The sequence below is a fragment of the Phalacrocorax carbo genome, chromosome 1, assembly GCF_963921805.1.
Source record: "Phalacrocorax carbo chromosome 1, bPhaCar2.1, whole genome shotgun sequence".
Classification (NCBI taxonomy): Eukaryota; Metazoa; Chordata; class Aves; order Suliformes; family Phalacrocoracidae; genus Phalacrocorax; species Phalacrocorax carbo.
The window spans coordinates 122,433,408-122,577,586 of record NC_087513.1 but is presented as its reverse complement, the minus strand read 5'-3'; the positions used below and the strand labels follow the sequence as shown (position 1 = coordinate 122,577,586).

Sequence of the window (144,179 nt, the reverse complement as noted above, 5' to 3'; positions counted from 1 at the left end):
GGCAAGTGGGGCAGTCGCAGGACATGACTGATTACTCACCAAGCTGGCAAGTTGCACAGTCCAGGCTGATCATAGAATCACAGAATTATAGATTGGGTTGGGTTGGAAGGACCTTTAAAGTTCACCTAGTCCAATCCCCTTGCAATGAGCAGGGACATCTTCAATTATGGGGCAGAGCCCCGTCCAACCTGACCTTGAATGTTTCCAGGGATGGGGGCATGTACTCTGGCAACTCTCTGGGCAACCTGTTCCAGTGTTTCATGACCCTCATCATAAAAATTTGTTCCTTATATCTAGTCTAAATCTACCCTCTTTTAGTTTAAAACCATTACCTCTTGCCCCATCACTACAGGCTCTTCTAAAAAGTCTGTCCCCAAATGTGGGGTCAGGTACCAGGAGCTGGAGAGAAAGAGGAAATGGAGTGACAGCCTATGACTGCATAAATTTTATTATCACTGTTTTAGCTTAGATATCTTCCTTACTGTTAATTAGTGGCTAGGGTTTACCACCAAGGTTTTTGTTCATGTTCTGGAAGCAGGAGAATGGATTGAAGCCAGCTGTGTTGGACCACAGGAATGTTATTTTACTTAGCCTGTGAGATATCTGTAATTCACTATTCAAGGTGTGTTACAAGGAGCACCCATAGGCCCTGATGTTAATTCTTTAGGTTAAGCTTAGCCAGCTTACGGTATTATCTCTGAATACCTACATATAAGCTACTGGTGTCTCAGTTGCAATGATGGCTGTCACAAAAACACATACCCTGTTGTTTTTCTCTCTCCAGATACAACTGAGATTGTAGACTCCCTTGGGAAATATCATGATGTAGGCTAAATCTTTGTAAAGACAACCCTTTCTGGTATGTTTAAGACTATGAAGTCTGTCATATTCCTGCTCATTGCCATGTTTTCAAAATGCCTCAGTTAAATGCCACTGAAGTGAAGGCGGTGAACATCATTATTTCAATTAACAAGTTATGTGAAAGACCAGAAATGTGCTCTGCCACTGGTGAGATCTGCAGCCTCAGAAACCTTGTTCCACTTCTGTGGCTTTTAGTGTTCAATGAATTTAAACAGAAACAGGTGTGAAACTCCACCTCCAGCTCACTCTCCCCAGCAGCACTTCTCCTATGCCTGGGCCACTGGCCTGTCCTGAATGCTGGAGCACCCTGAGGAAGGGACCCTGGCAGCTGTGGGACTTTCCTCCTTGGGCCTATAAAGAGCTCATGAGGCTTGGGAATGGGAATCCCGTGGCAGAGCAGGGTCCAACCTGTGGTGGCAGCACTTCAGGGAGTAATATCAGTGTAGGTGAGCATGTCCTCTCTCCTGGCCCCATGGCCTCTGAACAGGAATGCATCATGTCTTGGCCTCCATCACAGTGCCTTAGGAGAGGAGTGTGGAACCTGGCAGGGGTGGCATGAGCAGGCTCCCATCGACCAGCACTGTGCAAGGAGCAGATAAGGGACAAGGAGATAAGTAAACACAGCAATGTATTCAGTGTGCAGGCGTGCCTGGGAGCCTGCTCTTGCTGTGGTCCCTGGGAGATAGCCTGCCATTTGTTGTGCCTGTCCCTGCCTGGAAAGCAACACCTGTTTTATACTACCTGTCTTACAGTGTCAACTCTATGCATTAAGTGGATTTTGCATAACGTATTTGCAAATACTGTATGTATATTTCATATGTCGTCCAGCCTGTGTTTTTGTCTGGAAAGAAAGAAGGAAAGCATTTATTAGAGCTGAGTATTAGTACAGGCACTGTAGATAAGTGTGGAAGGAGATCCATATTTCTAATTGTCATAAAACGTCTTGTCTCCAGAAGCTTGCTCCTGAGGGTGCCGTATGTTTGTATATAAATCATTATGCTTGAAGAGAAATCATAATTGCACTACTGAAAGGCTGTATTTTTGTACCAGCTGCCTCGGGCCTGACTGCAGGGAAACAGGAATAGAGAAAACAACCCTTGAAAGCTCACGATTTCTCTTCTAAGAACCATGAAAAAAATTTGGGGTGTTCTCTCAAAGCTGCTACAGCTGTTGGATTCTCCATATAATTAAGATGCAAAGCAAGTACTGCCAATTCTCTTGACTCCACCAAGAATCTTGTGGTTATGAGACTTTGTCTTTAAAGCTTTGGATTCCAGGTTGTTATGATCATACGAAAATCTCGGACTGCGCTGTTTTTAAAGAAGCGAGCTTCTGCTGTCCATAGCTGCAGAGAAGAAGCTGCAGCTATAACTTTGGTATAAGCTAATAATGCAAAAGAAATAGTAGAAATACCTCTTTTCTTTCTGGATTTTTCCTTTTTCCTAGATCTCAGAAGTTTTAAGGCCTTTTATTTAGTAGGGCCTGTCTGCTAGTGCTTGGACATATGCCACCCACAATCCTGGAAACTTTGTGAGACTAAGACCGTGTGTACCCCATGATTTGGTGGAAACCATTGCTCATGTGGTTCCTCTTCTGTCATCCGCCTACATCTCTGGTCGTCAGGCTTTATACATCAACAGATGGCTTCAGCCTTGCCTTCATGGGTGCCTGGAGAGGGGTTGCTTAGCCATGGAGAGGTATTTTCTCACTGCTTAAAAATTGTTGGATGGGCTGAAGTAGTTGGGTAAAGAGAACACCACATCTGTGGGCTGTTGGGCTTCCCATATGCTCCCAACAAAACTTCCAGAGATGACAAGAAAGAAGTATAAGAGGATGTAGAGTCCCTGTGAGGCATGAAGTTTCTCTGACAGTCAGCCTGCTCTTCCTTCCTAGTCCACATTGGGACCAAACCCATTGCTTGGAGCTGCTAAGCCTCTGGAGGGAAAAGTGGATGCTGGCTCCTGTGAAAAGAGATCTCTCTGTAGTATCTCAGCTTTTATACCTGTCTTAATCAGATGGAGTGTGGCCAGAGATGCATGAAAATGCAAAATAATTGTAGAGATCTATGGCCTTTATCAGCCTCAAAGGTTGAAATTACCATAAAGTCTGGCTTTGTAGAAGTTTGAATGGATTAATCAGCAGTGTTTTACCCACACACATCAGAGCTGCACATGTGCTTCTGCAACAGGCGCTGCGAGCGTGGCAGCGTGCAGTCACAGCAGTGGCCACAGGCTGCCTCCGAGTCAGGTTTGTTTTTCTGACAGTAAATAAAAGCCTATGCCATGAACTGCGTATGCCAAATTGCACAAGAAAAAGTACTGCCTTATGGCACTGCATCACTTGAATTTCAGCGTTGCATCACCAATCTGATGGTGAGATTTTAGCCCTGCTTATGCACTCTCCAAGACTTTGTGCTTGCTTCAGAGATCGGGAAGTGTTAGGAAAAATACATTTTTTTCTTTTTGGCCTACTTTTACAGTATGCGTTGCAGGTACCTACCTGTTATTCATGGAAACGAGAGAAAAGTTTAGCTAACTACTACGTTACCTGTACTAAAAAAAAGTTCAGCAGCTGCTAACAAAAATTAAGAAATTAATTACTTTTAGGAAATTAAATTATCAGTTAATAAAGTGTTTGACAGGTATTCCAGGATTTTGATGCTTTCTACATTCATGCCACCACAGCTGCAATCCTAGACAAGAGAAAATCATCCTCACTCTCTTTTTTTTCTTTTCTTTTACGGGTGCTTAAAAATACCTGCTGCCTTCTGGAATGGATTTCTGCTACATAGCCAGAAAACACATTTGTTTACTACCTAAATATTCTGTTTGTTAATGCATTGGTTTATTTATAATAGGCTTTTCCTTTTCTGAATTAGCATTTTCATTTTTAAAGGCTTTGTCAGCTTCTGGTGTAATGATTGTGGAAGTAACATTAGCATGCGGACTTTGTTCATTCTAAATTCCTGCAGACTAGTGCCAAGCAGAGGTTAATGTGTGCTTGAACCTTAAGGATTTTGTGTGCTTATGTGTGCATACATGTATGTATGAATAAAAAATATTATACTCACACAGTTCCTCTGTTACAAGGCTCTGGGAGCAAGAATGAGATTTTGGCTACAGCCATCACTGCCAAGTGTTTGCTAGACATAATCCTGTCTGACAGATTTTGTGCTGTAGTATTAGCGGGTCGATCGGATGGCAACTATCAAAATGCAGGTAAAACTAGAAGCATGGATAGTTACCTGAGCTGCCCAAATATCTCAAACTGAAAACTAGCCTGCCTTTATTTATTTAGACAAACTTGGTGATAGGCTCAGTAAGAAATTTCCCGGAGGGAGCAGAAAAGTCAGCACATCTGCCCTGGGGGTGATAGAACAGGAAATTTTTCTTTTGGGATCTCAGCACTTTCCTTTCCAGTCTCAGCCATACCAAAGAAGCACTGAAGTGCACAAAAATATGTCGGAACCCTGATCCTGTCTCTCGAGCTCATGCATCCCCTCACTCTACATGCTCAAAGTGACAATGAAACTGAAGGCAGCATCCCTATGCGCTGTGCAGGGACTGGTCTGATCCGTATAATTTCCTTTCCCGTTCTAATTGATGGTGGAAGGAAACCTTGTTTTTCCTGAAGGATCTTAATTTTCTTTTCAAGAATGTATTTATATTAACTACCACTGTCACACATTTACCTGTAAATACAATTTAGGCAAGATAAACAGTGCCTGTGCAATACACCCCTCTATCTGTGAACTGTACAGATAACCTAGACGTCTTCTCATTAGATGAAATCAGGAGAGATGAATTGTATTCAGAGTCACTCTCTCCTTATTTGGCCTGACAATAGGGATGCTTTTGGTTATGGGTGTCCTGGAAATAAATTGGTAACATCTTTTCACATACAGGAGGCTTGAAACTGTTTAGTCCACCTGGGTGCTTAAGCAAAAGCCATGCAAGCAAGCGATCCAACTTCTCCAGGCTTGGGGAAGAGGAGCCCAGCATCCAGCATGCCTTGCAGGTCAGCAGCTGGTCTGTTGTTTGGCAACAGCTCCATTACACTTGCCTGCAACCTGTTTTGCTTGCCCTTGGCTACTAGACTGTGGCTTTTTTCCCAGTCAGAGGGAAAGCCCAATGCTAAGCATGGGCTGAAGACCTGGGACCTCCCTGTGGGGAGTTAATGTGGCACTGGCAGGGAACACATCTGCCGTGGGGTACTAGAAAAAATGGACAACCAAATTGTTACCCCCACGCCACAGCAGGTCCACAGGGTTTGTAACTGAATGGGTCCAAGCCTGCAGCAAGTTGACTAGGAGCAAGCAGCTCAGCTGCCCAGCTGTGCAGCCAGGAGGATCAGAAACACCATACCCTGCCCAGGGGCAAAGCGACAAGGATCAGTCCTTGCATGTGGAAGTTGCTCCTCTGTTCGAGTCTTCCAGTGCAGTCTGCTCCTGTGCAGCTGTTCTGGATGGCCTGAATGCCCCCTCCTGCTCCGTGGCCGTCGATGATCATCGCAACATGTTTCCCAAATCACCAGGTTGGGCTGCTCCCCTCAAATGGCCATTTGTTCTTGACAATATTAACCTGCCAGCTCCACATCTGCACTGACTTCTGACTGCAGCAGGCAGGATAATCAAAGGTTTTGTATCAAGAAGTATCTTCTACTTTTTACTTTATTGCATACCACTGAGCAATATATACAAAAATATACAAAATATATACGACATGCAGATAATCAGTATGTTTTACTCCGTAAGTATCTGAATTGCATGGCATAATACATGAACAGATATTTTTCTTCTGTGGAAAATAAGATAAAAAGATCTAGCATAGTCATGATAGAAGAATATTTAATAAATGGGATTATTTTCAATCAGATTAGTCACCAAGGGATCTGAATGTGATCAGCACATTTCTGGCAAACAAGGAGTCTGAGGAGATGGCAAGCATGAACTAGAAAAGACTAGCTATTGAAAAGAAAACAAGCATAGCTCTTTCACAAGGTTGTGGTTCAAAAACGCACAGAAAAACATTTAACAAAGTGTTCTGGGAGTGGCTCACGCTAATACCCATGTCGTAGCCCACATACACACAGGAAATGCAGACCTAACACTTTATTGTGTCTTTGTTTATTCTTTCTTTTCCCAGGAATCTTCTGTTGATAGGCATTCCCTTATCACATAAACGTTTTCTCCAGAAAAAAATTATAGCTGGGTATTATCTCTGTAGAAATATATTTGAAAACCATTCAAATTGCAGAGGAGGTAAAATTCTTCTTTCAAAAGACTCAGTGATTCACCATTGTGTAACCTTCAACACCTGCAAACACAAAACATCCTGCAGGTAAAAAGTTCAGGCAGCTACAAAGCCTCACATACAGGAGGTTCCCACAGTTCAGAAAGTGTACTTTCACACTAAAAAGCAAATGCATGGAATAGTTTATTGCCGTAGGCTTTTAATAGCTCTGTGACATTCAAGACAGTAAAACTAAAACTAGCCAGAAGTCAAAATCCAAAGAGCACCAAATAAGATATATGCTTATTTAAGCATTGTACAGTCGAAATACAGAAATAGCCTTTACTCTGAGGCATTGCATTAGGTAAGGCAAGTGGCTCCAGCGTGTGCACCCCAAATTACTGGCGAGGCTGCAGGAACTGGTCTCAGGTGGCTCTCTCATGTAGACAAGAAGTACTAGAAAAAGTTCAGAAAGTGCAATTAGGGTACAGAAGGATATGAATCAACGTCCACAGTCAGACTGCTTGCTAATGGTGCTTGCGTCTTCTGGCTTGGCAGGGCATTTCAGCCTGTGCTGCCACCCTCAGACAGACTCTGCAACCCATGGAGCAGTGGCAAGCTCTCTCCGAAGGGGCAGAAATCAGTCTTTGGAGGGACCATCTTTCTTCCAGTGCCTTTTTAATGTTTTGCAAATGCACAAGCAAAGGTTCTGTGAATCACTCCTCCCAGTCAGATGCCTTCACTTCCAAACCCTGGCGTAGGCATCATGTCACCCCAGACTGACGGTGCAGTCCCCTGTCCCTGCTGCCTCCCCTGGCACTGGCTACCCAGCCTGGCAGGCAGAGGGTTTCACCGTGAGAGGTAGTCCTGGTGGACACTGCTGATGGAGCCATGGCCATGCCTGTCCAGACTAGCATCGGGTGATTTTTTCTCTCCTGCTGTGACCAAAAAGTACACGTACACTCCCATGTGTAATTTTCCCTCAGTCTTCTTTTCACAGGTGTAAGATGAAGACTGAACTCATAATGACACCTGTACCTCATAACACTGCTCACAAGAATGATAACGACTTTTACAGTGCCTTAAGAAATACCCTAAAATATTTAGAAAATTGCACTGATTGCACTGTCTCTTAAGCAACTCATTACAAAGAGAAAACAGGTAATTGATTTTTTTAATGATTCAGGAGCACAAGGTACCTGCAAAGCTATGTGCTGCTGCACCCCTCATTTCCAACTCTAGGATGGATGCACAGCCTCATGGTCATACAGTGACAGCAAGGACTTTGCCACCCTGACCATAGAATCATAGAATCACTGAGGTTGGAAAAGACCTCTAGGATCATCAAGTCCAACCATCAACCCAACACTACCATGTCTCCTAAGCCAGGCCCTGAAGTGCTACAATTGCACACCTTTTAAATACCTCCAGAGATGGTGACTCCACCACCTCTCTGGGCAGCCTGTTCCAATGCCTGACCACTCTTTCAGTAAAGGAATTTTTCCTAATCTCCAATCTAAACCTCCCCTGATGCAGTTTGAAGCTGTTTCCTCTTGTTCTATCACTAGTGACCTGGGAGAAGAGACCAACATCTGCCACACTACAACCTCCTTTCAGGTAGCTGTAGAGAGCAATAAGGTCTCCCCTCAGCCTCCTCTTCTCCAGACTAAACAATCCCAGTTTCCTCAACCTCTCCTCATAAGACTTGCTCTTGAGACCCTTCACCAGCTTCATTGCCCTTCTTTGGACACGCTTCAGCACCTCCTTCTTGTCCTGAGGGGCCCAAAACTGAACACTATATTTGAGGTGCAGCCTCACCAGTGCCAAGTACAGGGACACGATCATTTCCATACTCCTGCTGGCCACACTATTCCTGATAAAAGCCAGGATGCTGTTGGCCTTCTTGGCCAGCTGGGCACACTGCTGGCTCATGTTCAGGTGGCTGGCAATCAACACCCCCAGGTCCTTCTCCACCAGGCACCTCTCCAGCCACTCCTCCCCAAGCCTGTAGTGTTGCATGGGGTCGTTGTGACCGAAGCACAGGACCCGGCACTTGGCCTAGTCAAACCTCACACAATTGGCCTCGGCCCATCGATCCAGCCTGTCCAGGTCCCTCTGCAGAGCCTTCCTATCCTCGAGCAGATCGACACTCCCGCCCAACCTGGTGTCATCTGCAAACTTCCCGAGGGTGCACTCGATCCCCTCATCCAGATCATTAAGGTACTAAACAAGACTGGCCCCAACACTGAGCCCTGGGGAACACCGCTTGTGACCAGCCACCAACTGGATTTAGCTCCATTCACCACCACTCTCTGGGCTTGGCCATCCAGCCAGTTTTTTTACCCAGTGAAGAGTATACCCGTCCAAGCCATGAGCCGCCAGCTTCTCTAGGAGGCTGCTCTGGGAGACAGTATCAAAGGCTTTGCTAAAGTCCAGGTAGACGAAGTCCACAGCCTTTCCCTCATCCACTAGGCGGGTCACCCTGTCATAGAAGGAGACCAGGTTGGTCAGGCAGGACCTGCCTTTCATGAAGCCATGCTGGCTGGGCCGTGATCCCCTGCCTGTCCCGTACATGCCTGGTGAGCTCACTCAAGATGAACCGCTCCATAACCTTCCCCAGTGCCGAGGTCAGGCTAACAGGCCTGTAGCTCCCCAGATCCTCCTTCCAGTCCTTCTTGTACATGGGCGTCACATCGGCAAGCCTCCAGTCATCTGGGATCTCCCCTGTTAACCAGGACTGCTGGTAAATGATGGAGAGTGTCTTGGCGAGCTCCTCTGCCAGCCCCTTCAGCGCTCTCAGGTGGATCCCATCTGGCCCCATAGACTTGTGAGTGTCCAGGTGGAGCAGCAGGTTGTAAACTGCTTCCTCCTGGATTATGGGGGGTTTATTCTGTGATCCATCCCTGCCTTCCAGCTCCAGGGGCTGAATACCCTGGGGATAACTGGTCTTACTGTTAAAGACTGAGGCAAAGGCGGCATTTAGTACCTCAGCCTCTTCCTCACCCTCAGTTGCAATGTTCCCCTCTGCATCCAATAGAGGATGGAGATTCTCTTTGATTCTCTTTTGTTGTTGATATATTTGTAAAAACATTTTTTGTTATCCCTTACAGCAGTGGCCAGGCACCTATGCTGGCACTAGAAGTACTGCACTGTACTTGTAGTGTGTGTCAAAGGCATAAGCAGAATACAAATACAGCTGCCTCCTGCTGCTTTAAATTATACTTCCATCTGTACTCGGCATTTTGGCTTTGGGTAAATCAGTGCCACTGAGGCAAGCAGCAAGCAGCTCACATTTAAGAACAGTTTTCCTGTCCTTTCTCTCTGTTGACCTGACACTACAAATTGAACTTTGATTGCTTTGCTCTGCCTGTATCATATATAACCCTGTGAGGGCCTGCAAATTCCCATTGCTTGCTGCGTACAGTTGAATGCAGCAGAGCTGCATACCTATCCGTTAATCAAGAAGGTATGTGTAGCCAGGCACTTCCATTTGCCTTCTGGGACTATCGTTTTGAAGCTGGCAGTGGTTAGTGCTAAACAGAGCTCTGAGAAACTATGCAAGGTGGTCTTGATGGATATCATCACAGGGTACAGTCAAGTTTTTCCCTTTTACTGGATGAACATTGCCAGACTTACCTTGATCAGAGATTGATTTCAGGGGTTTTTTTAAATCTAGAGCCAGATTAAGACATTTTTTCCCTGAAGCAGTCAAAAAGTTTAATATGTTATGAATTTGCATGAAGCAGAAGAAACTGATAGTATTCTAGAGCATGTTTTGATATCACCAGATAAGCAGTAGTGACTATCATAAATACTGCTGAGATCCTATAGTTACACCAGAGGGCAATAAAAATTACTAACAGTTCTCATGATTTTAACTTTAACCAGTTTATTCACAGTTCTTAACTAAAATATCTGCTAATTTGTTGCTTTGGCCAATTTCTAATAATTTATTACCTGAATTGGAGTAACTGCAAGGGAAAAGGATGCACTTCTCTCTAAGTCAGTCATAGGAACGAGCATGATGTTATTTCCAGGGTTTGTTTTAACACCAAAAATCATTGCTTAGAAGCTTAAAACTGTTTTAAGATGTGAGATTCTCTGTTTGGGTTTGCAGAAAAGGAAAACATGCAATTAACGTTATTTACATGATACAAAAATGTGACTCCTGAGGTCACACTAGAAAGCGTGCTGTATCTACAGTGTAACTTCCAGTCAAGGACTTTCAAGAAAAGAAGAAAGGGCATCTTTCTGTCTTTCTCAGTTAAGCTACCTGGCAGAAATGAGGAAATGTGTCTGTGTGACTGATTTTTGCTTGGTGGTACTTAGGGCTGGGTGCAATTGTAAAGTGCCTGGGGTCACTGCACAGGGAGAGGAGTGCTGGCAGAAAGAGTTGTTAAGCTCCCAAATCCCTGCAGTAAATTTGCTTCTCAGGAGGGGTGCTGAGGGATTTAGGTATTCAGTGAAGTAGTCATTAATCTAGAACAGAGATGAAGCTGTCCACATGGCTTCAGCTGATACATCCCATACAGGATTTGCAGAGGAGAAGGGCTTTTATTTCTTTTTGGATGCTTTCTGTAGGTTTCCAGTGCTGTTTTACCTGATAGACAGCAAGAGGACATAACAAATTTTTCTGACCTACTTTTAGCAAAGATTTCTGATGTTTTATGTTGTTGTATCAAAAGCTGGAGTTCAATGACTCTAACTGGATTCTTTATTCTGGCTGGTGTTTCCACCAGGATTTTTCATACTCTTACATCAAATGGCATTGTACTTATTTGGTATTTAACTGCCCCCACTAATGGTCTCCACTGATCTCCCCATATTCCTATAATGGCTGCTCTACTTCTAAAATCCTGTTCAAACTGCAGCCAGGGTTTGTGATCTGAAAGCTTGTTCTCCAAATGTACTATCATGTTCAGATTGTTGTTATCTCTTACACAAGATTTGATCTAATCTCAAATTATACCAGCAATCCATGAGCTATATACAAAGAACTTTTTTTGTGGAGCTGATAATTAAAGGAACATTTTGTTAACACCACTGAAAGTTCATTGTAAAACCTGATGCATAAAAATTATCTGATAGTGTGATGGTGGTGAAGGGCACATAAAAACTTGATAGCAGCAATGACACTGCATGGTATAAATCAGTTTCACGTGCTTTAAAGAACATAAGCAAAGTTCAGGTCTTCACATAAAGTCCTATCCACTAGCTGGAGCATACATTGTGCAATACCAACACTCTCCCCTCCAAAGGTCGGAAGGCAGTTACCCTCATATGGTATCTAAAGCCTGCAAAGCGAGTCTGGGCAAATTAGCAGGAGCAGCTAAACTAGGAGTGGAATTAAGTCAATTTAATACACCCTCAGAAATATAGCAGCGTAGGTCTGGTACACAGTGACAGAGTCAGAAACCTGAAATGTACAGGTTGAATGTTAAACCCATGCCTGCGGAGGAGCTGCGTCTGGGAGGGAAGATTCAGAAATTTCTCCCTGTTTCCAGAGGCAATGGCTGCTCTGCCACAGCCGCTCCTTGCCATCACCTACACGCCTGCTTGGGGTCTTTGCGTGCCTCTTGGCCAAAACTCTTGCAGACATCTCCTGCTGGCAGCTATTTGGGCAGTTCCTTTCGAACGTGATCCCACGCTCTGAACGGCTTGCATAGCCATTTTGTCTCCAGCTTGCTCCTTCTGTTGTTCAACAAAAGCACCACGTGCGCTGCCTAGCAAGGTATTCCCACATGAAGATAGGACAAAGGAGATCCAGAGGTTTGAGCAGTACCTGTAGCCCTTCTTGGTCTTCCTTTCAGTGTCTCCCACCTACTGACTTCATACCAGAGCTTATATTGAATCTGAAAGTGTTAGCAAAACTAAGCATCCATTTTTAAGCTTGCTGAAATTATTTCAGTGCTTCTTTTATTTGAAAGCAAACAAAGACATATACATATTTTTCAAATCCTTACAGTCAGTGAATATATTTTATCTCATAGTTACTAAAATAAAATATATTTTCCTATATTTGCCCAAATAAAACTTATTTGCCCTTAATAGGCAAATGAGCCATGAAGATTAATTAGAGAGAAAGGGAAAGACTTCAGGTCTGTCTTAACATTGGTGGTTGAACTAACGCACATAATTAAAGGCCAGTGAGCTACAGAGATTAAAAATGAGTTACCAGCATAATCTTTTTAGTCACTCATACTAACTTTAACTTGAATTGCCTCTATTTGTTTTGTTAGCATGAGTCATGTATCTGAAACTGTGTTGCTTTCACATCTTACATAAAAAAAAAGAACCAAAAAACCACACATGGGGACTGCAAGTTTTTAAGGGCAACAATAATATTTTGTGATATCCTAGTATAGCCCCCAGAAGATGTTTATCAAGAGGTTGTCTGGAACCTGCTGGTGCCACTGTAGTGGAACTTAACCAGTTATGGAATTATAAATATATCTAAGAGTCATTGCTTTATTTCAGAAAAAACTGTATAAGGAGGAAGGCTGAGTCCTGATTAAAAAAATGGGCTTATCACATATCACGTACTTCTTCCTGGAGCACCGTGTACATGTCTTTTAATACCAGGAAGCAAACTCCCCTCATTCTGCCTAAAGCCGTACTGAACAATGACTTCTTTGTGTGAGACCTGCCTGGGCATATCTGACGACTTCCGGTACATGGAGATTTGGGCTTTATTTCAGCCACTGATGAAGCCTGCCCAATGCTCGTTAATATGATGCTCAAATTTTATAGTTCTACTTCATATAAAAATATTTGCCAATTCTGAGACTTATACAAAGAGGAGAGTTCAATGTTCTTAAAAGATTAATAACATTTTTAGTCAGCCTGCACAATCATGCAGGGAAGTTATTTTAAAAATCTTTAACGAGGTAATTCAGTTACCTTCCCAAACCATCTTCTGAATTTCTGTACCCCACAAGCCTAGGTATGTTTTATTACAAAAAAATAAAATGAGTTAGAAATACTTTACAAAATGAAATTATTGATGGTATCCTAGCATAGAAAGAAAATATTTACCAAACTCATTGGTACCTAAAAATGCTTTAAATTTAATTCCACATTTATGTGAAGTCTTTTGGTGGCCTGAGGTAGTGATACTTTATCCAGTGAGTATGTAACAAGTTTCTCTGAGGGCACAGAAAACTTCATTTTGTGTATCTGAGGGCATTCCCCTTTATGGCATAATTCTCAGCTTGTATTTTGTTTTTCTGCTCCCAGATGTAGAGGAGCACTTTGAAATTTGGATGAATGTTTTAAATATATTCTAGTAGATTTACCTAGGGACATTAAAGTCATAGTAGTTGACCTTTTCCTCACAGCTTTAAGAAAATTCCTTACATGCAATTACCTATTTTCCTCATCCTCACTGAAAGTTTCCAGGCCCTCAAATGCAATGAAGTCACATGAATGATGCCTTCTGCATCTGGCACTGTGGAGGGGACCACGGTCTCTCGAGTGATGGAAAGCAACTAAGTAGGTCTAGTGCCAATCAGTCACCGAAGAGCAGAAACTCTGCCAGTGATGGGGGCTGGCTCGGAGCACCCAACTCTCTGTGTGTCCCTCCATGTCCCACTGCCACTGCCTTGCACTTAGGATGGACACTGCACCAGAAGGTCTGTTGGATGCTCTGTAATTGAGGGAGCAGGAACCATGGGTCAAGGAGAGGGTGAGCACTGAATTTTTATTGCCTGTGTTTATATTTCAGAAGATTCCTAGTTGTGATTATAAGATAAAATGAGCTAATCAAATGTTAATAGCCACAAGCAATGATATTTTGCTTCAAGGTGCTTATTCATTGATTAGACTTTAGTGTGGTGCCTGAAATAGAGCTAGCCAGGAAGCATAATGTCACTGTAGTTGAAAACATGCCCGTAAAACTGAACAGTGATGAATAAACGTGTCACAGCCATCTTTGTGTACAAAAGCATTTTTCCTACCAGTGAAGACAGTTTTACAATATCACGCTGGTGATTGTTTTCTGATCATTTGGAATACATACCCAAGTAAAAACTGGACTTCAAAAGCTAAGAATATACATCCTAGTCAATAAAAATGTCCATTAATACTCTACAATACCATTCACAGCTTACCAATTTGATTCTTACCAATTTTTACCAGCCTGTCTGTCCTGGTTTCAGCTGGGATAGAGTTAATTTTCTTCCTAGCAGCTGGTATAGTGCTGTGTTTTGGATTTAGTGAGAATGATGTTGATAACACGCTGATGGTTTAGTTGTTGCTAAGGTCTTTTTATACTAGTCAAGGGCTTTTCAGCTTCCCTTGCTCTGCCAGGTGCACAAGAAGCTGGGAGGGGGCACAGCCAGACAGCGGACCCCAACTGGCCAAAGGGATATCCCATACCATATAACATCATGCTCAGTATATAAACAGGGAGGAGTTGACCGGGGGCGCAGCAATTGCTGCTCGGGTACTGGCTGGGCATTGGTCAGCGGGTGGTGAGCAATTCCACTGTGCATCACTTGTTTGGTATATTCTTTTATCATTATTATTATTACTTCCCCTTCCTTTTCTGTCCTATTAAACTGCCTTTACCTCAACCCACGAGTTCTACGTTTTTTCCAATTCTCTCCCCCATCCCACTGTAGGGGGAGAGGGTGAGCGAGCAGCTGTGTGGTGCTTGGTTGCCAACTGGGGTTAAATCATGACAGTCCTTTTTGGTACTCAATGTGGGGCACAAAAAGTTGAGATAATGACAGATCTGACCAGAGCGTGTTAAAAAAAATTTGTTATATGCATTCATTACATTAGTTTAGTAGTCACTGGTCACAGAGTTGATTTACTTGGTCTCAGAGTGGTTGTATTTGTTCCCAGAGTTGCGATAATGTTACACCTTATTTACCATATATACTGTTTATCAGTATTTATGTGCTGTTTATCACCTCTGCGAGGTGGATTAAGGTTATCGCTTTGCTGTACTGTGTTACACTGGCTTATGGTATGATAAAATTATTGGTCGTGAGATTGATCTGGTAGTTGTATTCAGCATTGCCTTCACCTCTGTACTTCAGGAGCCATCTAACGGAAATTATTAATAATTATAGCTTTTACTTTTTGTCCTCAGAGAGCCAGCCTATGGGGGAGACACCTTCCTCCATCTTCCCCTTCTTCTCCAAGCTAATTACAATAGCTCTTGAGAATTTTTAATATCCTTGGGATGTTTAGACCAGTATGGTCCTATTGCCGTGTCTCCTGAATATGTATTAGGGTTAAACAACTATTTAAGGATACTGCAGCTACTCAGACCCCAGCATCAGGCAGTGTGGCTACTCAAACCCTGGTGACAGGCACTGCAGCTGAACCAGAGAATGAATCATACTGGTATCAGTCACTCCAATACACAAGAAATCTTGGAAGTGAAAGTCAGCTCGTTTAGTAAGGGATGAAGAAGCTTCTCCTAAGAAGGAGCAGGAGGAAGAAGCATACTGCCCCATCAGTGATGAGGCAGACTACTCTAAAGCAGGGCCATCACAAGAACAGGAGGAGGAATAATTCCATGCTTCCCCCTGAGGAAGAACTCGGCAGGAGGGTTCTTCGCCTTCCTCACAGGGACAGTTAGAACTCATAAATGAGATGGTAACCACCCAGTCTCTATCGCTGAGTGAGGTGTGAGATATGTGAAAGTATTTCAACCATCATCCAGGCAAGCACATTGTCACCTGGCCGCTCTGGTGCTGGGATAATGGGGCCAGTAGCCTGGAATTAGAGGGGTCCCTTTCTAGGGAAGGGAGCATTGACAAAGCAATTGGAAAAGGGGCACAGAGCCTTCAGCCTCCGGAGGTGACGCCTGTGTAGGCATGAAGGAAAGGTAACCCTTCAAGGAAGGTGTTATATGTCATCCAGGCAAGTGGACCCCCATGGAAAGAGGTGTCCAGTACCTGAGGGAATTAGCCATGCTGGAGGTGATTTATGATGACCTGGACAAAAAGCAGTTATCCAAAGATCCAGGTGAAGTCAAGTGCACACGACCCATGTGGTGGAAGTTTGTATAGAGCTCACCATCATCATATGCCAACTCATTGGCAGTAATGACCTGGAAAGACAGAGAGGAACAAACGATGGATAAATTGGCTGGTCAACTCCAGTAATACCAAGAAAGTCTCCCTTCCCCCCTAGAGGCCTGCATCTCAGCTGTGGAGAAACTGCCACATGTGCCAGCAGAGAAATTATCCCAGGAGTTCCAGCAATTCAAAGAGGATGTGTCCTGCTCCCCACCTGTATGGACCAGTATCTCAGCTATTAGGAATAAGTGTCTCTGCTCCAGAGAGACGGTATAGTGGACACACCCCACAAGCCACCCTGTGGTTTTACCTGTGTGACCATGGAGAGGACATGATGAAGCGGGATGGAAACTCTACCTTGACCCTAGAGGCATGAGTACACAAGTTGCAAGGAAAAACAATGACAAGAGGGGGTTCCTCCACAAAAATTGCTGCTCCAGTTTCCAGTGGGCAGTTTCCCAGATAGAGCAGATCTTACTTCTGATCTTAATGAAGGGACTCCTGACTCGTATCTACAAGAAATAAGTAATGGATACTATAACCAGGACTAGAGGGGCCCTGCCTCCAGCCAGGTGGAGGAAAGGGACAACCAGGTTTACTGGACTGTGTGGATCCGATGGCCTGGCACATCAGCCCCACAGGGTTATAAAGCTTTAGTGGACACTGACGCATGGTGCATCCTAATGCCATCTAGCTATGCAGGGGCAGAACCCATCTGTATTTCTGGAGTGACAGGGATCCCAAGAGCTAACTGTATTAGAGACTGAAGTGAGCCTAACCGGGAATGAGTGGCAAAAGCACACCACTAGCACTGGCCCAAGGTTCCGTGCATCCTTGGCATAGACTACCACAGGAGAGGGTATTTCAAGGACCCAAAAGGGTACCTGTGGGTTTTTGGTGTAGCTGCCTTGGCGATGGGGAAAATGAAACAGATGTCAACCTTGCCCCATCTCTCATAAGACCCTTCTGTTGTGGGGTTCCTGAGGGTCAAAGAAAAACAGGTGCCAATCACCACCACATCAGTACACAGGTGGCAATATCACACCAACCGAGACTCTCTGATCCCCATCCATAAGCTTTTCATTGACTAGAGAGCCAAAGATTGATGAGTAAGACGCACTCACCCTTCAACAGTCCCATATGACCAGTGGAGAAGTCTAACGGTGAGTGGAGGCTAACAGTAGACTATTGTGGCCTGAACAAAGTCACACCGCCACTGAGTGCTGCTGTGCCAGACATGCTAGAACTTCGATACGAACTGGAGTCAAAGGCGGCCAAGTGGTATGCCACAAATGATATCGCTAATGCATTCTTCTCTATCCCTCTGGCAGCAGAGTGCAGGCCACAGTTTGCTTTCACTTGGAGGGGTGTCCAGTACCCCTGGAATCGACTGCCCCAGGGGGGAAAACACAGCCCTACCATTTGTAATGGACTATCCATACTGCACTGGAACAGGGTGAGGCTCTGGAACACCTGCAGTGCATTAATGACATAATTGTGTGGGGCAACATAGCAGACGATTTTTTGAGAAAGGGAAAAAAATAGTCCAAATCCTTCTGAAAGCTGGTTTTGCCATAAAACAAAGTGAGGTGAAGGGAACTGCACAGGAGATACAGTTTTTAGGAATAAAATGGTAAGAAGAATGTTGTCAGATCCCAATGGATGTAATCAACAAAATAACAGCTATGTCCTCACCAACTTGCAAAAAGGCATTGTGGGTTCTTTGAGAATGCATATTCTAAAGACAGTCTGATTGGAAGCCCTCTTTATCAAGTGACACGGAAGAAGAACAATTTCAAATGGGACCCTGAACAATGACAAGCCTTTGAACAAATTAAAAGAGAGACAGTTTATGCAGTAGACCTTGGGCCAGTTCAGGCAGGAAAAGATGTAAAAATATGCTCTACACCACAGCTGGGGAGAATGGCCCTACGTAGAGCCTCTGGCAGAAAGCACCAGGGGAGACTTGAGGTCAGTCCTTAGTGTTTTGGAGTCAGGGATACAGAGGACCTGAGGCCTGCTCTACTCCAACTGAAATAAAAGGTTTTGGCAGCATGTGAAGGGGTTTGAGCGGCTTCAGAAGTGGTTGGTCCTGAAGCACAGCTCCTCCTGGCAACCCAACTACCAGTGCTGGGCTGGATATTCAAAGGGAGGGTCCCCTGTACATACCATGCAACTGATGCTAAGTGGAATAAGTGGATGGTACTGATCACCCAACAGGCTCGAATAGGAAACCCCAGTCACCCAGGAATATTGGAAGTGATCATTGACTGGCCAGAAGGCAGAGATTCAGAATATCACCAGAGGAGGAGGTGACACTTGCTGAGGAGGGCCCCACTGTATAATAAACTGCCAGAAAATGAAAAGCAATATGCCCTGTTTGCTCTTGATGGGTCCTGCTATCTTGTGGGAAAGCATTGGAGGTGGAAGGCTGCTGTATGGAGTCATATAGGAAAAGGCATAGAAAGTGCTGAAGGAGAAGGTGAATTGAGTCAATCTGCAGAGGTAAAAGCCATCCAACTGGCTTTAGATATTGCTGAACAAGAAAAGTGGCCAGTGCTCTATCTCTATACTGACTCACGGATGGTGGCAAATGCCCTATGGGGCTGGCTGCAGCAATGGAAGCAAAGCAACTGGCAGCGTAGAGGTAAACCCATCTGGACTGCTGCATTGTGGCAACATATTGCTGCCTGGGTAGAGAACCTGGTTGTGAAAGTACATCATGTGGATGCTCTCATACCCCAGACTCAGGCCACTGAAGAACATCGGAACAACCAGCAGGTGGATCAAGCTGCTAAGACTGAAGTGTCTCAGGTGGATCTGGACTTGGCAACATTATTTATTATTATGAGTTATTTATAGGTCAGTGGGCCCATGACACCTCAGCCATCAAGGAAGAGATGCAACATATAGATAGGTTCATGATCAAGGGGTGAACTTGGTCACAGACACAATTGCACACGTTACTCATGAATGTTAAACATGCCCTGCAATCAAGCAAGCCAAGCAGTTAAAGCCTCTTTGGTATGGAGGACAATGGCTGAAATATAAATATGGGGAGGCTTGGCAGATTGACAATATCACACTCCCACAAACCCAGCAAGGCAAGCACCATGTGCTTACCATAGAATCATAGAATCATAGAATGGGTTGGGTTGGAAGGGACCTTTAAAGGTCATCTGGTCCAACGCCCCCCTGCAATGAGCAGGGACATCTCCAACAGGATCAAGGTGCTCAGAGCCCCATCCAACCTGACCTTGAATGTTTCCAGGGATGGGGCATCTGCTACCTCTCTGGGAAACATATGCCAGTGCTTCACCACCCTCTTTGTAAAGTATCTTTTCCTTATATCCAGTCTAAATCTACCCTCCTTTAGTTTAAAACCATTACCCCTTGTCCTGTCACAATAGGCCTTGCTAAAGAGGTTGCCCCCATCTTTCCTACAGTCCCCCTTTAAGTACTGAAAGGCCGCAACAAGGTCTCCCTGCAGCCTTCTCTTCTCCAGGCTGAACAACCCCAACTCTCTCAGCCTTTCTTCACAGGAGAGGAGCTCCAGCCCTCAGATCATTTTTGTGGCCCTCCTCTGGACCCGCTCCAACAAGTCCATGTCATCTCTGTGTTGAGGACTCCAGAGCTGGACACAGCACTCCAGGTGGGGTCTCACCAGAGCTGAGTAAAGGGGCAGAATCACCTCCCTCGACCTGCTGGCCACACTTCTTTTGATGCAGCCCAGCATACGGCTGGCCTTCTGGGCTGCAAGTGCATATTATTGGCTCATGTCCAGCTTTTCATCCCCCAGTACCCCCAAATCCTTCTCTGCAGGACTGCTCTGAATCTCTTCATCCGCCAGCCTGTATTGATACCAGGGGTTGCCCCAACCCAGGTGCAGAACCTTGCACTTGGCCTTGTTGAACCTCATGCAGTTCTCACAGGCCCAACTCTCCAGCTTGTCTATGTCTCTTTGGATGACATCCCATCCTTCTGTTGTGTCAACTGCACCGTTCAGCTTGGTGTCATCTGCAAACTTGCTGAGGATGCACTCAATCCCACTATGTCAGTGATGAAAATATTAAATAGTAATATCTTGGTGGAAGCAATGGTGAAAGCATGGTGGAAGCAATCACCAGATGGCTGGAAACATATCCCATGCCCCATGCCACCACCCAGAACACTATCCTGGGCCTTGAGAAGCAAGTCTTATGGCAACACAGCACCCCAGAAAGAACTGAGTCAGTCAACAGACTCATTTCCAAAACAACTTCATAAATACCTGGGCCAAAGAGCATAGTATTGAGTTGGTGTATCACATCCCCTGTCATGCACCAACCTCCAGGAAAATCAAACAATACAATGGACTATTAAAGACTACACAGAGAGCATGGGTGCTGGGACATTCAAACATTGGGATACACATTTAGCAAAAGCCACCTTTTAGTCAACACTAGGGGATCTGCCAATTGAGCTGCCCAATCAAATCTGCCCTGCCCAATCAAAATTTCTACCTACTGTAGAAGGAGATAAAGCCCCTGTAGTGCACATAAAAATATGCCGGGGAAGATAACACACTGATGGTTTAGTTGTTGCTAAGGTCTTTTTATACTAGTCAAGGGCTTTTCAGCTTCCCTTGCTCTGCCAGGTGCACAAGAAGCTGGGAGGGGGCACAGCCAGACAGCGGACCCCAACTGGCCAAAGGGATATCCCATACCATATAACATCATGCTCAGTATATAAACAGGGAGGAGTTGACCGGGGGCGCAGCAATTGCTGCTCGGGTACTGGCTGGGCATTGGTCAGCGGGTGGTGAGCAATTCCACTGTGCATCACTTGTTTGGTATATTCTTTTATCATTATTATTATTACTTCCCCTTCCTTTTCTGTCCTATTAAACTGCCTTTACCTCAACCCACGAGTTCTACGTTTTTTCCAATTCTCTCCCCCATCCCACTGTAGGGGGAGAGGGTGAGCGAGCAGCTGTGTGGTGCTTGGTTGCCAACTGGGGTTAAATCATGACAATGTCACACAATCTCTTTACGAATCCTCTGCTGGGGCCATTCCAGTTGGTCTAAATAACTACCTATTCAGTGGACCAGAGAGAAGCAGAGGCTGTACGAACACCCCGTAGGATGAATCCACTGGATCTGCTTTGGGCAGGAGGCTGGATTGCCCCTTCCTTGCTATTTGGGAATATGTGTTTTCTCTCACTCCACTTTCATAAACCCCTTGGACAGACTTTGATCTGGGGTTCTTTGTTTGGTTTTGTTTGTTTCAGAGGAAAGAGCTCTAAAGCTTGAAACATTTTATAGAACAACATTTTCTTTTTTTTTTTCTGCTCATGGTGTACAACATTACATGTGCTACATTGCCTTTTATCATTTCCCTTACTGACAGAGTCCTTGGAAAAAAATCAAGAACTCTGTAAATATCATTACCACTGTAAATTAATCGAAGACCCCAAATTTAGCATAAGGTAGTCTAAGATGCTTTTCCAGAATAGAAAACTGTCCTTAGAAAATACTGTACCACCTACAGCTGAGGCTTGAAATTACTCCATACTGTGCACGCTGCTTCTCAGCAAATGGATTCCCAAGAGAACTACCGACGTTTGGAAGAGTTCAGCTTATTTTTCACAGTTTTTCATTTTTCAGCTTGATGTAACCCAGAGTACTAACCATATAATTACCAGAATTATAATGTTTGTGAATGTAAATCAAGCTTTGCAAAAGGCTCTGATACCCTCTGGAAAACTCCTCTTTGTGCCTGCAGAGTAGGGTGCTAATCAACACAGATGATGAGTTAATGGCAAAAATTTCAGCTGGCGGTAACACTTAAGATGGCATATTCTAGGATGTGTCAGATAAGCTCTGTTGCTATCATTAAGATACAAGAATTATGTGATTTTAGAGGTGGCTAAGTGGTGGTAATTATCATCTCAATAATGACAATCAGTCTTCTAGTGATAATGCATTCTTACAGCACTTAGGTTCTCTCTATTTACCTGTCAAAAGATATTCATAAAACAAATCAAGAACTTAAAAATTACATTGTGTACATGAATGTACAATAGATAATGTTTCTTATTTTGACAAAAACATTTTCTTCTAATGCCAGGGATTTTCCCTATGTTTGTGTTCCATTTTTCTGATGCATTGGCAAAATAAAGTAACAGTGAAATCAGGAAGGAATGCAAAATATCTGCGACTTCCACAACGGTTATGACTGATTTTACTCATCTTTTGGGGGTAGTGAGCAGGTGCAAAATAACATGTAACTGTGACATGACCTGAGAAGTCTGACTTCCTCACATCAGTAGCTGGTAAAAGTGAAAGCAAAACACCTGTAGTACAATAAAGAACTTGGTGATGGCACTCACCTTTGGATATTTTTCTTCAGGTTCTTTGATCAATAAATTTTTGCCCGTTCTTGGGGCTACATGACAATTTTTATTGTTCCTGACACAGCTATGATCTCAAGTGAGAGCCTTGCTGTGGATGCTCCACTGTATTTATCAGCAGCTTTCAGTGTTTTTTTCCTGGTAAATGCAAAAGTCTATGTCAGTCTTGTAACTTTCTATACTTTCACATTTAATGATCATGCACACTCTGCAAGCTCAGCAAATTATTACGACTCATTCACTGAAATAGACATAGATAGACCAGAGAGATTGCTAGGAAATGGTTTAAGCAACAGTAGCTTGCTATGTTCATCCTTCAGAGTTGTCCCGTTTTTTTACAGTGCATAAGAAATAGGGCCCATTGGCAGGCATTTCTTTATTATTCAACTCTCTGTTCTGAGCAACAATTAGCTTCTTTTGAAATAAAATTTTATCTTCTTGGAATAAAATTTCCTTTACTGTAAAGTGTGCCATTTCTTTATTTTCTGTTGATTTCTTAACACATTTCAAATTTATCTTTGAAAATGTGGTCATAGGAGGCTCACTCTCAGTGTGACACATCACCTACTTCCTTCCCTGATTCTTGCATTTTCAGCAAGTCCCCAGTTTGTCCCATTGTTCTCAAGCAAGACTTCTGTATCTGCTTGCTTTTTTCCCAAATCGTAGATGTCTGCAGACCTGTATGAGTCAAGCGAGAATTATTCCGAGGTCTCCTATTCGTATCATACAGGTGCTAAGGGCTTAGAAGTTATGGGGTTATGGCAGCCATTGCTACCCCTGGAGGCTGCCAATGCCAGAGGTAATCCTTGGTAGCCCTCTACTCCAAGGTTTGAGGCAACCACAATATGTACAACACGCACTTTGATGTCATCTCTCATTGTTAAAGCTGTTCTAGGTAAAACCACTTGAATCTCTATTGCTCTCTAACAAGACTGTTGCAGCTCCTTTTACCACTAGACAACTTTTGGCAAGTTTATCTATCAGCAAGTTATCTAGACACACACATGTTTCCTGTTCTTATCACAGAGGATGTTTGTGTTGTTTTCCTCCAAACTTGGCTTCTAGATTCTGAGGGAGGTGTGCTTGGTGAAGCTTTTTATTCATCAGATTCCCTGTGACCTGCTCAATGGAGTCAGCTGAGCTGTGAGAGCGGGTATCCTTATCACCCCCAAGAAGCAGAGACTTTCTTCCCCAATTAGTGCAGACAGCTGTTGGTACGTTACATTTTCTGTTCCAGAATACACTTCACTCTCACAGTCTTGGACCATCCCCTTTTTGCTCACTTTACTCTGGCATGCAAGCAGCAGCAATCTCAGCGATAATGAGTTTCTGCATCAGCAGACAATCTCTCAGAGCCATGGGGATCTTGTTGTTGTTCTTGTTTGCTATAGCACCTAGCACTTGTGTGTCTGCAGCTAGTGCAACACACTTAGTTAGCATTACACATCTTTACTTTTTAACGTACCTGGTGTTACTTTGGAAGAAGATCTGTTATTCTGTCTCTTCTATTGTTGATCCTCATGGAGCTTAATGATTTCATAGATGTTTCTGCCCTCAGTCACTGTTGTCATAGAATGGGTTGGGTTGGAAGGGACCTTTAAAGGTCATCTAGTCCAACCGCCCCTGCAATGACCAGGGACATCTTCAACTAGATCAGGTTGCTCAGAGCCCCGTCCAGGCTGACCTTGAATGTTTCCAGGGATGGGGCATCTACTACCTCACTGGGCAACCTGTGCCAGTGCCTCACCACCCTCACTGTAAAAAATTTCTTCCTTGTATCTAGTCTAAATCTACCCTCTTTTAGCTTAAAACCACTACCCCTTGTCCTGTCACAACAGGGGCTGCTAAGAAGTCTGAAACCATCTTTCTTGTAAGCCCCCTTTAAGTGCTGGAAGGCTGCAATACGGTCTCCCCAGAGCCTTGTCTTCTCCAGGCTGAACAATCCCAACTCTCTCAGCCTGTCCTCGTAGGAGATGTTCCATCCCTCTGACCAATTTTGTGACCCACCCCTGGATCTGCTCCACCAGGTGTTTGCCTTGCTCATTTGGCAGAACTAGCACAACCCAAAAGCCCTAATTTTTCCCACTGGAAGAGAGCCAAGGCATTTCTGAGGACACCGACTCTGTAGTGTTGCGCTCTCATTCAATTCTTTGGTCATAACCAAGTTGGAACATGATTGCAGAATTGGGCAACTCTCAGAACTTATATCAATATTTAACATAAAGTGGCATTAGGATTTTCTGTAATTATGCGAAAGGTAAAGGTCTCCTGTGCTTACTTGGAAGGGGATGGACAGGCTCTCTATTTTTTCTACTTAGCTTCACAGAGATGACATTTACACTTTGGCAATAAAAATTGTACAAGCTGTAGAATGCATGAAAAAGCACAACCATCATGTGTTTCAGAGCCGTAATAGTAGAAGTACAAACAAAATTGGTATTTTGGCAACCAGTTATTATTTCAGGCATTGTCTTTGGGAAACTACTGTTGTGCAAAGGTTAACCCTTCATTCCCTGGCTCATGGTCTGATTGCTATTTGATTCTAGTACCAGGTGAGGCTTGTATACAGCTGTAACCTGTGACGTTCTAGCTCCGCCGACCTCCTCCTCTCCCACACTCGCCGCTAGCATACCTTCTAAATTTTAGGAAATGAAAAGGGGTTAGTGAATGCAGGCTGCTAGAGCCGCTGCATCCTGCAACAGGCACACCTATCTGCCTCCAGCCCTTCTGGTGCACCCGGGGCGGGCTGGTGGGAAACAAAGACGGCAGCGAGCCGGGCCCAGGCAAAACGTTTACCCGGAGGCAGCCTGTGGCAGCAGCTTCGCCCCCCGCTCCGCCGGGCCCTCGCACCGCACCGCCCCGTCGGGCCGGGCTGGAGGGGCGAGCCGCGGGAGGGGGCGCGGCTACATAGACCCCGCCTCCGAGCGGCGCCCATTGGCGGCCGCGGCGCGGGGGCCGCCCAGGGGCGGGGCCAGGGCGGGCGGGACGGCGCGGCGCGGCGCTGTCCGCCCGCCAGAGCCGGGTCGGAGCCGCCGCCGCCGCTGCCGCCGCCGCCGCCGCCGGGGGAGGGCGGGTTGGCGACAGCGGCCGGGACGGTGGGCAGCGACATGGCTGAGAAATACGACGTGGTCGTGGTCGGGGGCGGCATCTCAGGTGGGTCCCGGGGCTGGCGTGGCCACCACGCGTCCGCCGGCCTCTCCCGGGTCATCACCCCGGGAGCGGTCCCGGAGCACCGGAGCTCGGGGCCGGGGTGCTCTTGGCTGGGCGGCGCGGGGCCTGGGAGCGGCGGGACCGGGGGAGGCTCGTCCCCACGGCTGGCCTGTGGGCGTGGGCGGTGGTGAACGGGAGTATCGTGTCTCCGGGGGCTTCAGATGCACGTGGGGAAAAAATGAGGAAAAATTATCCAGGTCGCTATTTTAGGATGTATTTACTTCTTCTTCCATCGGTTGGTACTTCGCGCTCATCAGAAGAGAGTCTGTAGGAAAACTGGCTTTATAATGTCCACAGGTGCAGGAGAAGGCAGGGATATAGGCTGGGACTTCTGCATCCCGTTAAGGATGGTATTTTGAAGTTGTGGGTTTTTTAGGTGCCTGTTGCAGTGCTGGCCATCATATCCTTTTGATAAACACTGCAAAAAGACATCTGGGAATATCTGTAAAAACAGGTGAGGTTTTGTTCCTGTGAGAAGAGCTGTACTACAGCCAGCCAGATTCCCCCAGTGCTATGGGCTCTTCACACCTTACTAGGAAATACTTCCCAAAATATTCTTCAGATCTACTTCAACACTAGCAAGTGCATCGTGGCCCCTGATCCTCATGCTTAAAAAAGAAAAAAGAAGTAATTATTGTTATGGTACCTGAGATGAGAATGTCGCTGTGTTAGAGAAAATCTGTATTTGGCTTGGCCATCAGATAAATACTGGGTTAGCAGCTTTGTCAAGGTTTTGATTTTCAGGGAGTCTTCACTAGTCACCTAGAAAAGGTGAGTTATGTGACTGAGTGACTTCAGTGAAACTACAACCATTATAGCTATAGGTAAAATTAGTTTTCATTAGAATTAAGGAGTCAGAGGCTTTCCTTTCTTCAATCTGCAGTGAATTAATGCGCAAAACAGCAAATTGTTTACCTAACTACATTATCTCATTTGCTAAAACAATAGTAATTGTTTAAATAATTATTTGTGACAATGTGATTATGTAAATAATCTGTAGTATCACCAAACAGAAGAGATTGGACCTAGTTTTGCTTGCTATCCATTTTCACCAGATGCTGGCTATTTTCCTGCTAGCACAGTGTCATTTGGTCTTCATCTTTAAGGCTCCTGTCAGGCACAGAGTGTCCTTAGGGAAGTACCACCCATGCTGTGTGCAGCTGATGGTGATGTGATCTTAATATGGTTTTTAGGGCTCTGAGAAGCTCTTCTTCCCTTGAGGGTATGTTGTTCCTCTAGCTTTCCAACCTGGAACAGTGTTTTGGAAAATGCTTCCAGCGTTTCTAAGTCGTATTTGCCTCACTAGTACAAGAATCAGTAAGTTACTTCAGAACACTTAAGCCTTGGACTAAAGCCTGGTGAGGAGTCTGAAATGGAGCCAAGCAGGAAATTTCAAAGCATTACAGTCCCTGAAAATTTGTCAGTGGCATTAGGAAGATGAATAAACATGTCATGACATACTTGGGGTACAGGAATATTTTTTTGCTAGTGGAAACCCTTATGCGGTGCCAGTGGCATAGAAATTGGCGTTTGCCTGTTATGAATTAGAACGGGCTTCATTTTAAGAACACGGCCTTAAAAAAAAAAAACAAAACCACAAACAACAAATGCTTTATTTCATGATTAATCCATCTTTGTAATTCCTATCAGCTCTTGGTTTGTTTTGCTTTTCACACAGCTTCTCTGTCACTGCCGTTCCTGTACCAAGACACCTACACCTCAGTTCTGCAAGAGGTTAGGCAGTGCTGCTTTCTGTCCTTAAAAAAGTAATCTCTATCTAGAATTTTGGTTCTGGTGAGGCAAATAGTAAAACATGCTCCAGTATGGACAAGGTTTTGCCCTCTATGTCTCTCTGACTCCAGTCTTGACTTGCTGCTGTTTATTTCTCTGAAGATATATTTGCAATTGCCTCTTCTGATAAGGTTACTGTCTCCTCTCCTTCTACTATATTTTAGATACTCATTAGCCAATGCTTGCAAGAAAGGATAGGAAACTTCGGGATAAACTAGTTCTTTACTAGAAATACATGAAATGTATATCAGGTATAAGCAAGCTGCTTGCTATATTAAGTGTGAGCTTCCCAGTGGTGAGATTATGGCTTTTTAAAATATTTGTACAATATTTGCAAAACAAAGCTCCCATCCTGACTGGCATTTCTGGAGGTATCTATTCATTCAAGTGAAGCATGGTGTTGAGAGCCAGTTTCTGTACAACCTAAGGCACACTTCTTGCCCAGGCACCTTGCCTCTGTATGCGCAGGGCTGTACGTGGTCATTCACAGGGACACAGAATCCGCTCTGCCTGTAGGAATCTGCAATCTAGGGATGGAGGGAGCTTCTGCAAAGGGTGCTTCACAGTGTGGAAGCTCTTGGAAGAGGAACTTGGCTCTCGTGGCCCCTACTGCTGAGATTTGTCTGCTGTACCCCGTGGAATCATGTTTGAATTGCCCAGACTGCATCAGCAAGTACGTTTGGACCCCACAGAGAGGGAGCTGCAGAGCTTGGGCTAGATTCCTGTCTTTACATGGGCATGCACGTTAGAAATGTTGATGTTGGCCAGGAAAGGCCCCAGGCACATGTTTGTATCATTCTTAATGGATAGTGTCCCCCATAATACAGTTAATATTAATTATAGCATTTTATACTCAAGCATATTAAATAAACTGATGTCTGAAGTTAAAGACTTTTCCCATACCCACAGTTACTTCTTATTTGTATGCCTTGAATATTGTTTCCATTATTTATAGGAGTTTTCTACTGGACTGAAGAGGGTGTTCTGGTTTGGATTGATTTTGACCTTTTTCTCGTGCATTTTGGTTTAGGCTATTTATTTCCCTTGTTTGTTAAACACAGCAGGCTGGCAGGCAACACATGATGTGCCATGGATGTGTGTCTGATTAATCAGCAGGATCATAACCCTGATGTCCCATCAGACGGTCTTCTGACAATTGGGTTAAGGGGCTACACTAGTTGAGGGCTGGGAGATTGTCATCTTCTGTGTGGACTGACTACTGTATTGATGACTCCCAGAAGTTGTCCCTTTTATGCAGCAAGTCACTGCCATACTTAACACACCAATTAGGATGCTAGCTCCATTACCTGCCCCCTATAGCTAAGGCCATAATTACAGGAAAAACCAGATTTTGGCTCCAATGCTCTAGGATGGACCATACCCACTTGTTCTGAGATATGAGATGGGTTGCAAGGAGGTCCGGGATGCTCAGTCACTCCTTGGGAACTGCTCATTAACAACTGGACAGCATTAAGTGCTTGGAGAGTTTTGACTGAAACCTGAGATATTTCAGCTTTTGAGATCTAGAAAATTGCTGCTGCCTATGTGATTCCTCAAAACTTTCTAACTGACTTATTGGGGCGTATTTTCACATAGATAATAAAATGCGCTATGTTGACTCAAAGGCTACCTCCTTGCCAAATTTCAAGTTGCTGCAAGAACTTGCAAAATAGGAGAAAAAAAAAAAAAAGCCATCAGTTTTCAAAACCAAAGATGAATGTTTGTTTCCTGGAGGTTTAGAAATAGCCAGCCAATTTTGACCAAGATTTTCCAGCAAAAAAGAATCAACCTGAAAAACACACCCTGAAAATTCAAGCTTAAACAGTTCAAAATTTGGCAAAAAAAGAATGTAAGCAAAACACCCCAACCTTTTCAGCGGCAAGCTTGGGGTACATTCATATGCTAGCCTCACCTTACATGTGAATTTTGGACATTGGAAGCCCAGTTTCTCAAGAGAAGGCATGGAGAATTTAGAATGGTTTTCTACATAATGCAAACTAGAGATGTGTCAGATACGAAGTATGTCCAGAAGCAGGCAAGTCCAAGAGAACTTGTATGCAAATATCTTTTGGAAGAAATTTCAGCACATTGTGTTACGAGCACAAAGCACAAGGGAAACACAGCTGTAATTGAAACTTGCACTGAAGATTATCATTATTTCACGTGGATACTTCTCATTTCCAAATAAAACCACATTTGTTCTTAGCTCAAAACAAGGGGATCTCAATGGCTCAACAAAACGGATGCTTATATTTGCCAGCCAAGTGCAGGAAACAGCACTGTTTTCTATTGAACTTACGGAGGGGCCCAAGGGCCATAAATTGTAGGAGAAGCTGGGTTGTAAAAATAGTAGTAATTAGTCTTTATATTGAAATAAAACATATGATATACTATTAAGGCTTTTTTTTCCCCACCCCTCTCCGTGGAAGAGTGCTATGTGTCGTCATCTCTTGCTCCATGGTGCATGATCGACAACCTTACCACTCAAGCCACCTACGCATTGGCTGTGGTCTCTGAGTGAAATACCGAATAATGAGGAGATGCAGATTTTCCTTGCTTGCTATAATGGCAGCACAACTTATGTTGTATACTGCTCGGTTTGTTTTGACAGCATGCCAAGCTGCTGGTGGGTGGTAGTGTCAGATAAACTGTCAAATACACAGTGACTGGTAGAAGATATAATCAGTCCCACCTGTGTAAATCTGGAGTATTTTTCAGTAGATGTTTTTCTACTGTTACTCCTAAATTTACCCAGAACTTGACTTGTAGGAATGCAATAGCTGGTTCCTAAAATGTATCCTGTGTTTATCACATCTGCCCTGTGCTAGGCTCCAGCTACCTGGTTCCTTCCGCTTTCTTTCCAGATCCAACAGGAAAGCTGATAATCAGTCATAATACTGGCACTTGGTACCAGAAATTGCGATAAACCATTTTTTTGGGATGCAGAAGTAAACAGCAATGTTTCACAGAGCTCTCAGTTCCCCATGCACTGCAGCAAGCTGACTGCCATTATGAGAATAATTTACAGCAGGAACAAAACAATCAGACCCCATATAAAGTGTAATGGACGTTATGTACAATACTCACAAATAAGCAGAAATACCAGTTTCCATTTGCCGCCTTCATCATAATGTGTTCTAATGGTTTGCTACCAAATACGCAAAACCTTATGATGTGGGGTTTTGGTTAAGATGCTCTTTTGTGCTATGCTCAGTGCTAGATGTTTAGTTTTGGCCAACATATAGTTGTGATGTGTTCACTGTATAACCAGATGTAGAAATATTATTATTTTCTTCATCTTTCATCATATTCTTTACATGGTTTTCTATGGTAATCACATCATTTATAAACATTGTCTAACCCAGGGAGCAGCCTGAACAGTCACAGCTGGTTCTGCTCCTGAATGAAGAATGTCTCAGGCTTGTTTCTGGCAAAACCAAAATGTACACCAGCATGATTCATAGGTTAGCAAATTCAGAGGTCCTAAAAAAGCGCTGTAAACGTATGGTTTGTCCTTGAGGAATAGATCTTGCACCATGCCTCAGGCTTAGGTGAAAGGTGTTGAAAGGTAGGAAAGAATATTCCTGTTAGCTAGGTAGGCTTGAAGTCTTAAGAGTGTTATTTACTCCAGCGAGCAAAAGAAATAGCCAAGTAGTTAGGACAGATCTCTAAATATCCTAGCAAAACAAAAATGAGCATAGGGTAGGCATTATGTCTTTCCCAGGAATACCAATGCTGATGTTCTTGGTATTCGTGATAATGATGTTGATCATAGTTTTGCAGCAACATTTTTTCACATAAGTATTCAGCCGAAGATCACCAATTAACTGACAGGAATTTATTCTGTGTATTAACCACAACAGTTATCAATAGTTAGAAGATGTGCGTAATTACTTTAGATGTTTCCATAAACTAGACAGAGTTAAGTCGTCATAATTTTAACCACTAATTTAAATATGTAAGCTACTAATTTAAATATGTAAGAGGAAGGAGGATGCTCCATTTGTAACCCCATGCTTATACTAGTTAACTTTTTTCTGCCTTTATTTTGGGGGGAGGAAGAGAGAGTAATTCTGGGGAAGAGTTGTTTACTGCAATGGGCTTTGGACTTGAAAATCACGGTGGGTATGTATGGAGGAGTGGATTCATCCTCGGGATACAATTCCCTCTTCCTGCCCACTGTGTTTCTGTTAACATTGTCTATGAGAAACTTGTCTTTGTACCCTTCAGAACAAGGCTTGTGTCTGTTGAAAGCATTTAGACAGAGGTGTTGTTGAAATCAGTTAGAGTGGCTTGGTCTCAGTTGGACAATGTACTCTGTAATAGAAAATATTTATTATCCTTTGGTTGAAATCTTTGCTGAATCAACTGGTTTATTTTTGCTAGGGGGGGAAAAATAATTGATGAGAGAACTGAAAAACATTTTGACATGACAGTCATCAAATTTAAACAATGAAGATTGACAAAATGACAAAATAAATAAATGCAACCTCATCCCCAGTATCAAGTACTCTACAGCAAGGATTGTGAATGAACATATGGAAAGATAAAATACAGTTTCTAACAAGCAGAAAGTTAGTGATGTTATGTTATTAGGCAACACTGATGAAAAAATGAATGTAGACTTGTGTGTTCTTGCTGTTTTGTGCAAATTTAAGGGGCTGTAATTAGGGTTTTTTTTTTCATTTTCAGTGGCAATTTTAAAACTTCAAATACTTAGTCTGTGAAGGAAAACAGTTCTTTCATTCTTGGCCTTCTCTATCTACAACTCTATATTTACAATTCTCCACAACTACCTGAAAAGAGTTTGTAGTGAGGTGGGTGTTGGGTCTCTTCTCCCAAGTAACAAGCAATAGGACAAGAGGAAATGGCCTCAAGTTGCATCAGGGAAGCTTTAGACTGGGTATTAGGAAAAATGTCTTTACTGAAAGAGCGGTCAGGCATTGGAACAGGCTGCCCAGGGAGGTGGTGGAGTCACCTTCTCTGGAGGTATTCAAAAAACGTGTATACGTGGCACTTAGGGACATGGTTTAGGAGGTGTGGTGTTGGGTTGATGATTGGACTTGATGATCTTAGAGGTCTTTTCCAACCTTAATGATTCTATGATATGTTGTTGCCCATTAGCGATTTCTCTGGTCATTCTGATGTAACTGAGTGCATTTTAGCTGTATTTTAACTATATTTTTAAACCATGGTGTGCACAAAAGTTCCAATTAAAAGAAAATCAGGGATGGGGGAGAAGGATAAGAAAGAGGTGAGGAAGGGAGATTTTACCCTGCGGTCATGACAGAAATGTTTTGCATCTGTTATTGACAGGTTCACGTTTACTTGGCAAAGAGACTTCTAGTTAAATAACAAGAGCTGATTCTAAGGTGACCATTGCCAGATTTAATTACTCAATTGCGTTTGGAAAAAGTTAGGTTTTCCATCAGGGAAACAGTAAAAATAAACCAATATTAACATGCTGTTACAGTGGAACTTTAATGAGGATATAGTGACAATTGTCTCACTTTACTTACATATTATGAGAAAAAAAGTTTAAAAATTATTCTCCTGCTAAGATCAGGAAAATGAAAAGATTTTCCAGAAAGACTTTTTTCCCCTTATTTTATTAATTTAAAGCCTGCTACAGCAGTGCAATAATGGGTTAGTAGTCTTTTACACAATGTATTTATCCCACTCTGTGTACAGTAGGGTGGATTAACGAGGATTTTACAAAGGGATGTTGTATTAGGTTGGTTTTGGTAAATTTTCAGTTTGATAGTGGATGTATAAAAGGCAAATGCACTTTGTCAAAGAAGCTAGCAAGTTAGCAAACAGTGCATCGAGAAAACCAGCAGATGGTTACCTTTTCAGCAGTAACAGGTAATTTTCTCTGCCTTTGTTTTGGTGTGCTAAATATAGCATATACATAGCAGGCTCAGTTTGAAAGTTTAAAAGGTTAATGGTATCACACTGTCATCCCTCCCCTTCACTGCCCTTTGTTATGCTGTATGGGCACTGCTCTTGCATGTTTTGGAGATGCTCAGCATACACCACGTAAGAAGTGCTGTCTCTGGGAAAGATGCTGGTGATTTTTGCTTCCAGTCACGGTGTATCAGTGAATCTGTTTGATGTACTGGATTTACAGAGCCTAGATTTTGCAAAGTAGAATCCTATACTGTTACTACAGAATTACTATCCCATTTCCAATCAAGTAACTTTTTAAAAACTTTTTTTGTGCTACAGAACTTGTATCTGCTCATACGCTGTGTATCAACTCCAGTATTGAGGCAACTTGGAATTACTCACATAAACACTAGTCTTATAAATGCTTCCCTACGAAACAGGGAAACATCTCCCACATTATGGGGCTTGGCTGGGAATCAAGCTCAGGTCTCTTAAGTCCCAGTCTTGTGTACCTCCTATAGAGATGAACTTTTCTCTCCTATGAGGTAGAGACGTGCTTTGTTGTCTTTTCCATCAGGCTACATACAAAATTCAGTATTGTTCAGCATCTCTACGTGTATGTCTGATAGTCTGCAGGTTGGCATAAATTCATCTTAGTGGCTTTTTTTTTTTTTAAACTATATCTCCAGTGTTTTGATGCACTTGAAACTACTTTGCTTGATAGGATTGCAACAGTTTTCTGAAATGAAAGCACTGGCAGTATGATCCGTAGCAGCAGCAGCAGCAATTCTGTGTCCTTAATAGCACTGCGGAATCAATAGGAATAGATCTTTCCTGCATGGCATCTTCAGGCAGCGGGAGCTTGGTGTGAGATTGCCATAGAAACCCGTGTGGAGGATGCATAAGTTGTCTTGCCTTACTTATTCTTATCTAATAAGAAGTTAATTTCTACAGCCAGATACTTCAAATAAGGCATGGTTTTGGGAGGCTCCTTTATCTTTCTGATGCAAGTAGTATACTTCTAATTCCTAGAATTAGAGTGATATCTGGAAGGAGCATGGCCAATGATTTGGGGTGGTTTGCAGCTTTATCTCTAGGCTATGCTTGGAGGAGGTAGAGGAGACAATGGGGCACAAGAGCGGCCTCGGCTGTGATGGGCATGTATGTGCCACAGTCATACAGGCATATGGAGGCATGTTTTAAAATATCTTGCGTGAGTCTTGGCTGCAGCCTGGGAGGTCACAGCCCAGTGCTTTTTTTGGCCTGGTATGGGGTGCTCACAGGACACTCTGGGTATCCACAAAATCACAGGACATTGTGGCTGGTGACGGAGGGCCATGGCTCTATAGCAGTGCTGGTGTTGTGGGAGGCCCTTGTGGTATGAAGGTCCTGCAGCTCCTGAAAGGTGCAGCATGTCCTCAGGGGAAGTAGCAGAGATGTTGGAGAGGAGGTGAGAGGTAGGCTCCGTGCAGCCTGATGGGCACTGAGCAGGCAGAGATGGGACAAGGAACTGGAAAGGAGAAAGTCTCATTCCTTCCCCTCTCTCATTCTCACCCTATCGATCGAACAGAAATAAATGGTCTCTCTCTGGTGTCCAGTCCTGTAGAGGGTACTGGAAAAGTCACAAGAATCTTGAAAATTAAAGTTTTGGAGAATATAAAGAGAAAATATGCAATCCATTTAGAGGTTAATTTTCTACCAAAAGCACATAGGCTTCATGACTTGTGAGATGATTGGGTTGGACTTGATGATCCTAGAGGTCTTTTCCAACCTTAACGATTCTATGATTACGATATACCTGTGGAAGCACCTGTGTCTGGTGCAATTTGGTCACACCAGAAAGGAGCTGAAGAGTTGGGTTCCATAAACAGCTACATAGAAATACCCTGTGTGTGGGTGCTGTTGCTAGTCCTCCATTTTAAAGGAAAATGGTTTCCGTGTTTTAAACAAATAAATGCTTAGCAACAATCTTTAATCAACATATTTTGCATTGTTTCTATTTCTGACTTGGGCCCTCTTCCAGTCACCAGTAAGCCATCGCTGTCCCAATGTACCTCTTGTCCTTTCACAGTCTGTGTGGCTCTGAAGCCTTTGCTTTTTTTGGAATCAGTGTCTACGGTGACACTTGGGTTAACAATAATGAAACTAAAAACCTGTACAGCTGGAGTGCAAGTAGTACAGTTTAACAAGCAAACAGTGACATTGCCACCTGTTCTTCATCCTTCAGCAGTCCTTCTTTATTTGGATATATCATACAATTAAGCTATAAACCAGTAGTAAGCTTAACTTCCAACCCAGTCTAGTGCAACCATTATTCTTTCTAAACAGCTGTGGCATGAATGTAGCTATCGTATACATCATGAAATGATGGTCTTAGGCACTAAGGACTTGCATAATTTTATTTTTCATACCTAGGCCAGATATTTTGCTGCTTCCTGTTCCATAGGATAGCACATGAATGCCCTGTGCATTTTTTCAAGACTTGTATATCTACAGTAAACTTTCTTACAAAAAAATTACCCACTCATGCCTGAGTGTCTAGTGGTATTTACTCAGAATAGAGAAATTCAACCTTTTATTTTACATATGTAGGAAATCCACCTTTTTTTTGTGGCTAAAACCACTGTATATTTTGAAAAATAATTTTTCCTTATATAAAGAATATAAATATCTGTAACAAGATACTGCAGTTTATGTTCCCAACATTATAGACTTCTCTTCTGTGTTTATATTGAGGAAGAAGAGAACACCATCATCAAAAGGATTAAAGAGTTAACTATAAAACCATTGTAAAATATTCTCTATAAACTTTCATGAGGAAAAAAAAATCAAAAACTACTGAAAGAAATTAGATCAATTTATAAGATGTTCGCTTCACTGACAAATGACTTGTATTTTTAAAAATTAGAATATTAAATAGATGGAAGAATTAAGTGTACTTCTGCTCCAGCAGCAATCTAAACAATATGATGCGAGGATGTAAAGTTATTTTTAGATGAGTATGGAAATCATATGTATAATTTTTGTCAATGTAAGACATTAAACTCCCTCAGTTCTGACTTCCAGTGAATGCTGTTCCACTTCCCAATTAAAAGATTATGTGTATAGAAGTTTATGGGCTATTCTGCACTGTCCTCAGACAAATGAGTACACTTAATGCTGCCCAGAATGATTCCTCTCCTCTGGTCTTTTCAGACATGTATTCTTTGTAGGCTCACAAACAGTTGCTTTTAATCACATTTCAAGGTAGTGTAATAAACATGAATATAATATTGTTATTCCTTACTGCAGGGTATCTTGGAAGTTCCGATCAATAAGGCTGGCTTTCGTATACTTAAGGAGGAAACAACTCCAAAGAAACAATGCTTCAGTGCCAAATTGGCCTGCAGGGCAATCGGATAATCTGATTTCACAAACTCATGATTGCTTTTTACAATTTCAGCTTGCATTTGTCAAAAGCAAAGAGGACTCCTGTCCTATTGAATTTTTAGTTGTCTCTAGTGCCTCCATCACAAAGTCCTATAATTAGATGATTTTTGCTGAGACCATAATTCCTTTTATAAAGTATCTACATACAGCCTGATTGCCATGGTCAAACTCCATTGCTTAAAATGAATCTTGACAGTGAAGCAGACTTTCCTTCTGCATGTGAATGAGGACAACAGATAGCAATAGAGTTCAGGGGTGATGAGTGAAGAAGTTGGAAACTTACCTTGCTGGAACATGTCTGTTTAGTATATTATTATTATTTCTATCACTTGAGCCCTGCAAGCTCCACAAGCCAGGTTCTGCCTTTCTATGCACTGCACAAATGAAGAGTAAGATGTGTGTCCTGTAATAACTGAGATTTTACTGTTTTTAAAATGCCAAAATGCTAACCTGAAGGAGGAAACTTCGGTCTGTGAATGCTACTTATGTAGATGGTTATGACGTGCAACTAAGCAGCAGCCACGTGATTTCTGTGGTAAGACATCAGGAAAAGTTTCTGACTTTTCATAGGAATGTTTGAAAACAGTATTGAAGTGTCTGACCCTGAAGCTTTCGTTCAGTTTTTGACCATTAACGTGGCTGATTGCTGCCACTTGTTTTAAAGTACTTTCTCTTTTTCTTGTAGGTTTGTCAGCTGCCAAATTGCTGTCTGAGGCTGGGGTCAGTGTGGTGGTTCTTGAGGCCAGGAACAGAGTTGGAGGAAGGACATTCACTATCAGGGTAAGTGCTTCATGCGATGCTGGCCTCTCACCTGTGCTCGTCTACAACTTGGCAAATGTCACTCCTATCTTCAAGAAGGACAAGAAGGAGGACCAAGGGAACTACAGGCCAGTCAGCCTCAACTCAGTGCCTGGAAGGTGGTAAAGCAACTAATCCTGGACACCATTTCCAGGGACATGAAGGACAGGAAAGTCATCCATCGGTCAGCATAAATTCCCCAAGAGGAAGTCATGCTTGACCAAATGGATAACCTTCTGTGATGAAACGACTGGCTTGGTAGATGAGGAAAGAACAGTGGATATTGTCTACCTAGACTTCAGTAATTCAACACTGTCTCCCATAAGATCCTCATAGGCAAGCTGGTGAAGTATGGACTGGTTGAGCAGACAGTGAGATGGACTTAAAACTGGCTGAACAGCCTGGTTCAGGGGATGGCGATCAGTGGTATGAAGTCTAGTTGGAGGCCAGTAACTTGTGGTGTACCCCAGGGGTCAATACTGGGTCTGATCCTGTTCAACATCTTTATTAATGATCTGGATGGTGAAGGGACTGGAGCATCTCTCCTATGAGGAAAGGCTGAGAGAGCTGGGACTGTTTAGCCTGGAGAAGAGAAGGCTGAGGGGAGATCTCATCGATGTATAGCAGGGAGGGAAGGAAGGATGCAAAGAGGATGAAGGCAGGCTCTTTCTAATGGTGCCCAGTGGCAGGACAAGAGACAATGGGCACAAACTGAAACGTGGGAGGTTCAAGCCATCTGAACAGTAGGAAACACTTTGTTACTGTGAGGGTGACCGAGCATTGGCACAGGTCGCCCAGGGAGGTTGTTGTGTCTCCCTCCTTGGAGGTATTCAAAAGCTGTCTGGACACAATCCTTGGCAACCTGCTCTAGGTGACCTTACTAGAGCAGGAGGAGTTGGACCAGACGACCTCCAAAGGTTCCTTCTGATCTCAACCATTCTGTGATTCTCTTGCATTTGACATCATTAGCCATGGGGAAGAGGGGAAGTAGAATTCCTGAAGAAGATAGGTGTCTCAAGTTGCCATCACTTTTGTCAAGTAATAGAGGTCTGTTTGGACAGGTTGCATTGTAATATATGTCAGTAGGCTTCTCTTGACAGAAGGTGCTTTAAAATTGGTCTGGAAGCAACTCTGAGAGCCATTGAATGGGATTTGGGTGCCTAACCAGAAGTGTGTAGTGCCATTTTAGCTGCCCTAGGGTACCTTGTCTGGGTCGTGAGTCAAATTTGCCAGCCTTGCACAGAAGCCTTGGATACCTTGGGCTGTCTAAAATGGCGTTAAATATCTGTGTTAAGGTAATTGAATTCCACATAGTCCATACCCTTTGTCCATGGTAGGATCTGCTCTGCCTTTAACATGACAGGGAAACTATCATCTGAGACCGTGAGAGTCAAAGCATTTCTCCTGTCATTCCCATCTCACTTTGCATACTGTAACAGGCATGATGACTAAGAGCCCTATAAGAAGCAGCCTGAGCTAGGGCCAGACATCATTACAGCTCAGACATACATTTTAACACAGCTTAAAATTATCTGAAATAACACTCCATTTTTAGAAAATGGACCACATCTTGAATGCCGTTAAAAAGAAAATGAAAGAAATGACAAGTCACCTGTGGTGCAGGGTAATGTAATACAGACGTTATCTCTGCTTCCCACCATGGAAGTAAGGGAGTAAGGAAATTCTGTCAGATGCCATTGCTGGGGAACCATAGATAAACAGTGGTGTTTCAGCAGAAATCATTGTATGTGAAACATGAAGCATAAACACCATCCTTCTGTGACACTGAGAATGCCTAGCTTAAAATGCTTACTATAAACAGTGTTAAAAAGAGTTACTACCTTGGGAAATCAGCCTCCTTGTAATAGTATGCGTCCCTGAAAAGTTTTGCTTTCTTCCTGCTTCCCAAGTAAGTGTGATGGTGGTCTGAGGGGTATGCAGAGCACCTTTGGTGGCAGGTGTGACTGGGAGCTGCTAGCCAGAGCACACTGGGCTAGAGCCAAGGTGTGCTGTGCTGAGAAGGAGATTATTCTCCTTGAATACTGCAGTGCAGTGCTCAGCATCTACAGCATTAAGTCTAAGCAGGTATCTACAGAGAGAAAACAAGCTTTGGTGCTGGAGGTGGCTTCAATTTGAAAAATGTTTTGCAATAACAAGAAAAGTAACATGAATTCTGAAAAATGGGGTTAGACTTAACCGAAGTATTGATTGGGTTGGATATTTCTTCATATTCTCATGTCTTCTGTGAGACTAAAAAGTCAGTACTGAAAACTATAGTGAAACTTAAACAGGAGTTAAACCTAATCACACCATATGCATGATGGAGTGAAGACCTTGTGATCGCTGTATGTCTGTCATTACAGAGCTCAACACTGCCTACATTTAGGTCAGTCAGTACACATTTTCTCCTGTGCATATAGTTGCAGTGCTAGCCAGTATGGAATAATTCTTTCAACTTCTAGGCGTTTGTATTGAGGAACTTCCTTCACAGATTGATTCCTGTATTCTCTCTTTTGACAGAACAATCAAGTTAATTATGTAGATGTTGGTGGATCATATGTGGGACCTACCCAAAACAGGATTCTCCGACTGGCAAAAGAGCTGGGTATTGAGACCTATAAAGTGAATGTGGAGGGCTATATGATCCATTATAAGGGGGTAAGTATTCTATCTTTCATGTTGAGATACCTAAAGGTATAACTGAGCTTTGGAAACTACTGACAGTCATTAAGGAGGTTTTGTTTAAAGCTCACTTTTAGTAATCCAGTAAGCACCTATTTGACATGTTGTTATTCTATTTTTACTTATTGGGTGTTTGATACTATTGAATGACAATACTAGACAACAGTATTATGGGACTGGACTGGGAGTAGCATAACCTATTTGCCCCACTTATGTAACTAGATTCACATGAGATCCCTCCCAGTCCCATGGCATGGGATTCATCTTACTTAAAAATGGTTGTCTGGAAGTTGGGCATCTAATTCAAGGCTCATTGAGATTCCCTCTCTAGCTAATGGTGAGAAACAGGTACCTTCCGAGGTTTGCCCTAAAACTCATGTCTGAGACGCGGGGCAGCAGGGGTTCAGACTGCTACTCTTGAGTAAGTACTGGTGTAGCTAAAGTGATCTGGAATGAAATCTGTTTTCAGAGGATCCCTTGTCTTAGTTCTTTAGCTCACCAAATTTTTGCTGAGGTCCTAGTCAGGACCTACTGTCCAAACCACTGCAGAGGCAGAGCCATAGGGAGAGGGACGAAGAGAGGCCTAAGATCCATAGGTATGAGGTACAAGAGCCTATCTTCGTAACTCACAAACTACGTTACTTTCCAAAGACCATAACTTTTTAATTTTTGTAATATCTTTTAGTTTTTTTGTAATATTTTTTAGTTTTGGTACTTCCCAGACTCTGGCAGAACAAGGCTTGAAGCCGGTGTGAATCAGAGCTGACATATTTGAGAGAGGCCACACTATATGATGGATCCTTAACTGGTTTCATTTTTATTATCTTCTCACTTTTTCTTCCTAGGTTTAGAGCAATGCATTCATACCGTAAAGTTTTATCATCTCGTTCTGTAACCTCTCCTTATTGGGCAGATTCATGCCATGGTGATAATATAGTCACATCTTAAATAATTGCATAATACTAAAAAAAATTATTTTACACCACCTGGTGTAAATCAGTGTTATTCTACATCAAGTGGGCTGAGCTGATTTGTACCAGCTGGATATTTGGCCCACTCTGTTTAAATTAAGCTTAGACATGGATCTCTCAGCATCCTAAAAGGCACTTACCTTCTCTATGTTAAGAGGCCCTAATAGGTTACATGAATATGAGCCCTTAATCCATTTTGACACTGAAGCTGCAGCTTTTTTTTTGTCCCACATTACATTATGCATGTCCTTGCTAATGACCATGTAATTTTGTAAGTTTTCTTTGAAGTGGAAGCATGTTTCTAAGCAAGAGGCAGCATTACGAGCTACTCAGCTGGATCACAGGCTGCCAACCAATTCTAGATTTGGATTGTGGTCCTGCCAAGCTAACCAGGGTCACCAAGGAGTTGTAGTTGTTGGAGCAGGGTTGACAGCAAAGGGGCTTTAAGGTCTCCCAGTGTGGCCAGACTTAGGCACTGAATAAATAATGATGCTTTTCCTTCAGTAGATCTCATTCTTCCCACATCCTATTCCCACAAATTGCAGGCCTTTTCTTCCCCCAGGGTTTTCCCACTGCTTTTTCTCCTTACTCTTTCCTTGAGACCTCACGTAGTCACCATGCCTTTTTTTTTAGGCATCTGTTGTTGAACCCTCTCTTACATCCCAATTCTACAAGAAGTCTATCAGAAAGAAACTGTGCAGTCCTGGCTATAGGCTGGGTTGGTGTGTGCTCAGACACCTTAGGGCTTGTATGTTTTACCTGCCTGCTACACACTGTTATCATGCTGTGATGGTGAGTTGGCCAGGTAGGGATTTTTGCTCTCCTGGCTATAGATGTGCCCCTCATATTCATTAAAGGTGCTCCAGGAACCTGAGCATCTGTGGAATTTCCTAGATGATAGAAAATGTGTTAGCAAAGAGATGATTTGATATTAAAGGATTGTTGCCCCAGAAATTAAATATTAATCTCAAAGATGGATGTGTTCAGCTTCTTGGGCTAATATGCTGTCAGCCATGAGCCAGCTGCTGCCTTTCAGGTTTGAAAAGTATGACTAAAACTTTTCTACTTGCATCTTATCTGCTATTTCTGTCAGCTGATGGCTGTTGGGGAACATGTAGCTGGGGCCAGACAGAAAGGTCTCTTCCCAAGTGCATTTCTCCAAAGTCTGCAATGCTGTGCAGTTTTTTCAGAGGCCAAAGGGGGAGAGTTTTGAGGAATGACTAAAGGTAGCTTTAGATTTTGTTATGACAGACATTCAAGTGTGTATAATCTCAGCATCTTCAGATTAAGAGACTTTTGGTCTTTTGTTTGCTGTACAAATCAGTTAAGTTTGGCTCTTTCTAAGGGTTTCCAGGATACTGCTTGGATTGAATTAGAAGAAAGTGGGGAAATCGTTTATCCTCGCAGCGGAAGCAGCCAAGGGAAAGTGGAAATCCCCAGAGGGATTTTATGAGCTGCTTTGCTCTGAAAGGAATTTTTCCCATATCTGTGTGGAAAAATTCCATGTACTGCAAGCTTTAAAAACCACATTGCTTCATGTGGGTAGGTTTTCTTTGTAGTTACAGTTTATTTAAAAAATCCAAATACATAACTATTGTTTATCTCTTTTTATTTGTTCATTCTTTTCCATCAGTTAGCATGGTAACGTGGACTGCTTAGATATCAGTCAGGAGTTTGTTTGTATCCTGTCATCATAAATCTGTAACTTCAAACTGTAGATTTTGTTACAAGCCCCAGACTGTCTTTCCAGCCAAATTGCTGTGTGGCTACTGTCCCGTAATTCATCAAGAATGTTTTAGGACTGAGAAAAGGCAGTTGTGCTGGGTTCTCCCTTCCCAGAAGGGGCAGATAGCTTTTTATTCTTACAGATGTCCTTGAAGGTCATGCTGTGCTCTGTTTTCACCTTCTCTTTAGTAGAAGACCCTAGAAAGTATAGGTGTGGTATTAACCTTCTCATATAACTGTAGTCCTCTAATATCCAGCTGCAGCACCCAGTTTTGGTACACCTAACATTAGTAAATAAGGACTGGTTTTCCTTATTTGTTTCCTTATGATTTTCAGAGCAAGGCAACACCTGACAAAAGATAAGCATTTGTATGCAATGCTTCCCATTGGCCATCTACTCTTTCCTTTCCTTCAACTAGCCTTTAGATTAAGAGATTTGGGTGCAGCAGGTAAGTCTGTGACTAAGTCTGTGCAGATTGCCCTAAGTCTGCAGTTCAGACACGGCAATCACAGATGCTCCAAGGCACTACAATGCTTGCAAGGCTAGACCCGCCGGAGCTATTGAGCAGGGAAAGATGACCACCTGAGGGCTTACACCATACAGAGCTGCTGCTCTAGCTGTGTGTGCTGTGCACGGCCCAAGGGCAGCAGCAGCCCCTGCTCTGGAGCACAAGGGATGCTCCTTCTGTGCTTTCTGACACCGTAGCTCATCCTCAGCACAGAGGGCAGGAGCCAGACTTGCCTTTCTCAAGACTGGCAAAATTGTCTGTTCCTTTTGCACAAATCAAAACTTGGAGTGGTGTCACAGCTGGGGCAGCTTGGGCTTAATTCCTGTAGTTTTGGCAACAAGCCACAGCATAGCCCTGGGCAGGGAGAAGACGGACCTTGAAGAGCGCATGTCTCTCTCTCTGATGCCTTCTTTCTAACCACTGAACTGTGGTGCTTGGGAATATTGTTTCCTTTGGATTGGTGTGCGGTAACTAATCCAGGCAGGCAGCAGGACCAAATCTGAGGTCTTCAGGAAAGCATTCAACACACCAGGAAATGAAAAAAAAGTTAGATAAACTCTGTGGGTCAGTCAAGCAGCCTTGTGTTAACATGGGAACAAAGCCAGTAGGTTATTTGCCTTTCAGTTAAGAAAACAGTAGTTCTCAAAATAATACACCCAGAACACTATACACGTGTTTAAAAGTGGAATATTGCAAGACCTTGCCTGCTTGCAGTGATCTCCTGTGCCTAGTAAGGAGACCATATTAAAAACAAATTAATAACTTACCAGCCCTGGGTCATTTGGGCTAGACTTACTCCCTGCTGTGGAGATACTTGTGCGAGAGAGAGAGTTGAAAAACTGATGTGACTAAGGTTGTTTGACTTGTGCTCTCTGATTGACAATGGGAATTTCTGTCCTGGAATTTGTTAGAATTGGGCTTTCTTCCAATCAGCTCCCACCTCTTATAGGTCCAGCCTTCCTGCAGGAGGAGTTAGTGTATCTGTGAACTATTTCAGGCTCTCTGAATTCAGTCCTAGCCTCTTCCAGTTCTGTTAGCACTGTTGTATTTTTCCGGCTTTTCCTGCCCTTGGTCTCCAGACCTACTGAAATTATGGTTTTTTCCATGCAGAAGAAAGCAACAAGTAATGTAACTTTAGACTGTTACTTATCAGTTGGCATTTCATAGTTCTCAGGGAATAAAATATATTTTCACATCGATCTTCCTGGCTACGCTATTGACCAAATGAAAGGATTGTTCTTTTTCCAAATAGCAGATAAATACTAATGTGAGATGTGTCATACCAGTGGCTGAAGTTGTAAGATTTCTTGATCAGTCCTCAGCAGTTTGTGGTTACGGTGGTCTAACACTAGTATAGAGGTGGAAAATTTGGAGGAAAATATTAGGTAGCCAGGCAGAGGGCAAGTTCTTACGCTAGTTACCCTGTCTGCAGCAAACAGGGTAGTTTGGGAGTTCCTGAACCTGTAGCTGTTGAACATGGTAGAGTTAGTACTGGGAGCTGGAAAAGCTGCTTTGGCACAAACCTCATCGAGTTACTGAGAGAGACTTTTCGTGCACTGTTATTTCCAGCAATATAAGGAATAGATTTGGCTGAAAACAAGAGGAGCCTTAGAAGTTACTTTTTTGACTTTCCTTTTAAATAAGGGCTGCTTATTTTGAGTTAAGTAAACTAAGGATAGATCTAAGTTATGGGACTCAGTACAAGCACAGTCACTTACCAAAAAGCTGTGTGAAAACATGTCTTACTGAACAGTGAAAATTTTTGAGAAGTTTTGCCTGCTACTCCTGAATGGTGGGCTTATCCCCTTTGTCCCCTTGCAACATTGACATGACAGAACTTCAGTAATAACTTATCTTCACCTGTTGTTGGGTGGCCTGACAGCATTGCATCTCATCTCTGCTTAAGGGCAGGATTACTGGTGTTAAAGCACATCAAGAAGACACATTGATGGCACCTGCATTCCTGACCAGAATAAAAAGTCTGGCAATAAATTAACATTGAAGGAGAAGTATCTGATGATCTTTTTGAAGAACAAAATGTTGCACAATAAGAAGAAAATTATTAGCAATTTATTACTGCTTTGTATTAGGATATCCTTGCATGTGTGTTTTGGTCCTCTTTTCTGTGGCTGAATACACAATGCTACAAAATGAGAAACTGTGTTCAAGGAAAAGGAAGAGGCAGTGTCATGCAGAGGATTCCATTCCTGGTAGTTCATGAGAGCATTTCTCTGTTCTTCCCACGGCAGAAGTGTGTTTTGCATACACATGTGTACCTGGAGAAGGCTGGAGCAGCATCCCCCACCCACCTTCCTGTAACGTAACTGTCTAAAACAGAAAGAAACAGGGATAAAAGAGAAGAAAAAAATACACAAGATTAAGATTACATGCCCAGAAATCCAGAAGTAGCCAGCCACCACTGGAGGCATCCTGGCAACTTGAAAAGAAAACTCAACATTTGTTGGAAATTGAAAAAAAAAAAACCCCAAAACACAAAAAACACCTTTAAGCACTAGGATCTCAAGCTGAACTAACTGCTGAGGTCATAACCTTGTGGTTTGCTTGGCCCAGAACAGAGATTACTCTGTTTAGACTAAACAGAAGAGCATTTTTGCTGCTGCCCTTACTGGCTATTGGGAGGAGGTACAGCACGGTGGGCTGTGGGCCTGGCCGGCCACCGGAGCTGGGGCACCACCGCAGCACTGCATCCTCTGGTGAGAGAGGGACCAAGCGGTATTTGCCATAGCAAGACTTCTGTCTCCTACCCATGTTCTCGTCTCTTCTCCATTGTACCTGCCATGGGGAAGACTAAAGTTGACCAAAATGTGGGAGTTTGTCTTTTTTACTGCTTTTGCCGAGTCTGAAAGCTCACTATGGTCTCTTGAGTTTCATCTGGCACCTTTTATCTTTTTTACAATCTTTGCAGAAAAATGTTGTGAAGCATATTAGAAATCCATATGCATTTACACACACATGCACAATTATCAGTGGGGAAGACTGATAAATTTTCTCGCTGCATGTGGGGAAGGGGCATTTGGCTCCTGCTTCATGTGCCCCTGTCCGTGGATCACTATCTTGTGCATTTGCAGCATTGCAGCCTCTTGCTTGGTCTGTGACCCCCGCCTGCCAGGTGTGATGGGCTGGCACGGTACACATTGCACTGAAAAGCACATTGCACGCAGCACCACAGCTCCTGCCTGTCATGGTTTGCTGCATCCTGCCACGTGACCTCCTGCAAACTTTTGACACACCTGCAAGAGCAAACATTAAAGAGGTGTGACGAGAGATTTGTCATTGACTCACATGGGGAAGCTTTAAAGCCATTTACTAAGAGAAAATGTTGCCTGCTCATCCAGTTCTCTTTCAGATTAAAGTTATCACAAAGAACCAGCTGCTGTTAGATTGTTTCACTTATTATATCACAGGATTATCTGAAACAGTCATATTCCTGTTGCAGTTATATGTCATACACATTGTAAGTACTGATACCATTCTTGCAAGTGTGCAAAATTCTTCTTTCTGCAACCAAAACTTTCTTTTAGGCAAATTTTTTTTTTTAGGCTAGGTTTCTCCCAAGGTACTTGGCATAATAAAGAGGTACGTTTGCTTTTTATAGGTGAGGTGTACCATAAAGGTGCTTAGGTAGTTCAAACGTTTAAAATGCATGCAATTTTAGACCCATGCAAATGTTAGGATGAACATTTCAGCAGGCAAGCAAACATTAGATTGATTCATATTACCTCCTTGGCTATTGCTTGAGTCTCCTTAGCCCAGAATTTGACAACCTGCTCAGAACAAATGTACCCTTCCTCATCGTGTCCGAATAAAAAACAAGTGTTACTGTCCTTGTTAATGTCAGCCCAACTGTTTTTTCCCTTTATACTTTGCGTCATGCATTCCATTGCCTACGTGCATATGCAGGGCGAAAAAAAAAAAAAACGTCCAAGGAAAAAGAAAAAAAATCTAGGTCTTTTGGGGCAACAGGTCAACCATGTGATGACTTTGAGATTTTTGTGTTCTTGAGTAATGAAGATATGCTCTGTTGTGTTTCAGCTGCTTATGTTCTTATGTGTATTTTAGGGAAAGTCACGCCATTTCATGGGTATTTCCCCTCCAACATGGAACCCCTTAGTTTACCTGGATTACAATAACTTCTGGAGGACCCTGGACAAGCTGGGAAAAGAGGTAGGCTGTGTAAACTGCATCTGTTTCCTACAATGCTCATGTCATCATGAGTAAATCTGGTTTTGTTTTGTTTCTGGAAGGCTTTTTTGATGCTTCATTAATATTTAAAAAAAAACAAACCACAAAACAAACCCCCCCAAAAAAACCCCAAGAAACATTCATCAGAAAGGTATCTATGTTGCCCAGGAACTATCAGGAATAACAGGCCTTCCTCACTGAGAGAATGAAGCTTGATGACCTTTAAAGGTCCCTTCCAATCCAAACTGTTCTATGATTCTGTGACAGGACACAAAAAGATCTGGAGGTGTCTAAGTTATCTGAAAAACATGAGGTTGAACCTCTGCATGTCAGGCAAAACCATTCCACAACCTGGGGGATGAGAAGGGTTTTCCCCTTCCCCAGTGACAGCCTGTTTGACTAAGGATGAATCTTTTTTCTAGTTGCCTAAGCTGGGTTCCAGTTTGACTTCATAGTAACTTTATTTCTGAAATTCTTAAACAGTAAATGCCTTCAAAATTCAAGCACTACAACTGCAGATCTTCCTGTGTGCAAAAAGTAGCCCCTGGAGCATCATGCTGTCTTTCAAATATTCATCAGTTGCCTTATAATCTGGCTACAAACCAGGGGCCTACCTTACAATAACGTTCAAGCATTCAAGCTGTATTCCTGCAAAGTTTGTCAGGTTTATGTGGTTTTGCAGAATCAAATTTATGCATGATACTACACCTTTTTTTGTCAAATAATATATATTTTTTCAAAGATTCAAATATACAATGGCGTCCTCACATGTCATGATACTTACTTGCAATGGATTATTATTAAGAATTTAACTGTCTAAAAATAATTTAATACTATCTAGACATTTTTTGTTCCCTCTGTAGTTACCAAAGAAACATAGGGGCCTTTGGATACCCATCTTGTAACTGTCTGAATCTGACTAGAGAAGGATTTTTTTCTCTCAGCTGTTAGAGGACACCAGGACAACTAAATTATAATAGACACCTCCTGGACAACTAAAGGCCAGATGAGTCCCAACTTATGGATATAGTTCATTGGTCAGACAAAGCCAGATTTGGTGGTCATGGTACAATTCATGCGCAAAGGTGTGAATGGAAACTGTTCCATTTAGCGAACTTATTCCAAATTTACAGCCATGTGCAGGGGACAAAAGAAACTCTTGGTCAACATATCAATCATCACTGTGCTACTAACTAGCTATGACCAGGCAATGATATAATACTAAATAATTTCTTGAATATTGTTCCTCTGTCTCCAGATTCCTCTTGAAGCACCATGGGACGCTCCACATGCTGAAGAATGGGACAAAATGACCATGAAAGAGCTGATAAATAAGATTTGCTGGACCAAGTACATAACTCTTTGTGCACTTTGAAATGCAGTGGCAGAATCATAGTGGCTCCCTGGCAAATTCTGGTGTTCAGCTGGGTTACAGGTGGTGAGAGAGCAGGAGGTGTTTGAGATGAGGCCGGTCTTTGTGATGGGCTGTTGTCAGGTGGTGAGTGAGGGCCTGTGGAGGATAAAGTGGTATGCGAGCTTGGGTTGGCTGGCAGAGGGGATTAAAGGTGCTGGGGAAACCTGGGGTTTGCCACAGCAGGCCCTTGTAGATGAGAGTGACAGTGTGGGCTCTTCTCACCATGCTTTCACTTCACTCAGTTGGAGAATGTGTGCCTTTGTCTTCAGCAAAAGCAACATGTAAATAAAACTCTGCTGTGTAGGTATGAATAAAGGTAATTTGCAGGCATAGAAATGGAGGCAGAAGGAAGTGAGGGGGCTTCCCTGGCCCCATGGTAGGCTAGGAGCTGAAGAGTGATATCCTCTGACTCAGCTATGTCCTCTCCTGCACAGTTATCATGTGTGTCTGCTTTTACTGCATGAGCTGCATCATGTGTACCACGGAGCAGACAGGTGCCGCTGGCACATCGGGGAGCAGCACGCCGTGCCGGAGGGCAGCTGCTTCCCGGGGGTAGCTCAGTGGATGTGGCAGCGTGAGACCCAAGGAGAGGGGAGTGAGCACCTGTTGGCTCTGGAAAGTCTAGAGAAGTTAAAATGCTGCTCCTTGTTTCAGCAATAGTACCCACTGGGTCTCCAAAACCCTTGGAGGGAAACAAGGCAGCCAAGGCAACCTTCCTTGTTGCCTTTCACCTGCCTGGCTGGTTTGTGCCAGAGCCCAGTCAGGAGCTCCACGTTCATCCCAGCAAGCCTGTTGCTGTGCATGCTCAGCTCTGCCCATGGCAGTGCACGCTCCCTCTGCTTCTGTGAAGCTGTCCTTGAATGCTAGCCAACTCTTCTGAGCCTCTTTGTCCTACAGGGTAGTTTCCTATTAGATGCTGCTAAGCAGGTCCTTGAGGAGGATAAAATCTGGTCTCCCAAAATCCAGGGTTGCAGTTCTACTGTTTATCTTACTCCTGTCAGGTTCTTAAACTCTACAGTCTCATGGCCACTGCAGCCAAGGCTGCCCTTCACTTTTGCATCATCCGACAGGTCTTCCTTGTCTGAGTAGCAGGTCCAACAGAGCATCGACCTTGGCTGGTAGGAAGAGGGCCCAAGGTGTTGTATCACCTAGAAAATGGCCCGTGTGTTTTATGTCTATGAGGGACAACACTGTACGAATAAAAAAAAAAGGAAGAATGTTCAATATGGGGTGACGACAACTGGAAATACTCTTTTCTTCCTTTCCTTTTTCAATTAATTATAAGGCAAAGAGAAGTGCGCTCACTGAGCTCTTGTGTTTCCCCTTGCTGTGCTGGCCCCTGTGCTATTCTGTAACGCCCTCCTCCTTTATATTCTTTTATTTGTGTGGCTGTGCTCTGCCCTTTTATTCTGACTGCCATTTAGCACTGTGCCTGCAGCTTCCTGATCAAAACGGTCCATTTGAAATTTATTTTGCTGGCTTAAATCTTGCTCTAGCTCTGTATGATGCAAGGTACAGCCATTTGGACTTTCTATTTCTCTCTGTGGCATTGTAGTTTTTCTTTACAATTAGTTTTATGCTTGAAAACTCTGTCACTTTGAACTACCCTTTCTGCTGCAAGTATACTGGCTCTTCCTCTTCTAGTTTTCACAGTTCCCCTTAGTCAGGGAGCCAGTGGAGTATAAGCAGAACTGGGTTGATAGTGACCGCTCCTGTAACACGCTTCTCTGCAAGACTGCTTCTACTGCCAATGGGTTTATGGCACTGCAGTTTTAATGGGTGTACTCAGCTGAAACACGTTCAAAAACTCAGTAAAAAGCCACTCCAGATCTTCGATCCAAGACAGATTTTTCTACGCATAGTTAAAAACCACAGTGCCCTAAGCAGGAAAGCTCTTCCGCAGCATTTCTATATTACTTGGGTCAAGATTACCAAAGATTTGTTTGTCATGTGTCACAGATCAGCATCTACTGATCCTGGAGAGACTTTTCACATTTCTCAGACTTGAACCTGCTACAACTGTTTAGTGTCTTGGTGCTTTCAGGATTGTTGCAGAGGGTTCTTGCATGCAGGATGTTTTCATATCCTGGCTAATGAAGTAGAGGTATCTGGACTTCATACCCAGGGAAATGAGGTTATAAAAATTTATAAGTTACATATTTTAGCCCAGATAACTTGCAAAGTTTCTTCCTTTAGCAGATGATTATAAATTCATGTTGTTTCATGAAACTTCATCCAAGTCAAAGACCTTTCAACTTCTTTGCAAAATTCTCATTTCTCTTAGGCATCTGTCGCCACAAATGAAAGAAATGTGAATAGCGAAGTCCTCATTTCCTGTTGCTGTAACTCTGTTTACATTCAGAAGACTTACTGTGGTAGACAGCTGACCCTCTCCTTATATTTATGGCAATGATTGCCAGTTTGGTTTCTCTGGGTTATTTACCGTGTCCGATTCTTGATTTCACAAACGGTCTGTGCAACAGTGTTACATGGTTGATGGGGAATGCCTTGGCCATGTGGCTAGTTGAGCCCCTCGGGACCCATCAGACCTTGGAAATGATGTCCCCAGTGAGCTCCCCATGAAGCAGAAATGTGGAAGAGTTTCACTGACTGATTACCAAATGCATTCACCTGTTGAGAAAAATATTTGTTCCGATGAAGGGAATAGCAGCAGGGAAACTATTTAAAGAAACAACTAAGGTGAAATCAGTGGGATTTCAAACTGAACGGGGAAATGCTTTAGGAGGGAGGGAGCACTGATATAAACCTATTGAAACAGTCTCATAACAGGCTAAAAAAAATGAGATGGATAGAAATCATCTTGGCTTTTCTGACTTTGGGGAAGCAGCCCGTACTGAGAATAAAAAAGAAGATTCTGCAAGTGGTCAGGAAGTCACATTTACTCGCTGCCTATGTCTGCTTTTGTGTCTCATGCAGAGCTGCTAAAGAATTTGCCACCTTCTTTGTTAATGTCAACGTCACATCTGAGCCTCATGAAGTCTCCGCTCTCTGGTTCCTGTGGTACGTGAGGCAGTGTGGGGGCACAGCCAGGATTTTCTCTATCACCAATGGGGGCCAGGTACAAAATGTCTTATATTCTTCCTCCTCTCTTGAATCCATAAAGAGCAACTGGAGTGTTGTATCCATCAAAGCCCTGCAATTAATGAAAAGAGGATGAAACACCAAGTTCATGTGGCATTCACTTCAGCACAGTCCTTTTGTTGCTGATTTGTTGCTTTTTTGCCAATTTGTTTTCTATGGGTTACGTAGTATATTTGAATGTTTTCAGGAGTTCAAAGCAAGTATACTTCAGAGTGAAAAATGGTTTTTTGGCATTCAAGTTTCTAATGATAAGAGCTGGAAGTATATAGCAAAAGGCCCTCCCTTCTTGGGACAGCTCACATGGCAGCATGTTTTATGAGCTACTTCAGGCTGTTTCCTCACCTTGGCCATGACAGGTGCCTGGTTGCCTGCAGAACATTGTGGTTTTCATGTGATTGTTCTGGATGAAGTTTCAGAAAAGGGGAGAGAGGGCTGTCAAATTAATTTGGATGTGGGCTGTCGGCACACTTTACTAGCCTCCTACTTCAGTTAACGCAGTCTCAGAAAGCACGCGCGGTTTTTCAGACTTAAGCTACCAACAGCAAAAGCAGAGATGGTACTGCACCCTTCCAAGTGTGCCCAGCTAGGGAGACGTTAAGAGAAGTTGCCCATAGAGGTGCGAAGTCCCCATCAACATCTGACCATTGGGGTAAGAATAGACAACCATATGTCGGGAAGGATGTAAGCAGAGCTAATGCTGCCACAGGGTAGGATCAAGACACAAGATCCTTCTTCCTCAGGAGTCCTCAGCCACATTTCAGCCATGTCAGCAACTACTAGAGGTTGCAGCAGGAATTAAAAATCAAATTAATCCCGGGATACTCATAGCTAAACAAGACATGTCGAGAGGGGAAGAGCACTTCCTTTTCTTTGTGCCTGGATGGGGCAAGCTGTCTTGGTTTCTACCATCCTTCCCTCTCTTCTCACCACAATGAAAATCAGTTGAGCAACAGCGCTAAGGGTTTCCAACTTAGCAGCCATGACGAGTCTTATAAAACTTCTTCAGGCAGCCATTTTAGTCTTTCAGCACAAGGCTTTGTGGGTTCTTTCCACCCTGCCAGTACCAGCATCTTATATGTAAAAGTGAGCTGCTTGATATAACGCTGGTGGCTGGTAGATAAAGAGGGTTAGTGCTTCCCCTGAGCCTCTGCACAGACATCACAAGCAAATATGTGTCACAGATTGTGCTTTTTTCCAGACAGCAATGTCTTTCTGTCTTCCCAGGGACAGATAAAGCTCATTGCCTGCTACACTCAAGGCCAGACCCAGTTAAAGCTCATTGCCTGCTACACTCAAGGCCAGACCCAGTTAAAGATCTGTCTTGCTTCTGGGCTGGTGCAGGCTTTCACTGTACAGATGCAAGTTTGTGCCTTTGTCACACATAAAGGTTTTGGTAGCACAGTGATGGGTAAAATACTCAAAATGTCTTTTTAATGAAGTGATATGTTTATACTAAGTATAAATACCTGCATTATATTTGTTTGTTTGCTAGGCTTCAAGAGTCCTTAAGCTAGCTAATTGAGAAAGCCACTGCAAAAGTGGTTTAGGCAGCAATTCCCACTGAGGCTCATATTTATGCCTTCGTTCTTCTGAAAGTCTGGGCCTCTTTATGCACTCTTAGGACTTGCAGATTTGGCCTGGAGTTTCTTGGTTAAGAGCAGAAGTCATATTCAATGTCATTGTGATTAATGCTGGTGATTTTTTGTTTGTGTTTCTTTTCTGTTTTTTTTAGGAGAGGAAGTTTAAAGGGGGTTCTGGTCAGATATCGGAGAAAATAATGGAACGCCTCAAAGGCAGAGTTAAACTGGAGAGTCCTGTGGTCCGTATTGATCAGACAGGTGATAATGTCACTGTGGAGACTTTAAACCATGAGATATATGAGGTAATTTGATCAGAATAGAAGTAGAGTATGCATTTAGTTGGGGAATACATCTGCTGTAGCTCATAGCCAGATGTAATCAGGAGGTAACCATTTGTGTGTGTCTATTTCTCAGACTATGCTGACACTCTGAAACCTGCTTTACAGCTTTATTTATGACTGGATCCTTCTTAGTGTTCTGCTGGTTAGTTTCTATGATTACTCTGCCTTTTGTGCCTTAACTTTTTCTGTTATTATATATTTTTATATTTTAGTTCTGCACTGAGACCATTTCAAAGAAAGGCAAAACGTTTCTGTTCATACCTAAGTTCGTGGCTTGCAGAACAACAAAAAAGACATTTCAAATACCTTTTGTCTCTGTGCAGTGGTGCTGTGAAATGCTCTGTCAGAACATGATTACCCACAGTGGAACCCATGGGGTGGCACCTCCCTTCTGCATACAGAGACCAGCCTGCCACAGGGGTTTGTGCAGGACCATCATGGTCTGCAAGACCCCCATCTCACCAGTGGCAGTGTTTGGAGGATATATAGAGAAAGCTAAAAGAAAGGGAAGGGGCTGTTTGGCAGAGAAGCCAGTCTAAGGATGTCCTGGAGGAGGGACTCTCTCCCTCTCCCAGGGATTTTTAACCCTGGATTTTTAACCCTGGAGCAGCATCTGTTGTGATATAATGTCACCCCAAGCACCAAAGCAGGACGTCCTTCATCGCTCCAGTCAGACACAAGACCTGCGAGAGGCATAGAGTGTGTTCAGGAAAGCTGAAATCACCATCAGTGTTGCTTGTCCTGAAGTAGATTCCTGTGAACATGCAGAAAAGTGATTATTCTTTTTTTTAACAGCTTATAATTTGGACAAATGTGGGTCACATTTTTTCTGGGGATGATAAAAGGCAATCTTACCTATGCCATAAGATCTGTCTTTTCCCATTTCCCCACCTGTCTCTGGCCAAGTTTCAACTCTGGTCCTGTAGTGTCCGCAAGCTGTCAAGAATCATCTAACCACAAAACAACATGCTTTTCCCAGCTCCTTTTTCTGAAATGGCAGAATTATTTTGGTTACCTGGATATATCTGTGTAGGGAGCCAAGTAGCAAAGTCAGGTATGGGAAAGCTGTTAACAACTAATAAGAGCATCTTTCAAATGTGTCCTGCGGGGTGACCTCAGTGAGAGGCAGCACCTTGTCTGTACTGACTGTGTTTTGTGTTTCAGGGGAAGTATGTGATCAGTGCTATCCCTCCAATCCTGACAACGAAGATTCATTACAAACCAGAACTGCCATCAAAGAGAAACCAGTTAATTCAACGCTTGCCTATGGGCTGTGTCATAAAATGCATGATGTACTACAGGGAACCCTTCTGGCAGAGGAAGGGTATGTGGGGAAAGTGAAGGACTTGGGAGCCCCATGCTACACAAATTTTGAAGCTCTGCTGTCTATCAGTGAATAAATCCAAGAGGGAGTTACACGTGCAAAACCCCCAAACCAAACACACAGATAAGTGAAAGGTAAAGCTCCTTAGAAAGGAGAGCTCTTCCCCCAAGCTTGAGTGCACACCTTGTCCCAAAGATGAGTCCAGACCCAAATAGGATCCCCAATCGCATTGTTGCTAGTTGAGGAGGGACCACTGAGAGAATAAGCAAGGTTTCCCTGGAAAGCATTACTGAAACCTGCAATGCACAGAAGCAGTGACCTTGCAGCAGCAGGTCCCTGCTTCTCCCTGCCAGGGACAGCATTAGGGCAGCCAAAGAGAATTTACAGCAGATGACAAGGAGAGCTTAAGGTGTAAGCAAGACCATTCCCTGTTTTTAATCCTCTGTTCTACAGACTTGATATCTCAGAAGACTGGAAAAAATAGGTTACCTTTTTGTTTAACTCAAGATATTTTTAACATGTGCTGCAACATCATGTGTTTCTCAGCTTTAGCTGATACCATTTCCAGAACTATTCGTATGAAAAGATTAGTTTCCACTTCCTGTGTAAAGATACTGAGAATTGCTCTGGGCGAGAATATTTCTTAATCAAAAGAATGTAATTTTGCATGTTGCAGGGCATAAACAGGCCATTGGGATTAGAAAGAAATGTAGGCAGGTTTATATATTGTTATTTATATAGGATTTTTGGGGTCTTCATCTGAAACGTACTGATGTGATACTAGATTAGACAGTCCATGTTTCTGCTGCATTACTCTAACATGACACCATTTCTGACAGCCCTATCAGCAAAATCAATACAGGGTGTAAATTTGAGCCCACAGTGAACAGATGTAATTACACTAGGTTTTGTTGCTGCTGCTGTTGTTTTGGCCAAAGTTACTCATGGAATGAACCTTTGTAGTGCTTGCTAGATCTGTTTATTTTTAATGTTTATTGCCCCCAATATAGAAAGCCAAAGGGACTTGTAACAATCCAAAGAAATTCCTTGCTAAGTAATAATGGAATTTAAATATGACTTTCATAAGTCTGTGTACAAAATTTCCAAGAGTCAGAGGGAAGAGAGGAGAGAGACTGCTACAAAAACACTTCAGGCATGTAGGTATTATTGGTGACGAAAGAATTACTGTACAATTCCTTTTACAGATAATTTTCCTTGCTCCTTACTAGCAGAAACAATGATCATGAACAAGTTTCTCTGACAATCATTTTGTTTTCTCCCCCCCGCCCCCCTTAGGTTATTGCGGTTGCTTCGTCATTGAGGATGAAGAGTCTCCAATTGGAATAACTATAGATGACACAAAACCTGATGGATCTTTCCCTGCCATTATGGGGTTAGGATCTTCTAGCCCATGCTTAGAGATGTGTATTTCTTTTTGTATGATGGAGTGGGAGGAGGAGGAAGAGGGGAAATGACCAGGTTACATCAGTGGTACCTGCTCCCACAGTCTGCCTAGGTGGAGGAGAGCACTTCTGACAAGTCTCTTTTGCATCTCTAGCCTGTATAAGCTTTTAGGTGAAGCTTCTGCTACAAATAGCCTAGTATAAAGGAGATGGTTGGGACGAAGTTGCTGAATTCACCTGTCGTTCATTTTAAGCATTTGGTTAATGTTTTGGGTTGGTTGGTTGTTTTTTTTTTTTTTTTTTTTTTCTGTGTAGTAGATTTAAAGATGAATGCCTTTCTTACCTAGCTTTGTGAGCATGTATTTGGCTTTATAAGGCCTGTATTAGGCCTTATATTTAGCACCTCGGCCAAAATAAAAATGCAATTGTCCAAGAAATCCTCATTTGCCTCCTCTCTCCATTGAGCTGAGGCAGGACAATGAACATCAGCTGGTGGTTGAGTGAGGCAGCAGTTGTGCAGTGAAGAAATCGGGATTCTGAAGAAACTGCCAAGTAAAAAAGTTGTAGTTTGGACAAACAGATGGGAAAATATGTAATAGCATTGACTGGCTTTTAAAGTAGGTTAAGCCAACGTGAACGAACAATCTTTACAAATGTTTCCACTGTAATCTGAGGTGAGACTGCCAAAAAAAGGCCAATATAAATGTCAGGCAACTACTCCTTAAGTATCTGGCAAGGAAAGCTTGCCACTTCTTTTGAACTGTACATGTTTATGGGCATGTTCAAGGCTTAAAAAATTCCATGACCTGAGAGCAATAAGCCTCCTCTGAACCCCATCTGGCAAACAGTTTCCTGCTTTCTCCTTGTGGATTTATGCAACTTCCTAAAAGAAAGCAGGAACATACTTCATCCCCTAGGTATCTCCACTAAGGTCAGATGTACTAATCACCAAATCTGTTTCCTTCAAGCTGAATAAATATTAATCCCAGGTCTTACAGAACTGGTCCATGATACTGTGCAGTGTTTGTTAGAGCAGCAAGCTCCCATCGCTTACTAATGCCAGATGACATGGGCAGTGGTATGGCCAGCTGTCTGTGAGACTTCAAAAGCTCAAGGAAACTCACGGTCTCATTCCTCTTGGATAAAGACCTAGGTATAAGAGGTTAGGCAGTGCAAGCTAGTTTGCTGGACAGTCATCTCTCTGCCCACTTTGGTTATTACTTTGCTCTCCTGAGTCAGTGGGGATGGGGAGTTCATGCTCATGGACCAAAATGAGGCCAGTGCCGGCAGCTTTGAAAACACACTTGCAATCAGCAACTTTCTCCTCTGGTAGCTGCCAGGCAGTCCTCTGTGCCTGCCCCCTGGGAACGTATGCTCTCCCTTACAATTAACTCCCCAGGGTACCCTGCACAGGCCTTTTCACCTGTGTGACCTGTAATTATTAAGTGATGAGGTATGGTGAAAAAATGTCAAGCCCATTATGTAGCGGTAAAGTGCTTGCCTGTCTCTTTTTTAGAGTAATTTCAAGCAAGAGCTTGTGAATCAGCTGGGGTGCTGACACTGTGTGATATTTATATGCCGTATTTTTCTTTTCAGTTTCATCCTTACCAGAAAGGCTGTTAAACTGGCCCATCTCAGTAAGGAAGAGAGGTAAGAGTTCAGAAAACATAAATATTTCAGAAATATGTCAGTTCTCTGGGATGCTTCCCCACAGGAATATGTCTGTGGATATGTGTGTGCATATGCACATATACACATGCTCAGTGCAACTACCAGTAATGGAAACTGGGACAAAAATTGAGCTTTTAGCATAAGCAGGTGGAGATACTGTCATGGTTTTAGCTGGGATAGAGTTAATTTTCTTCACTGTAGCTGGCATAGTGCTGTGCTTTGGACTTAGTATGAAAACAATGGTGATAACACACAGATGTTTTGGTTGTTGCTGGGCAGTGCTTGTACTAGTCAAGGACATTTCTAGCTTCCCAGGCTCTGCTGGGTGCACAAGCAGCCGGGAAGGGAGGGGGCACAGCTAAGAGAGCAGATTCAAACTGGCCAAAGGGATATTCCATATCGTGCAGCGTTATGCCCAGTGTGGTAACTGGGAGGAGCTGGCCGGGGGAGGCAGGCAGCAATCAAGGCCGGGGGACGGGCAGCGCCAGTCAGTGGGTGGTGAGTGGTGGTATCATTTGTGTTTCGGGTTTTTTTTTTCCCCCTTTTTCCCTTTTCCTTTTATTATATTATCATTATTGTTATTATTATCATAATCAATATTATTATCATTATTATTTTAATTATCAAACTGTTCTTATCTCAACCTACAAGTTTTTTTTTTCTTTTGTTTTTGCTCTTCCTATTCTCTCCCCCATCCCACAGGGGTGGGGGGAGTGGGCGAGCAGCTGTGTGGTGTTTAGTTGCCGACTGGGGCTGAAGCACGACAACACTAATGCTAATATCCGTCCAGTTAGGCATATTTCTGAGTTTCCAAGTCCTGCCCACTCTTCCATGTTCTGACTTACCAGCTCTGCATCAATATGTGAACTGAGAAGGTTTTACAAAGACATTCCCAGGCTGCATCCCCACTGAATTACGCTTCACCCCAGGGATATGGGGAGCACTGGCATGCATGGTTTTGGGTGTCCTTGACATTCAGACTGGGTGATAAAATTTTTAAACCTCCATGTTTACAACAGTTTGGTTTCTCCATTAGTCTGTGAAATGAACAAACAGTACTTCCTAAGGGTGATTTTTGGTACACATGCAAGTGACAGAGGAGTTCTGCTTAGGAGTATGAGTACTATTCTCCAGCTCATATTTGGTTCTCAGCTATAGTAAATCTGTAGGGATTTCATTGATTTATATTGCTTCTCTTCTGGTCTTACACCAGTGAACATGAGAATGAATCAGCTCTGCATCCTAAAATAACTGTACAAAGATTTATTTTTTCAGAGCTCATTGCCAAAATCAACCTTCATTTCCCATTCCCTGGGTCCATTTTGGATGTCACATTTAGTCATCAGCATTTGAAATATGTATGTTAAGATAAGAACTTGAAATCAGACTTAAAAACAAAGCCAAACCCAACTATTTCCAATGTATTGCAATAAATGTGATTTCTTTATAAGAGCAGCAATAGCTGAGAGGGTTTTTTCCACCTTTTTTTTTTTCTGGCTCTGATTTTATTTTTATATAGGAAGAAGAAGATCTGTGAGGCATATGCCAAAGCAATGGGGATGGAAGAGGCTTTGCATGTAAGAAATGAATGCATTTTCACTTCTGTTGTACAGTCATGCTACTCCTTTGTTCTGGAGGATGAAGCCAAAATTCCTGGTACTTAAAATGTGTACCTAAAATTGCATGTTGTGCCATACAATTGTACTCCCAAGGGGAGGGCAGCAGTATCTAGTACAGGAAGAAAAGAGCTGCCAGTCTCGCTCTTTACAAGAAAAGAGAAGGCAGTGCATGGTTTAATTTGTCCTGTCATTTCCTCGTGGGAGGCTAGTGCTTCTGTAAAAGTGCAAAGATTTGTTTTGTGCAGATGGATAGCATTAGCCAGATGACATGGCACTCCTTTGACAGGTATCTTTATCGTGTTTTTTTCCCTCTTCAAAGGAAATGTGTTTTTTATTTCCAATTTCTCTGCCACTGGTTCACTCTCTAATGTTTGCTAATACTTACAGCCTGTGCATTATGAAGAAAAGAACTGGAGCACGGAGCAATATTCAGGGGGTTGTTACACAGCCTACTTCCCACCAGGCATAATGTATTCTTATGGAAGGTAAACCAGAGAATGCTTTGCTTTCTTATTTACATTTCTTAGCTCGTGTACAATGATACGCCTTATGCAACAAACTTGTGGCATATGAGGCATATTAGGGAAACTCCAACCCGCTTCCCACTCCCCTCTCTGCTCCCCAGCTAACAAGGATCATGCTATTGACTTTAGCAAGAGCAGAGTTTCTCTTGTGACTTGCAAGGAAAGAAAGCATGGTCACAAAGGGACTAGGAAACCTTTACCTGCTACGTTACTCACAGTATTTGCTGCTACGCAGTATTTGCGATAGATCCCTTTAATGCTTTCTAAGACCTTGAGGGCTCACATCTTGGACGGATGAAGAGTTGCACTGACTGTGTAGGTGGGGCGTCAGGTTCTGGTGAAGCACATTGAGTCACATCATGAGGGGAAGACGCAAAACCCTTACATGAAAACTCATTCGCTCCTCCTCCCCTCCTGTGCCCTCCCCACACAGAACTGCTGTATTCCTAAAGGAGCATGTTAGATAATACCGATTAATACTAGGTAGATCACTGAAAAGTGCATGGAAGGCATGGTTCAGCATGTAATAGGAACAACCAGACAAATCTTGTATCCATAGCCAATGACCAGACAAACCATGTAGCGCATTGCAGCATGAGCTCCTTAGCATGTCCATCATGGAGTTACACCTTGCCTCTGTGCCAAGATATGTGTGGGAAGAAGTCATCCCATGCACTGAATCTTCTGCTGTAATTTATCTGAACACCTGGGTAGTAATGGGTGAGGCCGCTGACCCAAAGAAGCTGGTGTCAGACCGGGAAAACCTACCTGGGGATTAGATGGGAGCCCTTAGAGCAAGCACATCTCTCTGTGGGAAAGGGGGACCTCATTACCTGTGGCTGGGTTGACCAGGATGCTCATGCAGCTTTGCACGGCTGAGGGGCTGGCTTATATGACCCTGTGGGGTGAATGCAACTCCCTGAATGCAGAGGCCTTCAGCTGCCATCCCCTTTTGGCAGGACTTGGAGCCAGGCAAGTCCAACCTCCAGATGGGTATTACTGATCCATCACTGCAAAACCATCATTCACATCCCATTGTAATGGCAGGATAACAACAAAGCTGCCATCCATAAGACTTAAATCTATCAGTTGCACTGCATTTCTGGAGGCTGTTAGGATTAGCCCTTACCCCAGCACTAAAATAAGGCTCGTACTGTGTTGCACAGAAGCTGGACACGCTGGTATATGCCTTAGATTTTTTCTCTCTCAGATCTTGAGTTCTGTGTACAGAAGCAGGTATGTTGTCCTGTGGGGACAGGTTATTGCACCGTGCTCTCCAGTCCACGTCTGCAGGAATTCTGGAGAACTGAAGTTGAGCACTCCAAAGCCCATAAATTGCTTGTAGACGGATCATCGCCTTCCTGTTACTTGCCATCTGACACTCTCGATTTGTTTTGAAGGATCATTCGCCAGCCCATTGACAGAATCCACTTTGCTGGCACAGAGACAGCTACCCAATGGAGCGGATACATGGAGGGGGCTGTACAGGCAGGAGAGAGAGCAGCCAGAGAGGTACAGACCATTGGTTTGCTTTTAATGTCTCTATTAAAAGGTTAAAAAGGATTAAGTACAGCTTGGAGGGACTGATTTGGTGCATCACAACCTGTAATTGTGCAGAGGCTCCTGGAATTGATGAGGAAGAATCCCGCAAAAGGATGTGAACCAAAGCTTTTTTTCCAAACTTTACTTAGTTTGCTGTTGAATAAAGTGAAGCCAAGAATCTCACCCAAATTGGAACATTATGCAGTGTGTTGCTGCACTAGAGACTTAAAACAAAGCTCCTGCCATATACCTCGTGTTTAGCGGAAGAAACCCTCCAACCTGATGCTTGCTGCCCTTAGATATACTACCACAATTTCTAACAAATTAATCACTGCATGTTTTAAAAGTAATTAAAGTCATTACAAATGCTTGCAGCTATTTCCTATGCAGCAATCTGAGCATTGTTCTTATTTTTGATCTATCCCTTCTGCTTCTCCTTTTACAAGAGAGTACTGTTAGCTTGGCTTTATGAATCCATAATGTTCGGCTCTGATAATGTCTAAATCTCCTCAGAATGACACATGTTGGGCTTGGTTCCCAGTCACAGTGAAATCCCTTTACAACAGTCTGGAGGGGGGGGGGGGGGGGGGGAAAACATTAACGGGTGTACATTACAGTTACAACTGCGGTATGGCAGAGCCACAGAGCTGTTATTTAAGGGAAAATCAGCCCTTTGCTTCCAATTGACAGAATGTCATATTCACCTTATAATCCTCATTACTTGCTTTGTTTCAAGTCACCTAATTTCTCTTCTCTTTTCTGCGTGCCTGTGAGCAGTAGTTATAAAGATGGTTAGCTGTCTCTTCTGGAGACATTAATTTGCCCCCAAGAACCTCCATGATAGCTACAATCAGTTTATTCTCAAGAGAAATCCTTGATGAGCTTTGTACTGCCTGAATAGCCAAGAGAGGACTTTGTAATTTTATGCTTTAAAAGCCCCAGAGTTGTATCCCTCCTCTTTCTAGTTTGTGATCCAAGCAGCATCACTCCTAACAGGCTTTGCGTCCCAAGTGCGTGGCGGTAACGTCACCTTGCTACTTCTCACACTGTCACGTGAGAAAGCATTTTCACTTGAACTCAGAAAAAAAAATTAAACATCTGGAGAAGCTGTAGTTCATGTGTATTTCTGAGTGAAGTCCTACTTTTTACAAATGACCCTGAAACTGTCATTTTATCCTTAGAATGCTGGTTAGGCACACGACCATTTGATGGCCAGCTGTCATATATTTACACAAACTACCAAAACTGCCTCCTCCTTCTCTCTTTGCTGATATAAACAGAGGTTCAAGGTACTTTCAGCTATCACAGTTATGCCTTTTATCCATGTCACCTTGCTCTGACTTGCTCTGCTTTTCCAAAATTGAAAGTAGCACGGGTTTTAATTTTTTCTCACGTGGTACAAATAATTTTTTCTTCTAGATATTGCACAGAATGGGGAGGATCTCAGAGAATGAAATTTGGATGCCAGAGCTGGAGTCAAAGGTAAGCGGGACTTTCTCGTTGTCACCTGGTCAGGCACACACCCCTCCGTCAGGTGTGGTCCCTGTTTTGGCAATTCCTACGAGCCTGCCCCTGGGCAAGGTTTTGTTTAGCTCGCATGCTGATGTTAATTTTCTTTGACTCATCTGAGAAATATTGTTACCCCTGTCTGAGGGGTGGATGGCCAAGAGCCAGGGAAAAAGATCTCAGAGCCTGGGGGAATGCAAAATGCAGGAAATCAGCCTAGTTCTGCCCAGTCCCAGGCCATAGATTTAAGCCAAATATAACCTCCTTCCAGTCACAAGTAATTCCACCTTCACTGCTCTGTGGCTGTTCAGGATGACAGAAAATACTTGCTTCACAGCCCTGACCCTACCTCCCACCCCAGTCTGGTCCTCAGGAAAACCTGTGATGTCCCCAGCCTAGCGGGGACGTTTGTTGCCTCCCCACTCACATGGTGAGGGAGACCCTGTGGTGGTACCATCTCCTCTCTCCCCCAGGATGTCCCAGCCCTACCGTTCACCTCCAGCTTCTGGGAGAGGCACCTGCCATCCGTGCCAGGACTGCTGTGCCTGCTTAGCTCCACCATGTGTTTCACCTCTGTGGCTGCTGTGGGGCTGTTTGCCTATAAGAAGGGACTACTACTTCGATACTAGTGGGGACCACATGTCCAGTGGAAGCTGCATACTCCCTCTTCTTCCCTATTACCAGATGAGTGCTATTTTGGAGGGAAGTGGCACTGAGAGCTGGAAAGGGCAAAAGTTGTTCTCCTTGTGATTTTTCTTTTTATTAGCATAATTAATGCATCAAATCTACTGCAGTTGCTACCAGTGAAACAGAAATAAATCAACTGTGGGGGCATTTTTCATATTTGCCTTTTCCTTGTCCATTTGTTTTGATTGGGCATGATAATATCTATGGTATGTTCCTAACACAGGGAAGGCAAAATACAGACCACACCTTTCCCAAGAGGCAAAGCGGCCTTGGAGAATGCATTCACTTCCACTCACTGCTTTAGTTTTTACCACACGAGATAATAAATACCCTTATGTATTCACTTCAGTTAGTGGCTCAGAATATCCGAGGTTATTCCTATAACATCCCTGCTGCCCAGAAGAGATTAGCATGCCAATCAGACCTAGAATTGCCAAATTAATTTTCAAATGCATTTGATTAATTATTAATCATCACAACATGAAACTTAACCGCGAGCTGGTTGAAAAGAGGTAATTAGCACAAAGCGGCTCGCTAAACGGTGAGAGAGGAAGCGCAAGTGGACTTTATTCTGCCCACTCCTGAGCGAACATCCGTGCTTATCTGTACTGCGGGGTGCCTGTGTCGGTGCGGCTCGGCCACGGCACGGCTCTCGGTTGCTTCCTGGCCCAAAAGCATCTGATCCAACCCAGCTGTTCTCTGCTGAAGCAGAGTGAAACGAGGTAGCAAAGTTAAAGCCCCTCCAACTTGCAGCAGATGCTAGCTGTTATTTTCCAAATGGCAGCAGCTTCCTGGCTCCCTGTCAATTTGCTGCCCCTTGTTTTGCTCGTAATCTGTACCGCCTTCCTCAATAAGGAGAAATATATTTGGGGCTTGAATTACTGCCTTGTAAATTAGAGTAATTGGATGCATCTGCCTGTTCTGCTTTTATTATGTACATGACACACTTAAAATAATCACTTTAGTGTTTAACTGGAGTCTGGAATATATGTTTCACAACGTTACCATCATTATGCAGTCTTTTTGCCATAAAATGTGAGCATTGTTTGTGTCCATGAACTCAATTGTCATTCAACATGGGTGAAATGTGCCTTTCAATAGTCCTGAAACCTTGATAAGCGGAGCTCTTCTATAAACTTTTCTTCAGGTTCTTTCTCGTGTCGTTTTTTTGAGAGTTTGCGGAAGGTGGTGTTTCCCTGTGTCAAACCACTAGGCACATCACATACAACAGCCAGCCAACCCTTGCTGTGCTCAATATGATCCATATATATATGCCAATAGAAATACCTGCCTACCAAAGATGACTTCGTTTCTGGCCTCTGCTTCAACCACATTTGTATGTCCTCTCACTTTTTTTTACAAAAGCCTTGTAGACACCGTAAGTGCAGACCAATCTCAGCCTAGGTGCTGGTGGCCTCCAAAGCAGAAGCCCTTTCCAGAGGGAGGGGGTGCTTCAGGTGGCCCTATGTCACCAGAAGTGAGCAGGCGCTCACGGTGCCAGCGTTAGGCACCGCACAGAAAAGGTTGTACAGCCAGTACATGCCTCCTGAGCAACTATGTTCATTGTTCGCAGCCATTCTGTGGGCGGATCAGCCAGCCACTACCAATTCCTCTGGGGGGAAAAAGGCCTGAACAGATTATTTACAAGAAGATTATATCTACATATTCATCTTCAGCTTTCCCATCTACCTTGAACTCACACATGCACTTCAAATTATCCACACTGGAAAGGAGAGAATAGTCTCAGTAGGAAGCAGCAATGCTAGATTTTGAACACGCTAAGCTGTAGTATTAAATGTTTGTTTAAAGGATTTTTGACAGGTTGGTTGACAGGTCGGTTTATCATCCACCTTAGTAAGATTTTAATGGGGTGGGGGGGTGACTAACATGAATTGCTGTTTGGCTAGAGGGCTCCCTGCAGATTTTCTCCCCACCTCCAGCCATTACCAAGCAGGGATTCCTGTGTGCTAGGACTACCCTGTTAAAGCCTGGCACAGCACAGGCTCAGGGAGGGAGCACAGACTGTCTCCTGACAAGCCTTTTGTGGCGTGAAACAGTTCTGTGCCATTACACACTTCCCCCAGGGGGATATTTCCACTGCCTGAAAAACACTGACCGTGTCTGTTCAAAAATATTCATCCATACGTGGATTTGTGGCAGTTAGAGCCATTCATTTTTGTGCTGACTTTAAACTTGACACCTGAATTTCACAGTTTTTGTGTGCATGTGCAAAAGGGACCCCAAACCAGCTGGATTATGCCCATGGTCCGACACGGTCCAGCTTCACTTTTCACCTTATCTGTGCACCTTTCTATTGCAATTTGTTGGGGTTTTGACGTGCAAGTTCAATTCACCTGAACTAGTCTCAAACTGTTAAACAGGGCCAGGTACAATGTTTCCCACTTTGCAGGGAAGAAGCATGCCTCATTGCTGTTGGGAGTGGTAAGTGGCAAATGAAATCAAAGAGGGTGATTAAAATTGGCATTTCTGAAACTCCTGTGGCTCCCAGGCACCGTGCTGCTGCAGAGAAAGGGCAGCGTTTGTCAGAGATTATAGACCAGCTTCCATCATGCTTTAATGCCCTTTCTGACAATCAGAACAATCTTGCTGTTTAAACATTAAACATTTAGCTTAAATATTAAACAGCCAGGCATCTTTCTTAAACCAATTTTGAAACAGAATGGGGCTGAGTTTATCACTGCTGACAACTCTCCAAGCAAGCCACTGCCTTTATTAAAACCATGAGGCTGAAGCACTGTGGAGACAACCCTTCCTGCTGGGGACCGAGTCAAGTCCTCAGTCAGGCCATGGAGTGGGAAAACCTTTGGTGACCTCCCCTAACCAGGGGTATTCAGTGCCCTAGTTTTTGGAGGAAGAGCCCTGCACTCCCTTGGCAGAGGTGGGAGATGCTCTGTCCTCTCAAAGAAGGGGTGAGATGGGAGAGGCCAAGGTCCACACTGAGTCCATGAGCACCAGGTGGGAACCAAATTGCATTGACACACCTGGGAAATGGGAATGCCTCAGGAGAAAGGCTGTTTGATGCTTGGAAATAAAGCAAAGCCAGAGTAAGCACTGGCAGAAGGAGCAGTAGAGGGGAAAGAGAGGAAAAAAATAGATTAATCCTCCATACTAGCAGTGAAATAAGAAGCACCATGGAGCAGATAGATCAGGCAGTCTGAAATACGCAAGTGGAGATGATGCAGTGAGAGAACCTGCCTCTTTTTTAATTAAATTGCTGGTTTTGCTTACAGATACCACAGCATCTGTGCCCAAGCCCCTCACAGCATGGCATATAATTAGCCTTACAACACTTTTGAGAGCCACAGAAATCGGCACTGGCGATGGAAAAACCCTCCTGTGAGACTCATGCTTCCCGCTCCCCTCGGCTGCAGCTCCCACTTGTACAGTGCAGCACTGCTGCCCCCTCCCAGGGCTGCCATCAATGAGCCCCATGGGGACAGGGACCTCGAAACAGGATGGGCTGCTGGGATGGGCAGGAGGCATGGGAGGAGAGCTGCTGGATGGCTTTTTTGCACCACCAACCCAGCAAGGTTTTCCTTCCCTCATCACTTGCCCGTCACGCAACCTCCAAAATGCCCAGCACAGGAACTGACACCCCAAACCCCTCTGGTTGGAAACCCACCATGTGAGAAGTCTGGGAAGGGGCCACCATCATGAGAGTGAAGTGCCGGGCTGCAGGGGCTGAGTGCTTTGGCACAGTGGATGTGAACCTCCCCTGGGTCAGGCAGCATGCCTCCAGTCATGCTCCTCATGTGGAGCAAGGGGGAGGTCCGACCATGGTCACCTGGGCTGCTAAAGGTACATGCAGCCTCATCCAGCCTGGTCGCTTTGATAGTCGTTCACCAGCAACACTTTCCAGTCCAGGTTTCATCCAGCCTCTGTTTTCACATTGTTTGATCTCTTTTCCCAGGATGAAACATAGCCCCAGCCACAGGCACAAATAAGCATTATATATCAGACTAAAAATACCACCCAGGGGGATGTGCCAACATTGCACAGTCTGATGGGTCATAATGTGCAGGTGTCGCACCAGTTGGTTCCCTCATCCTACTGACCAGGTTCTGCTGCCTGACAGCAAGGGCTTTCCCTGGCCAGAAACCACTCTGGGAACAAGCTGCACGTTGATCTTATGTTCTCTGCATATTGCTCAGCTCCCAGTTCCTGACAGCAGCATCATGAAATAGAAAAATGGACAAATCCAGAGAGCCCTCCTCTGTGGAAACATGATTTTAGTAGTTTCTCTTCCTTTTGGGCTGATTCTTTTCCACAGAGCAGTTGGAAACAAACAATTTTGCTTTGTAAATGTTCCCTGCAACAGTTGCTTTCCACACAGACCTAGAGAAAGCAAATTTCATCTTGTTGAAAATCCGGGAGGGGAAATTAAACGTGCCCTTTGTTAGTGAACTGTAACTTTTCCCACTCAACTCCTGCACTTGGCAATCAATGCTTCGGGCTCCAGCTGCAATTCCTGTTCTGCTCTTTATTCGTAGCACTCGGCTTCCCAGTTTATGTTCTCTGTTTCTTACTCTCTTTGGGGTTTATTTTTGGACACATCTTATGTAACAGAGCCAAAATAACCCAGGAAGGAGAAGCAGGGAGAAAAAGTTTCCCAAGTGAGAGTGCATTACTTAGGAGAGGAAAGGGAAGCGTTAGCAGAGCAGCGCTGGCTGCTTGCTGGGTGCCAGAAGAGGTCAGCAGTGCCTGCAAGCTGCCTGTCTCCTCCTCCAGAGGTCCTAGGAAAGGTCATGTGCCTCGGCCTATAACCATGAATGGATCAGAGAGAGGTGTGAGTTTGCACTGCCTGTGACCTTATCAATCACGTGCAAGACAATATAAGACAGACGTCCTTTGCTGTCTCTATTTTCACGTTGTTATTCTTTATGAAATATAACTGTGAGCTCCACTGCAACTCACGGTGCAACAAGACAGCTGCCACTCAAGATGGGGTTGCAAATGAAGCAAAGGCCATAGGTACAGTTTGTGTTCGTGTTTGGACTTCCATGGCCACACCATTCACTTGAAAACTTCTTGGATTCTAGCCTGAGCACTGCCATTTTCATCAAAATGTTGGTTAAATCCAGTATGTCCGGCTGAAAAGGCAGAGCCTAGCATTTGGTGGGGATACTGTCAGCAGACACCAGCTGCGGACAGCTGTGCTGAAGCATGGCCAGCCACCCATCTGCTGCACAGCAGTACGGCGCGGCGGGGCTCAAGGCTGAAATAAAGGCTGCCATCTTCTGGCTATATAACAGCAGTATTTTATTACCTCACCAAAAAAAACATGGCAAAAGCTTAACACTTTGATTTGCAGAAAGGTCTCAGTGGGTATTTCTGCGCTGGTCCTGCTGGGTACCCAAAATATCAAACTCTGGAATGGAAGCACACAGAAGGAAAGGGATGCAAGTCCCCAGCTTCAAGCCCTAGTTCTCACCCGTCTCCAAGCTCTGATACGCCACATTGGAGGAGGCAGAGAAAGGCGGGCTTCATCCCTGCAACCTCTTCTTCCCAGCATTAGCCAGTCCCTAGCAGAAATCAGGGTGATGAAATGGCTGCCACACCACCCCTCTGTCAGCACTGCAAGACTTCCTCTGAAGTCTTAAGTCTTTTCTTAAGTCTTAAGCTTAAGTCTTTTCTGCTGCTTGGCAGCATGAAGGAGCTGGGAGAAAAGTGTAAGCACAGATCCTACACACACCTGAACACACCCCACCTCTGAGAAGGGGGTTTTTCTGGGGGCAGTTTGCTTTATGGCTATACAGAGAGGTGTTGGCTCAAATATGCAACATCTGAAAAGCACTCTGGCCAAACTCCAGCTCATGAAGAAATGATTGGGAAATAACATAGTTTCTAATTTAGTTTAATATTCTCGTTCCACTTTGGGCTGAATTGGCAAGCGGAGGCTGGAGTAACATCTCCCCTTGATTTTGATTAAGTGCAAGCATGCATTTCAATTGTTTAAGATAATGACTCCACAGCCCAATGGGACATCTCAGTGCCTCAGACCTGGCATAGAAGTTTCCACATCTGAAATTATAATGTAATTTCTGCTAAATACAACACTGCTGTGCAAAGTGTTTTCTTACAACTTGGAGCATATGCAAATTGGGAGTGAACAGCCTGAGAGATGACAAGGATGCCTCAGTGCATTATTAATACACTTCCTTTTTTTCCCCTCCTTCCCATCCAAGCATCAGAGCATATTCGAGTGTAGCATTGAATCCCATTAGATGGCGGTGCAGGAGCGAACCGAGCCATTTGACAAACCCAGTCAGCCAAAGGTTGGTGTTTCTGCTGGGTACCGCTTCCTTGAGCGCATCTTCAACAAGTCTCTGCTGCAGCAGGGAAATGACACACGTTGAGACACCCTCCCACCCACCACGCCCCACCCCTCCCAATGTTACTACTGGTGTTCAATTACTTTATGCCTTGGGTAGGTGAGGCTGGTCTGTGTTTGCTCAGACCCATGCTGCTGTAGGTCAGATGAACTGATGGCTTGGATTTGCTTCCCACACACACCCCCCTCAAAGCTGCAGGGAGAGGGAGTCTGCAGGACCTGTAGATGCCAGAGAAAACGGAGCTGGATGGATATTGATTATTTTGTTAGGGCTGTTTCACTAAGGAGTGATTGTAAAACTTGCTAACATAAAATTCCCTGTGCACATAGCAAAAAACAACCCTGGGTGAATGTTTCTAACCCTTTACTTCTAAATTAGAAAAGGTCTCTCTGACATTCTGTCAAAGCACAGAGTGAGACTGTCTTTGACCCACCGTGGACACAAAAACTCAAACCAACTTTGTTTGCCTTTTTCAGCAAGGCCCAGGAAGAATGGAAAACTGGGATGACCTAGCATGGCACTGGGTAAAGACCCAGTCGACATAACCGTTAATGTGCCTTTCACAGCTATTAAAATTAATTTTTGAGCTTTTTCTAGCCTAGCTTCAGAATAGCTTATTGCTACTGACTGTACAAATCACACAAACTAAAATAAATTTACAAGCCCTCTTACTCAGGTGTGTATTTTTTTTACAGCTTAACTTGGCACTCAGCTGCTAATTGAGAGCTTTTCTAACAAACACCACTAATATTCTAACTTCCTAGAATATCATGCCTTTGTTTTTCTTTCCGGTGACCAACAAAATTGTTGTACAGCCTGCCTGCGTAAAGGACAGCTATGTATTAACATACTCCATGTGCAGCTACCTATTAACATGCAATTTATCAGCTCGTGTCATGTTAGATTCACAGGGCCTACATTAACCCTGTTTGCATTTCTCCAAAGCTAAATATCCCAAGGAAGCGTTTAAGTACCTAATTGCCATCAGCAGTTGGTGGAAGGTAGAAGCTGGTTAGTTCAGTATCCAAAGCACGTCTGTGCCACCTGCGCAGGGCTGGTTTAGGACGCATGGCTTCTGCAAGAGCTGTCACCTTTTGGAGCAGCAGCTGGAGGCTGGTCAAGGTGCCCTCAGATTTCTGAAAGGCACAAGGCAACTGTGTTTCGCTCCTGAATTGCTCTCTAAGTGGATAAATATCACGCGCTCTTTGAAAACATCTAACCTTGTAATTGATGTCTTTGCCGAACAAGGGAACACACACATTAGATATAAACACTCTTCTCTGCACCCGAGTTCATCCCATGTATTTGAAGCATGTAACTGAGACACCAAAGTTAGAAACCCAATCAATGTAGGTACCCTCCTACACTGAGAGCGAGAGAGAAGGATGTATCCATAGGACTCCTCCAGTCCTGCATAGGCTGAACCACCAGGCGAGGAACCCCCCTCCCGCTCACCCCACAGAGGAGGACCAGCCAGACAAGAACTGTGTCTCAGCAGCCCCGTTGATGGAAGCACCTCAAATGAGGTGGCAAAAACCTGGGCCTTAATACACTAGACTAAATTAAACAGAGAGCCCCCCCTTGTTTCCAGTAGATACCAAACTGTATCTTGGTTCTGTCCAATATCAGGCCAGTTTTGCCTTTCATTCTTGGATGCTTTTTTTTTCTGAGGCAACTCTACAGGCACAAGCGGAATTTATCCTGCCCTGAGCCAGAAGGCAAAACTCCTCAGTCCCTCAAGCATTTTGGAATTTGCTTTAGATGAGTAGATTGGTATAATTATACAAGTTGAGAGGCAAAAATGATCCTCAGTTCTCATACTAGAAGTGAGTTTTGTATGATTTAGCCAAACAATTTGCAAACACATCCCATCTTCTCCTAAACAATGAGTGGGATTTCTAATTGGTTTCCCAGGAAATCATGTTAGTATCTTCTATAGATGTTATATAAAATGCATTTCTCCTGTATTAATCTGCCCAAATTGGGTTTCTGCACACTGCACTGCTGGAAGTAATGAAGTGGCCCCTGGCTGACATAGCCTCTTTGACATGCACACTGAAAGCTTTGTAAATAAAAAGCCAAAATAATTAATTAATACCATTTCAGCACCCCCTCTGGGATGCCACAGGACATGTCTGAACAAAGGGTTAAAGAGGTAGTTCAAATCTGACCCAAGGCAGCAATGATTAAGAGTCATAACCATTTGTGAGCTGCTTTGAGGGCCTGCGAAATGCATTGCTGGCTCTGATACGTTTCTTAGGGGACGGATGCTTTATAGAGCATGCAAAGGATTAGTCGAGGGTATTTGCTTTCATGGTATTTATGCTCCTTTATAATTTGTAAATAATACTAAAGTTAAGCCTATACTAAGAGCATTACTTACTTTTGACGCATTTTTCACATGGATGGTTACGCTTTTTCCAGTGTTCATAGACTACGTTTTTGTGAAACACAGGTCCCTTCCCAAGGCTGAATTTGCTTTTCAGTTACGTTATCTCTCTAACACTAACACTGAGCTGCCGGATGAAATTAAGCCAGTGATTTTTGTCTCTCTTCTTCCAGCTTTTTTATGTTTACACCACACAGTATTTGGTACAAGATCTGTTTCTTCCCATGTTCAATTACAGCCACATACCACCTGCCCTTGACTCTTATAAGCAGCTATAAAATGTGTCCCTGCCCATACGTATTCTGGTAAATGAGGTGCTGCGAGAGGTATGTTCGTGATGGGGACACTCCAAATCCACCTACAGCAATAAAAACTCATTCTTAAGTGTAAGAGAGCTGGTCACCTATATGTTAGGAACCATTATTGCGACATGTGGTTTGATTTTTCTTTTGTGTTTGGTTTTTTTTTGTGAGGGTTGGGGGTTTTGCGGGGCTTTTTTTTTTTCATCCTTCTCTCCTTCTTCTTTAGAGAGGTTTCTTTAATGAGACAAGCTGAAGATACCTCACTGGCTTCAGTATGAAATGCAAAATGTTGTGCTACTAAGTAATACCACCACAACCAAGTCAAAAGGGGCTTACACACACACACAAAAAAAAAAGCCTCAAACAGTAAATGTGACATGACAATATTTATTGATTCTAAATTAAGGTTAAAAAAAGTTCACAGCTGTCAGGTAAAAATATCTGCAGAGCCTACTGTAAAGGGAACTTAAGAAGGAAACCAAAGGAGACAGTCACCACAGAGGCACTTGAGAAAATGCTACAGTTATAAAAGGCACAAATTCATCACACACACAGCATATATATTCCTGCAAAGTGAAGTCACTCTTTTTTTCCAAAACACAGAGGCAGGCATCACTGAACACTGACCTGTACATGACTACAGGAGACACGCTATAAGCAGCAGCCTATGACAACACCTGAACGGTTTGACTGTAGATACTTTGAAAGCAAGACTGCTTTGGTCATCTCGTTTTTATCTCTATTGAAGAACAGATTGTAAGATCAAGGTGATTTTAAGGTGGTGGAGATGGGAGAGGGAATGTTAGGTCATTTAAACACAGGTCAGGTTTATTTGCAAGCATTTGTAATCTGTGATGTAAGTGGGTTTCCTTCTTGCCTGAGAGCAGTGGCAGATCTGTTGACATTTAATCCTGGCTCCCTGTTGCATCCAAGTGCTTTTGGAGGAAATACAATTGCTTCTTCCTCAAAAATATTTTTCTTTCATGTCTCAAAAAAAAAATCCTCCACCCTTAAAATTTCTGCACTTCTTTAAAGGCTACCTCAGTGAAACAACAGTCCCGCTGAGGGCACAGGAAGATTATTTTAATAGAAGTCCCTAGCTTCTCCTCCAGTGATGGACAATGCTCAGACACATACTGAACTGTGATTAATATCTTTGTTGTACTGACAGCAGATGTGCTATTTGGAATCAAGATCTGCACTGAGAAAAAAAAATGCACTAGTTACAGGAGAAACAAGGGGCTGCCTCAGATTGCTCACTTCCTTGTTATTGTCGAGTAGTTTATACAATTAGCTTTCAAGTACTTCGGCTAACACAGATTTTCATGCCATGACCTGACATCCTGGGCAGTATACAGTTGCCATCAAAACCTACAAGCAAGTAAACCTCTTTTTTTTTTTCTCCCTTCAAACTCTTAAGAGCCTTACAAAATATGCATGGTAACACAAACCAGTTCATAAGAGACAACTACAATTATTTCCATAGTTGTTCCTATAATATACTTTATGAAGCTGGTAAACTGCTGGAACTTTCATGACAGCAGATTTCTCATCAAATATGTTAATAAATTAGGAATATAGCACAAGTTACCTGCTAAACCAGACTCCATTCCTCTCCTTGAAGGGATGGCACAAAGGAATTTTAGAAATGGTCCTTCTACCCATGGGGAAGCAACTTGATTCTCTACCTACATTTGTCAATTTTCTCATCACACTGGCATCTGCATACACAAAGTGCCACATATTCCTTTTATGTGGAAGATGTCGACAAAACAGCAGCAAATCCTTCTTTTTAATCCCATAGTGGTGATAAACTCCACACCATAACCGTAGCAAGACACAGCTATAAGGACAAAGAGAGCATTCCTAGTGCTCTGGCAGTCTGGAAAGAAGAGGACAGAGACTTTCAAATGCTAACACAGATGTTGCAATTCAGACCTCCCAGCTCCATCAGATTTGGCTAGAAATCTCAGGGGATCCAAATTTGATTTGACATTTCAAGTTGCGCCTACTTTTAGTTGTGGCAGAATAACATGAGAAATGCTTTGTGGGGATTTTTTTTTTCATTTTTGTTTCACTTTGGATCTAAGAAGAAGAAAGGTTCATAACTATATACACTTTTTTTTTTTTTTAAATTGACCAGTCTCATGAAAAGCTTTGGTTATGATTGAGTTCAGTTCTAACTATACTTAACTTCTGTTTTTCCTTGGAATTTTTGCCCCTACAGCACACATTTTCTTGTTAGACTGGGAAAAGCCTCTGCCAGATTGAGAAGAAAAGAGATACATTTTGGACATGAATAAAACCAGTTTATCTTTGTTAGTCTCATGGATCTGCTCCCCTTCAGAGACCTGCAGCGTATTTCTAGGGCAGAAGCAAGACTTGAATTCCAAACAGTTTTGGCAGAGAAATCATCTGTAAATGCAGCAGTTCTTTATATGTTAAGTATGTATTCACCGTCTAGCACTTAAAAATATTGGGCAAAGACTTTAAAAATGTCTTCCCAAATTTAGGTTCCTATATTTATTTCCAGCCTGAGAATTGTCTGAGTTGCGAAAGCTCTGAACTTACACAGTTCCCATTCAGCTTTCGGTTCCTAAGTCATTTAGTAAATAAATCACACAGAGGGAAAGCCATGTAGAAGCACTTTGTGGCAGGCAAATGTCCCAGCCAATTAGTGCTCTATGTGATACAATGAGAAAGGCCATATGTGCTGCTGCACTGTTCTTCTGACTTAAAGATCTTTATGTCTGAAAAGCTCCCCTATGCATTTTAAAAGGCTGTTATGAGGATATTCTCTTGTGATAAAACCCAAGCTGCTGCTACGAGAAGATTTTTAACCGGCCCATGAAGTTAAAAAGAATGAAACCTAAGGGCCAGAAACTGATGCGCTGCTCACAAATATTACAGCTTTATAAGTAGTTCAGTGGATTTCCATGGGACTATTTGGAGAATGAAGAAGTACTCTACATAAGCAAGATCAGATGCTAGCCCAAAAAGTCTGGTGATAGTTCCTCTACCGTCCGCTCACACTAGTTGCTGAATATATTATTATACTTTCCTACATGGCTTTTTACTGCAATGCAATTTTTAGATATAAATCAGCACTTGTTGAAGGGAGATGTGCAGCAAATGGGCTCAGAAAAAATCCAGACATCTCAAACTTCATGTGCACCAAATCCTGTTCTCGGTTATACCTGTGTCTTCCTGTTCTGTGTTGTGCAGATGTAAAACAGTAGAAATACTTAAAACAAGGTACCGTCACGTTGACAGGTGGGCAGCTACGGTTGTGGTGGTTGGGGTTTTTTGGTTTCTTTGTTTTTCGTCTTTTTTTTTCTTTTTGTTTTTTACATCGTTTTAAAGGTACCAAGCCAAGGAAGGCAGAAGCACTTGCATGTGACTATCCTATTCATGGTTCTCTTTGATCTCTGTATCATTTCAATCCTCGATTAGCTACCAAAAATGCACAGTCAGTACAACACAGCACAGCAAGGAGAAGTGGAAGTGCAAATCCCATCAATACCGTTGGTAGGAGAGACACAAGCTCTGAATCAGCCAAGCTAAGTTCAGCACAAAGCAAGTGTTCGGGGGCACTTAAGTTGGTTTGTTGGTTTTTTTTAATGCTAACACTACATTTTCAAGCCCATTGTGCCCTATCAGTCAAGAGACAGCCTCAAGGTGTTCAAAGTATAAATTTAAGTAGATGAAAGGAAGGAAGGAGATAAGAAAAAATATGTAAGAGTTTTTATGGACAGCTTTACAACTTCCTGGGGTAGGCAGAGGTTAATTTGTTCTCTTGCTATCTTGCAGCAACTTAGGGAGCTAAAAGAGGACCTGGAGGCAGAGAGACATCAGACTGGGTGAAAGAGGTTCAAAAGGCTGTGTCTGTACATTAGCACAAGGTCCCCCATTCACACACAGGTCCAACAGCCTGATCTGCTATACTGCTGTACACATCACCTGTCATCTGGAGCCGGCCAGTTTTCCCGGCAGAGGAGATCTGATCCCGCACAGGGATGGACTCAACTGGGAGACACAGGCTTTGCCCTTCCAGGCAGTGTGAGCACAGCTGGGGAGCCTAAGATTCAACCACATTGCCAAAGGCAGTAAGAACACTGTCCTTTAACTCACTGTAGGACAAATATGCCACTGGAAATGCCAACAACCTATGGCCACACTTGCATAGTTCGGATGGATAAATTTAGCCTGACTTGTCCCTTAGGTGCTGCCTGGGCTCTGGACGTCTGGGTGAAAAATAAAAACACTAAAAAGATCCTTACCAGCGATTTGCATGAACTAGTTAATTATTCTTTATGCTATGGATTTCTTTTCTCAGTCTACCACACAGGAAGACAGAAATCCTTCGTTTATAACTAGAGGTGAAAGTGCCTGTGAAGACTTGGAGTTCAGGGTCTGGTTCAGATACAAGTGTAAAAACAACTGGAAATCTCATCAGAACAGGCTTTATAGAGGTATTTTGTCAATTCTATTCTGAGATCTGGATAAAAACCTCAATGTGATAACACTCGGCAGGGTCTCCTAGGAATTCAACAACCAAAAAGTTACTGCTAGAAGTAGGCCTGGATTCAAGGGGTTCTTTTTCAATATGGATGCCCTTCCTTCATCCTTCCCCCTCCAGCCTCTTCTTTCTACTGTTTTCTTCTCCTCCCCAGTCCTGACCTGATTTTGGAGACAGGGAAGTACATGCCAAAAAAACCTCTGAAAAAAAGAAAACAGCTCAAGTGTGAGGCTTTGCATTGGAACCTTCTTCAGTTTCGAACTAGAAGTCCCTTTTTGTAGGCAAATAACCCAGCCACAGCCACAGAAGTGAAGAAAGTGGAAAATCCAATCAGCTTTAGCAGTCCTGGCACAGACGGCAAGTTCCTCTCCCAGAAGGTTGTAGTGATGGGCAAAGCTGGGACATCCTGCAGAAAGAGCATCCATTATCAACATAACATCTCCACTGTGAGAGGCAGGATGTAAATCGAGAGATTCTTGCAGCAGAAACAGAACTGGTTTGAAGCAGTTCATGCTATCAAGAAGTACAGTGTATCAAAATTTTCTGTGCAGTTAAAGGGATGAAGAAGAGACACAGGGCAAGGATTCACAGCCTGGTTAAGAAGTGCAGTTCTTTCTCACTCTGCGTTACAGAGCTGTCAGATGGGTGCCCTCTCTGAGTTTCTATCATGTTCCTTTTTAGGGAGGGGCAGTTTTGGGGAGTAAGGGAAAGTTCATTGTGACTTTGATTTAGTGAACTTAAATAAAAACAGCCAACAAAGTTTCATCTCATCAGCAAAACCACAGAAAAAAAAATTAATCAATTTAATCTACAGAAAGACTTACAACTGATTCAGGTTCTGGCTTCCAAATTTCACTGTCTGGGATTTTCCTCATAGCAAACAGTATCTGAAAATAAATAAAAACATTCTCTAGTAAGTATCATTCATTCTTTGAAAGGGAAAGAGAGTAGCCTTCATTTTTTTTATTTAAAATAGCTCAATGAAGATAACAATTGAACACAGAAATTGCTGTGTATTAACATTTGAAAAGAAAACTCAACCTTTGTACGACTCATTTCTGGGGAGGCCTGATACTCCTCCTAGTGGAAAATAGAAACAGTAACAGGAAAGCCTCTCTGTGCTTAGTCCATGCAAGATATCGGGACTTGACTAGTCCCATGGGAACAGGGTAATACGAATATGACTGAGAGTTAAGTATACACTCATGGCAAAGTGAGGCATGCATAAACCAGCTACTGCATGGGCAAGCTATATAGCCAGGAGTAGCCTGTTTTGCAAATTTTACCATGATGAAGGAAGAGGAACAGAATCCTGTGAGTGATGACAGACCACCACTTTCAGCCAGAGAAAAGCAAGACTGAAAAGAAAACCTTCACATCGGAAAGGTAACCATTCGAAGTATCAAAGACACCAGAGATCAGTAGGATAGCAAAGATTATCTGAAATGATAGCCATGAAAGACAGCAAGATTAATGTCCTCTACAGTAAAATAAAATGGAGGTGGTCATATTAATGTTTTTCCTATTCCAGGCACTTGTAGACTTAATATTTGCAGTCTCTTACAATGGGCTTTTATTCTAGACGAGATTCATGAACCATGTCAACTTTTCAATACAGGAGAATGAGAAACACCCTTGCACTAGATTTTAAACATAAACATTTTCTTCTCACAAGTAAACAAGGAAAGGAAAACATCAAAATTTTTGCCAGTCAAGCTCACTTGCCAACTTCCCTGCTGAGGCCTATGGAGGTTCTGCTGTAATGTCCTTACGTTAGAGAGGTTATGAAGCACTACCTCTGGAGGTTTTCAGGAACAGGTTAGGTATAACCTTCACAAACGGGACAGTTTAGGGTCAGTTGATCCCTGTCTTCGGGGGCAGGAGTACGGGTTAGATGAACTCTTCAGGTTCCTTCCAGGCCAATTTCCCTTCCACAGCTGTAGTTTTTAGCCACAAGGTTCCCTTCACCTCATAAAACAAAGATGAAATTTCTTTTGCTGCTCCATAAACTATAATATTCCTGAAAATACTTGAGGAATTGGCATTTTCTCAGAAGCAAAATATTTAAGTCCTTGTTTAATGCCTATGTAAGGCTGTCTCAATGGTGTATCACTGTGTCAATGGCATTGCTGGAAACAGCTGAGGAAGGGACTGGCTTGCGTATAGAGCTGCAGAACTGAGCTGTTCCTAGTGAGACTAGTGGCCTTGATCTCTTGGTATGATGACTAACAAAGTGCCCATTTGGGGGAAAAAATGACGAGGGGACAATTTGGGATTTCTGTTAGAGAAGAAAGGATTTCATTCCTGGAAACAGAGAAGAGTTTGATGAAATAGCCAGCACCCTTCCTAAGCATTCCAAATCTCAGTGCAAAACCTTTATTCCTCTTGAACTCTATCCCCTTTGCAGGTATTTGCATCAAGATTTCAGAACACCTGAAGCTGTCAACACTCAGTTCCCATTTCACCTCCAACCAGAATATCTTTCATTTTTCTATAGGATATTTGACAGTGCCCCTTGTTTTGGGCTTAGCTCTATACCTCTCTGGCTGCTCTTTCTCCAGCCTGTACAGCCCCCTCCATGTATCCGCTCCACTCTGTGGCTGTCTCTGTGCCAGCAAAATAGATCCTGCCAACAGGCTGCCGAATAATCCTGGAAGGGGACAAGCAGTAAGTCGCATCAGCCATATGAGGAAAGATAATTGAAATCCTTGGGTTAATATTAGAATAACAGTGTTTTAAACAACAGTGAGCACTTAAAGACAGTAACTTTGTGTGAGTTGAGCTGGAGGGGGAATCTGCATTGCACTTCATTTCTTACAGTAAACACACCAGTGTTCATGTTTTCTAAAGATAGGTGTAAATGATAATTAGCTTGAGATGAGATTTGTTCTTTCTCACAATTTTAGCCAGTGTCATAAATACCAATGCTCGGCATCACTGGCACAGTGTAGCATTCTGAAGTACACCCCCATGATATCTAAAGTAAAAAGCAAATAAAAAAAAAGGGGGGGGATTTGCAATAATTACCATTAAAATTACTTTAAATACTAAGGCCTCCCTATGCTCTCCATTACAACTGCTTTATTGCTCTAAGTTCTTCTTAAATCGTTAAAACTTGTACTTCAAAAGTAGGGCTATGCCGCCACATTAAAAACTATGTATCTGAATCCAAACACTGGTCTGACCAGTAAGCCTTTTTCTTTTTAGTAAATCTTATTTTCATGCAGAAACATATGTTGGAGAGGACTGTATACAATGGCACACTGATTACTATATTAAGCCTTGACTGCTAAAAGGAAAGGCACAGTCCAGAGAAATCACTCATTACTGTCAATGCTGGCAAGAATTAACCGTCTGCCAGTATTTATAAAATACCAGCTTAAGATGTGCCAGAAACAGTAATACCGACCTCAAATACCCAAAGCCAGTTTTGTAAACAGATTGTGAAAGCTTCTCAACTCCCTTCCAAGAACCTACCCAGCTGAATAACAAGAGCGAATAAAACCCCCTAATGATACTGTACTCATCCATCATAAAGCCCAGCTGAGACAAGTAGAAGGTTATAGTATCTGTTTAAAATATTCCTCAGTGATCTTAAAAGTATAAAGAGAACAGTGACAGAGGATTTATGACCCATTCTGAGGATATTTATTAACTTGGTCTTATCTTACTACTCCAAACCCCACTATAAATAGGCACTGTACCTTCCATACTGAGTCATTATGCCTGGTGGGAAGTAGGCTGTGTAGCAGCCCCCAGAATACTGTTCTTCACACCAGTTCTTCTCTTCATAATGCACTGGCTGTAAAACAGAGATTAATTCACTCAAGGAAAGGACAAAGACTCGAGGAAGCTGATAAAAGAACTGAAGAGACCGCAGAGAAGAATAGCTTAGGATTTGTTGCATGTCAGTGTCTGACAAGACGAGCACATTTAACAAGTCTCTTAATGCAACATGGATCCAAGACAATAAACCTTAATTTTAGACATTGCTAGCTATTTTTTAAAAAAACTAGCTAATCTGGCCACTGTAGAACAGAATCCTCTTAATCTGTCAATGTAAATTTATGCTTTTATGCTTTGAGCCATGTAAAGCAAAATTAACCTCTGGTGTACACAGGTATAATTCTTGTAATATGTGCACTGGATGCAAACACATACTGTGAAAATGCATAGTATGGCACTTGCATGGTTCTCCATACAATATCATTGTGTTTAAAATGATATAATCTCGGGACTGGCGTCTACAACATTTAACTTGTGTAAAATTGCCCTTAGAGGATGAACGGTGTTGAACACATAAACTAAGTGTTAGATCACACAAATCCTATCAGTTATTTACCACTACAGGGAAGAGAAGGCAAGGGAAAGGCAAAAAAACCCAAACCCAACAAAAACAAAAAACCCCACATGCAGCAATGAACTAATAAGAGAGAAGAAACATGCTCCACGTAGACTGAGAGGGAAAGGCAAGCCTGTCGCATCTGAAAACAGCTGAGATGTATGGTGGTAAGCACTGTGATTGCCACCCATGAAGCTGGACAAGGACAGAGCTGCCTTTTAACTGTTTCATAAGCTCATTCTTATCCTCAGGGTCAAACACGACCCGAGACTTGCAATAACATTCTCTCCACTCCTCTACAGAGGGCAGCAAGTGCTCCCGTAGCAGGTACCTTTTCCAAAATGCTACGCAGTGTGTGCCAGAGCACTGCTGCATTCCGGTTTCATTCTGTCCCTCCCCAGCTCAAGTCTGACAAGAGACGCCATGGTTTAGATTTTGTGCTTACATGTAAAGCTTCCTCTGATCCCAGAACCTTTGCATAGAGCTCACACAGCCTTGTCTTCCTGCAAGAGAAAAGCAACAGAAGACTTCTGTGTGAGGAAAGAGAAACCAAACCAAACCATGTGTCCTAGTTTCAAGAGAACAAATATTAATATCTGCTTAAATTTGAGGTTCCAGCTTTCTGGGATCTGTCCTAATTGGGCAGCCTCTGGATCACCAGAAATAACTCAAACTCCTGTGCCGCGTAAGTGCCTTTTTTTTCCAGCAGTTACGTAAGTTGTTCCCTTAAGATACCTCTAGCAGCCCAAATCCATACATTATCCAAAGGTTCTCTAGGCTGTCAGGAAAAGAAAGTAGTAAGGCATTGCACTTTTTTGTCTTGGCACGTGGTCTAACTTATGGTTTGTTCCTACAAAGATGCAGGTATTGATAGCCTGAGGCTCTCAGGGAATCGGTACTTCATTTCTGTATCTATAAAATTTTCTCATGTTTTAGTTTATGAGTCTATAAATCCATGAATATATTTCATTCTCTAGCAAACCCCAAGAGCAATTGAGTTTGCTCCTACAAGCTTTTGGGTCTTACTATTTACTGTTAGCCACACTGCACCAATTCCCAAACACAAGATCAAGATGAAATAATAGTTAAATTATGAAAAATAAACACACAAACACATCACTGGAAAGACATTTACTTCTGGAAGAAAGTCCTGTGCTCCACAGAAAGCCATGCTGGGCACAGAAATACAGCAGTCCCAGCTCTGTAACTGTATGGGCTACGCTTGCAGCTATACAAGCGTATGAGGCAACTGTATCTACACTGCTGTATGAAGCAACCCAGCTATACAGGAGCCCAGCTATACCCATGAGCAGCTGAACTCGAAGAATGCTGTAGAAAGGGGATGAGAAGGCAAAAAGCCAGTAAGACCTGAAAGGCCTTGAAGAAGGTGTCCTCCTGTGCAGGCTGGGGCTTGAGCAGGAAAGTGAAGGCTGCTACAGTTCAGGACGAGCCATGGCCCTGGGGTGATTTTGCTGCTGGCAGGTGTCAAGCCCAGCAGCAGCAGAGGGAAAGGAAGCAGCCCCTTCCTTGTGCCCTGAGACGGCAGCCTGCTGCAGAAGCAGAAATGCACGGTGATATAGCAACTGGCCAGGAGGGCTCAGAGAGCTGCAGCATCTATATATGAACATCCCTCTGCAGCCAGGGGGTGACAGGAGTCCAGCAACAGCCATAATAAAAAGGGATCATCTCCTCCATCTCTCTCTCTCTGTCTCTCCCTACATGAGGTCATCACCATGCCCTGCAGACCACCAGCATTTATCCAGTGTCTGAAGAGAATTAAAGCCATCTTAACAGCATGATCCAGCAAAGCCTCTGCTGAGGTCTGACCACCACCTCTCACAAATGCCCACTGGCTCCTGCATTCGGGGTGTGTCAGTAAGACCATGGGGCTCCACAGAAAATGAGTTACCACCTTGGAACCCGTCTGCTTCTGCTCCTTCCACCACTACAACAGGGATGAGAAGGACCCCTCTAATTTGCCTGTGCCCTGCCCTTTTTCCACGTGTGATTTGCAGACCCTCCAGCGAGCCCGGAAATAGCATACCGGAGGCTGGTAGGGATTCTCATGTACAGCCAACTGCAGGGCTCCAAGAAGGTGCAAGTTCACTGCTGTTTGCTAACTACATTGCAAATACAGATAAAATTAGTTTAAGATAGCTGTGCAAAAGAAAGTATTAAGCTTCAGGTCAAGGGCATTTTCAGACTCTTAAGAAATTTCGACCTTGGAAGGAATTATTCATCATTAACATGGTACTATTTGACAGAAGAAACCTTATAGAAATTCAGTTTCTAAAGGATTCAATCATACCAACAGTAATATATCACCGAGGACATGCCCCCTAATAAAAGCAATCCTTGCAGATGTGCTGGTCTCTCTGCAACATCTGCATGTTTTGTCCCAGAACAGTTTAAATAAATACTTATTTATGGATTTATGGCTAATGCTAGCATGGAATATATGGAATATGCCAGTGAGTAAAATCCTTACTTCGTGGCTTTGGACTCAGCTGTGAAATTGCCACTAGTACTAAATAAGAGTAATGTTACGCCTGGAGGTACCTAGGTAGGGTCCTGTTGACGGTTACACTGCACATGCAGACACTCAGCTATTCTCTCTGGTCTCTTTTTCCGCAGCAGTGTGTGATGCCATCATCTTCGTTGCACAGCTGTGAAAGGTAGGGCACAACCTAACCACTGTAATTATTCCTTGGCACCCGGCCTGGGAAGACCAGCTGGCAGGCAGCAGTGAGTTTTACTTCCTTCCGTCTGGCTTAGGCTGTAAAACAGTTTCCATCCCTTCCCACAATTGCTGTTCCCAGCTATGATTTAGGATAGCTGCCACAGACTCCACATCCTGCTCTTCATACCCAAGGATTACTGAAAACCTTACCCTGTCATCAGCGTGATAAAGGGAGAGCCCAGCTTGTGTTGGTAAGTGAGCACAGCATCTCAGTGAGATGCATCCTCTGTAGGGTGCCACAAGAAGCCTTTCCTCAAAAGAGATCCCTCCCTGCAAACACCATAGCCCCCATCTAAACAATACGAACTGGTTGCACCCTGAGTATACACTGGCAGAAGGTCTGGGTTCACCCTCTGCCTTCTCCTGGACCCAGTTTCCACTGGAAGGAGACTTGTGCTCATGTGCAGGACAGGAGCTGCAATGCAGCCCAGTGGGGTCCTGCCATGGCTGACTGTGACCAGGACTTTAGGAGCCAGAGGCACCCCTGCCCCCTGCACCAGGGTACCTCTGTCAGGTACCAACCCAAGCATATTCCATAACCATTCTTTACCACAGCAAAGCCCTTCCTAGTCTACAAGAGGCAAGAGTTCAAAATCCTTTCGTTTAAAACTCGGCTGTAGGCAGCAGCAGAGTCAGATAATTGTGCTAATGCTTTTAACACCCAGGGGAAAGCAACTTTTTTTCTTCATGGTGCCTTGCAAACAGCGATGACAGCCCTCCATTTCACAGAAAGAGAAGCTGTTCTCAAATACTGCAAATGCTCAGTTGTATCTAGTGTATTGATACACAGCATAAGACACCATTTGGTGCTTATGATGGCTTAAAATGCTGGGCACACTGGATTTCAGAATACCTACACTACTTTTATCATCAGTCACCTGCTGGGGGACTATCTCAAAGCCTGAGTGCTGAGGAAAAGGCTGCCTTGCCCATTCCTGCCAAAACTGTAAGTGCTCTGTGGTACCTGGCTGTCATTTGAAAAGACTGGGATGTTAACAACCCCATTTAGACCCATTAGCCACAGACTGCTAGACTACCTGCAAAGCTAATCTGAGATGACTACATCTTCTCTAGTTAGACTACCTATTACTGTAAAAATGTTTACTTGGACACAGTATTCCTTGTGGCATGCTTTAAAAACAAATGTATTTTCTCCATGTTAAAATAAGGCTCTCATATCCACACTCTCCAATTGTAGCTTTAATTTGATCAAATACTGTGAATCAGTGTGATGGAAAAAACTCATTATTTTGTAAATTCTATTTTAGTAATAAACAAAAGAGCACTACTGTATGCAGAAATCTGTTTCAACAAGACAGCAAAAAAGACCTTCATCTGTGCCTGAAGGGCATTTTTTTCCCACAACTGAGGGTGGAGAACTACAGGCAGCTTTTTTGACCCCTTTGTGATCCAGATATCTCGTTCATGGCTGCTACAGCAGCCCCAAGTTTGCACTAAGTTACAGACAGTGAAAGGACCCTCCAGGGTGATTAGAAAAGAAATCAAGTACAGGGGCCAAACCCGTCCCTTCTGACAAGTTTTCAAAGAGCTCAGTGCACTTGCAAGAAGCCAGAGGGGTAGCAGTGGGGAGGGATGAGGCTGGCCCTGGACGCCAGAATATCCAGACTACTTTCATAGTCAACAGCTTAGAGCAGTTCTTTTGCCAAAGTCACGTAAGCAGAGCAGCCCTGCTGGAAAATGAGAACCAGGACGTGAGTGTCCAAAGGGCAGGGCCTAGCTACCACATCTGCTGCCTGTTTGTGGGAGTTCTGTGGGATCTTCATCCAGAAACAAATAAGGGACCTTCTTCCTTAAAGTGACATGTCCTCCTACTGTTGTAAAGTTACAGACAACTTCCTTCAAATAGGGGCATTTTTTTCCTGTTCTGGTCATTTATAAAAAAAATTTTACTCAGATCCCATGCATGTCTCCAGTGTTTATACTTACCTTTCTTCTTTTGTGAGACCTGTCAGTCTTCTACACTTCCGAGCAAGAATGAAGCTGTAAAAAAAGGAAGACCACAAACAATTTACTTTCATTACATTACTACTCTTCCTGCATTATTTAAAATGCCAATTCCTTACGACGAGATGCTTGTGATTCATAACATTAGCTTTTGGGTTCCTATCCAAAATATCCATTTCACCTCTCTGCACAACGTTATATGCCACACCTGCTGATTGCAGGAACCACTCTCGAAGGAACCACTCTGCAGTTCAGGTTAGAATACCTGTATGAGCTGTTTCCCAATGACCTTAATTTTACACAGCAGTGCATGCAGACATATAACAACAAGAGGTGAAGCCTGGGATTGAACTAGAAATTATTGTTAAATAAACTTTCTAAGACTGATCATACCCCCTGGTTGTTTAAAAAAATAAAAACAACAAACAGAAAAAACTAAAATATGTGCTACAAAACAAACTTTCATTTAAAGAACTGGAAGATTTGGGGAGGCAAAATATTTGGAGAAAACTTTACATTTCTGGAATTATTCCCTTTCTTCTCCTTCTTCTCCTCTTCTCCAATTTTGTATTTTGCCACACAAAATGCAAAATATGACAGTGAGAAAAGGAGAAGAAACACAGAATTTCATTTTTCTAAACTGGCAATTAAATTCACCACACACTCAGAAACTCAACCCTTTGCCTATTTTGAAGTATTTCCCTTCAAAAGTAGTGGGTTTTCTGTTTCAGTTGTTGCCTCTAAGGCAAAATAAAAGGGCATTAACTAGACACCTTCTTTGATCTTACCCTATTATGGCAGGAAAGCTGCCATCAGGCTTAGTATCGTCAAGTGTTAAACCAATTGCAGCATCCTCATCTTCAATGATCATGGTACCACAATACCCTGGTAAAAACAAAGTAGAAAAGAAGTTAGGATCCATGTGTCCAAACATAGGAATGAGCTTCCAAGAAGTTGTGAAATACTCAGAACTTGACTGGACAAAGCCCTGAACAACCTGATTTAAATTTAAACCCTGCTTTGGGCAAGGCATTGCACTAGATGACATCCAGACATCCCTCCCAGTTTCTATCATTCTCTGATTCTATGATTCTAATGTAGGGAGATAGGAAAACAAAGGAAAGGAACAAAAAACCACAAAACCAACAAGTAAAGCGATGCCCATCAACTGACAAAGATGAGCGCATAGCTCCCTTGCACTGTAGTGTTCTTTTGGCTTAGAGAAGTGCTAGATCATCTCTAGCAGAGAAAATTCAGGTCTGAGTGTGCTGACAATTAACAATCCTTTTCAAGCATATTCAAAACAGAAAGTCAATAAAGGAATCTCCTATTGTTGAATTCATGACAGAAAAATAAATTATTCTGCAACCTGGCTAGCAAGGTAATTATTAATTGCCCAGAACAGATTGCTCTCAGATACTGAATATGTTCAAGTGCCTCCAGCACAATTGTTTCCGAGTATGGCATTTATGTCAGACATAGAAAGAGATATTTGTACATTGTTTTTCAAACACAGTTGTACTTAAGAGTTTGAATAACAACAATGTTAGCAAAGCACAGTATGCACCCTATGAGTTCTACCAGGGAATGGGAGTCAGCTCTTGCCAATCCATCCCAAACCTAATAGCCAGAACATGCCAGGATCCAGAACTCTTAAAACCATTCAGAGGTGACGGATGGATGACATTTGTAGACACATGCAGATGAGGACTCTTTATAACCAGTGGAGAGAAATGAGTGCTGTTACTGAATCAAAGACAATCTGCAATGTTAAGTTCTAAAAGAAATCTGAGGAATCATGATAGTATTCAGCATGTAAAGGGAGTGCAGGATGGCTAGGCCAACTGGGGATATCTATGCGGAGACACCTTAAATTAATCATGGCCAGTGCATCCAGATGGCAGATTTTTCACAGGCTGATAACTGATGGGATAAAAACCTTTCTCCATCACATATCACTTGTACCTTAAGATTACTGTACAAGTGGGAGAGACTCATCTCATACCCAGGTGCCACTGAAGGAAAAAGAAGACAACAAAGACCAACCAAGGCAATAAGAAACAGACATGAGTTCTCCCTTCATGCTTACCTCCTTTTTATTCTCGCATCCACCCTCTCCTCCCAACCGATCTCTCAAGTTTCTCAAACAGGTAAAGGCAAAAATGGCAGGGAAGCGTACAAGGTCCCCTTCTAAGGTCCAGCATCCTCTAAACATTAAGTCTACCCAATTACCATGTACACTTTTCCCTCTTTCTCTCAATACTATTCCCTTCAATTAAAACATAATACCCTTCTTTCTCCAGAAAGTTTCCTTATAGTACACAATGCACTTGATGACTGAGCCCATGGGGATTCGGTTGATGAGCTGGTTTCTCATTGGTGGCAAAGGCGGGCTGAAATGAATCTTCAAACCAAGAGCTGGGGGAATGGCACTGATGACATATTTGCCCTGGAAAAGAAATTATACATAACCCAAATACATTCTCTACTACTTCATCCTAAGTATATTGCTCTAATCATCTTGGCAGACATCTGGGGAGGTTGCAGTGTATATCTTCTGAAGCAATTTTGGCATTTAACGTAAGAATTGCAAAACTGAAACCTCCCAAAACCCTGGTTGTTAAACAACAAACACGCGCTATATAAACAGCCATCTGTTCCAATGATGGGCAGCTGCTCTTTCCCCAGCACTTGAAAAAAAGCCAGTGGAAAGATTTTCTGTGTTACAAGAGTCCATTGGTTTCCCTTCCCTCCAGACTCCTCTGTTACAACTTGGAAGCAAAGCCTGACATTTTTTTCACAGAAAGTTTATTATTAATTATTATTATTTTGTGTTCACCTTACAACTAGCCTTTCATTCATAAGGTAACTGAATACTAAGAAGAGATGCTAGTGAAGGAAGAGTCTGAATATATGCTTTGCATTTCAGGCATCATTTTAAAGCTCTATCATTGCTATTACTGAGGGACAACGAGAAAGCGTGACTTTCTGTCATAGTCACTTTAACCTCTGCTACTTTTTTGTACAGGGTTTTGAAACAGTCAAAAAGGAAAAGCTAAAGGTTTTCTAGCCATCCCAGCACAAACAGTTGCTTATATGTTAGAGGTTTCATTACCTCATATAATTCATGATCTAAGGTTTCTACTACAACACTTTCACCCGACTGGTCGATGCGGACGACTGGCTTCCTCAGCTTCACCCGGCCTCCCAGGCGCTCCATTATTTTCTCACTGATCTGGCCAGAGCCCCCAACAAACTTCCTCTCCTGAAACACAGAAAACAACAACTCAGCAAAGCAGAATTAGCAGAGCGAGGCACATGAAGCATGTATCGCGACAAACGATTTGCTTGGCATTCAAAACAAATCCCATTCTTCTGTTGTTATCAAACTGTTTTAGGAAAGTTCAGCAGTCTCACTTCACACTCCTTTCTCTTTCAGTGAGCTCTTCAAACATTTCCATTTGACCACCAGCCAACACTAGAAGTATCAACAACCTCATGAGAAAACCCCTTCTCACGTGGTCTCCAAATGGATTCCACAGACCTGTGTGAATCAGCAAGACTTCTGAAAACAGCTTACACTTTTAAACCTTTCTCTGAGTTCACTCTTATCCCTGCAGAGGTCTGTGTGTCAGAAGCAGGAACCTTCATCCTCATAATAAATAACAAGCTATAAAGAAGGGACGTAGCTCACACCAAAAATGTATCCTGCAGTATGTAATCTAACCTAACCAAAACTCAAATCACCTCTACCATAACACAGAATTCAAAGAATCTTTCGTGCAATGCATTTACAGCTTTTATCTATAATTATCCATATCCATTATCTGTATCTAATTATCTATGATTTTCGCTTATCTATGCATATTTATGCATTGTAACATCTTTTAATGTAGTCTTTGTATTTTATTTATTTATGATTAAATAATATGCATTTTAAAAAATACAATTATTTCTAGCACAATTAGTAAAATTTGCGTTTCTCAAGTAGAAGCCCATTAACAGAGACTTTGCTTTCTCGAAATACAGAAGCAGCACTAACGTACCAGATTTCAAACATTTCAGAGCAATATCATATTTAAGCAGGACTGTTCATTTTCTTTAGACTGATTTTAAAGTCTCAACAGTTTTAACCCATGGAAGCTTGCTTCTTTAGGAATTCAGCTCTGGGCTACATTTTCAGTATTAACTTGGAGCACTCCACACACTTGTGCACCTAGCACTGCCATCTCCATTGAGTACTCCTGAAGAGGTAAAGCTTCCTTCAGCCTCATGACAGAAATAAGCGTAAGTAAAACTTCCTTTTTTTTCTACGTGGATAAGCAAAGTACATGTTCTAACCAGAGCCCAAAAGGAAGCCAGAGCCAGGAACTGATATACCTTCAGCACAGAAACAGCCTTCAACACTAGTTTTGCAAGATCTAGATTAACGTGCCAACAAACCAAATTAGCTATCCATGTGCTGCTGGCTCAAAATCATGATTTCTCAGTTGGACCTCTGAACTAAAATAAACAAGCAAAAGAATGAAGTTAAAACAGAGCCTGTCAGAAGCTGCAGAAGGCGATGGCTGACAGTACCTGCCCTCCATTGGTCGTTGAGAATATCCTTGTTGTCCCCCCACATTGTTTCACATACCACAAAAACCAAAGGGCAGAGACCTCGTGGGGTTCAGAAGTGACATCCACATTCACAAACAGAGTTGCAAAACTCTTGGCGGCACTGGAACAAACACAAGAAAGTGAGTTAATTTAAAAACTGAAGAAGGGGGTGACAATCTTGTTCTTAGAGACTATCTTTGGCAACCTCTTCTTTCACTGAGAGCAAAGGATTCCTTAATTTCAGTTGAAGTAGGAAACAATATCAATTCCTTTTATGCAACATTTTTCAAACAAGCTTAATCAAGTACTGCTGTATTCCAGCAAAATTAGGGCTCCAAGAGACATGAGAACCAATGAAAGTGTATGTCACTTTATGCTAATAGAAAATTAGCTTGTCACTGGAGACTCAGGATCAAGGGAAGCAAGCCCTCCTGCTTCCACTGGACTCCAGAACCACTATGTCCTCCCATGGTTCCTCCCTTGGGTTACACCCAAGATCTGCAGCTGTTTGCACCTGCTGAATGCCTGTCCCTCAAGCACACAGCACAGGGATTATTCAACATTTGTCATAACAAAAGTGAGGGATCTTGTCTAAACTGATTATCTAAACTCTCTGGATTAGTCAGCATACCCTCACCGCCCGCTCCTCTGCTGCGCTCAGGGAGGGTGTTGCAGCTGGAACACAGTAAGGAAAGAAAGGGAAGTAGGAAACCATAAATGAAGAGACAGCATACACACATGCATGCAGAAGTCTGGTAAGAAAAGGGAAAAGGTACTTTTGGCTGCTCAACTCAGTATTTTAAACAGTGGTCTGGTAGCCAGTGGTGATGTACACAGAAGTGGAAAAGTGGCCTGTGTCTGAAAAAGGATTACTGCTTTTATGTCCTCCAGCTGATGCTTTTGTAACAGCTCTACTGAAAATTACTGTATAAACCTGTACAAGATTTTGGGGGGCACTAAGACAGAGTTAATTAAGACTCAGGGAAACATTCCTCCTTTTAGAAGCAAACACTTCCTCTGCCCTCACTCTGAGGAGGAGTTTAAAGGGACATGGGCAGGACCAGGAGGTGCTTAGCTTAACTGCATTGTGACTGACAGGGCCTGAGATTCTATAGGTATTTCATACACCAGGCAATCATTAACTTCCAAAACCAGTACAGAACCCACTTTTAGTTGCTTCTTTCTTTTTTTTCAGTCTTCAAACAAAAAGAAAACAAAAAACACCAAAAACCCCAAAAAGCATACTCGTAACTCCAACATACAATTTCAAACAGCTGTAGATCTACACAGAAAAAAGGCAGCTTCTGTCCTTTCTAAAAATGCAAAGTCTCACTGAAGTAAAAAGCTGATCCATTTTCTGAAATGCCGGTACGTTCTGGCTTCATTCTTGAGAGCCAAAAATAGCACAGAAAATATTTATCAATTTTTGTTTGTATAAACACATATTGTAAAATATAATAAACTCAAAGATATTTTGTCTAATGGGAGAATTAGTATATTTATTTATTAATATTACATAAGCAGAAGGTATTAGATGGAGGTTAAATTCTCCTAGTTTCTGCCACCTTCTCCCATTGCTTTTCAGTATTTCAGTTCCCCAGTTTCTCCTGGTATTTTACCCAGAAATGGCAGTATGATTTCAACCAAGAGCACTCAGGGTATTTCCAGCATGCAATTCTAGCCAAAAGCAAATCTGTACAATCTGTTAGATGAGAGGAAAGAGTGGAAGATAACCCTTATGGATCATTACCTTCCAGGTTGGGGAGTTTCTACAGCATGTTACCTAAATCTTGAACAAACTGGGCAAATCAAGCAGAGATGCACATATGCAATCTGAAAAGCATCTTGGAATTAAGGGAGCCTGACACTTATGCTAATATTCAGCTAAAATGTCAAGTCTTATTCCATCAGAGTTTGAAAAAAATATGACTGTAGTCACATGAGCTATTGGATATTGAATGACTACCTGTGCATGGTATTTTGCTGACTTGTACAGTTCCTTACCAAATCAGAGGTTTAGATGGCCAGCAGAACCACCAGCATACTCTTCTACTTGGTTTTACTGAATATGGACCGTGACACAAACAAGAAAGGCTTTCTATGTCTTTGTACAATTATAACTCTTGTTAAAGCAAAATAACCAGAAGATCAAAAGTTTCTGGACAAGAGCCTACTGTCCATTAACAATGATCATATTGCTCTCTAGAGTCTGGCTGAAGCTGTAAAAACGCCCCTGTCGACGACAGGGTCAGCTTCAGTGAGTGATAGCAGGTTTCTACACCGAGCTCGTGCAGGCTCGCTGCAGCCGCATGTCAGGTGCTTAGCAATTCTGAAGAGGCTGCTGCAGAAATCAATCTGCCTGACAGTGAGGCAGAATTAATGGGGTTTTTTTTTTTGCTTCAGTGCGAAGAAAACCAATCAAACTGTTGTTGAATGGCAAGTAAAGAAAAATTGCTTTGAGGTATACATAAAAACAGGGAGCATTTTCAGTTTCCCTGAATGGTATACAGTGCAGCCGTTAAACAATAGGATGATGGGTGTTAAAGTGATTTAGTGCTATTTCAAGACAAATGTTATTTTTATAGCACTTTGGTAAAATCAGCTGGTCCTGCACAGGATAAATGTGTGTTGTTCCACAAAAGTCTGATTCAAAAACCTGCTGTAGCCAGAGCATTTTTCTCATAAAAGTTAAGCACACAGTAAGTAGAGGGAAAGTGCATATAACAGATGAAGGTACTACCTATGTCTTCAGAAGTAACCCTCCCCCAATACATTTTCCTTTTATCTTTATTTTAGTCTAAAAAGTTAGGGAAATATAACAGAATCTACTGTGTGTGCTGACAGGTGCTGTGGTCCATTATTACAAGATTTTCTCACCCCATTTATTCAAAAAGGCTGTATTCTAGTGGTAGTTATATCTGCTTGCAAAGCGGTAATGCCTATTTGGAGTTCTAAGGTATATAAATATAAGCTATCACATTTCGTATTAAAGAGCTTCTTACTTAGTCCAGCAAATTTTATCTATGAAATCTTGCATAGTCATTTTGTCCCATTCTTCCGCATGTGGAGCCTTCCATGGGGCTTCACTAGGAATCTAAGGAGACATAAAAGAGCATTCATCAGGAAACAAATGAGTGGCATAAGAAAGAGACAAGAAACACAAACAATCACAAACAATCTTATTTTTATATGGTAATTCAGCCTGCAAATTCCTGGCAGGTAATACAGTGAATTTAACAGAGGATGCTTTTAGGTTTTTGTTGTTTGTTTCAAGATTTATTTTGTTTTAGATTTAGGAATAGACAATAATTTTAGAGTTAAGAACTTTGCCTAGAAAGGCAAAGTACAGTGCTGGGTGATGCCTCAGACTTATTCCATACCCCTCCCATTCATCTATGCAAGTAACAGCAACCTCTTCTCAAAGTCTTGTAGCTCAGTCAATAGAAAACATACACTACTGGTAACAAACTAAAATGGCTGAGCTGAACCTGAGGGTGGAGAAGGGCATATATTTGCAGTCTACAAGCCTCAAAAATATTACTTACCCATCGTCAGGCAAAGTGCTAAAAATCACATGCATAAACCCTAATGTTCATATATACAGAAAAATTAGGGTATGGCTGCAAACAGCCTCAGCAGCATGGCCTTCAGAAAAGCTTGCCAGGACGCCACTTATAACATGTGCTCCGACCATCAGTTTGTACCAAAATGCATGGCACGATGGTGCTCTTGCCAGCACCAGGTTTGTTCAAGCTAGAGCAGCTTTGCCTGTCTGCATTGTAGTCCCGTCTTCACTCTGCCCCTCACTGAGACAAAGCTGAGCTGAGACAGCCAGCTGCAATTCCTCATGCCGTACCTCTTTTCCCATTTCATCCATGGTCCTCCACAGGTTGTTGTAGTCCAGGTAGGCCAATGGATTCCACATAGGAGGGAATGGACCTTTAAAGGGGTAAGACTTACCCTACAAGATTAAAAACAAACAAAGCCATCACAAAAAAACTAAATACAACCATTATCATGGCTTCTGAGCGCCAAATGGTTAAGTGGTCACTGGAAGAAAGCACAAACTTAATTAATACATGTAACAGGATCCGACAGATCATGTGTGCATGTGCACGTAGAACAAGAGGCAATGGGCACAAAATCAAACATGAGAGCTTCTGCCTGAATGTAAGCAAACACTTTTTCACTGCAAGGGTTACCAAGCACTGGCCAGGTTGCCCAGAGAGATTGTGGAGTCTCCATCCTCGGATGTCCAAAAGTCACCTGGACACGGTCCTGGGCAACTGGCTCTAGGCAACCCTGCTTGAGCAGGAGGGTTGAACAAGATGACCCGTAGAGGTCCCGTCCAGCCTCAACCATTCTGTGATCCCGTTATTCTACATGTGCAACTTAAGTGTGATACACAGTTGAATTAAGTCAGTTGAGTGCAGAACTGATACTGCCTCCTATCTTCTATGCTTTATATCGGGTACTTCTGAGCAACAGAACTAATACTCTGCAGTAGAGTCCCTAAGATCAGACAAAAAAAAAAAAAAAAAGAGATGGAGCAGCATTGCTCAGCTATGACGAAAAATTGTCTATTTGTTACTGAAAAAGAGAAATATATCTTACATTTTTTTCTCCTAAATGTTCATTAAAAGACTGAACTGTTAATTGTATTTAGTGGGGTCTCCTTTCTCCCAGAATCAAACAAAAGCAGCTGCGATGAGCTTTATTACACTCTAAAATCATAGCCCAGAGACCTTCCTGGAAAAGACTGGTTTCAGCTAACCTAAAAATGCCCAGCCCTACAGAAAATGTAGCATTTACTAATAATATCTTCCAAATCAACATATCTGGCCATAAATTCCAGAGAGTGATAGTGTGGCCAGTATGAATGTCCTAATTACATCATTATATATTTAATAGTTAGATTTTATATATCTGTATCTCCACTATTAGATATTCAGAAAGTCTAGCTGAATCAAGAGTGGAAGAAGACAGGTAATTTGTAGAGCTATTTTATTTACATGGGATTTCCCTGCCTGACTATATGGATGGCAGTATAACAGCTTTAAAAATTCACAAACAAATGCTTATTAGCGTTATGTGGTTACTCATTTTTTCACAATGCATTCTGGACTCCATAAAATAGATAACCAATAAAGGCCATATTGTGTGCCACAGCTGATTTTTCAAAGCTTATATCAAATTATGTATTTAAGCGGGCACAGCATCAACATGAATGTCAATTGGTAGAAGTACTAACTTTTAATAGATATTTGATGCAGTGCCACACTAACGTGTCACTAAAAAAAATTTTACATTGGTTTCAAAAGAAATACTGGATCAAGATTTAATATTTAGAACAAGGAAGCAACAACAACACTGTGTCTTGTTGATGAGAAGTATCGGAAGACCACTTACTCCAAGAACTGTCAGGCTTGATTTGATTTAGCCTCTTCATTAGTAATGTGAAAGGGACAGAGAGCACATCACTCAAATCTGCAGGTGTTTGCAAGCACCAGAAGAGACAGCAAAAAGGCACAAATGGATCCTGAAAGACTCAAAACTTGGTCCAGAAATAAAATGAGATAAAACCTTAAAAAATGCTGTCTAATAATTCTGAGGACTTCCAATTCAAAACGAGAGATATTTAGAAAGCAGTAAGGATATGGATAACCTAAGGATAAGAATAAGGGAAAACTAGTTTACAAAAAAACCCTAACAGGTTAAAGAAAGCAAAGATAACCCTTTTTTTTCACCTAGTCTTTGTATGGATGCAGGACTCTAACAGAATCCTTGTCAGAAAGACCAAGGTAACGAAAGTTAGGAAGAAAGCAAAGTGTGGGAGGAAAGGAATTAATTCTTTGGTACATGGACATATAAATAAGTAGCTGCAAAACAATTTCATTTGCAGTGCTTTTGAGAAGAGATTATGATTTGTAAAATGCCAAAATAACAAATTTTGAAGTTTTCAGTCAGAAGTTTTGTCATAGCCAGAGCAGATCTCCAGACACTTAAGGAGCCAGAGGTACCAAGGTTGAAAATTTAGCATTTCCAAGTTAAGAATGGACATTACAGCACATGTTCACAAATACTCCAGAAAATGGAGGGTCTGGGTTTGGGGTTTGGTTTTTTTTCGGGTGTGTGGGTATGTGTGGGAGTGTGTGTGGTTTTTGGTCTTTTTGGTTTTTTTCATTCAGCATGGAACAAAAGTGCATTTCTACAGCTCTTGTGCTCAACCATATAAAAATACATTAAATTGAAATCAGAAAAACATATCCCTGTAGATGAACTCAGTGAGTTTGTTTGATCAGATGCATTTGGTCCCAGCAGGGACATTTGGGTACTATTATGGAATCTCTTAACATGAAATTTATTTGAACCGGGACACACCTTCATACTCTGCTGCCAGCGGGCTATTAAGAGCAGCAAAAGCTCTCAGACTGAGCACCTTCCTGTCCCAGTTAGTAACATCCGAACCCTGTCAGTAATTACCTTTTAGCCTTCTGGGGCACATTAAAATTCCATAACTAACTCCTATGGCAGCAAGAAGTCAGTCTCACCATGCCTTCTTCTGCACACTATAACCACCCTCCACTAGTGTAAACACTGTGTAGATACTCCAAAGACAGAGCACATCAGTTTGAAGTACCTAGCATTTCCCACATTTAGATTTATGGAACGCGTATACTGCTGTGCTCAAGAAAACCAAGACAGCATCAGAATGGGTTATTCCAATTACTGATTTTGTTCTGAGCTTCCTGCTCTGCCAGAGGCAATCCTAACTGAGTTATCCCCTCTGAGTTAAGTCTTATGACTTCCCTGTCGTGCTTCCTCATGAGTGCTTGGCTTAGAGACACACAAAACAGATCTTTGTTTTAGTATTCTTCTATTTCACTGCATTTGAACTGCTGAAAGGGAAACCTTGCTTATGTCTCCTGTGCAGAAGTCTGGGGTGACAAGTCTCATAAACCACAAGAACAAACTTCAACCTGGGAAAATAAAAACACTCATAGAAGTGAGGGAGTGTCCTGTGGAAGTTAATTTCAAGAGCTCCTAAGACATTACCTAAGATCTGATCCTTATTTCCTACACAGACAGAACTCCAGGAGCTGTCAATCAGAATTCTGTTTGAGAAGAAACTGCAGGACTAGGCTCTACACAGAAACAAAAATGGCAGCACCAAAGAAAGACTACACATAGCTCTGAGTAGTTACCAACAAACTGAAACATTTCAGCTCTGCTTCTGATTAATTTGCACTTTAGCAAAAAGAATCACCTTATTGGTATTTAGGCAAAATTTGCTTATTTCTATCAGCAAGTTTGCTGATGATACAAAACTGGGAGGAGTGGCTGATACACCAGAAGGCTGTGCTGCCATTCGGCGAGACCTAAATGGGCTGGAGAGCTGGGCCCAGGGGAACCTCATGAAATTCAACAAAAGCAAGTGCAAGGTCCTGTACCTGGGGTTGTACTGGTGCACAACCCCGCGCACCAGTAGATGTTGGGGACTGACCTGCTGGAAAGCAGCTCTGTTGGGAAGGGCCTGGGAGTGCTGGTGGACAGCAAGTTGACCCTAAGCCAGCACTGTGCCCTTGTGGCCAAGGCAGCCAGCAATATTCTGGGATGCACTCAAAGGATTATGGCCAGCAGGTTATAGGAGTTTATCCATCCCCTCTACTCCACCCTAGTGACGCCACATCTGGAGTGCTGCATCCAGTTCTGGGCTCCCCAGTTCATGAAAGAGGGAACTACTGGAGGTACCACAGTGGAGAGCTATGAAGATGATCAGGGGACTGGAGCATCTCCCTTTTGAGGAAAGGCTGAGAGACCTGGGTTTGTTCAGCCTGGAGAGGAGAAGGCTGAGGGGGGATTTCATCAATGCTTATAACTAGCTAAAGGGTGGGTGTCAAGAGGATGGGGACAGACTCTTTTCAGTAGTGCCCAACGACAGGACAAGGGGCAATGGGCACAAGTTGGAACACAGGAAGTTCCACCTGAATATGAGGAAAAACTTCTGTCCTGTGAGGGTGCCAGAGCAGCGGCACAGGCTGCCCAGGGAGGGTGTGGAGTCTCCTTCCCTGGAGACATTCAAAACCTGCCTGGACGTGTTCCTGTGCCCCCTGCTCTAGGTGTGCCTGCTGAAGCAGGGGGGTTGGACGAGATGCTCTCCAGAGGTCCCTTCCAACCCCTACCATTCTGTGATTCTGTGATATTGCTGAGAATAGCATTCTCCATACCTCCTGGTGCTGTATAATCTCTAAAGAAAAACACAGCACAAATGTAAAATATGCCCCAAGATGCACAAAACATTTCCTTTCAAATATTTTTATACCTAAATCAGAGCAGTATAAAACCAGCAATAATAACCACCCCTTCTGATCATTTGACATATTTTAATACCAGTACTATAATGCTCTGAAGTATTTCTTATTTAATACAGGCACATATATATATATATTTTTTTTTATAAACCGTTTCATGATACCACTTGCAATGCTTCCAAAAGCAGAACACCAGCATCAGCATTTGGAGGACTACCTGCTATTGTATGGGTCGCTTGCTGCTTACAAAGGCTGTTCCTGCAGTATGGGCTAAAGCATTCTGAAGAAGCTGAAACTATGGGGAGGAAATTCATGCAACCCAGCTGTCTCAGGAATAAACAAACAGGGAAATAAGAAAACCAGTGTTTGTCACAAATATCACAATTCCCAAAAGATTTTCTCATCCACCTGTTTCGCATCAACAAATTTTTGGCTTAGTACACTGGACCCATGTAATATAAATAGCATAGAAATAAACTTTCTGCATGCATCAGCTCTGTTTCAGGTCAAATAGCTGACATAAGAAGTGGGTTATTACAGGTGGGAAAAAAACCAATATAATGGCAACTGAATATCAGCAGCCCCTTGAACACCAGCCCCAGCAGCTGGGATGGCATAAGGACCAGATCCCACACACTTTCTCCTGGGAAGGTGACAGTGACGGAATGGTTTGCTAAGAAAGGACATGCTCTGCCAGGAAATATCATCAGTATCTCAATGCAGAGTAGGATCTCAGAGGAAAGTCTGCTTTTGCAGGCACAAGACAACTTCATGCTCCCCTAAACATTATGTACCCAGGTAGCGCCCAAGTGGGATGGAGCATTGTGAATTGAAGGCCCTGGTGCCAACGATCCATGCATTTTTTTACAGCACAGTATAAACATCTTATAAACATTGTCAGCTTTTGTTAGAAGAAACGAGATGGTGTGGTGCATTCTCTGCATCACTGAATGAGCACAGATATTCCCTCAGCTACATCTTCTAAACCTTGGAGTAACTGATGCTAACTTCACCAAGATGTCGCTCTGCATGTTAATTCACAGTTACATAGGCTTATAGGCACATAGTGCCCTCTGCTGATTCGCAGCACTGGTACATCACACATACCTTGTTCTCTCAACTTAAAACCCTAGTAATGCCATGCACAGCAGCACAGAAACAGTAAGATGCAAAGCTGTGAGAAGGAAAACAAGAAAGAGCAAAGCATCACCTCAGGCTGTAAAAAGCCCCACTTCAGCCTGTAATTCTGTACCTGTCTCAGATACTCAGTTTCTCATCTGATGACCTGTGGAAAACTATCCGTTTGGTTTGGTTTGTGGGGGGTGTTCTTTGGGGTTCTTTGTTTTGGTTTGATTTTAATCCATAGCATCTAACAATATGTGTCTTTGGGACCAAGTCTCTTGTGTAATCATAATTCTCAATAAAATATTGCAGCTAGCTGGACCAAGCTGAGAGAAGTATACAGGCCTACTTAGAAAGCTGTAACAGTGTTGAGCATCACTGAAGTTCCCTTCTCTGAGAAACTGTTCAGGAGCTCATATGCCTAGCTTGTTACTATACTGACAGATACCCTAAAGGTAAAAAGATATATAGGTTAGAAAATGTAAATGCAGCATAAAAAAATCTGGATAATATTGTAGCTCTGCACCATCAGTTAAGACACACCAAAACATCCTCCAAATATCTTTCAATATCTAACTTGAGATCATCAGCTGTGGATGCCAGATTGTTTTGGGAAATTTGTTCAGCAAAAGTAATCCCATTTTAAGCGTAGCACAGCCAGTCCCATTGGCTTGAAACATGCATCCTGAAAAGGAAAGGGGCTAATTGGGAACAATTTGTTTCTGCCATAATATAAAAATAAAGTCCATCTTTACTCTGCCACAACATCAGTCATACAATTGCTGGAATACTTATCTGCAGAAAGGCAGGATGAGAAAAACAACCGCGCTGAAGTGATTTACAAATGGAAATCAAAGTTGTGCTCTGAATTTAAAAGCAAATATCACTATTTGTTCCAATCAACTGAGAAAAGGGTTAACTAAGTCTCCTCCCTAGTAGAATGGGGTTTTTTGTTTTCAGAGACTAAAAAACACCTTTACAAAAAATATTCAGGTGTTTTATGAAACACAGATTTATAGGGACTGTGGATCTAAATACTCTTTGAAACCAGGTCTGCATGTGAGTTTCAACACCTGAATTAAACCTGCCAACAAAGTGGTTAAAATCAGTAGAAAACTTTCCAGTATTTCTAGAATTAGTCTTTAAAAAAAAATGCAAAACCTTCTTCCCTTCCCCAAAGTGGATAAATGGGCAAAAATAAATGAAAACAGGATAAAAGAGAAGTTTTGTCTGAGAGAAAGCCATCAAATGAGGTCTGCCCACAGATAACATAACCAAGCACACAGGGCACACATGCTCTCTCACAACTAAAACACTGTCTTTAAAGTAGAAGAGAACATTGGGCTCACTAGTTTTGATTCTGAGATACTCCAGGCTATTAACTTCCTTACCTAAAAAAGCTAAATGAAATCTTACATAAAACTTTACAGATGTGTGAAACCCAGTACGCTTAGGCAGCTGGTCCTGTATGAAATACACATTTTTCTAATTCTGTTTTTCTGTAGACCTCAATCAGCTTCTCAAGGGAAACAAAAATCAGTTCTTACAATCAGATGCAATTGAAGTTTTTCTCCCAGCAGCATGAATTAAATAAGCTAGGTGGGAGCACAGCTCCTTTTCCTTATCTCCTAGGGAACAGACCCTTGGGTCTGGGAGGGCTAAGGCTGAGGAATTTTCTTTCCATTTGGATTTAATTAAGAAATGCATACTTTATTTTCAGTTCATTTTTCTTACTACTTTCATCCTTATGCTACCATTAGGTCACAGCTGCCAGTCTTCCAGCCAACCTTCTTTATCAACAAACATCCCTTACGAGACTCTGCTTTACAGTCCCCTTTGACAGAGATCGCTTGCAGATTTGCTGTACATAATCTGGCTTCTTTTATGCTGCTGCAATACAAATATTATCCATCTTTTCATTAAAAAGGCCTAATTACAAACTTCCTTCTGGCAACTACTGCCAGATGGCTGGCACAAAAGAGGGAAGATGCCCCTTGATTTACAGGGCAGGTCCAATGAGACTGAAACAAGACCATCCTTTCCTACACTCCTTCCAATGTCTGTTCTTCATTTACAGCATGGAGGATATCCCTTATGGGAGTCTGGAAGACGCTTTCACCAGCTTCAGCCTATTCAACCCTCAGACTCACTTTTGAGGCTACCGGTGAGTGCAATTAATGAGACAGTGTCTTGTGACAGGAACCCCTGCATCCTCGTATCTAGTAAAGAGTTAAAATAACATAGATCTGCATTCCAGTAATGACACGTGAAACTACCAAGGCCCCGTAGTAATTTAAGCATCTTTGAATTTACTTGGTTTCCTTTTCAAGACCAGCTTCTTAGAGATTCAGATGTATTCTTCTCGGTTCCTCAAGTTCTTGCTTACAAACTGTCAGCAAAAAGGGGAGAAACCAAAAGACGTGATGCCATTTCACCTCGCTTAAACTGATGGCAACTGAGTCTCACAGACTTTTCATTTTCTGACTGCACTCCAAGATATACAATGAAAAATTAAAGCGTTTTATCTAGTCATTCAAAAATCCATTTAAGCTGTTACACTATATACTACAGACTATGCCAGGAGATATTGCTCTTAGATTTGCAGAGAAGCAGGTCAAAAGCTTAAATAAATCCTCTTGCTTAGCTTCAGTGCATATATCACTGATATGACAGAAGAAACACCAATAAATTCTGTAACTTTAGATGCAGCAGTCACTTATCCAGCTGCTAATTAAATCCCAATACAACAGGACCATCACATTTTTTTATTCATGAACAAGACCAGAGCAAACTGCATTTTAATAAGCACAATAGCGCTGAAAATGAATGACACCCAAGAGGGCTGTAAAATTTTTTTCTGCAGATCTACTGTAGATCAGTATGTAACCCGCTAACGTTAGCGCAGATTTGTGGTCCTACTTAAAAGTTTTGCACGTATAAGACTAAATATTCACCTTCAGTGATGTGCTGCAGACTGGGTTCACATTAGCATTGACCCCAGAGATGCTGATTGTATATGAAAGTTGTGCTAAACTTGAAGAGGGCATGACGTGCATTTGAACACCTCTAACCAGTCCTGCTGGCAGATGAACGGGTATGAGAAAACTCCATTCTTTTACAGGGAACTTAACTGAGGTAATGAAATAATCAGCAACTCACTGTCAAGAGCCTGTCTAGTGAGCAGGAAGGAGATGCTGCTTCATGTTTCACCCAGCATTTTAACCTGAAAGAGCTCCCTGGACGTGTGCAATACCAAGCCTGCCTTTTGGAACGAAGAAAACAACTAGCAGGACCTAGCTCAATTACCACCACACGAGGACTGTTTCAGGTGTAATACACTGTCAAAATAGCCAACTACCTAAGCCAACCGTTAGCACTATCTGCAGTCTGCACTGAGACACCACAGAGATTAAAAGGAATAAATGTTACTACCACTTTCTAGCAACGATGCTATAATCTGGGGAAATTTCTGGAAGCATCAGGGCATTATCCCATAGAAAGTTCTAGTGGAAAAAACATCTGGAAAAAAATTATAATGAACACCAATGGCAGTGGGAAGACCTACCACAGACTAATAACTAGACTTTGAGAAACAAGCTTTGTTGGTCTAATGTAGCCAGCGAGGAGTCCTGTTGCCATGTTGCCAGGTTTTAATGCAAGCTCTCCATCAGCGAAAACGGAATCAGAGAGCGTTCAGCTGGCACCACAGCAGGACAAAGGGTAGATCTTCCTGACTGTATATGAAGGAATCAAGTTCTAAAAAGATTAATTTGGCAAACGAGTCATACGAAGAAATGTTTCTTTCCACAGATCTAGGGTACCAGAGTAAACCAGTTCTACAGTTATCTTACTTAGGAAAGGAACCTGGGTTACATTTGATAACATTTGATACATTTGTGGTTTAAAATGCAATAAATTGCCATGGCTGTTGGGACTGCACAAAAGTGAAGTGCAATTTGAAATCAACAAAGCAAATATATTGATAATTAAAGCCTCACAATAACTGACATGTTTTCATATTTCAAACCTCCTTTCCAGGGACTGTTACATGGCAGTGGTAAAAATCACCTGGACTATAAGTACTTTGGTTTGTTTTTCTAAGACAAAAGTTGTCATTTTGGTGAGGAAAATAAACACCACCAAAAGTTACAAATCTGCCTATCTAAGGTAGGGCCCTGAATCTTCTCTGGGGCAGCTAAGGAAAAGTTATCTTATTTTAAGAAGTGTTTTACATCTGCTTACCAGCCCAATGGGAGCACTTGCTAGGAGATGATAACTTCCCTGATAGTTCTGCTTTTGCTTCTTAAATCTGGATTTATGAACTTAAATGGAGTTACGCTGCTGAAAAGCAGTGGTGTTCAGGCAGCAATTTGCCTACCAAATACTACTTGCAGAGCTATACTAATTTTCTCACTAAGGCTGATGAAGCAGTATTTACACCAATGAAAAGAACATACTAATCTCCTTTCAAAGACCGTGAAAAAGGCTGCTTAACAAGTGGAGGAAAAGGAAGAAAATGTAGGGCAAGAAATATAATTTTGAGTTTCTGTGAAGATATCGCCCACAATATAAGCACGACCAAAAATAATTTCACAGCTGAACCTCACATTAAAAAAAGATTAAAGGGGAAAAAACCACACAACCTAATCAAGTTGGTAAAGCCTAATTAGCAAAGATCCACCCAGAGATCAACAAAATATGTTCTTTTCATTTTGTAGTACAAAGAAGCTGCATATATTACTTGTATTAAAAAGCCTCTAAAATGCGTTTAATTAACTACGAAAGGCTGGATTTTGCCTTTGGGTATATGTAAAAACAGCAGCTGATTTTACAAGATGCACTGTGATGCCTGATTGTGTAGTGAGAGAAGAACTAAAACCTTTAGGTTTCATTGCCTCTCTGGGTTCAGAGAGAATTTTGTGGTCTAGAATTTAATTAGATTTGGCCACAGTCACAAAGCTTGTGACTTTAAATTCACACAGGGGCAACAGAACTTTGTATTTTTTTGGAATCCGATTTGCAAGCTATGACTTGAGAGTACTAGTTAAGTTTCAGGGAGCGCACAAGAACACTGTCCATTTTCAGGGAATGCATGGGTAAGCCACATAGCTGAAAGTAAAAGATCTGTAAGGAATGTATTACAGTTACATGAAATGCAGAAGTCTGAAGATCATTACACTGATTTGGCTACAAAACAATGTATATGTTTACTATATACCAGTCATCTTCCAATTCTTTAACTGCGAGTAATTCTTCCGCTGTGACAATACTTTTCCACAGTTGTATAAACACAGAAACAAAAAGGAAATGAAAGATTTAAAATGAGTGAAATTAGGTGATTCAAAAGAGGAGCTGTGGAATATCTCCTCTCTCTACCTCCTGCTTGGCTACCAGGAAGTCCTGGCACACACTTCTCTCCCTCCTCTCTTCAGGAGCTCTCCTACAGGCAGCCACAATGGGAGCCTGAGTCTACAAACTCTGTCTGAATCCAACCTGCAGGCTCTTCGCATGCCCTGGGAGCACCCCAGCTAGCAGATGGGATCTCTCTCCTTGGAGACTTTCAACATTTGACTGGGGATGGTCCCAAGCAACCTGACTAACTATAAGGTAGACACTGCTCCAAGCCCAGGGCGGAGTACAAACCTCAAGGGTCCCTTGCAGGGCAGCTTTTTCCACGGCTCTGCGTAAGGTATAGTGCCAATCTCACACGTGCCTGCCAGCACACAGACCAACTCACTTGCCTGCATCAAATTGCCATGGATGCTCCATCCCCCTGGCATATGTAAGAGCATAACCTGTCATCTATGAGCATCCCCCAGTAGGTCTCAGCATAGGCATGAGTGCTGGAGCAAGCCCAGGCCCTCAGCCTTCCTCACAGCTCCCCCAGGATCTGTTTGCACAGATGCCGGCATTAACCAAAGTAGCAAGTACCCCATATCTCCAGGCTTGGATGTACCGAATGCCTCCAGTAGCACAGTGGCTTCCCGCACCTCTGGATTTCTGGATAAAAGTCATACTACTGTATGGACTTGTGTCCCAATTCAAGGCCCTTTCCATGCCCAGCATACAGACAAAGCCAAGGCATGCCCCTCTCTGCCAGCGTGGGATACGTTCCTGAATGCCAGCAAGTCCTGTCACTGTTGGGTAGGGAGGAAAGCTGAGCGCCTTGACTCACACCAGCACTCACCACTCTGGGCTAAAAGACAGACATAGATGATGGTAAAAGGCTATGTGCAACCTCTGGCCACTCATGCAATAGGACACTTGTGGTCAAGGGAGACAGATTGTCCTTGGCAAGAGCCCAAACCTCCTTGGCAAGAGCCCAAACTTCTACTTTTGTGTGTGTTCTCTCACTTGAAAAGCCTGTTGGAAAACAAAAGATTATTTTAACCAGCATAGTAATACTTATTCCTCCACAAGCTCATTCCTAGAGATCCTAAAAGAAAATGGGGTCTGGCTTACTTACCAACCAGCCATGCTTGTCTGGCCGCTGACAATAGATCAGCTTCAGCAACTTCTGGCAGCATTTTTGAATGCCCCCATGCTAGGGTAACAAGGTTGTCCTGAGAGCTGGTCATCCTGACTGGCCATATCAATTTTACTCCACCATTAAGGTTTCCGCTCAAGGCATGACCTCCTATTGCTGTTGAGAAAACTCTGAAGGCTAAATAGTGTGAACAAGCAGAAAATTTGGCTTTGAGGATGATGCCAGAGGCACACGAAACAGAAGAGGGTGGATGTACCCATCAGTTCTACCACAACAGAATCGTGGACAGTTACCATAGCAAATCACTTTGAGAACACACTATTTTTTATAACAATTGAGTGGGAAAAAATACTGGAAAATGTATGGCAGAACACCTTTTCTCTATTGCTGTTTTTAAATCTGTCAATGTTTCCTTTAACCTTTGATCAAACACCAACTACTATCTGACAAATATTTTGCCAATCATTGCACAATGGCTTTTCATTAACATTGAATTTTATTACATGCTTATTTCCTCAGGACTAACATAGAAAGTTTCCCTTCTGTGGGAGTGCAGCACCGCTCTATATCAGGAAAGGAGGAAGGATGCTCTTTTGGAGAAAGCGTAGTACGAATACTGAAAATATGTGGTCTTTCCAACAGTTTTGCCATAGCTGTCCTGTTTCAGATTGTGAACAGATCGTTTAGATCTGCCTCCACAAGAATGTTTGACTCCCAGAGCCTTTTGCAATTCTTATTACAATGCCTTTTGCTACTCTGCATGTTAGTTTTCCCATCAGCAAAACCAGACTTGACCTCTCCCATTTCTGTCAGTGAGGATAAAAATTGTCACTGGTTTAGGAAGCCTGCCCTGAGAAACTTTCAGCCTGATTAGAGATACTTTTAGGACTTCTGAAAGGGACTTTCAGACACCTTGGGCAGTGTATATGAGAGCTGGCCTGTACAAAACAGTCACAGTTGTACCGTTCATAAACAATGAAGGTTTCTGAGAGCTTTTAACTAAGAGCTCAGACCTGAACCAAGGCATCAGCTAACAGGATGCGTCTACAGGGTACACAGGTAGATGTCCATACATATAGTGATTTGTATGAGTTCTTCATTACCAACACACTTATTTTTCTCCAAGAAACTCAGATGATGCGTACTTAAACACGTACACTCCACTGTAGCATGGGTGGAAAACAATGAGAAAGGAGATCACTACAACTTGCCTGTCTAGAGCAGCATGCTTGAGAGCATCTTACCTTGACATGGTGTATCAGGTGCTCAACTTCATTCACTTTGTAAGTCTCTATACCTAACTCTTTAGATAACCGCAGGAGACGATTTTGTGTTGGCCCCACATAAGCTCCTCCAAGGTCCACATATTTAACTTGCTTATTCTACACAAGACACAAAAAAGAAAAAAAACTATTAAAAAAAGATAAGCCCTTTGTAAATAGGACACAAGTTAAAAGAGCAGTCCAGAGGAACTCTTTATTGAAACAGTCCCAGAGCATTTTGGGTGAGATTCCTTCCTCTCCCCATGGAAAACTTCAGTTCTTTGGCAGAGTTCTGGCGTGGCGATTACCAAGAATCTCAGATAAGGAGTTCATAGACCGCTTAGCTGGCCTGTTGTTACATTACAGCCTTAACAAACATGAGAGGAGAGAGCCTGACAGACAGAGAGAGAAGGACAGAGTCAGAGACATCTGTGCGGTTCTTGCTCCTTCAGGCACCTCGCCAACAACTAGTTCAAAGCAGAGGTAAGATTTTCAAATGAGCAGAGTGGGAGGGGGTCTCCCAGGTCACGGTAGGGCAAAAAGTAAAGGAGTGAAGGGACACATGCTGGTTCTAGTTCCCAGCCACTCCTGCCATTCCTCTAGGCTCAGCTCAAGGCTCTTCATGGCATGGTTGGCCTTATGGGCATTTTTTCATAGAGGTTTCTCCAGTGTCTCTCCCCGGGGAATTATTTTGAAACTTAGCCAATCAGTTCTCCTTCCCAGAGGAAAGGACTGATTAATCCAGAGCCTGCATATCACACAGAAATGTTCTGTCCTGACCATCATGCCAGTCTTTTCCTACTCCTGCTGGTACAATATCAGGACATTTCCCACCTGCTAGTGCTCTAGAAATTTTCCCTCAAGTAGGTCCTCTAGCAGGAAAGAAAAAGAAATACATTTATGTACACTATTCATATAGCATATTATACATATATATACACTTACACCATACATGTGTATAATTAATACATATGTGTAGTATATACTGTATGTATGTATATGTAGTACAAACGGGTTTGGAGATAATTACCCTTACAGTGAAAGTTCTTCCACCAACCCTGTCATTGGCTTCCAGCACCACCACGTTCAAGCCTGACTCAGTCAGCAATTTGGCTGCTGAGAGACCTAAAAGATAAAAAGAAGCACAATTAAAGAATACTTCTGTAAATGGACCCCATGGCTTTTGTGACTTGACATGTAAACACTCACATAGCTATCCATCCAAATCTGGAATTTTTCACTCAAATGCTTTGCCAGAGAGGTAAGTTGGAATTAAAAAAAATTTAAAAATCATGAAATGGAACTGAAGCCATATATGAAAACAGTTTGTGGTCAAATTTTACATGTGCTGAGCACCCTTTGCACCACATGCTCAGCTCTTCTGATGCATAAGATAGCACTTGTTATGACAGTCATCCAGCCAGGCAGAGAATTTGGGAGGACAGCTTTCTGTTTTCTAACATCAGCCCATCATCTTTTATAACCTCAAAAAAAAAAAAAGGAAGAAGTGAAGTTCTATTAGGACTGTTCTAAATCTGAAAAGCCTTTGTGAAGCTTGTAAGCATCTGCTTTCCAGCTCCAAATATTTTAAAGTACATTAGCAAAGTTCCCACACAGTCAGGTCACAGGTTTCTTCTGAAGAACATGTGGTCTGACTCAGAAGAGACAGAATGTGCACTTGTGTGTGGCAGTAACAAGAAAAAATACGTGTAAGCGTACCCCAAAAAGATTGTTTCATTCCTCATCTATTTTCTTCACACACTTTTATTTCCATCTTGCAATTCTTAAAGCTGAGGCAAGAAAAGGAACAATGGGAATACAGGAAAGAACATCTCATTTCAGTTCTGATGCCATAAATCCTCATAACTGCAGAGGAAAACATTAGCGTCAGGCCCTGCAGCAAGCGTGTCAAGCCACTATGGGAATAAAGGGAACTGGGAAGGGTGCGCAACATGGAGAGAATACAGCCTGCAACCTCTCAGCTTCTTAAGATCATCTCTGCCTTTTTCTTCACCACACAAACCTAGATTTGTACAAGCTGAGGTTCTTACTTTGGCCACATGCGAGTGAATTTCTAGTGGCATGACACAAATTACGTTCTAGAGGGTTGCGTCATCCTCTTGAACAGATAGGATGTGTTGAATAAAGTTCAGCACAGACCAGACTAGAAACCACACCAATACATCATAATTCAGCTATACTTTCTGGCTCTACCATCAGAAGGCAATCAGTTTCCTCTCTGTGTCCTAGTACATGTAGTTTCTGAGGAGTCATCCAAGCAGATTGTTCCAAGCATAAGGCAGCCATGGAAGAAATGGCAAAAGCCCTGGCAGGAAAAACGGATGGCAAGCTAGCACGGCAGGACTGAATGAAACGGTATTGAGAAAAATATAGCAGCCCGGCATAGAGAGAGAATATTAATGAGAGCTACTAAAGGCACTACAGAACATCCTGGTCATCAGCTAGTGGCTTGGGAGTAGGAGAACCAGGTCCTGTTCCCAGCAGTGCAATGAACCTGCTGCACTGTGCTGGTTAAATCACTTAAGTTTTCTTTGTTTCCCCATCTGTAACAAGAGAAAATGGTGTTAGACCTATCTATCTAGAGGATTTTACATTTTCTGGAGAAAAGCAGCAGATATTTCCATTAAAAGACCATACTATCCTGCTTTTATTTCTAGCTTCATGGGCTTATTTATCGTGGGTTTTCACATAAGTGTTAGTGAGAAAACTAGTAATGACACTGATAAAGGCTCCTTATTGAGGAAATTCTATTGCAAAAACATCTGGCTGGATCAGTGGCCTTGACTATGCTCACAAATATTTGAGGATACCAAGGAAGAACAAAATACAGAAAACAGTCATGGTATGCAAAGACAGACCACCCCTTGAAACAACTTGCAAAAAGAGATTGGTTCCTGAAGGAAAAACAGGCAACAAAACACTGAAATAAATATAGTTTACCAGTTAAAGAAAAAAAAGGTTTCCCTTAAAAGACAAATATTTCATCAACTGGGAGAGGATCAATAGTAGTTATTAATAATTTACAGAATGAATACATAATCTGAAGGCTGTTGTCACTGCACATTTCTGTTGGCTTATCACGCTAACAGATTTTGACTAATCAATTAATAATATTCAGTTACCAACACTGATTAAGGAATATGAGATTTGACTTTCTCTATTAAAACCTAATGAATAAACATTTCAGTACAGCTGGGAACAAAGGCAGTTTATTCCCAAGAGCTGAACAGACAGAGAAGCTTGTGACAGGATAGTTCTCTAGACTCAACTGAAACACAGCCGATTCGCAGCAGTCAGCCCAGGTACCACCTCCTTGTTTCCTTATGCACCTTTCATCCTATTGTGCCCACCTACTATTTACTCCCTATTTATTCTGAGGCAGGTGCCATTTGTTTTTTTTAATCCATACATTCATAGATGTACCTGTTGGAGATGGATAACACTTTATTCTTTCCTGATGCAAGTACAAAAAAAACCAAACCAGTGTTGAGGGGAAGATTGGGCTCATTAATACCTCGCTGCCCCATGCCCATCCTCCAGCAGATCAGATCTCTGTAGGGGCAGGGATGTGTCCTTGGGGCTTTACAGTGAAAGTTGTAGCCTACAGGGTTCCCAAACTAAGCACCACCTGACCAACTACTCCTTTTCGAGGGCTGGTGGTCCATCCCCTCCTCTCACCTACATGGCAGCTCTCTTCTGGTCCAAAGTTTTGCTGCAGAAATTTTGCAGATAACTGCTGACAGAGGCAGGGAACACAGCCTGCCTTTAGCTCCTCTCCCTCGTCCCTAATGGAGACGCCAAACATGTAACTGGGGGAAAAAGGTGGAAGAAGTGAAGGCAGAGGCTCAGGAGGGTCAGACAGCACAGTGAAGGACCAGATTAGGCCTTATGGCATGCACAGTACAGGGTAAGGCAAGACCACTGTCACAGATACCACATTAGAGTGCAATACTGGCAGGAATTTTTCTGGGTTTGGTATCTCACACATTTGAAATCACAGTACTGCCACATCACCCTGTACCTGTTCCCTGGAGCTGGACCCAAAATCCCAAATGGGTTCTTGGACTGTATAACAGCAAGAGGACTGGATGCTGCAGAGGGAGCGCTCTGAGCCTAAGTGATACAAGGACAGATAAGGTGCCAGGAGCAGCAATAAAAACATATTAAAATGGAAATGAATACTAGCACATGAACACTGGGGCATGAGAGTGAGGTTTGTTTTTCAGAAACTAAGAATTGCTGCAGGAAACTCCTACAAACCACAACCTCTTTTCTGGGCAAGAGTCAGAGTGGCCTCTCTGTGCTTAATACACCAATTGCACAAACAGCATGCATGAAGTCTGTGAAGCAAAGCCTGGAAAAATCTGTCATACACGACATAAGATCTCCTCTTGAGAAGTTTAACCCTTCACAGGCTTCACACATTTCAGCACTGCCTCTCACTTAACTCTCACTCCCTCACACATCACTAACAAAAGGCAGATCTTTAATACTGCCCCTGTTGCTCACAAGTGAGGCAACCAACCACATTCAGATGTAAAGTTTGTCCAAAAATGTGACTGATGCTGTTGCTACTTCCATTTTGTGCACAATGCTTTGTCACCCAGTGGCATCTTCTCTTCCTCCCCAGGGGCATTTCAACAGACTCAGATCTGAATTGCAATATAAGGGCTCAACTGCTTTTGCCACTGCTTCACAGAGGACAGTAATTGGGTCCAGTTTCCACTGCAGGTCAGCTTTCTTCAAGGGGCAACAAACAGCCATATATATAGTGGAAAACATACAGTTATGCAGCCTCACCTGCAGTTCTGCTCAGAGAATCAATAGGCAGATAATTAATGCAGACAACAAAGAAGCCAAGTTGATAGGTCTTATTTGAAGCCCCAGATTGAAAATACCATTGTGCTTAGATGATGTTTAACCAGGCAAGCCTTCATCTGTTACCATAGCAACCCGGTACCCAACTACAGCCACTTGGAGATACTGGCGAGAGATTTCCTCCCCCAGAATTTTTCAATGCATGTGTAAGCCATGAAAATTATTTCTCCATCATCCAGCACTCTGCAGTCACAAGGATCTTACTCAAACGTAATAATCACAATAATTATTTCATCTTCAGTTCCAACTTATTTCTTCCCTGTTTGAGATCTCTGTACCTGCTAAACATCTTAAATTGCACCATTTCATTAAACAGCTTCATTATAACCGTACTTCCTACCATTAACAGCTTTCTTACATTAAGAGAACAACTAATTTGCATTTTTCTTTTTTTAAAGAGAAAATCTTAAATTTCTGTGCTAGGGCAGAATCCAAACTTGCATTTGGATTGACAAATGTGACAAGAGTCAAATTTTTCATCTGACCCCCATGTATTATGGGATACAATGAAGCCCTAGAGTCCAACACATCTGACTATTTAAAACACATTTTAAAGTAAATTTTTTAAAAACTGATTAAAATTTTGTAACACCAGGATGCTACTGCCTGGAATCAGCAAATTTACCGAAATACCCTTTTACCTTATCATTTCCACAGAAATCTCACTAGAAAGGACACAACTGGAAGTTGCACCTCTGATACTTCTCTATATGATATTTGTGCCTTCTTTCATTAGGCATCTGTTTTGGTTTTTTTTTCCCATAGGATACCTCTGCCATATACTGGATGGCTAGACAACCAATACATAACAGCAAACCCATCAGCAAGATTTTATTCCTCCCTTGGGCTACACCCAATTCCCTCGCAGTGTACAAGGGACAAGGCAGGTAACTTGGAGGTGGATAGATTAAAAAGCTGTAAATAAAGCTTATTTCAGAAGGCATTCCCACAGTTCCTGATGTAGCTCCTCTGTATTATTCACTACTTTATCACGTTCCCCCATGTTTATTATCCCCCTTCTAAGAACGAAAAAAATCTCTCTTCTCTCACATATCCAATTATAAAAATCACCTACAAATTCTAAATTAAAATTTGTGGAGGGGGCAAAGAAAGAGCCTCTAAGCCTCTGGCACTAATTTAATAGCTTCTAAGAGGGCTGCCAAAAATCCTTTTACTTTATAACCTTAAAAATTTCTCTCTCCAACTAAAACTGTAAGCTGAGCAGAAAGACAGGCTGCCATCATACTTGTACTGTACTTACTTGAAGGTTTTACTGCAGAACTTACATGCCTCACACCTGGATTTCCTCAGATTCATGAAGTTTACAGATATTTCTCTCCTCCTCTTTCTTTCTTTATCTTAACACCAAAGATCTGTTTACAAAGTACTGCCCAGGGGAGTTTCAACATTTGTAACAGATGCCACCTTGTTGCATACAAACCTTGGCTGGAGGTTAGAAACATCCAACATTTTTTAAAGAGGCAAGGAGCTGATTTTTACCTTTGTTGTGCCTCCACAACGTGAATATACATGTGTGAACAAGCTCTACGCTGGCTTGGTTAATTGCTGACAGCGCAGCGTCCCCCCTGATAACATGTGTTTGAGCAGGGACTAACACCTGGTTTTCCCAGCGCATTTGCAGGTGCAGCAGCCGCACGCCAAGCCGTCCTCTGGGCAACCACCTGAGAGCTCGCGCGTGTCTGCGTGAGCGGTGACTGCTGCGATGTACCTTGTAAATAATGCCAAAACTGATGAGATTCTTGCAGACTTTTTCCTTGCTCTCAACCTGTTTGGCCACATCTAAATCACTGTCTGCAGAGACATCAGGTAACAGATGCTCCTTTACCCAGAGCCAGAGGGCAGAGCAGCCTGCAGCACCAGAGCTTCAGCACTCTTGATGAGGTCCAGGACAGTAAGCAAATGAGACTCAACATGAGGACCTGTCACAAAATGCACCTTGGAAATGGCACTAACAACCACAATCCGGTGCCCTAGGGTGAATGGAGAAATGGTGGGATGTAAAAATATTTCAGAAGACTGATAGAGAGAAAAGTAAACATACCAAAATTTATTATATGTAAACAAATAAGAGTTGAGTTCAGGGTCACTAAGATAAACGAACTCAAGTACTTCTTAACATAAGTATTCAAAAATATTAGTCAGACCACCTTTGCCCATGGACATTTAATGTCTTGAACCTGTTATTTTAGAAGTCTCTAGATTTGTCTTCTTGATTTTGAGTCTAAGTCTCATTTTGACCAGAGGGGCCAGGAATTTCATTTCTTTTTTTAATGAAGTGATGAGTCTCACAAAAATCGTGAAACCTGAAGTAGCTGAAATGTTAACAAAACCCAGCAAATCTGTCAAAACCTACACAAAGTTACAGAAGCCGGCATTGCTGTGGGATCACATCGTAAACACAACTCCCCTCGCTATTGGTTGTCTGCATACAGTAACCCTTACCTACCACGTTACGACTCTCCATTTCTCAGAAATACATACAAAATGCACACAGTAAATAAATGAGTTTCACCAAAACTGCTGCACCGTACCCAGCGAAACAAAATCCACCTGTCTTAACACTGCAGAACTCTTGAGGAGAATGCCTTTGTTATCAGCCAACACAAATATAGCACTTGACCTAGGATAATAGGAAGAAATAAAGAACATGTCCCAGGCAGCTGAGGTAAATTTGGGGGGGGCATGGAAAAACACTCCTTTGACCCGTAATAGCCTCAGGGTAAGTTCCTAGCACCTAAAAATTAGATCAGTTAATGGAAGAATCCTGTTTGCTGTTGCTTAGACCTCATTACTCTAAAGTTCAAATAAAAAGCCTTCTTGTTTATACTCGGAGTTCTCTGACCTCCTTTTAGGGGATGTCCCCAAACACCCTGTAAGTTCAGTGCCATTAACGCGATACAGTTTTGCATACTGCTGCAATAGTGAAGGGACAGAGAGCAGAACCAGTGGCAAGGCACGCAGTTATCTGCAGCTAAGCAGCCATTTTGCACCAGTGGGTTTTCTCCTTTGAGTCTTCCACAGTTTCTCTATTACATTACTGTGCTAGAAACTGCAATTTAATAGCATTGTTTTCATTTGTGTTGACTGCTCTAATGAACACAATCCGATTACTGCTCTGCCACTGAGGCATTGAACCTGGCACTGGTCACCTTTACCTCTGTCACTCATCATTAGCCAGCTAAAATGTTTTAATTGAAATAATGGCTTGAGACAATAATGCCTGTAAGGCATTATAGGAAAGGACTGTAAGCAGAATAAAAACCAAAACAAAAAAGCAAACCCAACATTGCCCCAGGGTCTGGGTGAATTAAGGTGATACAGACTTTTTTTTTTGTAACTTTCCTCACATTATGGAAAGGTCAAGGGATTTTGCTCTTGTGAAGAATACTATCCCTTTATAAATTCAAGGGACATGCTGAGAATTGTAATGGCAGCACTACAACAGAGCTACAAGCACAATGCCTGAAACTCAGTTTACATTAGGTTGGCACAGTGCTGCTATCAAAAATGGTGAGCATGAACAATATCACTTTTCCTGATTCATTGCTTGCTTAGCCCTCTGCAAGACAAGGTACACAACATCCAGATTGCTCCGAGAGTTGTCTTGGTGACAATACTGCTGAAAAGCAAAGGGCTACAAGGACAACGAGATACTACAACCCGACAATAACTTTAATTAACTTGGCCCCTCACCGGCATCCATAAGCTTTCAGGGTGAAGGTAACTTTTTAACTTCTCTAATTTGGGGCACATTTACAAAGGTACTGTAGATGTCTGACCCAATCTCATGGCAGAAAGATACAAAAATTGTAGTCCAGAACCTAAAAACACAGTGGAGCTGGGTCTCAGTAAATTGCTGCTCTTGGTTATTTTCAATGCCTTAACCCCACGTGCTTAACAGTACAGTGAAAGGTATCAAAGCAACAGGTTTTTGATGCAAGTATTTTGACCATGGTGGGAGATACTCTCTTTTCCTAAGCTGTATCACTGAGCGGCAATGAATGCCAATAAAATGAATATCACTCACTCACCTACAACATCAGAAAACTTAAAAAATAAAATAAAATTACAGTTTCAGAAACTCCAAGGAGCAAAAAAATACATTATCAATCTGCCTGTCTGCTTAAAATGTACATTTACTTAAAATATTTGTACAAAGGACATAACATTTCAGCCTAGGATACAGCACTCTGTGACCAAATATAATTTACTTCTATTTGCATTTCATTGTCTAGCCAAGGCAATGAGTTTTTCTGTCTGAGCACTAGTTCCGTAACCTTGTCACTGAGGTCAGTATGAGCGTCGCCATTAGTTAATGCGACTTTATGTGAGCATAAACTCTAGTCCCAACTTTCTGTGATCTCTTCTCCCTGAATCATCTCCTAGATGATTCATCCACAGTATTTATTAAGCAGAGTTCTGAAAACCGACATTAAAAACATTCAGCCTACATTTGTCCCAGGCTTTGGATGTGATTAAGTGATATAGAGCCTGGCCAATTATGAGTGAGACGAGCAAAGTGGTGGTGCCTTATGTTCAAGCCCTGCCAAGCAAGGCCTGAAGACAGCTTGTTGGCTTTGGGTTGAAACCCAGCGTCTTCAATGCTGTGGTGTCCAGGCTCAAGTGCTCAAGCCACAGCTGTTCCATCCTTGCACAGGGCTTCCCTTTAGTGTCCACTGTACTGAAGCTTCCAAACTTTAGATTGACAAAACTGGGCACTCCAGCATTTCGAAGGACAAGTATTTCTAGTAACAATCATTTATTCAGTATTCTGTTCATTTTATGGACTTCTGATGTCTTACACACAGAGCTGTACACCCATTCAACGCCAACCTCACACTTCAAAAGGAAGAGTCAGAAGTCTGCTTCTGGGCTTCAGTCAGGTAAAAACACCCAAACACATTCTGCATGCCTTTTGGTACAGCCCCAGGATGTACTGATGAGTTAAAGTTAATTGCAGCATTATTATTATTATTATTATTATTATTATTATTATTATTATTATTATCATAATTATCTGTACTGCTGTATTATCTCACTTTCAATCCCAGGGCCTCCTTTGGCTTAGGTCATCCCTTTCTGCTAGTTTACCAACCCAGGCTGCCTCAAAACCCAACAGACAGAGGGCAGAAACAAAGGAGATAAAGAAAACGGAAAGACAAGGTAGCACTACAACAAACATACCATAGCATTGGAAGAAACAAAGCTTAGCAGAATGAAATGGCTGAGGCACTATACAGGTAGTTTACTAAAAGCATCCTTTTAGGCATTACATGTTACAAAGAGATATACAAGCAAATACAATGCCAGCCAGATTTACCCTGAAGAAGAATTTTGTCTTCCATACACAGCAGTGTCGGGGGAAAAAAAAGACTAAGATACGTCTGGAAAATTTTGCAAAATTATGCAGCAGTTGCCTCAGAAGATAAATGCTTGTCTGTTTTGGAAAGTCTTGCACGTTCTCAAGCAAATAATTTTTTTTTAATCCCCTGAGAAAAGTAAATACTCTAAATACATGATCAAATAGAAGACATGAACTTAAAAAAAATAAACAGACTATCATTCTCGTACCTTGATTTTAAAAAGTAACGTGTAATTACCCAGATTTCTCAGTATCTGGTGACTTCACAGGCATCAATCAGAATATAGAGGTAATCCAGAGAAGCCTAAAAGGGAACAACTGAATAAGAACATTTTCAAGTGTCTGTCTTCCCTCCATTTCTAAGTGCAGGCAGGAGAAAGTTTATGACCCAAACAGCTCATAAAAACAACTGTGTTATGAAAGAAAAAATGCTACGATTAGATTCGTACCATTCTGATACAATGTGTGAGGAAAAAAGGTGAAGGAAGCATAGAGGAAAAGAGAAGTATCCAAGGCGTAAAATAAAAGAATTTACACTCTTTCTTTTCCTCATTTGTGCTCACTATTCAGCATAACTCACTGATTCAGCCTCTGGCCAAAAGAGCCTCATAAAAAAATTAACTCATATTGGAACAGAAGTGGTGTCTTGCTCCAATATTTAATGTATTCAAACATGGAGCTACCACTCAAGCAAACAGGATGCAAGTTTATATGCAAGCTATCCAGGTAGTCATGATGCATAGTATGAACTGGCTGTTTGATCAGCTGTTGCCGTGTGCAGTCAATCAAAAAGATTGCATTCATTGTTTTATATATGAATTATACCATCAAGATAAAGACCAGCTGGCTGGGAGCAAGGAGGCTACAAAGGCATCTTTCCTCCCTAACGTGCTCACTCCCAGCTGTGTAATACGGTGGAAACCAAAAAACGTGAAGAAGTTTAATAGTACAAAGTAGTATTTGTTATATTAACAGGTTTCAAATTAAGTAAAACTTCATGGAACTCTCTAACCACCTGAAACATGATGTGCCCAACAGTGGTCATCACCATGTAACCTTGTAACTGGAAGATGACAGAGGCTCTAATGAACCACAGCCAGAATCTTCAGTGTTAAGCCAGTGTTAAAAGTTAGCACATCTATGATGTATTTTGCCATACACACCAGTTACCAGAAGTAGCTCATGAGGTCTCTAACTTTCTCGACTGGACTACCCTTTCCTCCGTGGATGGTCTGCACTTTGTGTTTACCCCATCCTGTCCCCTGCCCCAGCTTCTTACACACACACACAGACCCCCTACAAAAATTCCCATGCCCATCATTTCCGTAAGCAGTTCCCTGCTCTCCAACCACAACTGCTAATGCTCCTCATGCCACCAATAGCCCTTCCCTCCTAACACTAAGTCCATGCAGCTGAGTCCTGTGGGGCTGTGGGTGGGGTGGGGACAGCAGCCCCACATATTTGCTAGGTAGGTGGGAACATCTTTCTGGCGGTGGCAGCAGCACGAAGAAGGACAGGGGAGAGAAGAAGGGATGGGAGAGAAGAAAAAGATGGGTTGAATTCCCATGGGCAGCTTTGTCCTTGAAAATATTTCACTCTTTCTGCTTGGAAGCTTGCTCTTCCCGTAAGTTTCTCAACTAAGTAAATGCAACAACTCGTGCCTTGACAGGCACTTTCCAGCACCTCCTTTTTTGCCAACTTATCCAGAACTCAGGATCTCCACGACTGAGATATTGATGCTCATTCCTCTTTTCTGTTCCCTTACAGCACTCCATCCCCAAATACTGGTCATAATAATGGCTTATGGAGCAAATACAGTTTTTAAGAGACTTCACACTGACATTACTTTTAAGTGAGCTCTTTGAACAGAAAAGTGACAGGACAGCGAAGGTTGCACAAAATACAAATGCATGGATGGGTTATTTAAAAGTATACTAGACACTCATGGTTTAAATACTAATGTACTGCAGGGCACTCTCATTGACGACTGAAACCAGCAAAAAAAAAAAAAAATTACAAAGTTATAAACATTAGACACAAATCAGTCTGTAAGGAAATAAAGGTAGTCAGATGAACGATCACATTTTGACAAACCATCTCACAAGGCAGCAAAAACCTTAATATCTGACATAAGTTTACAAGGATGAAACGGGTTACCAGCCCAGAAGGAAAAACATGTTCAAAAATGGCTTTAAAAAATTAAACAACCAAAACTGTAAAGAGATTAACTCAATTTCCTCAAGAAATTCAAGCCCAGCTGAATGATGACTGATTTCAGAAAACATAATGGAGAGCTTCGTAAGTGAATCAAAACACATTCTCTGTAAAAGAAAACCAAAGGAAGGTCTTCAATCCAGCATGGCATTGCTCAGCAAACTTTTATAACCGTGGTAAACTACCATTGTATCAGTGCACCCCGTGAAGCAGCTGCTACAGAACTGAGACAAAACACAAAGGCAAGCTACTCACATTCTGGGGAAGTGACACCACAAGACTTTTTATCTTTAAGTAACAGATGTGCTTAACTACAGCTGTCAGTTGTGCTATAGAGAAGGACACTGTGCCAGTATTAAGTGCGCCAAAATCGCCCAGATTCTTTATGTACTGAATAGCAACTTCTGAAGAAGAAAAGCCTTCTCAATTGACTAAATTATGCATAAGACCTAATTCATTGTCATTAGCTGCTGTGTCAGATATGTAAATATGGAGCAAATTCTCTGCTCGTTTTTGATACTACAAGCAGCGCTGGAAGCTTACCCCTGGGACTATGAGGGCTGTGTAGCCTGCACTGCTCAGGCTGCCTACTTAAGCAGTACAAACATGCCTACTTAGCTTTTGCCACAGTTCTCCACCTTTTGGTAAGGCCACCCGCACTCACTCGCTAGCTAGCTGTCCTTCAGTCCTTGCACACTCCTGAGATCATGTTAGACAGCCTGAACACACCCAGGAGCCGGCCAGAGCAGCAGGCTGCTCCTCACAGCCCCTCGGATCGTAAGCAACAGCGTTTGACCTGGACTCATATCACTGTGGCGATAAACATCTTGCTATTTGCTGGAGACTGACACTACAGTGACTCGCTACAGGGGGGAAAGCATGCTGCATCGTGCTTCTTCAAAATTACTCCTGTCCTTGATGATGGTGCCGTGGAGTAAAATGAGCAAATGAAAATTCATAGGCACATAGAATGTGACCTTTTGGCAATCTCTTGATGCTACAAGAAAATTAAAGAAAGAAAAATAATAGGCAAGAAGAAGACATAGAGGATGGAGACAGAGGATGCAGGTCTACACCTGTGGTCAAGATGACCAAGTAAATTATTTTAAATTGTATCTTCACAGATGAAGAGCACAAAATCGAAATGCTTACTCTTTCCATGTTACCACCTTTGAGCTGCAAAACTTAAAGTATCCCAAGACAGCAAGCTTGCAATGTCTAGGTTGGCAAATAGTGCCGGATGGAAGATCTGCAGAGTAAAACAGCTGTATCCCGAATACCCAGTATCCATGCTATATGCATGAAAGGGGTTTATTTCAGACTAGCTCTTGTATGGTCTTACAGGCTGACCATCCCATTAGAGGTTGGAGCTCATCTTCTGGGCTCCTAGAGCATGTCTTCCCATTTGGTCTCGTGCAAAAAGGAATCCAATGCATATGCTCTGAGCCTGATCTGTGGTGCACGCTGTAGAGCAATAAGTAGGGTCAATCAGGAGATTCGCTCAAGGTACACGCTTGATCCAAACCAATACGCTAATGCCGATGAATACCCACCACCACGTGTAGTGTGATTAGGTTCTAGTCGAGTGCTAGACTGGACTGACAAATTCAGTGAACTAAAACCACCGTTGCAGGTGGTTGCCCAAGCAAACAATGGACTGAACTTTCTTACAAAGAACTTTAAGCTTCTCCTGTGTCTAATCTTGTTTGTCAAAAAATATGCAATTCAGCAGTACAGATAAGAAAATCCTGTGGACTTTGCAGTTCGTAACTCGTAACACCAACTGCTACATAATCTTAGGTTCTCCACCAGTTATCTCCGTAACAGCTACCCAGGAATCCCTTGCACAAAGTTTTGCCATCCTAACTTACTTCTTTTGCCCCTTCCAGGGTGGTTATCACATTTTGCTGAATAGACAGACTGAACTTTCCCTAATACCAGATTTCATAATGGTTAAATGAGCTAATGAAAAAGCTTTCCTTAATGATGCACCGCTCTGAGCCTCGGGAGATGAGATGGCTCCTGCAGGCAGAATGGAAAGCTTCTTATCAAATCAACTTTCAGACCAATTAGGATGTATCAATCAGTAGCTTGCAATACTGTCCCTGCTGCCTAGGCTACCAAACTCTCTTACAACATAAAGCAGCTGCTTTCTGTCCTGTTTACTGTGTATTGCCAAGGTTTTTGTGAAAAAAATCTAGAAGTAGAATGGCAGGCTCCACTTAACTGCCTTATATTCCTTTGCAGTAGCTATGAGAGTAGTTGAATACAAAAGGAAGAACCCCCTGATGGCAGACACAGAGATGGACAATTGAAAATGTGAACGAAGAGCTTCATCATGTCAAATGACAGGGAAATGTTCTGGATTCCCTTTGCCTGAGCACATCCCACAGAGGGTAGTATCCCTCAGAGAGGGTCACAGTCCTCCCACAGATGGGTCCAATCCATTTCATCCTGCACAGCTATTTCATCCATGCCCACGTTTTGGTTTGGGTTTTTTTCCTCTCCAAACGGGCATCTAGTATAAAACTCCTAGATCGGTAACATTCTCCAAAAAATAGCGTCTCATTTGGCAAACTATCTTTTCAAAGGAGAATTATTACAACACTGTAAATTATTACCAGGGAGCAGAAAGAAAATATTAACTAGTGGAGGCTACGCATCTCGGATACTGTTCTTACAACATGTCTGAGATTTGCTTTGAAAAACAATTTTGCCCTCTGCTTCACAGTTCCATCACCTGGCTGCAAGGCCAAGGATTTGCAGAGAAGTGTGTGGCAGAACATAGAGGTGAATCACAAGTGGCACATAGTAGGTAAAGGAAAGTGACCAAAGAGAGGTGCTTAGTCATTAGTAATTTTTGTACATGTGTATTTTTCCAGCCTCTGTGTGAGGACAGGAGAAAAGTGCTGCAGCATGAAACCAGGGTGCGTTGGTGAAGATTTGGTGTAAAAGGAAGTAAATAGAAAACTGGTTCCTTACACCCCACATCCCCCCCACCCCGCCACTTGCTGCTGCCCGCAGGTAGCAAAGCGCGAAGCACGCAATATAATATGGCATAGCACTGCTTTTCTTTTGCGAGTGCTCTTTCAGAAAAACATATGTGGGCTGTGCAGGCCGGCCATGAAAATATTTCCATGGCAACCCTGAGAAACAAGGGTATATTAACAGCTGTTACGCTAACTCTTTCACTCCAACTCATTGAACAGAGGGAACCTGTAGTACTACTCCTGTACAAAAGCACGCCACTGGAAATATTTTCATTTAGAAGGCACGAATAGATAGTTACCATTGGTTAATTTTCTGCCATCAACTTTCACTGTGAAACACTGTGTAAGCTAAAAATTAGCCATAACACTGTGTTCAGAATCAACTGTGCTTTACAGAAAAGCGATGGTTAATTTTTGTTAATGACATAACCATACTCAAAACATTCAGTAACTATTCAGCAATTTGTTATGAGAGGATCATCCTCAGGAAATATGGCCAACGATTTCATCCACTGCATTTTTGGTATCATTCAAATTGCACGCTGCACACCTTAATGTAATGGTTAAATAGACGTCTAGAATTATATATAAATCGACAGTGGAAATTAACAGCCACTTTAAAAAAAAGATTAATAAAATCATGTTTTGTAACACATCTCGAGTAATTTGCAGTCTGACAAGAGATACTACTTGGATCTGTGGACGTATGCATACCCACTACGAACGGAGGAAGATGAGCATACAGCACAGGAGCTACCACACGGCATACCTCCCAGTGCTAACAGGCCAAAAAGCAACTGTTTGATATGTCAAAAAATCTATTTGTAAAAGAAAAATAAAAATTCAACCGCACATACACAATTTGTTTGGGCACGTGCATCTCAGAACAAAATGCACCAAAGAGAATGACTCTAGGCAGGCACAGTGCTCGTCTAGCCAGGATTAGGTTAAAAACAGCAGACTGCTACCCAGTGCAGCAGGGCTTCCAGGCCCTCAAATCCGTACCTGTGCTGACTGACGAACTAGAAACTTACTAAACGATCCAGCTGATTTCCAGCATTTTTCCTTTATGCTTCTACCTGCCCTAAACAGAAGGAACCCCAAGATTTAAATTAGACAGGTGTGACCGAGGGCCCCTGCATAGAACACCTAGACTCAGTGCAGAGGATGCAGAGCGCGTATAGCCTCGCATGCCCAAAACTTCCAGGGGCTCCGCTAAGAATTACACAGGTTCAGGGGATACCGGGGCTGGGCAGTGCAAGAACCAGAAAAGTAAAATTAAAAATAATAATATTTATTAATACAATAAAATAAAATAAAGATAATATAATAAAATAAAATAAAGATAAAAGAATAAAATAAAGATCAAATAATAAATAAAATAATAAAATAAAATAAGATCAAATAATAAAATAAAGATAAAATAATTAAAATAAAGATAAAATAATAAAATAAAATAAAGATAAAATAGTAAGATAAAATAACATAACAAATAATTAAAATATTCAAAAATAATAACATGTGAAATAATTAAAAAATCAAATAAAACCAATAAAAGTAAAACAATAAAAGTAAACAATAAAAACAATTAAAATAAAATAAGACAATACACGCTAATAAAAATATTTTTAAAATAAATAATAAATAATAAGAAAAACTAATAAAAATAAGAATAATTAAAATTAAGTAAGAAAACCGAAATCATAAAAAATGAAATAATGAATCAATTAGAAAATAAAATAAAAACCAATCAAATACTGCCCGCACCATGTGGCATTCAGCCCTAAATTCGGGGACGGCACTCGGCCGGCTTTACCGAGCTGGTCGGGATGCGCTGGCACCTCGGGCTTCCCGGGGGGCCCTCTGAGGCCGCGGCGGAGGCCAGCACCAGCCCGGCTTCCCCCGCCGCCGCCGCCGCGATGCCCCGCCAGGCCGGTACCGCCCCCCCCCCCCGGCCGGCTGCTGTGCGGGGCGCTGGGCGACGGCGCCCAAGCCGCGCCCCGGCTCCTGCTCCGGCTCCTGCCGCCCCGCCCGGCCGCTGGTCGCCGAGGCTCGACGCCCCCAGCGCCGGCAGCACCCCCCGCCCCGGGCCGGGCCACCCGACCCACCTGAGATGCCGCCCCCGACCACGACCACGTCGTATTTCTCGGCCATGTCGCTGTCCCCGCACCGGCCGGTCGCCCGCTCGCTCCCTCCCGCGGCGCCTCCGGCGCGGCTCTGGCGTCCCCCGGGCGGGCCCGGCCTCACCCCGCCCCGGCCCGGCCCGCCCCGCCTCGCCGATGGGCGCCGCCTCCCGCCGCCCCGGCCGAGGCCGGGGGCTGGCGGCATCGCCGCCCGCTGCGCCCACGGGGCTGTGAGGGGCCGCCCGGGGAGGGGTTTCGCCCGGGGACGGGGGCGAGCAGGGCTTCTGCTGACCCTCCAGATGATGGCCGACCCCTCGCATGGCTCCACTCACCCACAGCGAGAGCCGCGCCGTTAAGAAAAAATAACCTTTTCCTCTCCTACCTCTCGCAGGACTGGGGAGAGAGTGTGGCCCCGGTTGAGGAGCGCAGTCCCCGAGGCGTGGCAGCCACGGGCTCGCTGCCCTCTGCTCTCTGAAGGCCACTGAAGTGTTGGAGTCAGTGGCTGGCCCCAGGCTGCCAGAGGGGACCCGTGGCTACCAAGGCTGGACGTACGGACTCTGGAAGACCAGTTAGGGCTTTCCTTGAGGCGGCCACCTTGAGCAACACCTTGTGCCTACCACCGTTTGTGCTGTGCAGTGGAGAGCCATGTGCATCGCTGCTTCTCCAGACCGGCCTCCACAGTGAGAGCGGTCTGCTGAGATCACCAGGAGACTCACCCACAGAGAAAAGGACTGGCTCATTCAGAAACAAGTGTCATCAAATTCACTTGGAGCTTTAGGCTGGTCCCCTACAGACCCAACAGAGTTTTCCGTCACTCAGGTTTCTACTTTACCATGAATGAGGCTCCAGGAGGACTGGATTTGGAAATGGTCCAAGTGTGCAAAGGTGTTTCATTAGGCATATCCATACAGATGACCTCCAGCAGTCGTGTCAGCCATACCTGGCCTTCACGCCTAGCAGGCTCATGGCAGAAGGTACCCAGCTCCAAGACTCCTCTGAGCCAAAGACACTTGTTCAGTCTGTGCTATTCTCCATTTAATTGAGCCATACATCGGAAAAAACAGGCCATGACAGTCTGGACAGGATTCCCTCTCCTTCTTCCATAATACCTCAAGTGATAGTTTGTGGTGTAGAGGGACAGGGGCACCTGTGATGGGAATCACAGGTACTGACTACAGCAGGTGCAGCCCTGCCTTTTGGGGGCGAACGTGAGGGAAGAAAATACAGGGGTTAGGGAGCAGAATAAAGATAGATCTATATCACCTGTCTGCAAAGCTAATAATTATTCACGGACTCATCTTCTCTTTCCCTGCTGGGAACAGTTCCTCCTCCATGCCATTCCCTGTGTCCTGCCAGGGCACTGTGTGGCACCGTGCCAGCTGGCATGGGCCAAACAGTGCCAGGAGGTGTGCTAACATTTAGGAAGTATGATTATCACGGGGCGCTGTCTGAGCACGTGTCCTGGACACACTTAGTTTGAACTAAGGATGAACTCCCCTTCATCTTGCAAGTATGCTATCTAACAAGCATTCTCTGTTCCCTTATATTTTTCATAGAATCACAGAATAGTTTGGGTTGGAAGTGACCTTTGAAGATCATCTAGTCCAGCTTCCCCTGCCATGGGCCAGGACACCTTTCACTAGATCAGGTTGCTCAAAGCTCCATCCAACCTGACCTTGAACACTTCCAGGGATGGGGCATGCACAACTTCTCTAGGCAGCCTGTTCCAGTGCGTCACCACCCTCATGGTAAAAAATATCCTCCATAAAAATTTTTTCCATATGCTTCTACCTCACTTGGGTCCCCATCTCTTCATCTCTCATTCCCTAAAGATGTGCTCTCCATTCTTCTCCTGCCCTTTTTAAAAACCCTTTTCCACCCTTCTTCACCTGGATACCTCCTCTCCTTGTATCTTACCCACTGGTTCTCCAAGCTGTGTGCCAACTGACAGATACCTACATGTAAAAGCCTAACTTTTAGGATGAAAGCCCCCCAAAACCTGAAGAACTAGTGAACTAAACCCCCTGATTTCAGCATAAGGGGAAGTTTGGGTTAAAGATCAAATCTTACAAACCCCCAAAACCTAGAGAAAGAGCAATATCTAGCTGAAAGTAGTTTACCACCATCCTCAATATCTGAAGTATGAAATTTTTGTTTGATTTACCCAATATCTTTATTACTTTGTGACTATTAGATTAATAATTGCAGCAGCGATACCCAGAAAACATGTGCAGCACTGACCTTTCACAGGAATGCGATTCCTCCGTGATTGTGAGGTTTTTCTGTTTGGCTGGGAGAAGGCATGCCAAAGGTTTTGCTCTAGTGAAGTCTGCTTTGGTCAAACAAATCTTTTGCTTTAAAAAAATAGGAAAATTTGTGAAGAAAATTTACAGCTCCTTACTCCATTATTTCTGTACTCCATGTCTCCCATTCCATATCCTAGGTCTGTTCTCTAGGTCTTTGCCTAGCTGCTTGATTAGCCTTTCTGGGTACTTTTAGATGTGATCTCTTTCTTATTAAGGCCATATATGAATCAACTTCTTACAAAAGAAAGCAGTCGAATGAGACCATCTACCTTTTCACTCTTATTACTGCATTTCTACCTAGAAGATATGTGAAGACAAGAACCTTTTCCTCGTTAAAAGTATCATAAATATCTCGCTCTGAAAACGTTTTTTTTGAGTGATACTTGCCCTGCCTGCAGCAGTGCTGCATGATTAATCATTTACAGGGAGAAATGCCTTATTTTTGAGAGAAGTGGTTAATGGAGAAGAGAGAAAGAGGTCTCTCCAAACAACCTGAATAAAAAGTTACTGGGAGACCGATGAGGCTGAATTAACAGAAGATGAATTTATAGAAGATTTTTAGTTTCTGCTCAGAAATATATATTCTTACCCTGGTTAAAAGAATCTGTCTGATTCGAGGATGGTTAAATCAAACTCCAAGACCTTTTCATACTAAGACACACACAATTATCAAATGGTGGTCAGAAATAATAGTTGTAGGGATTATTTTAAACCCCATATGAAACATTAAAATGTAGGGAAGGCTATTCCAAAAGCAGAAGTGGGTTATTTTATTTGGGTTATTGGGGAGCACAGCTATAGTTACATCCATGCACTTAATGTGAAGAGCCACATATTCAAAGCAACTGAGAGCCTCCACATTTTTTTCAGCTGGGAAGAAAACTCATCTGAGACAAAATATATTGTTTTCATAAATTTTGTTAGGAACTTATACACTGTGGCAATGAGATGGCATAAATAGCTATACTGTCTGGCAGAAAATATAATGACAGCCCTGGACTAAATTTTGAGAAATGAGTGGAAAGCTGATGGAGTAAGGGTCAAAGCCAAAGACCTCCAAATTCATTAAGCGTAAGAGGTAGAATTTAGGCACATGTTTCATGACTATCTGGTCAGTGGCTGGTAAAAACACACTGCAGCATTTTAAATTACACATCCTCTCAGCTTCTGCTCCTTAAATAGCAGTGCATTTAATAAGCCAGTTTTTTGTTGTTTTGTGTTACAGTCTCTCTTCTTCATATTTAGTGAGAAAGTCTTTGTTTCAGGACAATCCAGTTTTCACTGCTGAAATTTCCCACTGTCAAGTAATAGATGCTGATGTTGCCTTTAATCAAGGTGGCAGAATGGATTCCTCCATTTCCTGCAAGCTGTATTAGCACCTGCATTGCTAGGGTAATTCAGCGACAGCATTACGATCAGAGCCAGGATTTCTTCTAAATTCTTGGGTCTGGATGAAATCTCCCACTGTGCTCGGTCCGTGTCAGTGAGCCCTGGGTGTTCATCCTGCCTCCCACCCTTCCCCACCACTGCCACCGTCCCCTACTGCACAGGGAGGACACCCATGCCCATAGGCTAGATGGACACTATGGCACACCACAGTGGGTCCTCAGACCTTCATATCTGGGGTCAGGGCACAAGGACCCAACAGGTTTTAGGCTGTTTGATGGTCAGAGGTTCAGGTTCAAGACCACAGGTAAGTCTAGATGTAGCCTTAGGTCATTACACTCACATGCAGAGAAACTGTAAAGAGAAAGATAACATAGAACTTGGTTGTGAAGAGTGAGATTGCATCTTCCATCAGTCACGAGCATACATTGAGACTTGGTGCTTTCAGGCACCTAGTGAATTTGGTGCTTTTACTTCATTACTGGTTTGTGGTGGAGAATCCCTTGAAGGTAGGGTGAACATAGCTTGCTACTTCTCTAGTCTGCAACCAGGTCATGCCATTCTTCTGGTTAGCACCTTTGTGTCTGCTGAATACTGATGGTACGGAAGACAGACATGTTTTAAACTAATTTTTAAACATATATTTTACATAATTTCAAATTTCCCTAAAGAAATCAGTGCAGAAATTCTGAAAGCACACACCAGTGCTTTTGAAATGCCATACAATTAAATGAGTGTAAGCTCCATGCCAGGCTTTCCAATAAAGGAAAACTGCTGCAAGGAGTCTCAGGAGATTGTCTAGTCTGTCCCTTTGCCCTACGGCAGCATCAGTCATGACCAAAATGTATCTTGATTCGCAGTGAATGTTAACTGGAGAGGCTAAATGTTAATAGTCAAGATTTTTATCCAATGTACAACAGTCTGACATTAATCTAGAGGTAATAAGCAAAAATTGGATATTTTATCAGTCAGATTCCATTCAAGGTAAGACTGATCATTAAATATAAAGCCTACAAGATTAAGCCCATTAGTAAAAGCAATGAGTGAATGTAAACACGTTACTCGTGAGCACACAGAGCCATAGCGCAAGAACAGACAAGGGTCTGAGTGCCATGGCGCAGCCAGGCTGGCAACACCCTGAGGCCGGGGGCTGGGACCATGGGGACTTCCCATGGGAGGATGCCAGGGCAGGCCCTGGCAGCCTGGGCCCGTCCCACCGCCCCAGCCCAGGGCACTGGGGCAGCCCCAGCCCCAGCATTGGGCACATCCTTGGGTCGGGGACAGGCTGAGATGAGCCAGGCTGTGGGCCCATGAATGGGCCTGGCTCAGTGAGGCCCATGGGAGGCATGGCAGGGCTGTGGGGAGCTGGAGACCAGCCCAGCTGTACTGTTGCTGGGGCAGGGGCTGATGACACCAGGGGCCTGACATGGGGTCCTGAGCCGCAGTCAGGGTGGAGGGAGCCCCAAGGGGCTGCCAAGGGACAGTTGGGACTGGTCATGCCCTCAGGGCCCCAAAGCTGAGTGAAAACTGCTTTGAGTATTTTCAGGTTAGTCAGAAAGACCAGCAAAATTAGGTCTCCACTGATACCATGATCATTAAATACAAGTGCACAAGTTTCTAGACCACAACATTGTAACACCAAATAATTTTGGCTTTCTTCTTATTAGCTCTTTGTCTATTTAGGCTTAAGGATCCTCCTGGCCAAAGCACCTGTAACTGGATGTGGAGGCAGCCTCCCATTCTGCGGAGGGAGGCCAAGTAGGCTCTAACACAATGAGTCATCAAACTCATGTCCCTTTTTTAGATCTCACGGGGAACCCATTCATCACAACTGCTTGTGTGATGAAACCCCAAGAAGGAGTGGAGGAAAGTAGATGTGATGTCTCAAACCATCCCAGCTAGCCCTACTTCATAGTCTCTAGTTGCCTTTCCCACTCTTTGTCCTGAGCCTGCTTTTACAACTATATGACTGATGTAACCACTGTTCTGAATCAAAGGTTAATAACAATTATGGTCATTATACAAGAATATCCATATTTACTAATATAGCCAACAAAGGAAAAGCAGGGGAAAAACCTTTAACTAGCATAAATTATTTTCCCGATTTCAAGCTCATCCCTGCGCTATGCTAATGTCTTCCTGACCATTAGCTACAGTTCAGGCTGGTCCAATTCCCTTTTTGCAGGTTTTCTCTTTTTGCAAAATTTTTCTCCAAAAGAAATCTACTACCAGGTTTGCTATTGGTGTTAGCATGCAGATCTGGCAGAGGTGCCTGGTACTGCCATGGTATCTGTGACATGGATTTTACTGATTTCAAAAGACACTTCGCATTCATTCACAAGCAATGCCGGTCCCCACTATGCAGAAGTCCTACGAGACAGGTCCACAGGTGACCTATACAGACAAGGATGACAGAATGGAAAGCAACATTTTAAGTAGATGGAAAGGAGTTAGAAAAATTAAAGTCTCTTAGAAGGTAACAAAATGGAAAAGAAAAAATAAATCTCAAGAGCAGCAGCTAAACTGAACTCCATGTGTGCATCATGGAAAGGTGGAGCACTGGTGTCCCCATTGTCCAGGCTGGAGAACTAATCTGAATAAGGTGGTCCCAAGCCCTACAGTTCACCCAAATCTTAAATGCCATAAACAAGACCGCCAGGCAGGGCATGACATGGAATGGCAGAGGGCAGTCCAATGAGTATCTCCCTGCTTCAGGCAGAGCCAGACTTAATTTTGCAATCGAAGTATATTGTTCCAAAAATCAGTGTTTTGTAAGCAGTGACCAGAATACATACATTCTGAATGGAAAATAAGCCTTTGCTATGTAATGCCTAGCTTTCTGACCCTTGTCTAGAGTCTGTCTGAGCTCAATTTTTCTCTTGAAGTAGATGAGCAAAGGCTAAAGATGCAAAACAGGTGATAGCAGTGAAATTCCTTCTCATACCTTTAAACAGACAGTACCCTGTGTAATATGCATTGGCATAACTCAGAACACATGAGGAAATAAAACACTTGGATCCTTTTAACAAAAATTACTCCCATGTCCTTCACCAATAACCTAACCTGAAAAGTTCCTGTAGAGACAGGTTATGTCTCTCACTCATATCAAATGTTTTCTTAATGAATAATGACAGGTGGCCTTTTATTTTTTCTTATTATTGACTTAGACTAGATAAACTTTCAAATTATTAGAACTAATGAAGTAAGTCCCACTCCAAGTATGTACTTAGGCAGCAAAGAGCTACTCATAGAGCCCTTCAGTGAAGGTGAGAGAAGTGCTAACTAATAACCTAGAACAAAAGGGAAAACCAATGCAAATCTTCCCTGGAAACTTACCACTTGGCTTATTTTGTACAGACCATAGGATCTTCTCTTTGTTCCTGAGAAGCAGCAGGAGGTTGTGTGAGCAGCAAGCAAGATAAACTGTCTCGTTGCTCTTCCATGGGGGCCAAGGCTACCTCTGCAAAGGTCTCTGCTGTCCTGCTCATTCTCTGTGCCTTTCATTAGCACCCTTCAGTGCCCTAAAGCAAAGCTGATACAGCTTCCTGAATGAGCATGGCGAAACCTTTACATAGGAAGACTGAGGGCTTGCTACTTGTTAATGTCATAGCACAGATTTTAAGCACCCATAGACACAAACAGCATTAGCTGTATGCTGGACCAGAATCAAGTTTTTATCTTATAATTGCCCTTTGGACTCTGTGTTTTCTAAACACTCGAAATCCTGACATTGCAAAGTGGTGAGTTTAATCTAAATCTTTCTGTGCTAAATCCTCTGGGGTCATGACTTGGTTCTTTTTTGAGACTGTGTGTAAATTTTCCATATTCATTTTTATGTTTGTTGTATACAGTTTTCATTCTTTCAGGCCTCAGCTTTCTCCAAAATGTGTAACTACCCTATAAATGCCCAAGTCCAGCTCCTCATCAACTTTACCTTGTATGCTTCCTGTAACTCATTTCCATAAAAGACAAACCTCCTCCAGAGAATGAAAAAAAAAGACATATGTATCCACTTACCAGATGTACAATAGTTTAAAATCCATAGAATCTGGATCTAAAGAAGCAGGGCTTTTCAATTTAGCTTCCTGCTATTTTTTGTCTCTCTAAGTATTTACGTCTGTCTTTGCTTACTGCCTTCCATTTTAGTGCCTGCTTCTTTTGAAACACTTGGGTATTTTAATAAGCCTAACTTGCAAATGTATTTTGCTTACATTAGCACTTCTCTACTGAACAGCCAGCATCAGTCAAATGTTTGTTTTCTGCAAAATGAGCCTGCTAGATTCACTTTGTGTTTACAGATCCGCAGAACCCAATCTTCTTTCTGGTTTCAAAGAAATAAAAATATTTTTAATTTAGGTGCATCAGAATTCTAACTACTGTCACATACAGACACTGAACAACAGTTTTCAGGTAAAAATATTATTTGGTCTTATCTCACATTTCTCATGGTCAGTATTTTGTTTCCATGAGGTAGCCAGTGTCACTGTGGGTTGTATTTCACAAAAGGTAAATTTTGGAGGATGTCAGTGCTAGGCAAGATCTTTTAAAATGCTGTTACTTTACAAAGAGCAAACAGCTGGATGGCACCAGGGAACCTTGTTTCTGCCCCATTCCTCTGCTCAAGGAGATTTAGTTTCTTGTTGCTGGTGACTGCATTGGATGGAGTTGTCAGGGCCAAGTGCAACTTTTTTACCTAAAGACCTCACCTGGTCCCAGCTCTATCTTCATGAACTATATTTTTGAATCAGAACATCATCTAGAACCTAGAATATCATCAACCATCTAGGTTGCGGTGTGAAAATGGAAGTCTGTTGTTTTCAAATGCCTGACCCTACTGTTTGCATGCTTGAGCGAAGAACTGCACTGATTCTTCATCTTCTGACAATGACCATTTCACAGCAGATGGGTGAAAAAATCAAGGTGAGCCTTCTGTATCTTTTATGTTGGGATTAAAATCTTGGTCCTGAGCCATTGCATGCATTTGACTGATTGCCTCCTTTCTGTATGCAGTGGCCATTGCTTTCTCTCATGCCCTGATGGAGAATGGCTGGTACTGATGGTGATGCATCAGACATTTTTAACACATTGTATGCAGGCACTTGCAATAGGTGCTCAGCAAAACTATTTCTATCTGCTTTGCTTGTTCAGACAAGCATCCTTTTATTTTAAATGTTCTATTAGAACTCCAAGTGATGTCCTGGGATCAGACCATGTACTGATTTGAGTCTTACCCTTTTTGAAGTCTTGCCTGCTTCCCTAACGTCCTTTTGGTCTGTCTTGTTTTGCATTGTTTTCTTCTGGTGCCCTGGCATTCTCTACCATTGCTGAGTGAGCCTGAACCTTCGCGGTCTTTATTCCTGGTACCTGTATGTATCTGCAATATAACTATATCAGTCAGGGAAACTACTAAGACATCTTTCTGAATGCAGTAACGCCGTTTGCACCTCTTGTTTATGTTGTGCATATGGCTCGTTCAGCTGCGGGTTGATTCATCTGCTATGTCTTTCCATCAGTTTGGAGATAAGTCATAAAATACATTGCACTGTTTGGATTTTTTTAGTATTGCACACTGTGGTGTGAGGAACTAGATTATAACCATCTGCAACTTCTGCCACACTTTTTTGCTTAGCATATTGCTGATCACCAATGTATTTTGTGATCTTGTTCCAGGGACTGTTGGAGTCAGTGGAGAGATTCATACTGGTATCAAGGACTGTTTTCTGAAAGCTTGTATTTTGGTTTTTATTGCTATTCTAAAATTCCTGTGTTTGAAAAAACTGGTTTTTTAATGCATGAGTTTAGATTAAAAGAATATTAATGTGTGCAGGCAGTTCACTGAAGTTAGACAGATTTTTGTCTAAGCCACACAGGTTTCCAGAACTGGTACCTATACAGAGATACCTGGACAGAGGTACAAGAAATATCTGATAATTCTTCTGGCAAACAAGTGTGACTTTTATGTTATGTCAGTCAAGTGAAGCAATTGAAGCAATTGTGTCAATCAGATCTTACAAATTCACAGTCATAAATGCCTTAGCACCAATATAAGATTTTAATAAACCAAGTATATTTGCATACTTTCATACCTGGAGAATATATATAGACAATATCAGAAAGAAATGGCCTTTTGAATATTGGCTAGAGATTTCAAATACCCTGAGTTCATTAGAGAAGTCAGTATTTCATCTGGGATTGAGTGACCAATAAAAATAGTAGAGATAAGCAAGGTAAATACACTATGATTAATTAGCAAATATATGTGGTATTTCTGAAAAAAAAACAACAAACAACAAACCAAACCACCCAAAAAACCAAACCCTGATATTTTCGTAGGAGTGTCTGGGATTGCAAACATCGTATAACCATAAGGCTCGCCTAATGGGGGAATATATTCTGAAGTGAGATTCTCTGGTGTACTTGTATCTTTTAAACTGGCAGTCAGTACCCATATCCCCATGAACACTGGCATTTACCGCATTACAAAATACCATTCCCTTGAGAAACAGGTGTTGCAAAGGATGGATTAGCACTCCGTTGCACAGCTGCTAGGGTCTGTACTCGGTAGACTTGGTCCGATGGTCAGTGGTGAGTGACCTTGCAGAAGCTAGCCTGTAGCCACTGATTTATATACCCAGGAGTCAAACTCGTAAAACCGTCTCTTCTGCCGTCTCCTGGGGAAAGCCAGCACAGTTTTCATGCACCTAGATCATGATGCATAAAACTGTTTTCTAGATTGCAGTGCTAGTGCAAACTGTGTTGTAGTACTGGGCTGGCCATAGTGTCTGTATTTACTCAGGTTGATCAAAAGGTCAGAGATAAACTTGAAGGTTTCAAAGCTACGTGCTGTAGCTATGTGTTGATGGAGGGCCAGAGTGGCCTTCTGAAGGCTGGTTGGTGGCTGCATTCACACTATTTCAGGCAGTGCTGATACTGAACTCAGTGATAATCCATGTGAGGAAATATTGAGACTTTGGCCAAAGAAGGTGTAGGGGAATATACAATACAAAATAAGCAGTGCTGTTGCTCACTTGAACAGTCTTTCTAGCCAATCTGAATGGGAAGGAAGATGGCAGTCATGCCTTAAACCACAACAGATTCCTTCCAGGGAACTCTTTTCTATCTAGAAGTTTGATTTCCATCCAACCAGAGCAGCAACAAAGGTGCCTTAGCTGCCTCACGAGATGACAATCAGAAGACCAACGACCTCAAGGGTGTGTATGGTGTCCTGGTTTCAGCTGGGATAAGAGTTCATTTTCTTCATAGTAGCTGGCATGGGGCTATGTTGGATTTGTGCTGAAAACTGTGTTGATAATGTGGAGATATTTCAGTTGTTGCTAAGTAGTGCTTACACTAGTAAAGGACTTTTTTGGCTTCCCTTGCTCTGCCAGGTGCACAAGAAGTTGCGAGGGGACACAGCCAGGACAGCTGACCAAAGGGATATTCCATACCATATGATGTCATGCTCAGTTTATAAAGCTGGAGGAAGGCGAAGAAGAGGACGTTCAAAGTGATGCCATTTGTCTTCCCAAGTAACTGTTACCTGGGATGGAGCCCTGCTTTCCTAGAGATGGCTGAACACCTGCCTGCCCATGGGAAGCAGTGAATAAATTCCTTATTTTGCTTTGCTTGTGCATGCAGCTTTTGCTTTACCTATTAAAGTGTCTTTATCTCAACCCACAAGTTTTCTTATTTTTACTCTTCTCATTCTCTCCCCTATCCCATGGAGGGGAGTGAGTGAGCGGCAGTGTGGTGCTGGCTGGGGTTAAACCATAACAGTCCTTTTAGGCCCCACATTGGGCCAGGAGAGCTAACTTTGGCCTCTTCAAAGACCTGCTTGGAGCAATCCCATGGGTTAGGGCTCTAGAAGGTACGTGAGTCCAAGAGAGCTGGTCAATATTCAAGGACCACTTCCTCCAAGCTCAAGATCAGTGCATCCCTATAAGGAAGAAGTCAAGCAGAGGAGCGAGAAGACCTGCATAGATGAACAAAAAGCTTCTAGGAAAACTCAAATGGAAGAAGGAGGTTTACAGTATGTGGAAAAAGGGACTGGCCACTTAGGAGGAATATAGGAACGATGTCTGGGTATGCAGAGATGCGACAAGGAGGGCCAAGGCCCACCTGGAACTCAATCTGACAAGGGGTGTCAAAGATAACAAGAAGGGCTTCTTCAAATACAGCAGTAGTAAAAGAAAGACTGGGGAAACTGTAGGCCCGCTGCTGACCGAGGTGGGGGCCCTGGTGACGCAGGATGCAGAGAAGGCAGAGTTACTGAACGCCGCCTCTGCTTCAGTCTTTACTGCTAAGGCTGTCCCTCAGGCATCCCAGCCCCCAGAGGTGAGAGGGGAAATCTGGAGAAAGACTTCCCCTTGGTTGAAGAGGATTGGGTCAGAGATCTTTTATGCAAACTGGATCCTCACAGATCCATGGGCCCCGAAGGGATGCACCCATGAGTGCTGAGGGAGCCGGTGGATGCTGTCACTAAGCCACTCTCCATCATCTTTGAAAGGTCACGGAGGACAGGAGAGGTGCCCAAGGACTGGAGAGTAACTAATGTCACTCTGGTCTTTGAAAAGGGCAAGCAGGACCCAGGAAACTATAGGCCTGTCAGCCTCACCTCAATTCCTGGAAAGGTGATGGAACAGTTCATCGTAGAGGTCATCTCCAGGCATGTAGAGGAAAAGAAGGTTACCAGAAGTAGTCATCATGGATTCACCCAGGGGAGATCATGCTTGACCAACCTAATAGCCTACTACGATGGTGTGACCAGCTGGGTAGATGAAGGGAGAGCAGTGGATGTTGTTTACATCATTTTCAGCAAGGCTTTTGGCACTGTCTCCCATAACATCCTCATAGGTAAGCTTCGGAAATGTGGGTTGGATGAGCGGACAGTGAGGTGGATAGAGAACTGGCTGAATGGCAGAACTCAGAGGATCATGACCACCGGGCAGAGTCTGGTTGGAGGCCTGTCACTAGTGGTGTTCCCCAGGGGTCTGTGCTGTGTCCGGTGCTGTTCAACATATTTATCAATGACCTGGAAAATGGGCCTGGAGAAGAGAAGACTGAGAAGGGATCTTATCAATGCTTGGTAACTATCTAAAGGGTGGGTGTCAAGAGGGTGGGGCCAGACCCTTTTCAGTGGTGCCCAATGACAGGACAAGGGGCGATGGGCACAAGTTGGAACACAGGAAGTTCCACCTGAATATGAGGAAAAACTTCTTTCCTTTGAGGGTGCCAGAGCAGTGGCACAGGCTGCCCAGGGAGGCTGTGGAGTCTCCTTCTCTGGAGACATTCAAAACCTGCCTGGACATGGCCCTGTGCCCCCTGCTCTAGGTGTACCTGCTGAAGCAGGGGGTTTGGACAAGATGATCTCCATAGGTCCCTTCCAACCCCTACCATTCTGTGATTCTGTGATTTATCTCTCCCAAGAACATGCCTGGTATTTTCCATGTCATGTTTTCCTTTGCATAACCCTTTGTCAAATAAGCAGTGTTCATGCCTTATAAACTGTCTTGAAATTTCGTGTGTAGTTCTCATCTTCTTGTGTTATGGCAGAGTTGCGATACCTACTTTCACGGTGGTTTCCTGTGCTTGAAAAAGAGATTGCAAATGTATAAGACTTAAGCAATGAACAGTACACTGCGCAGTGTGGGTAAAGCTTAGATTAAGGACTTTATGGTGACAGGAGGCTAAGATAACAGATATTGGCACAGGTACTGTCAAGGAGTGAATGTAGTGACATTAATTGATTCAGACTTGGAATATTGTCATGACAGCTGTTTGATGTTGATTCATTTCTTCATTAGGAATAGCTGTAATTTGTTTTCACTCACCTCTAAAAAGTATTAATGGTAATAGCCTATGCAAGGTTTCCTGAGCTCTAGATGAGTGTTAGCCAATGACTGCAGAAATTGGTACAACACCTGTGGATAGGACACGCTCTAATAAAGATAAGCACGGGGATTCTGCAGACCCAGAGCACTGTTTCTCTGTGGATATTCTTGCCGGCGTACAGTAGGTCTTATGTGGCCATTTTTTAAACTTGGGGGTATTGGAACCCGGCTCTGGGGTTTATTTCTTAAGATGTCACTGTGCATTCAGAATAATCTTTCTCCAAATGACCAAGGTTAGATAATATTATATTATCTGCAGCAACTGTGTAATTTATTTAAAACAGTTCCCAACATTCATAGCCTGCTGGTCTGCATCATTCCAGCGACTGTAAAATGCATCCTGAACAGGGACCTGTTCCAGAGATAATGGTGTTGCTTATTACCCACCAAATAATGTCATTCTGAATTTTAAAGGAAATTACTCTTTGTACACTGTAAATGAATCCCAAGGAACTGTTTGTCTTCAAAGCTTGGTGTTCTGCAAGACTGTGTCAAGTGGTCTGCAGATGATCATGGGCTAACATCACCTTCACAATATTTCCGATTAAAACTGTGCTGAAGATGCATGGTTGCCTACAAAAATTCTGAGAGGTGACATGAGCCTGAAGGATAAAAAGTCTGGAAATCACCAAGTGAAGCATGCCAGACTCTATAACCTCTGGGTGTTATGGAGGAGTGAAGATAAAATATAAATGAATATTAATGTCTGGGGACAGCTTAATGATACAGCATAAATTTAAATGCTGTCGCTAATTCCTAAGTGTGAACAATATTTTTTCTGAGAGGAATTATTTTGATTATGATTAAAGATGTTTCAAAAAAGAAGGATTTTCTGTTCATAAATGTCTGTCTGTCTTCAACTGATGTGAAGGGCATATCTCAGTTCTATGCACTAGAAATACTGTGAGACTTGAATGTCTTACTGTGAGGAAATACTTCCAGCACTTCCAGATGCAAGCTATAGCTTAAAATTCATGCATGCCATCAAATAGTTCATTTCAAAGGCGAGCTGTCACTGCATATATTCTGCAGTTAGTGTTAGTCCCATCCTATCCTGCACTAATACCGCTCATAGACTGTTGCAATTTTAGTTGTATTTCATCATTATTAGTACTCTACAAGGGGAATTCTTTGTAAATATTTGTAACAGAAATAAATACTGAAGAGGAATATAATAAGATTAACTATTTGTATCACAGGCTTCATTATTTGACAGTTATTTCGTCTTGTTAGCATTTTGGTCTGTGTTCAATGTAAGACAAACTGCATTGTCACTAGCTGCTTTTGAATAGGCAAGCAAAAAGGTGGTGTGTCTCAGCTATGTTATGAAGTACCTGTTTGTTCTCTTTCATGTGAGCAGTGTGGCCTTTTATTACATTCGCTTGACATTGGTTCTGTTCTAGCAAGCTTCCTCGTCTTTTTCTAATATCTAATCGTGCTCCCATCAAAGTGTTAGTCCCTGTGGGAGAGGGAAGGAGGGGAGAAGCATGTGTTGCTTGCCAGGAGACAGAGAAGCTGTTTTATTTATAATGAAAGCAATAGAACAACTTGGTTTAAATGTATGAAGCTGCAAAATGGAAAATCTCGAGTTTTATCAAAAATGAGGCTATTTTTCCTCTACATGTCAAGGTTTGGTAGATTTATCTGATATTCAACAATGATTCACAACCCAGCAAAATCAGAATGACAACTTAGAATGCAATAAAAACTATGTTTTGGTTATTACCATAGTCCTATGAAGCCTCAGAGCCTGAACACATGTCCTGTACTTAGATCACAGAAAAAATTTTCAGTGTTGGTGTTTGAAAAGGCCATGGCAATTAAATGGGATAGAGGCAAAGCATACTACTGGCCGGTGTATACTTCTCCAGAAGGTTCATAACCTTAGTGATTTCAAGACAGACTACATTTGAAGTAATCTTCAAATAAAGTATGATAATGTCACCCTACCTCCTTGTTGACATTGGTCATATTCCAGATCATAGTTATTGTCCAAAATGGTCTATAGGTTATACATGTTCATGAGCTGTAAGGGACATTTGTGTTACCCAGGAGACTATGTAACTGTGGTCTCTTTGTGACTGAAGGATTTACACTTGATACAAAAAAGAGAAGAGCTCCCCACAGTCATCCTGTTTCTGTGCTGCCTCTCACACTCCAACCAGCCTGCAAAATACAGACGGATGGCACTAAACAACAGGCAACATGGAGCTGCTCATTGCCTTGAAAGGAGCCAATCTCCAACAGGCTCTTGCTGCTGTCTGCCAGTGCAGACAGGGGAAAGAAACATCGCAATCCTTAAAACCAGAAAAAGCATGGTGTGGCACGTCATTATATTGTACAATGAGGTATCTGCTGATCTCCAGGATGACGAATTGGGCCTCACTCCTTCCTGGTGCAACTGAAGGTCTGTTTTTGTGGTTTCTTTGGGTTTTTTTCCCTGCTAGCTTGTCTTTGAATTCAGGAGAGGTCGTTTTAACATTCCTTCTGTTGAAAGTCGGCTGTTCCAGGAGCACAGATAGGTAGTTAGGAAAGCAGGGAATACACAAACATAACTCCCTCTTCAGCTGGGGTTATGGGGGGTTGGGGGGGTGAGGAACAGCAGTACTTCCTCTTTTCAAAATGGAAGTCCTTCCTTGACCAGTTCTAGTGAAAAACAGGATTAGTAAAAGGTTATACTGCATTACAAGAAGTCAGTGAAGCTGCCCAAGAGCCTCCTGAATAGGGATCTCAGAGCTATAGTACTTTAGCAGAGGCATACACACAGCAAAGCTCACTCAGGAAAAGGCTGAGGTTCCTCACACATCTTCACTTAACCGTTGCTCCTTGCCATTAGCAGAGATTCTCAGGAGATGCCTGCTCCTATAGTCAGTGTAGCTCCATGTGCCTATTCTCTGTGGAACCAGCATTTACATCTTTTTTTTGCATTGTAGTTACAAGTCACATCCCTATGCCTCACCACTACCTTCTCCCCTCAAAATATTTTGTTTTGGGTCATTTTCTAAGGTTTCAAAACACCTTTCCCCCTGCCTTTTGGCCATTGTCTTTCCTATATATCTTCACGGTTATGAAGCCTAAGCCTCTTTGTTCCTTTATTCAAAACCAGGATACCTTATTTCTTACAGTCTTGACACTGTACTTCAGACCAGTAGCATATCTATTTATTGCTGGAGCATTATAGCAAGGAAGGATTAGTGTTGCTACTGGCTGTGTCAAGGACCTGACTTCAAGCCTTGAGAGATTTCTAAGCCTCCTGGCTTTGTGACAAGTGCTTTAAGGTCTTTGGAAAGTGCAGAGTACAAACAAGAACAGGAGTACGAAATGTGAATCAGAAGAAACGGAATCAAGTCACTTTTGGAGAGAAAAAGTGGGGGGAAAAAGGGTAAAAGCAGATGAAGAGAGGTACGTTCAAGACTTTGGGTTAAATCTACCTCAGCACTACAAACATCTGCAGCAGGCACTGAGAGCTCAAGCTCACAGCCGCAAGCTAAAGCTAGATTTCCTTTTGCCAAAGAAGAGTCAAAACAAATAGGCTACCTTAGCCTACACTTTAACAAGCCAAATGTTGCCAGGCCTCTGCAGGCTTCCCTGCTACGTGAAACAAATTCACGGAATATTTACTTTTTCTAAATGTTGCAGCTCTGCTGTCTTTTTAGCTCAGTTGTGACAGCAGCTAGCAAGTGACTCTGCTTTTCTGCTTCCCTGTCAGAGAATGACTTTGACATATTTTTTCTGCAGTAACCCCTGCAATGAGGCCCTGCAACGCAATGCGTGCCTTGACTTCCCCTGCCTAGTTTAGTGGCACAATTTTTTTAACCCTCTCCTCAGGGGTGATGCATCATGAACTTACCCAAGAGAAAGACATTGTGACAAAATGGTCATGATGCACAGGGGCCTGGAAAGAGAACTGAGGAAATAATCTAATTTACTGCATTGTCCGGAGGTACGATTGATTCTACCTAAACATTTATCTAAACTGTTCTTAAAGGCACATAAGGATATATCTTAACATACACCTACTCCAAGCTTTTCCAGTCCTTCATTGTCTTCTGTTTAAGAATGTTTTTCTTTATGGATATTAGGAATCTAATCCCTGCAGCCATTTTTTTGCATATTTTAATATTTTCAGCAGATTTTCCCACCACCTTCTCTTGTCTAG

At 42.7% G+C, this 144,179-nt stretch overlaps 2 protein-coding genes across 3 annotated transcripts; one reads left to right on the top strand and one right to left on the bottom strand.

Moving 5' to 3' along the window:
* Positions 1-25,564: 25,564 nt before the first annotated feature.
* On the top strand, positions 25,565-65,588 carry LOC104041217 (amine oxidase [flavin-containing] A). The gene is made up of 15 exons (XM_064473071.1): positions 25,565-25,670; positions 37,522-37,616; positions 40,155-40,292; positions 47,602-47,706; positions 48,983-49,074; positions 52,076-52,217; positions 53,973-54,122; positions 55,326-55,485; positions 56,782-56,878; positions 58,485-58,538; positions 60,079-60,136; positions 60,566-60,663; positions 62,103-62,214; positions 63,664-63,726; positions 64,224-65,588. The coding sequence occupies exons 1-15, from the start codon at positions 25,625-25,627 to the stop codon at positions 64,377-64,379; spliced, it is 1,566 nt and encodes a 521-aa protein (XP_064329141.1). The 5' UTR covers positions 25,565-25,624; the 3' UTR covers positions 64,380-65,588.
* Positions 65,589-73,852: 8,264 nt separating this feature from the next.
* On the bottom strand, positions 73,853-126,549 carry LOC104041218 (amine oxidase [flavin-containing] B). 2 transcript variants are annotated; one of them, XM_064473050.1, is made up of 15 exons: positions 126,424-126,548; positions 109,860-109,954; positions 108,812-108,949; positions 95,503-95,607; positions 94,649-94,740; positions 91,626-91,767; positions 90,163-90,312; positions 89,337-89,496; positions 87,836-87,932; positions 87,030-87,083; positions 82,788-82,845; positions 81,705-81,802; positions 80,539-80,650; positions 78,825-78,887; positions 73,853-78,406 (listed from the first exon to the last, which is right to left on the bottom strand). In XM_064473050.1, the coding sequence occupies exons 1-15, from the start codon at positions 126,467-126,469 to the stop codon at positions 78,251-78,253; spliced, it is 1,566 nt and encodes a 521-aa protein (XP_064329120.1). In that variant the 5' UTR covers positions 126,470-126,548; the 3' UTR covers positions 73,853-78,250. The 2 variants fall into 2 exon arrangements, with proteins under 2 accessions (XP_064329120.1, XP_064329127.1); XM_064473057.1 differs by lacking the exons at positions 80,539-80,650; positions 81,705-81,802 and having other exon boundaries at positions 126,424-126,549.
* Positions 126,550-144,179: the final 17,630 nt, after the last annotated feature.

What these genes read in the sequence shown, in the direction of transcription:
- LOC104041217 (XM_064473071.1), top strand. Translation starts at nt 25,625, where the DNA reads ATGGCTGAGAAATACGACGTGGTCGTGGTCGGGGGCGGCATCTCAG. An exon ending in CATCTCAGTAAGGAAGAGAG is followed by an intron (nt 58,539 to 60,078) that starts GTAAGAGTTCAG and finishes ATTTTTATATAG; the next exon opens with GAAGAAGAAGATCTGTGAGG. An exon ending in TGCCAGAGCTGGAGTCAAAG is followed by an intron (nt 63,727 to 64,223) that starts GTAAGCGGGACT and finishes TCTCTCCCCCAG; the next exon opens with GATGTCCCAGCCCTACCGTT.
- LOC104041218 (XM_064473050.1), bottom strand. Translation starts at nt 126,469, where the DNA reads ATGGCCGAGAAATACGACGTGGTCGTGGTCGGGGGCGGCATCTCAG. An exon ending in ACCTGATACACCATGTCAAG is followed by an intron (nt 95,608 to 108,811) that starts GTAAGATGCTCT and finishes TTAATCTTGTAG; the next exon opens with GGTAAGTCTTACCCCTTTAA. An exon ending in GGTCTCACAAAAGAAGAAAG is followed by an intron (nt 82,846 to 87,029) that starts GTAAGTATAAAC and finishes TTTCTCTTGCAG; the next exon opens with GAAGACAAGGCTGTGTGAGC.